Source organism: Corythoichthys intestinalis, chromosome 2 (assembly GCF_030265065.1).
Source record: "Corythoichthys intestinalis isolate RoL2023-P3 chromosome 2, ASM3026506v1, whole genome shotgun sequence".
Taxonomy (NCBI): Eukaryota; Metazoa; Chordata; class Actinopteri; order Syngnathiformes; family Syngnathidae; genus Corythoichthys; species Corythoichthys intestinalis.
The window spans coordinates 4,301,340-4,405,740 of record NC_080396.1 but is presented as its reverse complement, the minus strand read 5'-3'; the positions used below and the strand labels follow the sequence as shown (position 1 = coordinate 4,405,740).

Genomic DNA, 104,401 nt, shown 5'->3' with positions numbered 1-104,401 from the left:
AAAACATTCCACCTTTTATAAGGAGAACTACATATTCCATAATGCTTATTGGCAAAACGGCAATGATTCATCTACAATGTGTCCCCCACAGTTGACTTTTTTTCTGATTATATCAAAATGTAGATAGAATTTTATAAGTGAAACATCTTGTTTTGAACGGAAGGTTGTAATTTAGGCTGGTTTTTACTTAACTTACCCTGCCCTCGACAAAAGCCACATCAAATATGGCCGCCCCGTTGACGTATCACTCCGCGGCCCTAGAGTGAGGGAGTATGACGTCTACCGTGGAGCGCGGTTCAACTTGACGAATGAGTCACCCATTTAATTTAAGTTGTGCTTTCGAAAAGTTGCGTGACTTTATCGAATACACTCGGCTGACATTGTGGTCGTCGTCGCTTCGAGAACATTCGCTCCGTTAGCGAAGCAAAGGTTATCGTTTGGGCGGCGGACAAGCGTTTGCGGACGCCGGACGGAGAGCCCTGCTGCGGCCGCCATGGCTTCGCTGGGGAACTCGACAGCCGCTTCGTCGGCTAGCAGTCCCATGGTGGTACTAGCGCCCAAGACGAAGACGAAAAAGAAACACTTCGTTCAGCAGAAGGTTAAAGTCTTTCGAGCCAGCGACCCTGTCCTCAGCGTCTTTATATGGGGCGTCAATCACTCGGTGAGTCGGGAGACAGAAAGCTCGCTTTAGCACTGTTAGCTTAGATGTTAGCAGGTGCTCCAACACTACACGGGTCAAACAGGGCAAATTCACAGGGCAAATCTTGTCCATGATTAAAAGTGCTATGAAATACTACAACAATTGACGTTAAAATGATAGCAGACAATATTTTAGATATAAACCCAAACAAATTTCTGGAAATTGAGGTTACTTCCAGTTCATTTGGAAGCATTTCGGGTTCACCTCCTGTTCATATTGGGTCACTTCCCTGTTGATTTGAAGTTTTTTTTTTTTTTTGGGTCACTTGGTGACTTTGGGCGTTGGGTCACTTCCTGTCGATGGGATTGATGTTCGTGGGCGTCAATGTAATCGACAAACATAGCCGTCATGGGAATAGTTGTACCTGAGTGTCAAATGGATATCCAGTTGAATTTCAATGTTCTTTAATGTTTTTGGTCAAAAATCACAACCATAAAATGCCTAATGGCGTACCGCAAGCAACACGTCACTTCCGCTCATTAATATTCATGACATTAGCTACTGTTGCTAAGTAAGGACAAGCCACCGTTTGTCCCTAATAGGAAATGAATGGAAATCGTGTACGAAGGAGATGTTTACAGCGCTAAATCTACCAATTCTCTTCGAAAATGATGTGCCCGGTGCCAAATTCACTGGCAAAGATGTGGAAGAACATAAAAATGTTGAGTTAAAGAGATGGCTTGAGTGTCGAAGGCTGAAAAAGACAAAAAAAAGAGCCGACCTAAGCATAGTTTTGGCTTTTTTATTGACGCGACTGGCAATGACATTCTCCTGTTTCAACAAGCTATCCTTTACCATCAGCCCTGTCTTTCTTATATGTCCTCTGGTTGTCCTACGTCTCTTACCGTTCTTGGGGGTAATTTAGTTAGCTTTGTGTAGCGATCGCAAATGCTACTCAGTGACAGCCAACGAACACTTTTAATTTTTTCATTGATAACACATCTTAATTCTATAATTTATTTACACTTCCCCCTTACTAAAGTTGTTTATATATATTTATATAACAAAAACCGTAACAGTGGCAGTCAGATACCATTGTAATTCTTTTCAGGTCATTCATTGTCAGACAGAAGCAGTACGGCACAACGTTACGCTATGGTAAAAAATATAAAAATGGCTTACCTCTTTGTCCTTTGAAAGACCATGCCAACCCAACATAATGTTTACTGCATATGAAATGTGAATGGATTCACTGAGCTGGTGTTAAAGTCCGCGCAAGTTGATTCGGTCTTCACATTTTTTACTCACGAGTTTTTGGTTTCCGGAAACGTATGAAGAAAACATCCTTCATGTGTCGTAATGTCTAGAGTCGTTTCTAAAAGTTCCAAAAAAAGCAATGCGTGATCGGCATGTTCGTTTTTGAAAGATTACCGGAGAGAAGTAGCACTTTATACGTTGGGTCTATTCGAGGGCGGGTCTATAATGTCCCACTTCGGCTTTACTTCCGCTCTACGATGCGACGTCACGGTCTAAAAATAGCCTGCGTGCGGTACACCATTGCACATATCTTTTGCTGCCATTGACCGCAATAGGCTTGAAGGGATCATTCCAGTCTCTCCCCATTGAAATGGTATTGGACTAGTGTTGTATCCTTAATATCGATACCACAAAAAGATACTCGATACCATTTTCGATGCTACCCAAATGAAAATACTAAATTTAATGTTATTTTTTCATGAAGTCTTTGTGCCATTGACAATGATTAACGTTCAATCGTGTGACATCCAATCACTCCTCTGCTGTGGACTAACATGAGTTTGTGTCTAGTAGACGTCCAATCCATTTGCAGCAGAGGTGGGGGGGGAAGATGATGAGTTTCTATCAAAGCAATTGATAGAAACCTAATTAAAATATCCTGCTGGTCACTTCCTATTGATTTTGGGGCATTCCTAGGCCACTTCCTGTTGATTTAGCTTCAATTCGAGGCCGCTTCTTGTTGATTTCGGGTCACATACTGGCTGTTGAAGGAATCTGACCTTATATCCAGACTGCCGGAATCACGCTAGCCGAACCAGACGCGCGTTGGTGCAGCTCCAGCAACCCAGGCCGGCAAGGCCCCGACAACCCGGCCAAAAGGCCAAACTCCGAGTGTTCACCTCAGTCTTAACCCCTTGTACTGACTCCATTTTGAAAGCTGGAAAAGGGCTTCAAAACACAAGTTGACAATTTATTCTGAGTCGACAGCAATCATAAAGCACCGAGGGACCCAGACGACGATCCAAGGTCACCATATCACAAGCCAACAAAAGGTCCTCGAGAAAAAAATGACAATGCTTAGCTAAACATTCAGTCTTTTGAAGACTCGCTGGGCGGGCTGTTGTCAGGGCAATGAGGGTTGTGGATTTTGCCACCTCAGCGTCAAAGGGGCTCTTGGAGTCTTGTCAGTTGGGTTATCAGTTGGATAGCGGGCGTTCTCTGGTGTTCCTTGTGTTGGGACAGGACGTCCCGCCATTTGTTCTGGACTGTTCGGGAGAACTGAATGCGAGAGTTGGTAGTGCAGACGTGGGCTTGTAGATGTCAGCGTCAATCTTGCTCAGTCAGTTGCATGACGCACGCGTTGGGCTTCCGTGGTAAGAAGGTGTCATGTATCTCTTATGCCCTATTATTCTGCTTGTTTTCCTTAAACTATGTTATAAGTGCTATTTATTTTATATTGCGTGTGTTAGAGTAATATAAACAGTCGATCGGTAAATATGAGAAACAATACAATAATGATTGATTATATCAGGTGTGTTAAATAATGCAAACAGTTAGACGGTGCCTATGAGAAAAGGTGCTATCTCCTTCACTGATACAGTGCCTTGCAATAGTATTTGGCCCCCTTGAACCTTGCAACCTTTCGCCACATTTCAGGCTTCAAACATAAAGATATAAAATTTTAATTTTTTTGTCAAGAATCAACAACAAGTGGGACACAATCGTGAAGTGGAACAAAATTTATTGGATAATTTAAACTTTTTTAACAAATAAAAAACTGAAAAGTGGGGCGTGCAATATTATTCGGCCCCCTTGCGTTAAGACTTTGTAGCGCCACCTTTTGCTCCAATTACAGCTGCAAGTCGCTTGGGGTATGTTTCTGTCAGTTTTGCACATCGAGAGACTGACATTCTTGCCCATTCTTCCTTGCAAAACAGCTCGAGCTCAGTGAGGTTGGATGGAGAGTTTGTGAACAGCAGTCTTAAGCTCTTTCCACAGATTCTCGATTGGATTCAGGTCTGGACTTTGACTTGGCCATTCTAACACCTGGATACGTTTATTTTTGAACCATTACATTGTAGATTTGGCTTTATGTTTTGGATCATTGTCCTGTTGGAAGATAAATCTCCGTCCCAGTCTCAGGTCTTGTGCAGATACCAACAGGTTTTCTTCCAGAATGTTCCTGTATTTGGCTGCATCCATCTTCCCGTCAATTTTAACCATCTTCCCTGTCCCTGCTGAAGAAAAGCAGGCCCAAACCATGATGCTGCCACCACCATGTTTGACAGTGGGGATGGTGTGTTCAGGGTGATGAGCTGTGTTGCTTTTATGCCAAACATATCGTTTTGCATTGTGGCCAAAAAGTTCAATTTTGGTTTCATCTGACCAGAGCACCTTCTTCCACATGTTTGGTGTGTCTCCCAGGTGGCTTGTGGCAAACTTTAAACGAGACTTTTTATGGACATCTTTGAGAAATGACTTTCTTCTTGCCACTCTTCCATAAAGGCCAGATTTGTGCAGTGTACGACTGATTGTTGTCCTATGGACAGACTCTCCCACCTCAGCTGTAGATCTCTGCTGTTCATCCAGAGTGATCATGGGCCTCTTGGCTGCATCTCTGATCAGTTTTCTCCTTGTTTGAGAAGAAAGTTTGGAAGGACGGCCGGGTCTTGGTAGATTTGCAGTGGTCTGATGCTCCTTCCATTTCAATATGATGGCTTGCACAGGGCTCCTTGAGATGTTTAAAGCTTGGGAAATCTTTTTGTATCCAAATCCGGCTTTAAACTTCTCCACAACAGTATCTCGGACCTGCCTGGTGTGTTCCTCGGTTTTCATAATGCTCTCTGCACCTTAAACAGAACCCTGAGACTATTACAGAGCAGGTGCATTTATACGGAGACTTGATTACACACAGGTGGGTTCTATTTATCATCATCGGTCATTTAGGACAACATTGGATCATTCAGAGATCCTCACTGAACTTCTGGAGTGAGTTTGCTGCACTGAAAGTAAAGGGGCCGAATAATATTGCACGCCCCACTTTTCAGTTTTTTATTTTTTAAAAAAGTTTAAATTATCCAATAAATGTTGTTCCACTTCAGGATTGTGCCCCACTTGTTGTTGATTCTTGATAAAAAAAATTAAATTTCATATCTTTATGTTTGAAGCCTGAAATGTGGCGAAAGGTTGCAAGATTCAAGGGGGCCGAATACTTTTGCAAGGCACTGTATATCAAGTATCTTGATACCACTTTTTCGGAATCGATACTTTTGACAACCTTCGATTGGACATCTATTTCTGTCAATAATTGTTTTCCATTTCTGTTTTAACTGGGAGCCCCAGTCAAAATAGATTGGACGTCTAGCGCCACCAATGGCAGCCCTTGTGTTAGTACTTCAAAAAAATAAGTATGATTACCGTAATTTACGGACTATAAGGCGACACCCACAAAATTTGCCACGAAAATGGCATTTGTTCATAGATAAGCCGCGGCTGTCGTCACTGTATGATGTGTTATTTTCACAAAAGTATATTAACCGGGAACACTATATTTGACAGCGGCATCATAACACTGTCATAAGACCAAATGAACCACCATGAAGCTTTGAACCAATTGGCTGCGAAGCTTCATTTGGCCGTCACTGCTCCCTTGGGGGAGACAGTCAACCTCTGCTGCCAACTGCTGTCAACACTTGTCGTCCAGCATGCCTCTTAACATGCATTGCAGTGCTACAGAAGTAAATTACAATCAAAATTCATGTTCTGTGTGAATTATTTCTTCAGTTACTGTTCCAGTTTCATTAATTGCTAGTTGTGTTATTTGTTAACACTTTATTTGACAGCCTGTCATAGGACCATCATAATGATGACGTGACACTGCCATGAGCATTAATGAATGCTTGTGACAGATGTCGTTTTGTGTCATCCGGCAAATTATCTCACTTTTGAATGGATGTGAAAGAGCCGAGCTGGACATAAATTGCGTTAGTGACATAATTTGCCGGATGACACTTAATGATATTTGTCATAAGTATTAATTAATTCCCATGACAATGTCATGTCATATTTATGGCAGTCTGACCTGTTATCTGTTAACTCAAATAAATTAACAAATAAGCTGCAGGATTCAAGATAAGGGAAGAATGTAGCGTCTTATAGTTCGAAAATTACAGTATACTTAACAAGTAATCTGCTAAAACCTACCAAAAACAACAGTGTATGTACAACAGCATGTGCTTTTTTCCCCACCAGATCAATGACCTTAACCAGGTTCCAGTACCTGTTATGTTGCTCCCCGATGATTTCAAGGCCAACATGAAAATCAAAGTCAACAACCATCTGTTCAACAAGTAAGACAATGCATGATTTGGTGGCTGGAATTGTGTTTTGGTCACCATTTTTAATGACCTGGCAATGCTTTTTCCTGTTTTGGTGCAGAGAAAATCTCCCCGGACATTTTAAATTTAAGGAATATTGCCCTCAAGTCTTTCGAAATCTACGGGAGCGCTTTGGTATCGAAGATCTGGACTATCAAGTAGGTGACTGTTCCTTCACTTTCTTTACTTTACAGTTGTTTGTGTTTCTCCCACTTATTGAAGTCTATCCATTTTCGACACCGCTTATCGTTGTCAGGGTTGCAGGGTGCTGGAGCCTATCCTAGCTGACTTGGTTCGACTGGTTTCAATGCCATTGACATAAACAATCATATTAGCTCAAACAACAAACTTCCAACCTTATGTTGGTCTTAACATGGAGCAGCTTGATCCAGCCATGCTAGATGAGTTGTCATTAGGGCTGTCAAACGATTAAAATTTTTAATCGAGTTAATTACAGCTTAAAAATTAATTAATCATAATAAATCGCAATTCAAACCATCTATAAAATATGCCATATTTTTCTGTAAATTACTGTTGGAATGGAAAGATAAGACACAAGACAGATATATACTGTATATTCAACATACTGTACATAAGTAGTGTATTTGTTTATTATAACAATAAATCAACAAGATGGCATTAACATTATTAACATTCTGTTAAAGGGATCCGTGGATAGAAAGACTTGTAGTTCTTAAAAGATAAATGTTAGTACAAGTTATACAAATTTTATATTGGAACCCCTCTTAATGTTTTCGTTTTAAAATTTGTAAAATTTAGGGCTGTCAAAATTATCGCGTTAACGCGCGGTAATAAATTTTTTAAATTAATCACGTTAAAATATTTGACGCAATTAACGCACATGTCCCGCTCAGACAGTATTCTGCCTTTTGGTAAGTTTTACAGCAAGGTTTTTCGTGCTGTCTAACAGCGAACTCTTGTGGTCGCTTTGCGACATGGTTTATTGCTTTCTTGCCAGTTCAATATGGCTGCACGACGTTTCGGGCTGACACCTACGTTGTAATGTTGTGCTTATACGATCCTTGGACAAGATTTGTCCGTAAGTATGGTTGTTGTAAAGAATGTACATATTATATTAGTAAGCGAAATGTTCTATTTTTTGTATGAGACGCTTTTTGTTTATGTTTAGTGAACCTGTATAGCGTGCTAAGCTAACGTTGTTGCTAATGCAATGCTTGTGTACTTTTTTTTGTAGTTTCACTACGGTCGAAAGAGGACAGTGGTTTGAGGCTATTTTATTAATAAATCAGATGAAAAAGGAAGAAGTCTGATTGTTAAGGCGTCGTTCACTAGCTGTCTAGTTTTGGAAAAAGTAGACTCTTCGGAGTGAGGACAGCATAGACAGATTTAAAGGACAGTAGAGTGAAATGCCCACTACAGTCCTTATGTTCCGTAGGTTGAATGTATATATCCATCTTGTGTCTTATCTTTCCATTCCAACAAATTATTTTACAGATAATATATATATAATTTACAGAAAAATATGGCATATTTTATAGATGGTTTGAATTGCGATTAATTGCGATTAATTACGATTAATTAATTTTTAAGCTGTAATTAACTCGATTAAAAATATTAATCGTTTGACAGCCCTAGTAAAATTTTCAATCAAAAAATAAACTAGTAGCTCGCCATTTTTGATGTCAATAATTACACCATGCTCACTCATGGTACTTACCCATAAAATCAGTTGGACCCAAGCGCTAGCAGAGGGCGCCAAACACCCAAAACAACTAACAAACGGACATTACACTGTATTGTCATTTTAATCTGTTTGAACGGGTCATGTGCGTTAATTGCGTAAATATTTTAACGTGATTCATTAAAAAAATTAATTACTGCCCGTTAATGCGATAATTTTGACAGTCCTAGTCAGAGGTTGCGCTAGAATTTTTCGTTGTCTGTCATTTTGACTGACAGGGTCATAAAAATCCGGTCATAATCTATTTTTACCAGTCACTTAAATTTTAAAAAATGATAATAATGAAATATTCAATAGTATTTAGTTTTCATTCATTTTTAATTAATATTCTGTCCGAACAAGCTTAACAGAGAATCCACACCGTGCCATCACACATCAAGCAGATGAATATATAACTTTTTCTCCGCGCCCCAGTAGGTCGGCTACATATGGAACAATGAAATTAACAGTTCACCTGCTGTGGCCTGAACGCAGTCTCACACCTTCCTCCTGGTGCGCATGGACTTGAATTGCGTGCCCGCTTGTGCATAATCAAATGTCTCAAGAAGAAACTTTTTTGAAGAAACTTCGGACACTCAGTTGCCTTGACATTTTTCTGAGTAAGGCCAACGACGTCATGAATCAAGAGAGACAATAGCTAATTAATATGCTCACTCGCCACCCTGTGGTCTGGGGTGTGAATTGCAACCTGTCAAAATGACAAATGGACTTCAGTTTTTTCCGTCACCGTTTTAAAAAACCGGTCAACGACGGAAAATATTCGGTTAACGCGACCCCTGGTCCTAGTTGTCATATTCACTGTTGCCACTAGAGGGCAGTGTCTCCACCCAAATCAATAAAACTAAATGCAAACACTTGCAAAGCAAACCATGACAATGTCACTCTTATTAAACAAATCGGCGAAACTGCAAAATTTGATTTGAAGTTTGTTTTTTTTAATCGAGTTAAACGATTAATCGTTGCAGCAGTAGTTCAAACGTACTACAGTTCTGTTTTTGTCAAACCATAAGGATTGACAATCTTTTTTTTCCCGTTAACAACCAAAGGTATCACTGACCCGAAGCCCCCCAACCAGGAGCGTCAACGATCAAGGCGAGGGGCTGCTCCTCAACTCCTATGACCGCACGCTGATCGTCAAGCAAATATCCAGCGAGGATGTGGCCGACATGCACAGCATCCTGTCCGAGTATCACCAGGTGAGACACTTTCATTGGACAAGCTTGTACCAACCAGTCCAAATTCATATGAATCGTTCCTCGACCACAACCATGAGGTTGCTATCAAAATCTTCCATTAGAATAGTTGTCTACATTAGCTCACGGGTTACCATTGACAGTGCTAGACATCCATAAGCCTGTCGCAAAATGCAATAATTCCATTTATCGCGCGGTATATAAAAATGAAGACGGTAATTTTCCTGCTGCGATTTATCGCCTTGCGTGCACGCGCTTGCGGAAGATGTGTGGCAGACGTGCTTGACAGCTCTGTTTTAAGTTCAGCTTCCTTGTGCCACTGTGTTTTATTGACTTCTGGGTATGCTCGTTTTATACATTTGAGTTTGCGTGACCGTCATTTAATGGATGGAGGCAGGGCCGAGTGCACTGTCGGCGCACAGCAATGAGCGAGCGGAATGAGGAAGAGAACGAACCAGTCTGCAAAATGTTTCTGGAGGTTGTTTCAACAAAAATGGCCAACAGAATAAATCTACATGCTCATTTGAAACACTATCATCCTCTCCTTTTCACTGCTCAGTAAGAAAACTGCATCGCAACAAGCGGAGCCTCCTCGTCACGTTAATTGACAATTAGAGGTATTCGAGGTGAGAAATACAGACGACACCGCGCAAAATAGCGTTCCCTCACGGAAAGTGAAGTCCGCTACATTGCTGAAGAAATGAGACCGTTTTACCTCTGTTAAATGATATTTGATACCTTTTGGAGCCAAATATTTGTTACTGCTACTTAATTAGTCTATTTTTCTCTGTTGTTGTTGAAGTGCAATTACTGTTACTGCAACTTTATACCTATGTGCCTAAATGCTTCAGTTATTAAGTGCAATTTTTTCTTGCAAAAAGACATTTATTATATGTTTCTGTGCGGTATTAATCCTGTTGTCTTTTACTTGAAAGAGGCATGGTCTATTGTTTTCAGTTGTGATTTCTTAAAAGGTATTTTTTAATTTAAAAGTAAACATTTATTGCGTTTAAATGGGTGCACTTGATCTCGTAATATATACTGTATTCTCACTGTGTTATTGTAAATCGGTTAAAAGGGGACGGGACTTGAGAAGCATACGCTTCTCTCGTCAGCCCTTGTCTTCGGTTTGTCGGGTTGCTCATATCACATCTTGCAACTGTCAATGTTACTGATGAAGATGACAATAAATAAATAAACGCAAAAAAAAAAAAAATTGGGGGGGGGGGGCAATAATATCGCAATAATTTATCGCCCACTAAAATTTGTTATCGCGACAGGCCTAGACATCCAATTCATTCATTCACAGAGAAAACATTTACACATATTCTTTTGCCTATGTTTTAGAGCACAGGTGTCAAACCGATTCCAGAAAGGGCCAAGTGGGTGCAGGTTTGCTTTCCAACCAATGAAGAGGACACCTTTTCACCAATTAGATCTTTTACATGTGTAATCAGTTAAACTTTGTCAGGTGCTGCTTGTTTCAGCAGGAAGTTCATTGGTTAAACTCTCTGCGTTGTATCGGTTGGAACAAAATCCAGCACCCACTTGGCCCTTTCTGGAATCTGTTTGACACCTGTGTTCTAGAGTGTCTTATGCTGCAGGCATTTATTGCGTTTCATTTTTTGTTTTAGTTGGTATTTCTACAAGTTTGTTAATGGCTGACGTCTTGTAGATGTCAGTCGGAGAGTGTTTTGTCTCTTGATCTTAATATTGTAACTCCAGACTCTACAGTTTTTCCTTTGGTGTTGCTATGTGCGCTTGGCTTCCCCTAGTGGTGATTTACTGGAAGCAGGAGGAAAAAAGAACTTATTACTGTAATTTTTGTACTATAAGCCGCTACTTTTTTCCCCTCATTTTGACTAACGTCGGGTTACATCGCCAGCCAAGAACTGAACCCTTTCGTAACCTGCGGACTACCTGTATAGTGAATAATAAAGGAAGTCAACTACTGAATTGAAAATGTATTTCTTCTGTTTTTTTCTGTCTCTCTAAATCTGCACCCGTCAAGCACATAGTGAAGTGCCACGGTAGTACCTTGCTGCCTCAGTTCCTGGGAATGTACCGGGTGAGCGTGGAGAGTGAAGAGACTTACCTCATCGTCATGAGGAACATGTTCAGCCACAGATTGGTGGTACACCGGAAGTACGACCTGAAGGTGAGTGGAAATGACACTCCAGTTCTGGCTTGCACTTTTGTCTCTGAACTCATTATTCTTGAAATGTCACCGAATTTACTACAGTGGTATGAAAAAGTATCTGAACGTTTTGGAATTTCTTGCATTTCTGCATAAAATCACCATTAAATGTGATCAGGTCTTTGTCAAAATCACTCAGATGTAAAAACATTGTCTGTTTTAACTAAAACCACCCATTTATAGATTTTCATATTTTAATGGGGATAGCATGCAAACAATGACAGAAGGGGGGGAAAACAAGTGAACTCTCTGCCTAAGGAGACCTAAAGGGCAATTGAAACCAATTTTTACCAAACATTTTAAGTCAGGTGTGTGCTCAATCACTGATGACTGGTTTAAAGCTGCCCTGCCCACTATATAACACACACCTGGTAAGAATTGTCTTGATGAGAAGCATTGTCTAATGTACATCATGGCTCGGTCAAAAGACCTGTCTGAAGACCTGGATTGTTGATTTGTATAAAGCTGGGAAAGGATACAAAACCATCTCTAGAAGTCTGGATGTTCATCAATCGACAGTCAGAGAAGTTGTTTACAAATGGAGAGAGTTTGGCACTTCTGCTTCTCTCCCAAGAAACTGCCGTCCACCAAAGATGACGCCAAGAGTTCAGTGCAGAATACTCAGAGAGGTAAAAAGAACCCTGGAGTGTCTGCTAAAGACTTACAGAAATCGCTGGCACAGTCCAATATCTCTTTGCACACATCCACTATATGTTAAACTATGGCCAAGAATGGTGTTCATGGGAGGACTCCACGGAGCAGCCGCTGCTTAAAAAACATTGCTGCTCGTTAAATGTTCGCAAAAAAGGCACTCCACAGAAGTTTTGACAAAATATTTTGTGGACTGATGAAACCAACGTTGAATTGTTTGGGAGTAACAAACAACGTCATGTGTGGAGGAAAAATGGAACCGCTCACCAACATCATCCCCACCGTGAAGGATGGTGAGGGGAGCATCATGATTTGGGGCTGTTTTGCTACCTCAGGGCCTGGACAACTTGCAATCATTAATGGAAGAATGAATTCAGAAGTGTTGCAGGAAAACCTGAGGCCGTCTGTCAGACAGTTGAAGCTAAAAAGAGGATGGATGCTTCAACTAGACAAATCGCTCACATATAACTTCAAAAACTATAGCTGTAAACTTAATTACAAATGCATACATATATTGGCTGAAACAACTTACTGCCTTATGTGGGCCAAACCACAGCACAGCTGTCCTTTATCCATGTCAGATAAGTCTGCTCCTCAGTCATACAAGGCGAAAGTCCAGCCAGACCCAACGCTTCCACCAGAGGGCAGTGTATCCTCCATAATTAAACAAAATACAATACTTTTGGACTTTTTGGATAGTTATTTTGAGATTTAGAGGTACTAAAAAGGTTGATTCCGATTTACGCGGAAATTTGGATTACGACGCCAGTGTAGGAACTGAACTCGTTCGTAACCTGGGGACTACCTGTATTGATCTATATAAGGTGCGCCTTTTATTACGGAAAATACGGTATTTTCTTTAGTCTAAGGCAACTTCTTATATACAGACCCAGTGTTTATGATAAATTCATTTGTGTAAGAACAAAAAATGATATAAAAAAATGTCTTACACCAACGGAGTTAATTTTTCTCATTCAATTTCTCTATCAGAGAATTTTAAATCAACATTGGCAAAGTACAGCAATGTGGATCCTTTGTTTTTGTTTACAGGGTTCTCTGGTGGATCGGGAGGCAAGCGACAAAGAACGAGTAAAAAACCCATCCTGACTTCTGAGCATCTCATTGCCCATCATCACTAACTTGACATAACGACAGAATATTTTAACTGTGATGCAATTGTACAAAACAGGGTAAGGAGCTTCCCACTTTAAAGGACGTGGACTTCAGGAACAACATGCAGAAGGTTTACGTCACGGAGGAGCAGAAGGAGAAGTTTATGGAGAAACTTAATCGTGACGTAGAGGTGAGGTGGAAATGCAATGTTTTTCATTCCTATGGTGTAGGGCTGCAGCTTTTATTTAAATGATCGATTAATCTATTAGTAACGAATAATCGAGGAATTGGATTAAGAACATTTTAATGCTTTGCAGAATAAATTTAAGGAGATGTAAAATAAAGGCTTGCTAAGATTGCAGTTTCAAAAGGGCATTAAATGTGGTTACAAAATAAACTTGCTGTGTATTTTTAAACTGCATAATTGCACTTCCATTTAAAAAGAGCAATACATTTTTTAAATTAAAATACTTGAGCTTGGCCTCAAACCAATGTTCCCTCTAAGCTGCGCGCGTGCGCAATCGCGCACTGCTGGCACCTACTCTGCGCACAAGAAATTTAATGCTGCGCACAAAAAAAAAAAAAAAAAATCAACAGAAACGTATGTTGTAACTCGGTGAATGACAGGTGTCCAGCAAATGATACGATAAGGTTCACTTCCGCTACGCACCCAATCATAGCATTGACATTGCTTGTGTATTGCCCAGCCTACACGCGCGGTGTAGGTTAGCAAGCTGACAACAGTGCGTGAGTGCGGCGGAGTTGAGAGACGTAAAGGCCAACCCCTTCTCATGGCGAAACGTACGGGCAGCGACACATCCACTCACCTCGCCAAAGTAAAAAAGAAATGCAGTTCATATTAGAACGAGTGGCTGTCGGAGCATGTGCAAATAGACGAACAAGCGGTGAAACTGAAGCCAAAGTACCAAGTGAGTTTTCAGAGGGAAAAATGTGGACTGAATGGAAGTTGGACTACCTCAAGCGTCATATTCAGCAGAAAAGTCATTTGAAAGCTGTTGAAAATTAAAGACTCAAGATGCGACAGGGGATTGGTACATTATTGCGGGAGAATGCAAAAGACCGACAGAAGAGAAACGAGCGGTCCCACAAAACAAAATCTGACCCAGAGCAAGTTGAAGTTCTCATTGACAATATTTTACTTGCCATCGAAATGTATGCGTCAATGATGTCAGTTCAACAAATCCGCAGTCACATGGCAAAGTATGTGAGTATACCAAGAAAGCTGGCGGAGTAAAAACTATGCCTTTGAATTTGTAAACTCAATCAATGATATAGTGGAGAACGAGACTATGTGCAGTGTTAAAAATGCACCCTGGCATACACTGATAGTAGATGAGAGCAGTGACATATCAGTACACCAAATGCAAGTCCTATATATTAAGACGTGAAAAATAAGGTACGATTTAAGTCAGATTGGTGTGTATTCCAGTGACATTTATTAAGATTTTTTAATTATGGATGTTAATCATTAAATGCTCTTACTAATAAATAATTTACGGGCAGTAGAAATGCTAATAGGCGTGATACTGGTGTGTGGCCGCTATGTACTGTATTTTTCGGACTATAAATCGCAGTTTTTTTCTTAGTTTGGCAGAGGGTGCGTCTTATTTTCTGGAGCGACTTATATGTGAACTTATTCACACATTATTATATCATTGTTGCTAGTTAGCATGTTCTTTATGCTATAGTTATCTGAATAACTCTAAATAGCTATGTTACATTGACATACCAGGCATGTTCTCAGTTCGTTGTTTATGAGTCATGTAATGTTATCATACCGTACACTTACTCAGCCTGTTGTTCTCTATTGTATTTTTATTCTAAATTGCATTTCAAAATGACATGTCTGTTCTTGGTGGTGGATTATACCAAATAAATTTCCCCCCAAAATGCAACTTATACGCCGGTGCGGCATATATGTTTTTACCTTTTCATTGCGCATTTTTTGGCTGGTGCGACTTGTAGTCCAAAAAATACGGTGCACATCTGATGTTGCTCACCGTGGGCCGCAGTGTGCTCAGGGAGATTGTGTGTTTGCTCAGACACATGAAAAATTAGAGGGAACATTGCCTCAAACAGTACATTTTTTAAAAATGAGAATCATAGTACAAAATAAACACATGCATAGCAAAAGTCTGCTAGCTCAAATGCTATAAAATGCAAACAAATTTTTGTTTTATACTCTTAACAATTTGTTTAAACACATATTCCCACAAAAAAACTGTTAAATATACCTCTAAACCAGTGCTTCTCAATTATTTTCTGTCACGCCGCCCCAAGGAAGACGTAAATGTTTCTCGCCGCCCCAAACTCTCTGCCGCCACTGTAAATAGTATCATGTCTATAAAATTACTATTATAAATACGCATCTGCCTAACATTGTGTCTTTTTTTTTTCTAATAAAGAAAAAAAGTAACATAGATCAACTTATAATAAAGTATAACTTTATTAACATTGTTTTCTTTGTAACAGAAGACTTGACGTGCATCAATTTGCCTGAATTAAAAAAAAAAAAGTCACATCCAAACTGTAAAAAATACACTCAAGGTACATTTTTGACCATACAGAAAAATAAAATGTAATAAAATCAGTAAATAATAACAAATTAAAATGGATTAGAAACTCATGAGGACAATATGCCAAAAAATTTGACCGAAAAACAAAACTGAATAAAAGAAGAAAAAAAGAGTGTCCTTGGACAGGACAGCTTTTATTTTTGCGGCTCGCAGTATTTACCTCCTTTGCAATGGTGTGGAGTTATTTTGCAATGAGCATGCTAACAATGCTCACTGGATTACTGATATAACACTGACAAAGCAGGACGATTGTTGGCAATATTCGGCACGTATTCACTGAAAAACAATCAAGCGGCTTATCATTGAGATTGGGGTCTAATGTCTTTAAGTGGCGTCTTAATTGATTTGGCTTCTAGCTGTCCGCTATAATTATTTTTAGACACAGTTTTCAGTGGTCTTTCCTCATCACCCACTATATTAAAAGTCATGGCTAAAAGGCAAGCGGCACGAAAAAAGCGCATTCTCGGCGGCTGAGGTAGAACCGTAGGTGAGGGCGGTCGTCGTGACGATCCCAAGCCGAAAATGGCACTTCTCGGGCGGCGACCTGAGAACCGTACAAGACAGTGGGTCGCTGTGTGAGTGAGTCCGGTCGGAAAACGGCTTTCGAAAACGGCGGTGGCACACTGCTCTTCATATCGGTCTTCTGTGTGTGCTGAGTGCTCTTCCTTAGTTCAAAAATACTGCGCGCACTCTAAAAATGAGAGCGCCTCTACCACCTACTGAGTGGATGTGCAAGTACACTTTATTCCAGTACGGCAAAAAAACAAAAAATGCATGTTCGCCGAGGTCACGTGCGCCCCCCTGGCATCGCTCTGCGCCCCCCCAGGGGGGCGCGCCCCTCAATTTGAGAAGTACTGCTCTAAACTAAATAATGAATGCATAAACAATCATATTTGCTCAACATACCTTATGTAGGTCTTAAGTTAGATGGCAGTTGGATCCAGCCATGTTAAACGAGTTATGTCATATTCACTGTTGCCACCAGAGGACAGTGTATCCTCCCACCCCAAATCATTAAAACTAAATACAAACACTTTCAAAACTATTACAACTCCACTCTAATTAAACGAATCCTTGAAGCAGCAAAATTTAATTCGAAGCTTTTTTCTAATCAAAGTACTCGAGTTACTTTAAATTGCAGCACTGCTATGGTGCTTTGTGGCAACTAGAGGTGTGCAAAATTTTCGATTTTTAGATTATTCGCGATTCGGCCGTGGAAGATTCGAGAACGATTCACAAACATCCAAATTCCGATTATTGAAATATGCCAAGTAAAGCGGAAGTACAACACACTCAACGCGCCCCGCAGTCTTCGGGACGGAACGGAGCGGGAGTAGCTAAACATCATGCTTCTCATTAACCGGCCCCTCGGGTAATGCCAACGCTCAACTCATGGCTCTAGCTCAACTCATGCCACGAGATAAAAAAACAAAACAACATACCTGACTGCTGCCGAAAAGCTGCTACAAGTACAGCTACATAATGTTACGGTAGATATCATTTATATAGCAGGGGTTTTCAACCCAGTCCTCAAGGCACACTGTGGGTCCTGGTTTTTGTTCCAGCCGATCCAGCAGAGACAGTTGAACCAATGAGGCTTCTGCTAAAACAAGCCACACCTGACTGCAATCAACTGATTGCACTTGTAAAACACCAGATTGGGGAAAAAGTGTTGTCATCTTGTTTGGTAAGAATGAAATCCTGCACCCACAGTGTGCCTTAGTGGAATAGGTTGGGAACCCCTGTTATATAGGACTAGATGCAATTCAGATTCGGTAGCGTTAGCAGCACACCTACAAAAAGCTAGATGCAGGGGTTAGTAAACGGCCGCCATCTTAAAGCAGTACACTTCCCTGCAAGGCTGTTGTAGCGAACCTTCCAAGCAAACCTAATTAACTTTTTATCTAAAATACTCCTAAATCGGTAAAATATTGACTTGAATCTATCTTTAAAATAGTTTTAAAACTTTCACATGTCAAAAGTAGACAAAAGGGAAATTATGGAATAACGGGAGCAATTTTAACAACTTTAACGGTTGATTCACAACATTAAATTAATTGAATGTAGTTTAAAGCTGTTGATACAGAATGGGGACGGGAGTTTTTTTATTTAATGTTATTTTTGTATATTTGTTTACTGCTATATGTTAACTTGATACTGAAATAGTAGTTTGGTTTAGCCTGAGAGTATTTTTGAACAATTTTGGAACTAATGTACAAAACTTAAAACAAAAAAAAGGAGGGGGGTGCATCAATAATCGTTTTATAATCGAATCGGAGCCTCTGAATCGTAATCTTAATTGAATCGTTAGGTGCCCAAAGATTCCCAGCTCTAGTGGCAACACAAGTACGAATTTCAGAAAATAATCGACATTATTTGGATTCCTGTTGATTTGCTCTCCATCTAGTGTTAAAGATGAGAAATGAAACAATGTAGTCTGAATATAAGATTCTTGGACCTCAGAAAAAAAAAATTGGGGATCCCTAAGTTTAGAGCCTCAAAGGAGCTAAAGTGGAGACAGATATAGGTGATCGTTACGTTTAGTTAATCGTTAAGACAAGTATAGTCTTGTTTCCCATTTGTTTTACTAAACCCCCCAAACACACACTCAGAAGACTAAATCAAGTACTTTTACAAGAGTAACATTTCATAAAGGTGAAGTTTTTATTTATTTTTTTTCCCGTTCTCTTTCAACCCTTGCTGATAAGAAAGCTCGGCATGTTTGACAAGCATCCATTTGTGCCCAGTTCCTGGTGAAGCTAAAGATCATGGATTACAGTCTGCTGCTGGGTATCCACGATTTGGGCCGAGCCGAACGGGAGGAGGAAGAAGGCGAAGAGGTTTCCAACGAAGAAGAACAAGAAGCGGAGAACGGCCTGGCGCCCGGCGGACCCGCAGTGGGCTCTTACGGCACGTCTCCGGAGGGGATCGCCGGTTACATGTCGTGCTACAAGCCTCTCGGAGCCGGCGAGTTTGACCCCTACGTGGACGTCTACGCTGTTAGGAGCTGCCCCGGTGAGTGCGCGCGTCTCTGTACATATTGTACGGTCCCTGACAAAAGTCTTGTCGTTTATCTATTTTGTACAAACAATTGCTAAGCTGACTTTTTATTAATTCGATTGGTTTCAGAAATGGCTCATAAGAAAGCTAAGACCCTCCCAAATGATGTTGAATGTACAAAAATATATTTGTTTCACTGAAAAAATATTGATCATTTAATGAAGACATAAAGGTCAAATTTTGGCAAGACAAAGGTTTTGTCGCCTACAGAAAGTAGTGTAAAAATTGAACAAAAATGTACTTCAAATATAAAAATATGTTACATAAGTGAATTAAGTGGTGGTGCTGTGAGATCCAAATTTAATATTTTGTATGACTTCCATGGGCTTCGGCAAGGATTCATACAATTTATTGATAAAGTCATCAGGAACATCAAAGCAGGTCTTGCATGCCTCCCAGAGTTCATCAACATTCTTGGGTTTCATCTTCCATGCTTCCTTTTTCATCCTACCACAGACATGCTCAATGATGTTCATGTCCGGTGACTGGGCTTGCCAGTCCTGGACGATCTTGAACTTCTTTGCCTTGAGGAACTTTGAGGTAAAGATTGAAGTATGCATCCTGCTGCAGAATTTGTCCCTTTTTATGGTTAGGAATGTAAGAGGCAACTAAGGTTTGTTGATATTTCAGACTATTTATCCCTCTGGATGCAGATGATTAAAAAAACGTGTGGCATTTGCCAAGGCCCACAGCCTGTCAAAAGGATGGACGCTGGAAAAGTGGCAAAAGGTGGACTTTTCAGATGAATTTTCCATTGAATTACACCACAGTCGCCGGAAATATTGTAGGAGACCTACTGGAGCCCGCATGGATCAGAGATTCACTCAGAAAACAGTCAAGTTTGGTGGTGGCAAAATCATGGTCTGGGGTCACATCCAGTATGGGGGTGTGCGAGAGATCTGCAGGGTGGAAGGCAACATAAATAGTCTGAAATATCAACAAATCTCAGCTGCCTCTTACACTCTTAACCATGAAAAGGGACAAATTCTGAAGCAAGATTGTGCTCCATTGCACACTTCAATCTCTACCTCAAAGTTCCTCAAGGCAAAGAAGATCAAGATCCTCCAGGACTGGCCAGCCCAGTCACTACTAGACATGAACAGGATGAAAGAGGAAGCATGGAAGACGAAACCCAAGAATGTTGATGAACTCTGGGAGGCATGCAAGACTGCTTTCTTTGATGTTCCTGATGACTTCATCAATAAATTGTATGATTCCTTGCCCAACCGCATGGATGCAGTCCTTCAAGCCCATGGAAGTCATACAAAATATTAAATTTGGATCTCACAGCACCACTACTTAATTGGCTCATTTAACATATTTTTGTATTTGAGGTAGGGCTGTCAAACGATTAAAAATTTCAATCGAGTTAATTACAGCTTAAAAATTAAATAATCGTAATTAATCGCAATTCAAACCATCTATAAAATATGCCATATTTTTCTGTAAATTATTGTTGGAATGGAAAGATAAGACACAAGATGGATATAAATTTTCAATCAAAAAATAAACTAGTAGCCCGCCATTGTTGATGTCAATAATTAAATTACACAATGCTCATGGGTGCTGAATCCCATAAAATCAGTTGCACCCAAGCGCCAGCAGAGGGCGACAAAACTCCAAAAAACACAAGTAACAAGTGGACATTGCACTGTGCTGTCATTTTAATCTGTTTGAGCGGGGCATGTGTGTTAATTGCGTAAAGTATTTTAACGTGAATAGTTAAAAAAATTAATTACCGCCCTTTAACGCGATAATTTTGACAGCCCTAATTTGAAGTACATTTTTTGTTCAATTTTCACACTACTTTCTGTAGGCGACAAAACTTGTCTTGCCAAAATGACCTTTATGTCTTCATTAAGTGATCAAATCTTTTTTCAGTGAAACAAATATATTTTTGTACATTCAACCTGATTTGGGAGGGTCTTGGCTTTCATATGAGCCATTCCTGAAACCAATTGAATAATTAAAAGTCAGGTTATAAGCAATTGTTTCTGCAAAATGGCTAAGCGACGAGACTTTTGTCAGGGACTGTAGAAGCCCGTACAAGTCGATGAGTTATTGCAATGGCTGCAGGAGAGGTTGCCTGAATCTCGAAGAGAAGCTAAACGGTTTACCGTGGTGTGAAAAGGTCGTAGTTTCCAAACCACTAACATTTTCCGTCAGACCGTAGTACGGTATTCGCTATTTTTCATGTGTCAAAAATGCAGCCAGAAGTGGCTTGGCGCGGCAGCGCTCACCCCCTCCCGTTTGTTGCTGTGTGTGAAAGTGCCGCTATCGGCTAGACAGCCAGTGAACCCAAAAACAAATACTCCAAACATAAGGTGTACTTTTCTTCAATTTATTGAGCTCTCAAATCGTGGTAAGTGTAATATACAAAATGAATACATTAAAAACATTGTACAATTGTATTTTTCCATGTGTGAGTAGCTTCAACAGATTAGCACCATGGAAAAGTTCGCCAAAAACAAAACACACATTTTCCTTTCAAATTCAATATACAAACTAACTAAAAGCTTACAAAGACGAATGTTAGCCTAGGCTTAGCTGGGAGAGCAACTTCGTCGAGTGTTACAGCCGCAGAGTGAGAAAACAAGCTTGATTCGCTTGAATGAAGGGGAAAAGGGGATAGCATCAAAGATCGCTAATTGCGAAAGATGCTCTTGCCCTAAGCACAAATCCACGTTCGCTGGATCAAGGAGAGGTCTCACTCCCAATGTTTTATTTTTTTTGTTTGTTTAGATGAAACCTTTCCACAACAATATTTACACTTTAAACTTATACATTTTTAACTTATTAACAAATGAATTCTTTGTTTTTTAACACATAGGCATGACATCATGTAGACTAGAGCCGACACAGTGGCTGAAAATGGCGAAACTTCACTTGAGCTTTTCCACCCTCAAAAAAAAGTCATGCAGTAGAATTTTTTAAAAAAATTATTCAAAAGTGTTTTTACTTTTTTATGGAAATTATTTTGTTCTTGCTCTAATCTTGAGCAACTTGAGCTGTGGCTGTGGATATAGTCTATAAGTCAGGGGTATCCAAACTTTTTGCAAAGGGGGCCAGATTTGGGTTGGTAAAAATGTGGGGGGCCGACCTTGGCTGACGTCCTTTACGTAGAACAATATATTTAAGCAAAATCTAGCAAGCCATTCAGTCTGTCACATTTGCTTTATTATTTATTTTTAATGAATCATTTCAACAATCTCGCAACTAGCCTTTGCGGCGTTCTCTTTCGACTCTCGGGCTCTTGCGAAATACTACTGCTGTGAAATTAAAATTGCTTCAAGTTGCTTCAATTTCTCGCTGCGTATCTTCCCTGTAATCTTGTCGTACATGTCAGCGTGTCTTGTTTGGTAATATCGCCTCACATTGAAATCTTTAAAAACAGCGACTGTCTCTTTGCAAATTAGGCAAGACACAGTTGTTGCGTATTTTTGTGAAGAAATAGTCCAATTTCCACCTATCCTTGAAGAGTCGGCCGTCACAGTCAACTTTTTTTTTGTTGATTGTCGCCATTTTGGAAAATTGGAAGTAGAGGGTCACACGGAGTAATGTTGCTTAGCCCTTAAATACCTGCAACATGAAGCAATTATCAGAGAATCCCAAAATTTGAAAAATAAGGTCCTAATGAAACCTTTTTTTCAAATTTGTGAAAAGTCAAAATGAATATGTGTAATAAGCGCTCTAATATCTATAACCTATGCTAAATCATGTTTTTTTCTTAACCTGCAGATGCATGTTGACTTGCATCCATCATTTTTTTTCCAAAAAGAAATGTCAAAATTCTAAATTAGTCTGAAAATCCTGAAATTTTAGGTGTATCAAATGTGATACATTTGGCAATAAAGGGTTAAAGTGCTGCTGCCTTTTAGTGGGTAAATGAGGAGCAGCATTTAGTGTGTAAGCTACTTCATATGCTGGTTGCAGTACTGCTGACCAATTTATTAAGTCTGTGTGCGGGCCAGATGTTATTGATTTTATGACAGAGGCTGGGGGCCGGATAACATTTGACCAAGGGCCGCATTTGGCCCCCGGGCCAGACTTTGGACATGCCTGCTATAAGTTATATTTATTTTAATTTTATTTAAAATATATATATTTTTTTATTGATAATTTAAACAATATAATGATGTTCCAATTTGCAATTATGTTCTGAAATTTAAAAAAAAAAAAATCCTGTTCAATGGAAAAAAAAAAAAAAAAATAACCCATACATCTCTAAATATCACATTTTGGAGCTATAATTGCAATACCGTGATACCGTCAAACAGTGGTATTTTTGCCCACGGTTATCGTACTGTCAAAATCTCATACCGGCACATGCCTAGTAGTGATCGAATATTTTTGTCTTTGGCTATCCTGATAAGAATAAGAATGACTGAATATTTGGATGAAATATATTTGTGTTTGAATATGTTTCCAATACCACTTAGAAAACGACATTTCGCTTATGTTTACCTTGTGGCCGTCTTCATTTTTACACCCCGTAACTTGCCCTTGGGGAAGACAAATAGCTCTCTAACATTGTACTTTGTTGTTGCAGGCGCCCCCCAGAGGGAGGTCTACTTCATGGGCCTGATTGATGTCCTAACTCAGTATGACACCAAGAAGAAAGCCGCCCACGCAGCCAAAACTGTCAAACACGGGGTGAGTAGGACGCGGGAGGCGGGAAAGACGACGCTATCTGGATTCCGTCCCGAATATCTGATGATCTTGAGTCTCTGTTGTGTCACAGGCGGGTGCCGAAATCTCCACCGTACACCCCGAGCAGTACGCCAAACGGTTCCGGGACTTCATCTCCAACATTTTTGCATAAGCCTCAACGCAGAAATCGGAAACTTACAGTGGACAAAACAAACAAAATATGAAAACAGGCCGGCAGTAATTTTTGACATGAAGGATGATGACTCGCATTGGATTATGTATTGTCACACCAGATGTGAAAAAGTTTGCTTTCATATTTTATCATAACGCTAACGTGATATGTGTGCCAGAAGTGCAACAATACACTTCCGTCGTTGATAACTGGTTATCGTGCTTTATAGTTATCTACAAAATTTGCTATTGCGATTCCTTTCAAACGGTATATACGGTAACTGAGCACGTATTTTCGGGACTATAAATCGCTCTGGATGATAAATCGAACTAGTCCTAAAATACGTGAGACAAAGAAAAAAAAACATGGATAGATAACACTGGATTTTAAGACAAGTTTTGGGAAGAAAACGTGCCATATGTCGTCTGCCATTTGTTGCGAAATAGCTCACACAGTCACTAGTATTACTTAAGTGACAAATGAATTGAATAGCTGCCAAAATGTTGCAGTCAGAAATAACAGTGCAGCTGCTAGTGCTAATAATAAGCGCCCTTTAGCTTAGCAAGCCACTACGTTGCAGCACTTCAACTCAATAAATGGCCACTTTGCCAGCTTTCTTCAAAAGTCAAACTACCGTATTTTCCGGACTATGGTTCGTGCTGGAGTATGAATCCAACTTGTCGAAAAAAAAAATGTGTCAGCCAAAGGAAAAAACATAGATAAGTCGTGGTAGACTAAAAGTCAAATTTGTCAGATGTTGCCCGCTATTTGTACCAAAGTAGCTCAAAACGCTGTTTTCAGTACTACTTCAGCAACAAAAGAGCAGTTCAAACGAGTTCAATACTGTATTTTCCGGACTAAAGGTTGTGCTGGAATATGAATCGAACTAGTCAAAATGATGCGTCGGCCCAAGATAATATGTAGGTAAGTCGAAATTTTGAAGGAAAGTGTACTAGATGTTCTCGGCAATTTGTCCAAAATAGCTCAAACACAGAAATTACCGTATTTTTCGGACTATAAGTCGCACCTGAGTATAAGTCGCCCCAGACATAAAATGCCTAACAAAGAGGAAAAAAACATATAAGTCGCACTGGAGTATAAGTCGCATTTTGGGGGGAAATTTACTTGATAAAATCCAACACATAGAACAGATATGTCATCTTTAAAGGCAATTTAAACAAAAAATACAATAGAGAACATCATGCTGAATAAGTGTACAGTATAATATTCCCTGACGCGTGAACAACGAAATGTGAACGTGGCCAGTATGTTAAAGTAACATCGCTATTAAGAGTTATTCAGATAACTATAGCATAAAGAACATGCTAATAAGTTTACCAAACATTCAGTGTGACTCCAAAACACCAAAATAACATGTGAAATGATATAAAAATGTGTTAATAATATCACACACAAGTCGCTCAAGAGTATAAGTCGCACCCCCAGCCAAACTATGGAGAGAAAAAAAAAAAATGGGACATATTGTCCGAAAAATAGGGTAGTAGTACTACAGTTAAAAAAAAGAGCAGTTCAAACATTGAATAGTTGCCAAAACCACAATATTGACAGTCACGAATAACTGTTCTCCTGCTAGTGCTAACATTAGCACCCTTTAGCTTAGCAAGCTACTACATTGCTGCCCTACAACTAAATGAATGGCCACCTTATCAGCTTTCTTAAAAAGTTATACTACCGTATTTTCTGGACTATAGGTCGCTCAGGAGTACAAGTCGAACTTGTCGAAAAATGCTACAGCCACGAGAAAAAACGGGTAAGTCGCGCTAGACGAAAAGTCACATTTTGAAGGACAGTGCAACAGATGTTATCCGCAAGGAAAATGTACTAGATGTTGTAGGCAATTTGTCCAAAATAGCTCAAACGAAGTATCTAGTACTACAACAGCAACAAAAGAGCAATTCAAAGAAATTGAATAACTGCCAAAACTACTGTACTTAGTCACGAATAATAATTCTGCTACTAGTGCTAACATAAGCATCCTTTAGTTTAGCAAGCTACTACGTTGCAGCCCTTCAACTAAATGAATGGGCACTTTATCAGCTTTCTTCAAAAGTCAAAACTACCATATTTTCCGGATAATAGGTCAGTTGGAGTACAAGTCGAACTAGTCGAAAAATGCTACAGCCAAAGGAAAAAACATAGATAAGTCATGCTAGACTAAAAGTCGAAATTTGAAGGACAATGTACCAGATGTTTTCCGCAATTTGTCCGAAAGTAGCTCAAACGCAGTATGTAAAACCACTTCAGAGACAAAAGAGCAGTTCAAAGGAATTGAATAGTTGCCAAAACCACTGAGGTTAGTCACGAATAATAGTTCTGCTGCTAATGCTAAAATAAGCGTCCTTTAGCTTTGCAAGCTGCTACACTTCAACTCAAGAAATGGCCACTTTGTCTGCTTTCTTTAAAAGTGAAACTATTGTATTTTCCGGACTAAAGGTCGTGCTGGACTATGAATCGAACTCATCAAAATGATGCGTTGGTCCAAGATAAAATGTTGATAGGTCAAAATTTTGAAGGAATATGTACTAGATGTTGTTGGCAATTTGTCCAAAATAGCTCAAACGCAGAATCTACTACTACTACAGTAAAAAAAAGAGTGGTACAAACAAATTCAATAATTGCCAAAACCACAGTACTGAGTCACGAGTACTGCTGCTAGTGCTAACATAAGCTTCCTTTAGCTTTGCAAACTACTACTTTTCAGCTCTTCAACTAAATGAATGGACACTTTATCAGATTTCTTCAAAAGTTAAACTACCGTATTTTCCGGACTACAGTTCGCTCTGGAGTACAAGTCAAACTAGTTAAAAACACATCATCCAAAGGAGAAAATATAGATTAGTCAGGCAAGACTAAAAGTCGACTTTGCCAGATGTTGCCAGCCATTTGTACCAAAGTAGCTCAAACGCAGTATGTAAAAGTACTTCATTAACAAAAGACCAGTCCAAACTAATTGAATAGTTGTCAAAACCACAGTACTCTGTCACGAATAATAGTTCTGCTGCTAGTGCTAACATAAGCACCCTTTAGCTTAGCAAGCTAATACGTTCAACAATGGCCACTTTGTCAGTTCCAACTTTCGGACACAACCTTTTACTGGCAGTTTTTGCTCAAACTCAAGTCACTAACGGTACTGTTAGCATAGCTTAACTTAGCGGTAGTGGCGTCACATTCCCCACAGTGTTTCCAGTGACCAAGTTGTCATCCAGCTAGCTTAAAAAACATTCCATGTCGCTTTCGTTGAGGCCACATATCTTCCTTCACGTGGTTCCAGAGACCATTTAACAATGTCCAGATTTACGTAGCAACTTTGTGTATTTTAAATTCCTTCTGAGCATTTGTCATAAACAGGACGAAAACAACCCTAACTTTCTTATATTTCCATTCAAAATAATGTACGTAGACTTGTTCGTGGCAGCTATTGCTAGAAATGACCATAGGAATGAGAAATACACTTTTATAAAGTACAAATTATAGTGAAAACGTACATAGATCTTCATGAATTACAGCTAACCAGTCCAAATCAGTACTCGACTTGCGCGATTTCGACTTTATGACCCAGTACTCTCTTTGGCCATTTTGTCTCCATTTTTTTTAACCTTATTAAATTAGCTTAATTTGCCTATCAAAAGTCGGCTAGCTTAAATGCAAAAAATGCTAACGTATTTACATTTTTTTATCTCAAAACGCTCACATTTAACTCCACAAACTGTAGCTGTAAAGTTGATTACAAATGCATACACAAACATATATTAGCTGAAACAACTTACAGCCTTATGTGGATCAAACCAGAGTGCAGCGATCCTTTATCTATGTGAGTCTGCTTCTTTGTAATATAAGGGGACTGTCCAGCTGACCCAACTCTGCCACCCGAGGGCAGTGTATCCTCCATGATTCAACAAAATACTTTTGGACTTTTTGGATTATTATTTTGAGTTCTACTTGGAGGGTTCATTCCGATTTACACAGAAATTCCGGTTGCGTCGCCAGCGTAGAAACGGAATTTGTTGATAACCCGGGGACTACCTATACTAATTTGGTGAGATATAAACTAGCATTTCTTCATTACAAGTCAAGAGCGCCCTCTCGTGGCTGGTTGTGGGTACTTTTTACTCTGGTCAGTAGAGGTGGGAATCTTTGGGTACCTAACGATTCGATTACGATTCAGAGGCTCTGATTCGATTATAAATTGATTATTGATGTCACCCAAACCACACACCACCCTCCCCCTGCTTTTAATGTTTTGTACATTCGTTCCAAAATACGGTAGTTAAAAAAAAAAATCCTATTAGGCTAAACCAAACTAATATTTCAGTATCAAGTTAATAGTTAAAAACATTAAATAAAATACTCAAGTCCCCATTCTGTATCAACAGCTTTAAACTGCATTCAATTAATTTAATGATGTGAATCAACTGTTAAAGTTGATAAAATTGCTCCCGTTATTCCATAAATTCCCTTCTGTCTACTTACAACATGTCAGTTTTAAAACTGTTTCATGATTTAAAGATTGATTCACGTCAAGATTTTGCCGATTTAGGAGTACTTTAGATAAAAAGTGAATTAGGTTCGCTACAACAGAGCCTTCTAGAGAAGTCTGCTGCTTTAAGATGGCGGCTGTTTACAACGCGGCAACTACTAAACGGCAAGTCTGTCACTTTGCATCTAGTTTTCTTTATATGGTCTAACACCGCCATCGTCTGCCATTTAGCATTTAATTCTACATATATGTGATATCTACTATAGCCATATGTGGCCGTATGTTTGTAGCAACAAGCAACTGGGCGTTGTTTGAACCAGCTGTCGGCCGCAGTCAGGTATTTTTATTTTTATATCTAGCGGCATAATTTGAACATGATATTTGTTCTCTGTCCGTTCCTCATTGCGTCCCGAAGACCGCGCTGACTGTGTTCTGCTTTACCTGGTATTAGGGTTGTTCCGATCATGTTTTTTTGCTCCCGATCCAATCCCGATCGTTTTAGTTTGAGTATCTGCCGATCCGGATATTTCCCGATCCGATTGCTTTTTTTTTTTTTTTGCTCCCGATTAAATTCCAATCATTCCCGATAATTTTTCCCGATCATATACATTTTGGCAATGCATTAAGAAAAAAATGAATAAAACTCGGACGAATATATACATTCAACATACAGTACATGAGTACTGTATTTGTTTATTATGACAACAAATCCTCAAGATTGGCATTTACATTATTAACATTCTTTCTGTGAGAGGGATCCACGGATAAAGACTTGTAATTCTTAAAGGATAAATGTGACTTTGTATATTGTGACTAAATATTGCCATCTAGTGTATTTGTTGAGCTTTCAGTAAATTATTCTGTAGTCATGCCCCAATGGATGATGGGAAGTGGAACCATGACTGTCCGTAGTGCTACCAATTGATATATCTTCTCTGCGTTGGGAAATAACATAAGATAGGGAGAGGGATTGTAAGGCTTTAGCCAATTAAAAAAATGTTTCAAAAGCTGCCAAAATTCACTCTACTCATTTTACGCTGCCTTTTAGCTCTATTTATAGGTAAAATGGCGCCATTACAGATTGAATGCGACAATGCGTGAGTGGGTCGTGCAGCGCATGCATTAATTGCGTTAAATATTTTAACATGATAAATTAAGAAAGAAAAAAAATTTCCGCCGTTAACGGGATAAATTTGATAACCCTACCTTAGGCATAAACTAAAGACTCTGGATGAGTGTAACAAATTATGTCTGTAACGTTAAATACAATTAGAAAACGATTTAATAAAAAAAAACATACTGTATATTAAAAAAAAAAGGCATGTCCGATATTTTTTTGCCGATTCCGATACTTTGAAAATGACGTGATCGGACCCGATCGATCGGCATCCCAATCGATCGGGTCCGATCACGTCATATCTACCTGGTATTATTCAATAATCGGAATTTGGATCGGAATTTGGATGTTTGTGAATCGTTCTCGAATCTTCCATGGCCGAATCGCAAATAATCTAAGAATCGGAAATTTCGCACGCCTCTCATGGTCAGCCAGTATAACGATTCAGATATAAAAATCTATATTTTAACATTGTATAAGTCGCACTTAAGTATAAAGTATGGGGGGGGGGGGGGGGGCAGTGCAATTTATAGTCCAGAAAATACGGTATACTGTCTGAAACATTTGAAAAGAAATCTGTAAGTGACCCTATGTGTTTTAATGGGATGTCGATTTGAACTGGCATGAATACAACTCCCACACCTCAACAAGCTAACATGAATTTCATTTTACCAAAATCTGCTTGGCATTTACGGACGTGAATATGAATCTCAGCACGTGAGAACGGGAATTTCTCAGTCTTGACAGAAAAATTGTGTGAGATATGAAGGTTGAATACTAAGAGTGCCAAATGTGTGACGTATACTGAATCTGCACTCGCTTGGAAAGAAATTATGGTTGTATTTTTTTTTTTCTTTTCTATTAATTAAAAAAAAGCATTGTTCAATAATATATGTTATGTGAATGAAAAGTTATAGTTGTAGCTTATTGAAAATGGCCGCATCTTTTACGCGCGAGCAATCTAGCAATACACCTGTTGGGTATTCCGTTATAATGCAGATGTAGTGATGGCCTGTTTTTCCACTCTGCACTTGAGGTAGTTTAGCAATGAAGCGCAACATCATGCAGCATTCCAAAAACTGGCGTGAACGTGTAGAAATAAAATCTGCACTTTTCTTTTAGGCCTTGTCTTCTCAATGCATTGCACATGTTGTATTTTTGCTATCCGCATTTTGACCAAAATATATTTTACAAAAAAAAAAGTGTCGTCATTGGTCTTCATTTTACCAACAAATCAGAGTTAAAATATATTACCTCTGATGATTTTTAGATCATCACTGATTGATAATGACAAAATATTTGTTTTTACAATTTTTTGAGGTGTCCAAACCACGGCCCGCGGACCCACTGCCTCCTGCCCAGTTTTTATTGGGCCGCAATTATGAAAACATAATTGAATGAGACCAGCACAAGATCAGCCTAAATTCTGTTGCATTTCTGTTTCAACACTGGAGTCACTGAAACTGCCTCTCCATTAACTCGGGTCAAACTATGACATGTTGAAATAAAATCAATGTAGGAAACTAGAATATTAGTGTTTTGTTTTACATACATTTTATTTTTTAATCCAATGTGGTAAAATAAGCTATTTTAGTTCAGATATTCTTGATTTTTTTATATGCTGTCCTTGCAGAATAAACGGAAATTGTCCAAAGTTTGTTTAGGTAGCTTAAATATGAATATAGTATGTAGTATAAAAATGTACTATATCAATATCTTTTTACATCTAGATCATTTTTTTTTTTTTTTTTACATTATGCACAAATCATATTTTATGTATGTGAAATCTAACTGTAACATGTATTTGTACGTTTTGGTGCATTTTTATGCATTATAAACAATTTGTGTCTGAATTTTGCGAATAAGCGCATTTATATGGAAAACACGTCTGTACTTACAAAATTTTCAAGTTACGAAACTACTTCCAGAACCAATTATTGTGTCATGATTAGATGTAATTTTAGGCCTACTGTATGGAAGTAGATTTGTGTTTTTTTTTTTTTATCAAAATACAGGCATGTATTTAAAATTTTAAAAAAGTCATTTCAATCAAAGAAAAAAAGTGCAAAAATTTGAGACTAAAAAATGCCTTCAAAAACTACTTTTCTTTTTTTTAATTGAATTTGAATAATAGAATTTTTTAAAAATTGAAACCTTTTAGATGTTTGGTTAGGACATTTGTGTCTTTATTATTCCATCAAAACAGTTGCTTCAAACAAAAATCGTATTTTCAGAATAAGAAAAAATCCAATAATTTTTTTTTTCAATAACAAAAAAAGGATTTGAAAGCAAAAAAAATATTTGACACTCAAAAATTTGCATTTTAACACTCACGATTTAATTGAAATTTGTTCTCTTTGTATGAAGCAATCCTTTTTGTGTTTGGGCCGTACAATAGTGCGGATATTTGTCTAAATCATTAAATCCCCAAAAAGTTGATTCAATAAAAAAATATATTTTCAAATGAAAAAACTCATGCAAAAATAACCCCCCTCCCCCCCAAAAATATTTTTTTTCTAGATTTGAAATGATTTTTTAATAATTGAAGTGAAAAAAGTTTTGAAGTATCTTTTTTTTAATTGAAAATATATATTTTGATTAAAGCAATTTTTTTTATTTTTTTTAATTGAATAACAAATCTACCTCCATGCTGCCTGGGCTGCCTCCAGGTAAGTAGAAAGACACGATTTACAGCCCCTGGCAAGGAGTAAAATTAAAAATCAATCAGGAATATGGCTCATACGTATTCTTAAAGTATGCAATAAAATTGCCATATCGCTCACGTTTATGACAATTCAAGCCGTTTGAAAATATGTAGTAAAATAAGCATTTTCAAACTCCACGCTTAGTTGGTATGTTCATCGAAAGGCTCTGACACAAAATGGCCGTCAAGCGATGATGTCCGTCTTTATTTGCTTGCAGCGTGCATAGCTCTATCCTTTTCTATATAATATCTATGGGTACGCAGATGCTGTTGTGTGGTGGATTTACAGCATTTAATCGAATTTGTAGATGTATAATATGCTTATATATTCACGTAATTTTTATTTCGTATTAATTTCATTTTTACCACACGTATACTATTTTTTTTTTTTATTCAGGCGGAACAATTAATTCTTCCTTTTTTGAGCCGGAAAACAAACTTTTGCCCAACGCAGGGAAGATATTTCCAAACGGACTACGTATTGATCTGTTTTCATGATAACGTTTGCCTCGTCAGATTGAGCAGAGGTTTGGTATGTTGACGAGACGAAATATGGTTATCCACATGATATATAATGCATATTTCAGGCGGTTGTTATTTTTTAAATGACTATTTTAATAGCCGTGAAACGACTTTATTGAACACCGCTAACTGAACAACAGAACAGCTAACAGGGTGGCTACATGACATTTCATAGGATTATTTATTTTTGCCTCTTAGTACTTTTATATTTTCGTTATGGTGGCTAGTTGACAGCCCTTGGGTGAAACCGTATACATGATGTCATGCATGCTAGCGTTAAATTTAAACTTGGTCGAGGCTGGTGCTGAGCTAATAAGATAGCATACTTGTATGATGCCATTAATAAATCACAGTTATACAATATGCTTATGACAAATTAGAGTTCATTACATTTAGCGTGGTTGTATGCCAATGGACGTAATTTAGCATCATGCAGCATCATGGGAGATGTGGTTCTTCTGTTGAATGTAGGGCTGCAGCCATTTAATATTTTAGTAGTCGATTAATCGATGGACTAGTTAGTTCGAATAATCGAGTTATCGAACAAGGAACATGAAAAATTAAAACACCTGAGCTGAGCCTCAAACAATATATATATATATATATTTTAAATGAGGATCTGTGTACAACAAAAGAACAATTGGCTAACTTGAATAGAAAAATCTGCTAGCTTAAATGCATAAAAGTTTTTTGTTTTTTTTCTTACAATGCTCTTAACAAGTGGTTCAGACACATTTTCCCACAAAAAACGGCTAAATATACCTACAAAGTAAATCAAGAATGCATTAAAAAAAACATTCGCTCAAACAAAAACTTATGTTGGTCTTAACAGGGAGCAGTTGGATTCAGCCATGTGAAAAGAGGCAGACCAGAGCGCATTGTATCCACCCTCATCAGTAAAATTAAATGCAAACACTTTTAAAATCAACCATTACAATGCCACTTTAATTAAACGAATACTCAAAGTTTAAAGAAAATTTAGTGAGAATATTTTTTTCTAATCGAATACTCGGGTTAATTAATCGTTGCAGCACTAGTTGAATGTTAATCTACGAAACAAACTAAGAAATAACCATATATTTATTTATTATTAAATATCAAAAATATGTGTTTGTCATAGTACAACTTTGACAATATTGTCCAGGGCCGATTCCAGAGTGCATTCTGGGAAAAATATCTTTATTGAGATTGGTGTAAAAAGCAGAAGCCAGTCCACATGTCATGAGGGAACGATTTAAAACACCAGAATACGCCAAAAAAAAACGCTTTACGCCTAAGGCATTTTATTATGTTATTTTTCGAGTTGTTGAATTTGACTACCTAAGAATTCAAAATGAAATGCATTTCACAGCTCATGAGTAAGAGGTGCTAAAAAGCTCATTCAGAGCCAAAGGCGACAACAATAAATATTCCCTCTTGGCAAGATAAGAACGCAGATCTTACCATGTTTTTCAAAACAAGCAAGCCTGGAGAGGATGCCGGTGAGTGGAGTGGGGTGGGAGTGAGGGCCATGGCATGTCACATGAGTGACACAAACAAACACTGCTACGGTGCAGGCTAAATACTCATACAGTAAGAAAATATCATTCATTGTGAACATACAGTGGTATGAAAAAGTATCTGAACCTTTTGGAATTTCTCACATGTCTGCATAAAATCACCATCAAATGTGATCTGATCAAAATTATACAGATGGAAAAAATAGTGCTTTAACTAAAACCACCCAAAGATTTATAGGTTTTCATATTTTAATGAGGATAGTATGTAGGGCTGTCCCAAACGAAAAATTTCCTCCCGATTAGTCAGCCGACTATTTTTACGATTAGTCGACTAATCTAATTTTTTTTTTTTTTTCTGACTACTTTAATAATGAAATTTTTGTTGAAACTTATTCATTCACAAAAAAAATATTTTGGAACATGTAAATTCTTTATTATCGTATAAATAGATACAGTGCCTTGCAAAAGTATTCGGCCCCCTTGAATCTTGCAACCTTTCGCCACATTTCAGGCTTCAAACACAAAGATATGAAATTTTATTTTTTTGTCAAGAATCAACAACAAGTGGGACACAATCGTGAAGTGGAACAACATTTATTGGATAATTTAAACTTTTTTAACAAATAAAAAACTGAAAAGTGGGGCGTGCAATATTATTCGGCCCCTTTACTTTCAGTGCAGCAAACTCACTCCAGAAGTTCAGTGAGGATCTCTGAATGATCCAATGTTGTCCTAAATGACCGATGATGATAAATAGAATCCACCTGTGTGTAATCAAGTCTCCGTATAAATGCACCTGCTCTGTGATAGTCTCAGGGTTCTGTTTAAAGTGCAGAGAGCATTATGAAAACCAAGCAACACACCAGGCAGGTCCGAGATACTGTTGTGGAGAAGTTTAAAGCCGGATTTGGATACAAAAAGATTTCCCAAGCTTTAAACATCTCAAGGAGCACTGTGCAAGCCATCATATTGAAATGGAAGGAGCATCAGACCACTGCAAATCTACCAAGACCCGGCCGTCCTTCCAAACTTTCTTCTCAAACAAGGAGAAAACTGATCAGAGATGCAGCCAAGAGGCCCATGATCACTCTGGATGAACTGCAGAGATCTACAGCTGAGGTGGGAGAGTCTGTCCATAGGACAACAATCAGTCGTACACTGTACAAATCTGGCCTTTATGGAAGAGTGGCAAGAAGAAAGCCATTTCTCAAAGATATCCATAAAAAGTCTCGTTTAAAGTTTGCCACAAGCCACCTGGGAGACACACCAAACATGTGGAAGAAGGTGCTCTGGTCAGATGAAACCAAAATTGAACTTTTTGGCCACAATGCAAAACGATATGTTTGGCTTAAAAGCAACACAGCTCATCACCCTGAACACACCATCCCCACTGTCAAACATGGCGGTGGCAGCATCATGGTTTAGGCCTGCTTTTCTTCAGCAGGGACAGGGAAGATGGTTAAAATTGACAGGAAGATGGATGCAGCCAAATACAGGAGCATTCTGGAAGAAAACCTGTTGGTATCTGCACAAGACCTGAGACTGGGACGGAGATTTATCTTCCAACAGGACAATGATTCAAAACATAAAGCCAAATCTACAATGTAATGGTTCAAAAATAAACGTATCCAGGTGTTAGAATGGCCAAGTCAAAGTCCAGACCTGAATCCAATCGAGAATCTGTGGAAAGAGCTGAAGACTGCTGTTCACAAACACTCTCCATCCAACCTCACTGAGCTCGAGCTGTTTTGCAAGGAAGAATGGGCAAGAATGTCAGTCTCTCGATGTGCAAAACTGATAGAAACATACCCCAAGCGACTTGCAGCTGTAATTGGAGCAAAAGGTGGCGCTACAAAGTATTAACATTAATATCGCACGCCCCACTTTTCAGTTTTTTATTTGTTAAAAAAGTTTAAATTATCCAATAGATTTTGTTCCACTTCACAATTGTGTCCCACTTGTTGTTGATTCTTGACAAAAAAATTAAAATTTTATATCTTTATGTTAGAAGCCTGAAATGTGGCGAAAGGTCGCAAGGTTCAAGGGGGCCGAATACTTTTGCAAGGCACTGTAACATAAATATCAATAATAAATCACAAGCAATGAGGTCAAATGCTGCTGGCATTAACTAGTGCTAAAAAAAATGTAAACGGAAACACTGTGACTTCACCTCTTTAACAGGAGTCGAAACAATTCTTACTCTTTTTGATCTTAGTGTCACAACCCCATACTGTCTGATCATTTTCTAATTACCTTTCAGCTTGTGCTTCAAGATAATCCGTCACTAGTGACGAGAACTCAGATGAAAAGGACATTAAGGCTGCAGCTATCGAATATTTTAGTAATCGAGTAATCGACTGAAAATTCTATCGATTAATCGAGTAATCAGATAAAACAAATATATTTTTAGGTGAAGAGCAATTATAACTAGGCCTGCAAGCAGGACTGAACGGGCCCTCGCAATCTAGCGCAACTCGGACGTCACGCAACTCGGACTGTGTGCAGGTCAGGGTGGTGGCAGATCCTCCTCTCTAATCATCTCATTAGAACCTAACATGCTCGAAAGTCGCCTATTTACATTCCCACACCCAAGAGATAAAAACCCCTATTGGAGAGAGTACTACAAAAAAGGAGCCACTACTGAGCTGTGCAGCCAAGCCCTTATTCAAAACCAAAATTAATCTTCTAACTGGGCCAATTCGACCAAGTGTGCCAACTATTGTGGCTCTATAAGCTCCCTGAGTCTCTGAAAAAAAATATTTCCTTTAAATGGCGAACAAAGGGTCGTCACGGCAACAGACAGAGACACGTGGACATGGGCCGTAAAAAAGTATTTTAATAGGTCTTGAAACTACAATGACCAACATGAAAAGAACTGGACATGTTTTGGAAAAACGAGTGACTTTCTATCGCCACTAGTTGGCGCTGTAGGGTTGATGCAAATGACCCCTACAAGGCCCTTCAGGGTATGACTCTCAACAAGCACGGGAAGTTTGGCGCAGATATCTTGTATATCTGCCGAGTTATGACTGTTTAAAGTTTTTGGAGAGAAAAATTGTTGACAGTCATTTTCACTTTCCTGTTTGGACCCCTCCGCTTCAACGAAACTTCAATATTTTTCATCAGGCACCTGAAGACAGGTCTTAAGGTTTCCCTTATGCAGGTTTGAGGTAGATTGATTTTTTCCCTTTAGAGGAGGAGTGTGTCCCGTAAAAAAGGGCATTTCCTGTTCCCACTAGGAGGCGCCAGGCACAAATGGTAAATTTTCAATCCAGTCCTGCTCAGGCTGGTATACCTCACACACATGCCAGATTTAAAATAGATTGAACGTTGTATGAGGGAGTTATCAGTCATTTTCCGAATTCGGTGTTTTGGCGAAAAAATGGAAGAATTTGGCGCCCCGCCCAGGTCAGGCCCATGAATGAAAACACACCATTTTTATAACTTAAGATTTCATATGCCTCATGAACAGTCTCACCAATTTTGAGAATGATCAAACTAATTCCCTAGGTGCCAAGGTGTAAAATGTGCACACTGTAAATCGATAAAAAGTTCACATTCAATCCAAAATACCCGATTTCCTGTAGGATTTGGAATGTGTGTGCAAGAGACTTTTTGGAGCAGTTTTGCACAAAGTTTTGACTCTCCAAATTTCATCACTCTATGTTAGAAAAACCTAAATGGACAGACCTTTTTGAAAATTTCAAGGGGGCGCCACTGAGCCATTTTGTTAAATTTTTTCGTAACGTTGCAAGATTATCGAACGTTATCCAAAGCCGCATGTATGTGCAAATTTTGGTGAGTTTTTATGCATGTTCAAGCCTCCAAATGTAAACTCCTACTGTGAACCGATAAAAATTTCACATTCGATCAAAAATACCCGATTTCCTGTTGGATTTGGAATACGGGTGCAAGAGACTTTTTGGAGCAGTTTTGCACAAGGTATCGACTCCCCAAATTTCATCACTCTCTGTTAAAAAAACCTAATAGGAAACGCCTTTTTGAAAAATTCAAGGGGGCGCCACAGAGGCATTTTGCTACATTTTTTCGTAACATTGCAAGATTATCGAACGTTATCTAAAGCCGCATGTATGTGCAAATTTTTACGAGTTTTTGTGCATATTCAAGCCTCCAAATGTAAACTCCTACTGTGAACCCATGAAAATTTCACATTCGATCCAAAATACCCGATTTCCTGTTGGATTTGGAATATGGGTGCAAGAGACTTTTTGGAGCAGTTTTGCATAAGGTATCTACTCCCCAAATTTCCTTGCTCTATGTTGAAAAAACCCAATAGGAAAGGCCTTTTTTAAAACTTCTTTCTGTCGCCACTAGTTGGCACTGTAGAGTTGATGCAAATGACCCCTACAAGAACCTTCAGGGTATGACTCTCAACAAACACGGGAAGTTTGGCGCAGATATGTTGTATATCTGCCGAGTTATGACTGTTCAAAGTTTTTTGCGTGACAAATTGTTGAAGTTCATTTTCACTTTCCTGTTTGGACCCCTCCGCCTCAACGAAACCTCAATATTTTTCATCAGGCATCTGAACACAGGTCTTAAGGCTCCCCTGATGCAGGTTTGAGGTCAACAGATTTTTTTCCCTTGGAGGAGGAACCTGTCTCGTAAAAAAAGGCATTTCCTGTTCTCACTAGGGGGCGCTAGACCTAATGGGTAATATTTCAATGCACTCGTGTTAAGGGTGGGATACCGCATATACATGGCAGATATGAAAAAGATTGAAAGTTGTGTCAAGGAATTATTAGCCATTTACTGAATTCGGTGTTTTGCCGAAAAAATGGCCGACTTTGGCACCACGCCCAGGTCAGACCCGTGAATGAAAACACACCATTTTAGAAACTTAAGATCTCATATGTCTCCTGAACAGTCTCACCAATTTTGAAGATGATCCAACTAACTCCCTCGGCGAAAAGGTCTCAAATGTGCACCCTGTAAATCGATAAAAATTTCATATTTGATCCAAAATAACCGATTTCCTGTTGGGTTTGGAATATGCGTGTAAATGCTTTTTTGGAGCGGTTTTGGACAAGGTATAGACCCCCCAAATTTCATTGCTCTACGCTGACAGACCCTAATGTTATAGGCCAATTTTAAAATTTCAAGGGGGCGCCACTGAGCCATTTTGTTATATTTTTTTGCAACGTTGCAAAATTATCGAAATTTACAATTTTCCGGACGTATGTGCAAATTTTGGTGACTTTTCGTGCATGTTCAGGCCTCCAAATTGGCCGTTTTCATTTGCCCTGAAAAATAAAAATTAAAAAAAAATAATAATAACTAGGCCTGCAAGCAGGACTGAACGGGCCCTCGCAATCTAGCGCAACTCGGACGTCACGCAACTCGGACTGTGTGCAGGTCAGGGTGGTGGCAGATCCTCCTCTCTAATCATCTCATTAGAACCTAACATGCTCGAAAGTCGCCTATTTACATTCCCACACCCAAGAGATAAAAACTCCTATTGGAGAGAGTACTACAAAAAAGGAGCCACTACTGAGCTGTGCAGCCAAGCCCTTATTCAAAACCAAAATTAATCTTCTAACTGGGCCAATTCGTCCAAGTGTGCCAAATATTGTGGCTCTATAAGCTGCCTGAGTCTCTGAAAAAAAATATTTCCTTTAAATGGCGAACAAAGGGTCGTCACGGCAACAGACAGAGACACGTGGACATTGGCCGTAAATAAGTATTTTAATAGGTCTTGAAACTACAATGACCAACCTGAAAAGAGCTGGACATGTATTGGAAAAACGAGTGACTTTCTATTGCCACTAGTTGGCGCTGTAGGGTTGATGCAAATGACCCCTACAAGGCCCTTCAGGGTATGACTCTCAACAAGCACGGGAAGTTTGGCGCAGATATGTTGTATATCTGCCGAGTTATGACTGTTTAAAGTTTTTGGAGAGAAAAATTGTTAACAGTCATTTTCACTTACCTGTTTGGACCCTTCCGCTTCAACGAAACTTCAATATTTTTCATCAGGCACCTGAAGACAGGTCTTAAGGCTTCCCTTATGCAGGTTTGAGGTAGATTGATTTTTTCCTTTTAGAGGAGGAGTGTGTCCCGTAAAAAAGGGCATTTCCTGTTCCCACTAGGAGGCGCCAGGCACAAATGGTAAATGTTCAATCCAGTCCTGCTCAGGCTGGTATACCTCACACACATGCCAGATTTAAAATAGATTGAACGTTGTATGAGGGAGTTATCAGTCATTTTCCGAATTTGGTGTTTTGGCGAAAAAATGGCCGACTTTGGCACCCCGCCCAGGTCAGGCCAGTGAATGAAAACACACCATTTTGATAACTTAAGATTTCATATGCCTCATGAACAGTCTCGCCAATTTTGAGAATGATCAAACTAATTCCCTAGGTGCCAAGGTGTAAAATGTGCACACTGTAAATCGATAAAAATTTCACATTCAATCCAAAATACCCGATTTCCTGTTGGGTTTGGAATACGCATGCAAGAGACTTTTTTGAGCAGTTTTGTACAAGGTATCGACTCTCCGAATTTCATCCCTCTACGTTGAAAAAACCTAAATGGAGAGGCCTTTTTGAAAATTTCAAGGGGGCGCCACTGAGCCATTTTGTTACATGTTTTCGTAACGTTGCAAGATTATTGAACGTTATGCAAAGCCGCATGTATGTGCAAATTTTGGTGAGTTTTTATGCATATTCAAGCCTCAAAATGTAAACTCTTACTGTGAACCCATGAAAATTTCACATTCGATCCAAAATACCCGATTTCCTGTTGGATTTGGAATATGGGTGCAAGAGACTTTTTGGAGCAGTTTTGCATAAGGTATCGACTCCCCAAATTTCATCACTCTATGTTAAAAAAACCTAATAGGAAACACCTTTTTGAAAAATTCAAGGGGGCGCCACTGAGGCATTTTGTTACATTTTTTCGTAACATTGCAAGATTATCGAACGTTATCCAAGGCCGTATGTATGTGCAAATTTTTACGAGTTTTTGTGCATATTCAAGCCTCCAAATGTAAACTCCTACTGTGAACCCATGAAAATTTCACATTCGATCCAAAATACCCGATTTCCTGTTGGATTTGGAATATGGGTGCAAGAGACTTTTTGGAGCAGTTTTGCATAAGGTATCTACTCCCCAAATTTCCTTGCTCTATGTTGAAAAAACCCAATAGGAAAGGCCTTTTTTAAAACTTCTTTCTGTCGCCACTAGTTGGCACTGTAGAGTTGATGCAAATGACCCCTACAAGAACCTTCAGGGTATGACTCTCAACAAACACGGGAAGTTTGGCGCAGATATGTTGTATATCTGCCGAGTTATGACTGTTCAAAGTTTTTTGCGTGACAAATTGTTGACGTTCATTTTCACTTTCCTGTTTGGACCCCTCCGCCTCAACGAAACCTCAATATTTTTCATCAGGCACCTGAACACAGGTCTTAAGGCTCCCCTGATGCAGGTTTGAGGTCAACAGATTTTTTTCCCTTGGAGGAGGAACCTGTCTCGTAAAAAAAGGCATTTCCTGTTCTCACTAGGGGGCGCTAGACCTAATGGGTAATATTTCAATGCACTCGTGTTAAGGGTGGGATACCACACATACATGCCAAATATGAAAAAGATTGAATGTTGTGTCAAGGAACTATAAGTCATTTACTGAATTTGTCATTTTGCCGAAAAAATGGTCGACTTTGGCACCACGCCCAGGTCAGACCCGTGAATGAAAACGCACCATTTTCAAAACTTAAGATTTCATATGTCTCCTGAACATTCTCACCAATTTTGAAGATGATCCAACTAACTCCCTCGGCGAAAAGGTCTCAAATGTGCACCCTGTAAATCGATAAAAAATTTCATATTTGATCCAAAATAACCGATTTCCTGTTGGGTTTGGAATATGCGTGTAAATGCTTTTTTGGAGCGGTTTTGGACAAGGTATAGACCCCCCAAATTTCATTGCTCTACGCTGACAGACCCTAATGTTATAGGCCAATTTTAAAATTTCAAGGGGGCGCCACTGAGCCATTTTGTTATATTTTTTTGCAACGTTGCAAAATTATCGAAATTTACAATTTTTCGGACGTATGTGCAAATTTTGGTGACTTTTCGTGCATGTTCAGGCCTCCAAATTGGCCGTTTTCATTTGCCCTGAAAAAAAAAAAAAAAAAAAAAAAAAAAAATAATCCTTTGCAAAACAATAGGGCCTTCGCACGCTTAGTGCTCGGGCCCTAATAATAATCCTTTGCAAAACAATAGGGCCTTCGCACGCTTAGTGCTCGGGCCCTAAATATACATGAGAAAACAAGACATTTAATCTAATCTTGAACCATTTTCAGTCAATCAATGTCGTTATTTTCGATGTATATTGTTGAAAACAGCCAACAATTGCATCTCAGATGTAACTAGAATTAAAAAAAAAAGACTAATTCACTGCTTTCACTCAAAAAAACTTTTAGATCTTATTAAAAAAAAAAAATATATATATATATATATATATATATATATTACCTAAAAATGCCGTTACGCTTGATAACACACATCACTTAAAAGTTTGGATTTTTTCCCACGTGTTTCAATTGAGTTTCTCTTTGTGTCAAGCCATTTTTAAGTTCTAGTTAAGTTTTAAGTTAGTCTAAACTGTAAGTCCTGATAGGATTTTGAGTTTTTGCAGTGTTCAAAATAAATGTATGATACAGGCTGTATTGGAGCACATTAGGGACCAGTGCTACTTAGTGTTTTATCAAGAAATGACTACTGAGCTAAAATTGATAGTTAGCATGATTACGTTTTTATTTTACACCCTCATCACTCCACAATGCTATGTTATGTTAAAGCCTGTATGTAAGACACTATAGCCACGCATCGACAGTGGTCATAATTAGTTGAAACCTAGCCCTCCGCAGGGCTAACGTTACGTGAGCTAGTAGCGACAGTAACGTTAATCTTATTTATTAGCGCTTAGCGCTCTTTATTAGCGCTTAGCGCTCTACTGCTTTAAGATGGCGGCTGTTGACTAACGCTGCCCAGACGCGGCCGAGTCTGTCATTTTGCATCTAGTTCAACATACATGTGATCTCTATGAGACGCATCAGACGCAACCTGTACCAACGTAGCATCGTGCGGGCTAGTATTTAGCAACGTCGGCGTCGTTTGTGGCGGCTGTCGGCTGCAGTAAGTTTTTTTTTTTCCTTCTTCCTCTCCGCACGTGACAGCGCGTTGTCCCGCATTAAAAGTAGTCCGAGCAAAACGTGATGCTTAGAGCTGTCAAAATAAACGATTACTCGAGGTGAATAAAATTACTCAGATCAGTTTTTAAACTCTTGAGTTACTCGAGTTGCTCGAGTACTCGTTTCAGCTCTAATGAAAATGTACGGTTTGATGATGTGAAACAAACCAACTTTACTTGTTCTGTGTCCTCCAGCAGGTGGAGGGATGAATTTCTCCCCTGCGGTTGACGCAGAGGTGCCAGAAACTCCCAATGGGGTTCCCTCGTCCGAAAATAGCCCTTATTTTGCGGACCCGTCAAAATGCGTAGGGCGTAAAGTGGACTTTTCTGAAGATTCGTCACGGGACGGCTCCTTCAGACACGCGGAGAACCATGTGGATGGAATAAAAGGACTTGATGATCACTACCGCAAAGTCAGTGAAATGGGAGACATTGCGAGAAAGGATCATTTTTCTCTGGACTCCTCTGAGGACGCAGACACGGCACCCTCTGACGACGCCGTAGTCTGTCCTGCCGTACAAGAGGACAAATCGCAAAAAGTATCACACGAACTTATGTCTTGGAGAGGACATCCTTTTGTTGCTGACATGGACAGCGGAGAGGAGGAGAAAGAGAAACATGAGGAGGATGAGAAGAATGAAAAGAAGTGGTGGAACGAGTCCCAGGGTGAGAAAAAGGAGATTGAGGTGAGCCGGTCAGCACCTGGTTTTAATCCATCATCGTAGTTTTTATATGACCGCCATCAATCTGCGTGACTTGCTAATTGAACTTTTGCCTCTTTCCTTTGTTACCCTCCATTGTGATGTTCCAGTCTTTACATCATTACTCCTCATCAGCACCCGGTCCCAGCACCTCGTACTCCCGACTGGCGCCAGCTTCCCTCCACTCAGGCGACGATGCGCCCTGTCCCCCTCACGTCATGGCCCAAGTTTGGGTCCGCAATGTCCGAGGGATGCAGGACAGCAAGAGCCTGGATGAGATCAGTCAAGCCTGCGGAGGTCGATCTGTTTTCTTGTTAGCACATACAGTGCCTTGCAAAAGTATTCGGCCCCCTTGAACCTTGCAACCTTTCGCCACATTTCAGGCTTCAAACATAAAGATATAAAATTTACTTTTTTTGTCAAGAATCAACAACAAGTGGGACACAATTGTGAAGGGGAACAAAATTTATTGGATAATTTAAACTTTTTTAACAAATAAAAAACTGAAAAGTGGGGCGTGCAATATTATTCGGCCCCCTTGCGTTAATACTTTGTAGCGCCACCTTTTCCTCCAATTACAGCTGCAAGTCGCTTGGGGTATGTTTCTATCAGTTTTGCACATCGAGAGACTGACATTCTTGCCCATTCTTCCTTGCAAAGCAGCTCGAGCTCAGTGAGGTTGGATGGAGAGTGTTTGTGAACAGCAGTCTTCAGCTCTTTCCACAGATTCTCGATTGGATTCAGGTCTGGACTTTGACTTGGCCATTCTAACACCTGGATACGTTTATTTTTTAACCATTCCATTGTAGATTTGGCTTTATGTTTTGGATCATTGTCCTGTTGGAAGCTAAATCTCCGTCCCAGTCTCAGGTCTTGTGCAGATACCAACAGGTTTTCTTCCAGAATGTTCCTATATTTGGCTGCATCCATCTTCCCGTCAATTTTAACCATCTTCCCTGTCCCTGCTGAAGAAAAGCAGGCCCAAACCATGATGCTGCCACCACCATGTTTGACAGTGGGGATGGTGTGTTCAGGGTGATGAGCTGTGTTGCTTTTACGCCAAACATATCGTTTTGCATTGTGGCCAAAAAGTTCAATTTTGGTTTCATCTGACCAGAGCACCTTCTCCCACATGTTTGGTGTGTCTCCCAGGTGGCTTGTGGCAAACTTAAAACGAGACTTTTTATGGATATCTTTGAGAAATGGCTTTCTTCTTGCCACTCTTCCATAAAGGCCAGATTTGTGCAGTGTACGACTGATTGTTGTCCTATGGACAGACTCTCCCACCTCAGCTGTTGATCTCTGCAGTTCATCCAGAGTGATCATGGGCCTCTTGGCTGCATCTCTGATCAGTTTTCTCCTTGTTTGAGAAGAAAGTTTGGAAGGACGGCCGGGTCTTGGTAGATTTGCAGTGGTCTGATGCTCCTTCCATTTAATATGATGGCTTGCACAGTGCTCCTTGAGATGTTTAAAGCTTGGGAAATCTTTTTGTATCCAAATCCGGCTTTAAACTTCTCCACAACAGTATCTCGGACCTGCCTGGTGTGTTCCTTGGTTTTCATAATGCTCTCTGCACTTTAAACAGAACCCTGAGACTATCACAGAGCAGGTGCATTTATACGGAGACTTGATTACACACAGGCGGATTCTATTTATCATCATCGGTCATTTAGGACAACATTGGATCATTCAGAGATCCTCACTGAACTTCTGGAGTGAGTTTGCTGCACTGAAAGTAAAGGGGCCGAATAAAATTGCACGCCCCACTTTTCAGTTTTTTATTTGTTAAAAAAGTTTAAATTATCCAATAAATGTTGTTCCACTTCACGATTGTGTTCCACTTGTTGTTAATTCTTGACAAAAAAATTAAACTTCATATCTTTGTTTGAAGCCTGAAATGTGGCAAAAGGTTGCAAGATTCAAGGGGGCCGAATACTTTTGCAAGGCACTGTAACTACAGTATAATGATTTAAGTGCCTGTGACAGCATTAAAAAATCTAGCATTATTCTGTGAATTAGAATCATATTTTGAGACGATTCAACTTTATACAACAATTTTGCAAAGCGCAGGCGACGAGAAATGAGTCTTTTAATCTGATGCTTAGCCCCGCCTGTCATTATAGCGCTCTAGCATCCCCAGTTGGAGGATGATGTCGGCAAGGTCACAATTTCAGCTTATCTAGAATTCAGCCCATTGAGGGGGAAGATTCAGAATGAGGAAAACAGAGCAGCAAAATGTCATTGTTTCAATCTCTCTACTCCAATATTTTTATAGGATATCCTGTTTATCTAAGTATTTTCCCCAATTGCTAAATATATGGTATGGTCATGACAAATAAAAGTCTTGTGCTAAATGGAATATGAAATATTAAAAATGCATTTCTTCGGTACGACAGGGCAAAATTACTGCATAATGGTCAAAACTAGGAGTGGGAACCTCAGGGCACCTCACGATACGATACGATTCGCGATTCAAGGCTCACGATAACGATTATATCACGATACAGCGATTATCGATATATTGGTCAGAAATTGGATACATGACATTCTACGATACAACTATTGAAACGAAAAAAAAAAAAAAAAAGATATTTAAAAATAGAAAAAATACTGTTTAAGTCATTTATTAAACAGTGGCACCTTTTCTGCGCAACATTGCTGTAAAATATAAATCTAATGCAAATTGTGCCCCTGCACATATAGAGGAAACAAAACCACAACCACTGATATCGCTTGGAGAGATCATGATGAATGGCACCCTTAATTTCTTTAAAGTTTTAAATCTTTAAAAAAATAAATACATAAAAAGTGCCGTAGGTGTCAGCAGTTGAGCTTGGAGTGGGGCAATGATAAAATTGGTGGGTCTTTTCTTCGTATATGACCTTTGTTGCTTGGTTTGAGCACTTCCGCTATCTGCTTCAGCATTTAAGATATCAGACTTGCCAGTCAGTTCCTCACCTTAAAAACAACAAAATAAAACAAAAAATATTAACTACTTCATTGCGTTTGAGTTGAAATCCTGATTTTTTTTGTGTTGGAAGTATTGAATTTAAAAAAATATGAATTGAATGTATAGAAATTAAAAATTCAATAATTACCTATTTTTAATATGTAGGCTACATCAATAATTACCTATTTTTAATATGTAGGCTACATTAATTATCATGCACATCACTTTATATATCTTGGAACCTATTCAAACCATTTTTATAGCTTATTGTATCAAAATGACAGTAGTAACAGTTTGTGTAGTAAACTAGATGGAAATTGGTTCTCAAATAAATCGGTAAATTCATGTGGGCTTGTTCGATATTCATTTTCATCCAGTTTAGGGTCCTGGTTTATTTTATATCATTCAACACCAAATGTCATCAAAATAATACATGTAAATTAAAAAGTCAATTACATTGCAAAACTTTCTTACCTCAAGTGATGAAAGCGAAGCTCACAATCTCCGGTGTCCACTACGTCACCAGCTCCCAGTGAAACTTATTTTTCTTAGACAATTCTTGCATACAGCAAAGTCCTTGTTCACCTTACTTCCTTTCTTGTTGGTGTAAAATCTAAAGTGTGTCCCCATGTGTGATTTGTAGCAATATTTTTCTCATTTTTTCCTCCACCGTTCTCACGGAGCTTTTTTATTTTTTCAACCCACTTGGAGCTTCCTCTCCTTCTCTAGACAACTTGTGCGCACTTTACCCTCACCGCTACTCCCGAGCGCCCCTAGTGGACCGCCAAGGAATTGCTCAACAAACATTGAGCAGTTTACAGCATCCATACTCCATTGTATGGCCAATATGTTAAATAAAAGTATCGATTCTTGGCGGGAGCATATCGATAACCCATCGGGTTGCAAAATATCGCGATATATCGCTGTATCGAGATATTGTCACACTCTTAGTCAAAACTGCCGACTTCTTTCTCTCCTGAACGGTATTTTATGCCACTCGATTTAGTCAGGCTTTTGTCATTTCCCTGCCCCGGCTTCGGAGACGGAGGAAAGAGTGTAAACCAAACAGGAGGCGTGATAGCTAGCCGACATGCTAACCTGAACCGAGCAGTTTTTCTATGTCTTATTTTCGCCTTTCGAAAATCAAAAAAAAATCACACAAAACTACCCCGACTCATGGCACACATGGTGGCGTGGTCGATTGTCTTCACCGATCGGCCAGCCCCCAGCGGCGAGCAAGTTACGGCTCGTCGTTCTGCTGCGGCCACAATGGGCTGGCAGTAGTGCTGCAACGATTAATCGATTAACTCAAGTATTCGATGAGAAAAAAATATTCAAATTAAATTTTATTGATTTGAGTAGTCACTTCGTTAAAGTGGCATTGTAATGGTTTATTTTGAAAGTGTTTGCATTTAGTTTTATTGATTGGGGTGGATACACTGCCCTCTGGTCGGCCTCATTTCACATGGCTGAATCCAACTGCTCCCTGTTATGACCAACGTAAGCTAAGTTTTTGTTTGAGCGAATGCTTTTTTTATGCATTCATAATTTAGTTCATAGGCTTATTTAGCTGTTTTTTGTGGGAATATGTGTCTGAATCATTAAGAGCATTGTAAAAAAAAAAAAAGTTAGCATTTTATAGCATTTAAATAGCAAAAGTCTGCTAGCTTAAGTTAGCCAATTGTTCTTTTGTTGTACATAGATCCTCATATTTTTTTTAAAAATAAAATTTTAGGTCGAGCGCCAGTATTTTAATTTTTCATGTTACTTATCCGATTATTCGAACTAACTAGTTCATCGATTAATCGACAACTAAAATAATCGATAGCTGCAGCCCTAGCTGGCAGTGCTCGTTGCCGGGAATGAATTCTGAAAATAGCCCATTTTTGGTGGACAAACTTCCAAACGTTGCAGCGGGGGGCTGCTCGTGGCCAAGCCGAGGAAAGCGCATTCCCGGCGGGCACAGGAAAAGGACAGAGGGGGTGGAAGTGACCATGGTGTGTGACTAGCTGGAGCCGAGTCACCCACAAAATGCAAGCTACTTCCTTATTAAAACGTGTGCCATGATCCCATGAAATAAATGGTTGGGCTGCAGCTATCGAATATTTTATTGAACCATTTTTAGAATATCAATGTCTTTATTTTAGAAGTACATTGTTGAAAACAGCCAACAATTGCATCTCAGATGCGATTAGAAAAAACCCCCGAATTCACTGCTTTCACTCAAAAAACTTAAGACCTTATTGAAAAAAAGAAAAAATCTTCTTACCTAAAAATGTAATTACGCTTCAGGGTTACCACTAGGATTTTTTGAAGCTGTGGTGGTGGGCTACATCGGAGTCGGACAGTCCCAACAGGTCGTACCGCGGCGAAATTGCTTCACATCATGACGAATGAGGAAGCAAATGAGGAACCATAACAAATGTCTATTTCAAATATTTTATTAGCCAGGCTAATGTCATAGCTCTCAGCTACGGTACATTTACATAAAATGCATAGTTGATAACAGCTCCTTGCATCTCATAGTCCATTTTTTCCCCCTTTATTTGGCCCTAATACGTACTACATTGCCACAACAATAATTGTCCGTCTGTCAACTTAAATCTTTTCTTAATACTTCAAAATACTCATTTGAAATTACAACCAGTGATATCAGCAACGAAAAATGCTCTTCTAGTACGTGAACATTCGGGTCAAACACGCGCCATAAAGAACTTGAACGTTATGTCGATGTCAATACTAAAGTCGTTTTCACAGGTTTAAACCAGAATTGCATTGTTTAACCTGAAATACCTTTCTTTGGATTTTTCTCCCAATTTCCAACCCCGCACCAACGTTGTCAGGCACAAGCTGGCAACAGGAGAACCGATGTGATTTTCAAAATAAAGCATGTAAAGGAACATTTTTTTCTTGATGTGCTATTTCAGATGACTCCTGGCAAATAGTGCGTAAATAGTGAGCTATAAGGCTACATAGAAAGTGTTTCCGAGCAGCAAAATCTGTCTTCTCAGTGTCCAGTGTTTTTAGGTCTGTGGTGGAGTGGGCCGGGCCAAAGGTGTGGTTGCGTGTTATTTCGGGACTATCCCTCTGTGGCCAGTTTTGGGCGGTTAGGTTCGTCCGTGGATGGGACGTGGTTGCCACAGCGACCGACGCTGGTCTTGACGTCCCAAGCGCCCGCTATCAACTTTGTTATCAGGGCTTGTTCTACTTGTTTTGGGACAAAGAGCAGTCCTTGCAGAACTGATTGCAAGAGTTTGGTGCATCAATCTTGCTCGTGACGCACACGTTGGGCTTCTATGATAAGATGGCGTTGTGTATCTATTCTGCTTTTCATTAAACTATGGTGTGCTATTTATTTTATATAGGTGTGTTTAGAGTAGTTCAGTTCTACAGTAAATATGAGATATGATACTATTCCCTGATTAATTATATTACATGTGTTCGAGTAATGCAAACAGTTAGACGGTAGAAATTAGATCTTGTGCCCGAACCCGGCCCGACCCGACCTGAATGTCGGGTCAGGCCCAAAATGTTAAGCATTCACGTTCGGGTCGGGTCAGGCTGCCGTGCCGGACAAAAAATTATTTAAAAAAAAAAAAGAAAATTATTTCGTTGTGTAAATGCTTTTATAATTCTCATACAAATATGTAGACTATTTAGATATTGAGTAAACTTGCATTTTTTTTCTGACAACTGTGAATTTGTTACAAAAGACACTTATTTATGCACACAAAGGCAACACAAATGTGATCCTTTTGAATCTTCTCTGTGTGTCTGCAAAACCGCATTTTTTTTTAATATTAAACTTTCCCAGCGTTATTTCGTTGTGTAAATGTTTTTATAATGATCATAAAAATATATAGACTATTTAACCCTTTAACACCGAACGTGTCGGCAGCGACGCGTTTACGCATATCGTCTTTGAAGCTTCGTCACGCAGTAATTACATCACCCACGTGCTGCTGGTTGGTCTCGTTTGAAAGTGCGGAAGTTGATGTCCACACCAGTTTTTATTTGAAGTCAATCGGCTAAGAAAAACGGGAGATAATGTCATTTTAATTTTATAGTTTTATTGCACTCATAAACATACATTAAAACGCTGCATGGACCATGTATCCATCTCCATATTGTCATCATTTCTTGTCCTTTTTCAAAAGCGACAGCTGCACAAAATATTACTTATACCAAGAGTCGTTGTGATGTCAGGAAAGACGAACCGAATGTGATCATTTTTAATAAATTTCCGAGTGAGGCGCCAACTATTGAAAGGGAGGCATGCGAAGCAAGCAGCGGCCGGTGTCGTGCCGAAAAATGCACAACACCGGTTGGTTTGAGCGAGCGACTTTGAAACGTGCAGAATGAATCTAAGACTACATTTAGCACAAGCTAATGCATTATTTCATTAACTCAAGGAAGAAGATGAGTCGTATTTGTCGTTGTTTTTCTCTGATGAATCGGCGTCTCGGCGAGTAGAAGTGACAGCAGCGCGCTAAAGAGTAGGCTGTGTGACGTTGTGTGTGACGCAGCTCCGTGACCTGTTCAAGAAGAAGCTTTATTGAGTGCGCCAAAAAAAAAATTAAAAAAAATACTTTATTGGGTCGCATGCCTGAAAAATCCAAGAAATTGAACTACTTGTCAATATTTTTTGAAATACTTTTTTTCAATGTTATATTTATTTTTTTCTTCACTATAATCTTTTCAATTTTTATGTAGATGTGTGTGCGAGAAGCTTGATTGGACGTATATACTTTTGATAAGGTGATGGGTACAACACCTAACTTCACAAAGAGATATCTTTCAAACCCTTTTTGTGTTAGATGATATATGCACATTTTTTTCTCACTATTTTGCACACTATATAGCCTGTTTTGACCATAGTATGTGTAAAGGCCAAAAACGCCTATGACCATACCTGCTGTTTGTGTTGAATTGTCAAACATAAAACTATTCAATCTTATTTTTTTCTATTGAATGTTTATCCTAACAAGTTGAATAAATATTATCAAGCTTCAAAACGGTTGGTCGAGCATGTTTGGTTGTCAATGGGACGTCAACTTTACAAATTTTGAAAAAAGATTTTGGGATTTTTTTGTCTTTTTGGGTCCAAAATGTGGATTATAATTGGTCAGTGAAGAAAACAACAGTTTAGACATGAAGTTCAAGGTGTCCTGAAAAAAAGGACCCAATTTGGCCAATGTAAACATTTTTTTCTTTGAAATATAAAGGCAACATCAAATCCATGCAAATTCGGCCAAAATAGGCTTAGGTGTTAAAGGGTTAAACGTTAGGGAAACTTTTTCTGCCAACTCGAAGAAATGAAAATAAATTGCTGCGTTTTTTTTTCCGCGTTACTCCAACAAATTAAAAAAAAAAAAAATCGGGTATTTCGGGCTCGGGCCTGCAAATTTAGTTAATTGATCGGGTTCGGGCCGGGTCGGGCCTCAATACCAGTGGGCCGTGTCGGGTCGGGCTGGATTTTTTAGGCCCGAACTAGGCTCTATTAGACGGTGCCTACGAGAAACGGTACCATTTTTCCATCCCTCCCTCAGGAGCCCCGATAAGGTTGATTGACTTTACTGTGTTCAAGGGCATGGAGTGCAGTCTGCCTAAACTATAGTTAGATGAATGTGTTAGACTAATGCAAACAATTATATGGTGTGTGTGAGAACGGTACATATTCCCTTCAACGGTTAAAGAAACTTTTTTTCCCACACTCATCTCAATAGGTGGAGTAGGGACCCGGGGAGCGGGCAGGGGGGGCCAATCCGAAGGCAGACGTGCAACAATCTCCTCGGCCCTCGAGCTGGAGGGCACGGTCAGCCACGAGGGAGACCTCACCAACTTTATCACCAAGAATCTAGAGCAGAAGATCAAGATGAGTTCAAAGCCCAGTTTGGACTGCAGTGACTGTGAGTATGACATTTTGTCTTTCTGCCAACACATTTTCCGTTTGGTCATCTTCACGTCAATATTTTGCAAAAATGCGTTTGGTCATCATAAAAAACAAATGAAATCAACTCCTCATATTTCATTGAAAATCTGAAATGTTTAAACTTCGCAGCTGACTGTTCGGGTCCCATATACCGAAGCCGAGGACTGTTACGGCGACTGGCGGACATCCCGCCCATTGATCCGACCGTCCTGGTGGACCTGCAGAGGCACACGCAGGATATAGCGCAGAGCGTCGAGATGATGATGCGCAGCCTTAACGGGACCATTCAGAATGTGAGTCTTGAAAATCTGTAGTCAGCAATTTTTGTTTCTTTTGTGTTGACCAAAATCTCTCTTCTCCGATGACTAGATGACGGCTCTGAGTGTTGGCTACATCCAAACATATAGAGACTCGGTGGACAGCCTAGGAGAGTCTGTGGACATGAGTATCAAGGTGATCTGCCATATTCTGTCACAACTGAAGCTGAGTAGAAAAATATAATATAAAGTGGTATGAAAAAGTATCTGAACCTTTTGGAATTTCTCACATTTCTGCATAAAATCACCGTCAAATGTGATCTGATCTTTGTCAAAATCACACAGATGAAAAAACTGTCTGCTTTAACTAAAACCACCCTAATAGGTTTTCATATTTTAATGAGGATAGCATTCAAACAATGATAGAAGGGGGAAAATAAGTAAGTGAACCCTCTTCCAAAAGAGACTTCAAGAGCAATTGAAACCAATTTTTACCAAACATTTCGAGTCAGCTGTGTGCCCAATTACTGATGAGTGGCTTAAAGCTGCCCTGCCCACTATAAAACACACACCCGGTAAGAAATGTCTTGATGAGAAGCATTGTCTGATGTGCATCATGGCTCAGTTAAAAGCCAGTCTTAAGACCTGCGATCAAGGATTGTTGATTTGTGTAAAGCTGGGGAAAGATACAAAACCATCTCTAAAAGTCTGGATGTTCATCAATCGACCGTCTGAAACATTGTCTACAAACAGAGAGAGTTTGGGACTGTTGCTTCTCTCCCAAGGAGTGGCCGTCCACCAAAGATGACGCCAAGAGTTCAGCACAGAATACTCAGGGAGGTAAAAAAAGAACCCTAGAGTGTCTGCTAAAGACTTACAGAAATCACTGGCACAGTCCAATATGTATTTGCACACATCACCTATATGTAAAACTGGCCAAGAATGGTGTTCATGGGAGGAACCCACAGAGGAAGCCACTGCTGTCTAAAAAAACATTGTTGCTCGTTTAATGTTCGCAAAAAGGCACTTGGACACGCCACAGAGGTTTTGGCAAAATATTTTGTAGACTGATGAAACCAAAATTGAATTGTTTGGGTGTACTACACAACGTCATGTGTGGAGGAAAAATGGAACAGCTCACCAGCATGAACACCTCATCTACACCGTGAAGTATGGTGGAGGGAGCATCATGATTTGGGGCTGTTTTGCTGCCTCAGGGCCTGGACAACTTGCAATCATTAATGGAAGAATGAATTCAAAAGTTTTGCAGGAAAACATGAGCCCGTCTGTCAGGCAGTTATAGCTAAAAAGAGGATGGATGCTGCAACAAGACAATTAATCCGAAACACAGAAGTAAATCAACTTCAGAATGGTTTCAGAAAAATGAAATAAACGTCTGGAGTGGCCAAGTCAAAGTCCAGACTTGAACCCCATTGAGATGCTTTGGCATGACTTAAAGACAGCGATTCATGTCAGACATCCCAGGAATCTGACTGAACTACAGCAGTTTTGTAGAGAAGAATGTGCCAAGATTAGTCCTGATCGATGTGCCAAACTGATGTGCAACTACAGGATGCGTCTGGTTGAAGTCGGTGCTGCCAAAGGGGGGGCCACAAAATATTAAATGTGATGGTTCACTTACGTATTTTCTCCCTTTTTTGTCATTGTTTGCAAATTATCCTCATTAAAATATGAAAAACAATAAATGTTTGTGTGGTTTTAGTTAAAGCAGACGCTGTCTTTTCATCTATGTGATTTTGACAAAGATTAGATCACATTTGGTGGTGATTTTTCTTATATTCTTTTTCATACCACTGTAACATATATCAAGCATTTTAGTTTGGAGACATCTAATGGTCATCTAAAGCATAACTGCTGTGCTAAGCTGTGACCAGCCCTTGTACAAAAGCAGAAGGCTTCTACATTAACTTTGAAGGCAATGTCTTTATCGGCCGAAACTGATAATGAAAAACCAACGTCGATATTATCTGACATCATTTTAAAACACTTTTATCGGCCGATATCGTTTCATAATTAGCTTTCGCACAAATATAGCCTATGGCGCTAACTAGCTAAGGGTCATAACAGGGTGTGTTTGGAGAATATAGATTACACATGAAGCACGGATACCTACAACAAATCTAAGAGTGTTGTCGCCTAAGTGGTTAGAGACTGAAAATGTGGCAACCATGAAAAATTGAATGAGAGTTTTTTTGTTTGTTTGAATGAGAAGATACAAAGCTTGTTCGTCCCCATACCCAAAAATTCGCTTCGTTATAAAAGCTGCAGGGTACAAACAGAGAGAAAAAAAAAAATAGCGGCTCATAGTCTGGAAAATATGGTAATTGTTTTACGTTGTAATTAGGGCTGTCAAACAATTAAAATTTTTAATCGAGTTAATTACAGCTTAAAAATTAATCGTAATTAATCGCAATTCAAACCATGTATAAATTATGCCATATTTTTCTGTAAATTGTTGGAATGGAAAGATAAGACACAAGATGGATATATACATTCAACATACGGTACATTAGTACTGTATTTCTTCATTATAACAATAAATCAACAAGATGGGATTAACATTATTAAGATTCTCTTAAAGTGATCCATGGATAGAAAGACTTGTAGTTCTTAAAAGATAAATGTTAGCACTAGGGCTGTCAAAATTATCGCGTTAACGGGCGGTAATGATTTTTTTAAATTAATCACGTTAAAATATTTGACGCAATTAACGCACATGGCCCGCTCAAACATTAAAATGACAGCACAGTGAAATGTGTACTTGTTGTGTTTTTCGGAGTTTTGTCGCCCTCTGCTGGCGCTTGGGTGCAACTGATTTTGTAGGCTTCAGCACCCATGAGCATTGTGTAAGTAATTATTGGCATCAACAATGGCGGGCTACTAGTTTATTTTTTGATTGAAAATTTTACAAATGTTATTAAAACGAAAACATTAAGAGGGGTTTTAATATAAAATTTGTATACCTTGTACTAACATATATCTTTTAAGAACTACAAGTCTTTCTATCCATGGATCGCTTTAATAGAATGTTAATAATGGTAATGCCATCTTGTTGATTTATTGTTATAATAAACAAATACAGTACTTATGTACCGTATGTTGAATGTATATATCCATCTTGTGTCTCATCTTTCCATTCCAAAAATAATTTACAGAAAAAATATGGCATATTTTATACATGGTTTGAATTGCGATTAATTGCGATTAATTACGGTTGATTAATTTTAAAGCTGTAATTAACTTGATTAAAAATTTTAATCGTTTGACACCCCTAGTTTATTATAACAATAAATCAACAAGATGACATTAACATTATTAACGTTCTCTTAAAGTGATCCATCTTAAAAGATAAATGTTAGTACAAGTTCTAGAAATCTTATATTAAAACCCCTCTTAATGTTTTCATTTTAATAACATTTGTAAAATTTTCAATCAAAAAATAAACAATTAGCTAGCCATTGTTGATGTCAATAATTACACCATGCTCACTCATAGTACTAACCCATAAAATCAGTTGGACCCAAGCGCCAGCAGAGGGAGACAAAAAACACAAGTAACAAGTGGACATTACACCGTACTGTCATTTTAATCTGTTTGAGCCGGGGCATGTGCGTTAATTGCGTCAAATATTTTAACGTGATTAATAAAAAAAGTTAATTACCGCCCATTAACGAGATAATTTTGACAGCCCTAGTTGTAAGGTGCATTTTGATAAAATGAACTGTTTTCATGGATTTAAATTTTGAATGAATGAATGCTATAGCATTATAGATGTCTTTGTGCTATTGTGTGTTACCAAAATCCAAGCCTTCATTGTGCGTGATAAACACGTGTTGTCTGTAACCCGCAGGGCATGTACACGCTGATGGCGCGATGTGAGGAATTGGACCGATCCATGCAGCCCATTAACATCCTGGCGGCGCAGATACGAGACATTAAACGAACCCTTGATGCTTTGGAGGCCATCTGCAAGTAACTTAAGCCACCTTTTGTGATACTCGTCACAGCATCCACATCCCAGGAACCTCTTCTGCACTCTTTACTACTGCGGTCACCGGGCATGCTGGATTATTTGGCACTCCTTCGTTAACCATGATCACGTCACTGTATTGTACTTGATTCTTTTAATCGCTCCGGTCAAAAACAAAAACAAACAAACAAACTGGAGGATGCAGGTTTTGTGCTCGTTTTGTTCAGATTGCAATAACCTCTCCTTCCCACATGAGGGCGATATATCTCGTTTGTTCCAATGACAGACTTTTTGGGTGTACGAAATAGCTATTTTTTAATAAAATGCAATAATGTCATGTGCGTCTTTCATGGTTCTTATTACGGTTGTTCCGATCATGTTTTTTGCTCCCGATCCGATCCCGATCGTTTTAGTTTGAGTATCTGCCGATCCGATTGCTTTTTTTTGCTCCCGATTCAATTCCAATCATTCCCGATCATTTTTCCCGATCATATACATTTTGGCAATGCATGAAGAAAAAAATGAATAAAACTCGGACGAATATATACATTCAACATACAGTACATAAGTACTGTATTTGTTTATTATGACAACAAATCCTCAAGATGGCATTTACATTATTAACATTCTTTCTGTGAGAGGGATCCACGGATAGAAAGACTTGTAATTCTTAAAGGATAAATGTGACTTTGTATATTGTGACTAAATATTGCAATCTAGTGTATTTATTGAGCTTTCAGTAAATGATACTGTAGCCATTTAACTGTTCTGCCCAAATGCATGATGGGAAGTGCAACCATGACTGTGCGTAGTGGCACCAATTGATATATCTTCTCTGCGTTGGGAAGTAACATAGGGTGTTAAGGAAAAGATCAACCACTACCATTCTTCCCCAACAATGCGTGAGTGGGTCGTGCAGCGCATGCAATAATTGCATTAAATATTTTAACGTGATTAATTTTAGAAAATTAATTACCGCCGTTTACGCGATAAATTTGATAGCCCTACTTATAGCCAAAACTAAAGACTGGATGAATGTAAGACATTTCGTCTATAACGTTAAATACAATTACAAAACGATTTAATTAAAAAATATATATATATTAAAAAAAGGCATGTCTGATATTTTTTTGCTGATTCCGATACTTTGAAAATGACGTGATCGGACCCGATCGATCGGCATCCCGATTGGGACATCTTTAGTTCTTATCTTTATTTGGTTGGATTGGAAACATGTAGATTTCATTGGGACTGTGAGTCAGAATTCGACCCCCCCCCCCCCCCCCCCCCCCCCCCCCCCCGTGGGCCAAATGTTTGACCCAGCTGCTTTATACACTGCTGGCCAAAAGTATTGGCACCCCAGCAATTCTGTCAGATAATGCTCAATTTCTCTCAGAAAAGGATTGAAATTACAAATGCTTTTCTAATTTGACACCCAAAGTACTACCGTACGCTCTAAACTTGTTTTGTTTAGATGCATACAGTAATATGTACAAAAAAAAATGCCTGCAGAAAATACTTAAATGTAGTTATATCTAGGGCTGTCAAAATAATCGCGTTAACGGGCGGTAAATAATTTTTTAAATTAATCACGTTAAAATATTTGATGCAATTAACGCACATGCCCCGCTCAGACAGATTTAAATGACAGTACAGTGAAATGCCCACTTGTTAATTGTGTTTTATGGAGTTTTGCCGCCCTCTGCTGGCGCTTGGGTGCGACTGATTTTATAGGCTTCAGCACCCATGAGCATTGTGTAAGTAATTATTGACATCAACAATAGCGGGCTACTAGTTTATTTTTTGATTGAAAATTTTACAAATTTTATTAGAATAAAATATTAAGAGGGGTTTTAATTAGGGCTGTCAAAATTATCGCGTTAACGGGCGGTAATTAATTTTTTAAAATTAATCACGTTAAAATATTTGATGCAATTAATGCACATGCCCCGCTCAAACAGATTAAAATGACAGCACAGGGTCATATGCACTTGTTACTTGTTTTTTTGGAGTTTTGTCACCCTCTGCTGGCGCTTGGGTGCGACTGATTTTATGGGTTCAGCACCATGAGAATTGTGTAATTATTGACATCAACAATGGCGAGCTACTAGTTTATTTTTTGATTGAAAATTTTACAAATTTTATTCAAACGAAAACATTAAGAGGGGTTTTACTATAAAATTTCTATAACTTGTTCTAACATTTATCTTTTAAGAACTACAAGTCTTTCTATCCATGGATCGCTTTAACAGAATGTTAATGTTAATGCCATCTTGTTGATTTATTGTTTTAATAAACAAATACAGTCCTTATGTACCGCATGTTGAATGTATACATCCATCTTGTGTCTTATCTTTGCATTCTAACAATAATTTACAGAAAAATATGGCATATTTTATTGATGGTTTGAATTGCGATTAATTTCGATTAATTTTTAAGCTGTAATTAACTCGATTAAAAATTCTAATCGTTTGACAGCCCTAGTAATATCAAATAAGGACGGTTTAAATGCGCTACGTGACTAATGTGGTCAAGTGCTTCAAAGCTAACACAAAAAAACTATTGTTAAAAGTATGAGAGGGTAATACAAGCAAAAAGTATCTTTGAGGCAGTGAAAAGGTTCTAAATAAAAAAAATAGTGAGTACTCACCGCTTCTAACTGATGTGCGCGTGCGTGTGGATGCATACGCAAGCGTGCTGAGCATTGTGTAGGACGTTTCGCCGCGTAGTAAGGAATGGCCGAACACTGGACAAAAGTATTTGCACCCTTTGAAAAATCATGTGATGCTTCTCTAATTTGTGTAATTAACAGCAGCTATGGCACATAACTGGTAGTGGCAATAACTAAATCACACTTGAAGCCAGTTAAAATGGATTAAAGTTGACTCAACCTCTGTCCTGTGTCTTTGTGTGTACCACATTGAGCATGGAGAAAAGAAAGAAGACCAAAGAACTGTCTGAGAACTTGAGAGGCAAAATTCTAAGGAAGCATGGGCAATCTCAAGGTTCCAAGTCCATCTGCAAAGACCTGAATGTTCCTTTGTCTACCGTGCGCAGTGTCATCAATAAGTGTAAAGCCCTCACAGTCAAACGTGGCAGAAGTTCCCTGATGTTTTGGGTGTGGCTTTGCTGCCTCTGGCACTGGACTGCTCCAGCGTGTGCATGGCATTATGAAGTCTGAAGACTACCTACAAATTTTCGGCATAATGTAGAGCCCAGCATGAGAAAGCTGGGTTCCCCTCAGAGATCATGGGTCTTCCAGCAGGACAATGACCCAAAACACACTTCAAAAGCACTAGAAAATGGGTTTGAGAGAAAGCACTGGAGACTTCTAAAGTGGCCCTATCAGTCCATGTCTATAAAGGTATAATATTAAAGTTTTCATGTATCTGTGTTTTAAATATGGGCCTGCATAATACTGTAATTAATTTAGAAAATGTTTGTACCATGGTTCAAAACAATATTTCACCGTATAATCCCTGAATGTTTTGTCTTGTATTGGTGGATTGGGGGGGGGGGGGGCCGGGGGGGGGGAGGGGGGGGGGGGGGCTGAGTATATGATCATAGAATCATTGGCGGCCGTGTCCCTAACAATAGAGAAGTTGCTCCAGCAGATACCTGGAAAAACCTCAGACATCTCCGTCCAGAAGAGTGCAGTCGTAGGATTAACAGAGATACTGCGCAGGACCCTCAAGCTCCCAGGCCTCGGTCGTATTTTTCATGGTTTGAAATTACAGCCATTTTTGTTACATATGTGTCCAAAATGTAATCTGTGCAATTTACAAATATTTGGGAACAATTACTGTGTTAATTGACAAAGATGATCTTCAGCATCTGCGTCACATGATAGATAGACCAATTTGCCACCCTTAAAAACAGACGGAATTCTTTGATCCATCTGCAAAGTAATTGTAGCCATTTTTCCCTTGTTGTCTCTACTGCATTAAAAAGACTGAAACAACAACATAATAACAATGAAAAAAAATTTATCAGTCTTTATTAGCTATAAGCGGATTTTAAGGGGGGGGGCAGGCACCCCCCCCGGGTGGCCGAAATGTGTCATTGCATGTAATTGATTTTCCTATTTAGGTATATTCAAGTTGTAAAGCAATACAACTGCAACAAAAATGAATGAAATGGAAAAAAATATATATAATTATTCAAAATTATTTTTTTTAACGGATCATATACCTAGCAACTTAGATGGTCATTTGCTTTGCACGTAATTTTCCCCCCCAAAAAAGAAAAAAAATAGAGTGCAATTTTATTTTTCAAATGATTTTTATTTGATTAAAAAAAATTTTTTTTGATTGAAGCAACTTTTTTGAGATTAAATGATTTAGACATAAAAAGGATTGCTTCAACCAAAGAAATCTTTTTTGATGAAAAATTAAGTGTTCAAATGCAAAATTTTCATTCTCTTTTCAATATTTTTTCGCATTCAAAAACTTTTTAAATGATTTTTTTTTTAATTGGTGTGGTTTTTCTTTTTGAAATTATATGAAATATAAAAATTATATTTTTTGAAGCAACTTGTTTTTTAATTGAATAATAAAGACAAAATTGTCCCAGCCAAAATGTGGCCCAACGAATCAACATTACTTCATTAAAAAAAGTTGCTTCAATCAAGAAAGAACCTGACTTCAATAAAAATAAATAAAAAAATAAAAAATAGCTTTCACATGCATTTTAATGAGTTTCAAATTTATTTTTCCATTCAAACACATTTTCATTTTGATTGAAGCAACCTTTTTTTGGTTGAAAATATATATTTTGATGGAAGCTACTTTTTCTTGATTGAAGCAACTTTTTTGATTGAATAATAAAGACACAAATCTACCTCCATATGGTTCTGCCCAGGGGATACAATTTTTGACTGGGGTAACTACATTGGCACGACACCGGCGGGCGTACCAAATTCAATGGATGACGATTTTGGCGAAAAGTATTGCCTAAGCAGCCTGATTTAGGATTCCCCTCAAAAATGATGGGAAACAAAAAACGCTCATTGTCAACTTATTATTTTAAATATTCTTGTAATTTAATTTTATTGCTGACACCGCGTTTTGGGGTCATCAACATATTGTGCCCCCCTGCCCCAAAAGTCAAACTCCGCCTGTGTGTGCCAGGTTATTAGCTCAGATACTTTCTGGCATGCACGTCGGATAATCAGTATGACATTTTGTGTGGCTTTTTTTATTTTATTTTTTTTTTTTTTTACTCAAACTATTTGAGATTTCGTAAAAAGAAACTTTCCCTGTGGAACATTTTTGTGATTTCTGGTTAGTCCAGTTTATCTATCTCAAACATATGGGGGCGCGGCCAGTGTGACGTCATCATCAGAAAAACGAAACGGACTCTGAAAGAACTGCGAGCGACGTGAGTAAATAAATAACTACTTTTAACCCAGAATGCGAAAAATATGTTATACTTTTACCTATTGAAGCATTTATGTGCAACAATTATTTCCTAAATTGAACAAACAGGTACTTTTTAAAAGTAACATTGGCTGGAGTTCGGCCAAGGGTACATAGCAAGGTGTCACATTCATTTAGTTAGTGTCAGAGGAAACTTAACCTTTCTTTTCATTTGTTTTGAATTTAAAACTTTTTTGAACATTTAAGCTTTGAGAATGGTGTCGCAGTATGCAAGAATTTACCGCTACGCAAGTGAGTAGGTTTATAACGTTAAGGTAACGATATGGTAGTAGTCTTGTATTTCCTGTCGGCAGATTCGACATTACTTAAAAGTTTCAGTAAACACGTGAAAGCAAAGATTCAATAACTACCAGTAAGTCAAATTTAAGTTCAACTTTAAATAGGGAAAAGTGGGGATGAAATGAATAACAAAATACGTAATATTAAGGATAAAATGATGAGGGAAAAAAATACAATTAAAGTAAAAAAAATACTGTAAGTGTAAACAAACGTGCATACGAAAATACAGTGATCCTTCGTTTTTCGCTGTTAATGGGACAAGAACCCGCCGCGATTAGTGAAAAACCACGAAGTAGCGCCCCCCCAATTATTATATATTTTTTAATTTATAAAAGTATAATTACAAAGTTTTGATGTGTATATATAAATGTATATATTAATAAATGTTTTTAAGCACTTCAAATATAATATCTATGATATGTTTAAAAAAAAAAGTTTTGATGTATATGTATTAGGGCTGTCAAACGATTAAAATTTTTAATCGAGTTAATTACAGCTTAAAAATTAATTAATCGCAATTAATCGCAATTCAAACCATCTATAAAATATGCCATATTTTTCTAAATTATATATTCTGCAAAATAAATTGTTGGAATGGAAAGATAAGACACAAGATGGATATATACATTCAACATACGGTACATAAGGACTGTAGTGGGCATTTCACTCTACTGTCATTTAAATCTGTCTATGTTGTCCTCACTCCGAAGCGTCTACTTTTTCCAAAGCTAGACAGCTAGTGAACGACGCCTTAATAATCAGACTTCTTCCTTTTTCATCTGATTTATTAATAAAATGGCCTCAAACCATTGTCCTCTTTAGACCGTTGTAAAACTACAAAAAAAGTACACAAGCATTGCATTAGCAACAACGTTAGCTTAGCACGCTATACAGGTTCACTAAACATAAACAAAAAGCGTCTCATACAAAAAATATAACATTTCGCCTACTAACATAATATGTACATTCTTTACAACAACCATACTTACGGACAAATCTTGTCCAAGGATCATATAAGTACAATATTACAACGTAGGCGTCAGCCCGAGACGTCGTGCAGCCATATTGAACTGGCAAGAACACAATAAACCATGTCGCAAAGCTACCACAAGAGTTCGCTGTTAGACAGCACAGAAAGCCTTGCTGTAAAACTTACCAAAAGGCAGACTACTGTCTGAGCGGGACATATGCGTTAATTGCGTCAAATATTTTAACGTGATTAATTTAAAAAATTAATTACCGCGCGTTAACGCGATAATTTTGACAGCCCTAATATGTATATGTATATATATATATATATATATATATATATTTATTAGGGCTGTCAAACGATTGAAATTTTTAATCGAGTTAATCACAGCTTAAAAATTAATTAATCATACTTAATCGCAATTCAAACATCTATAAAATATGCCATATTTTTCTGTAAATTATTGTTGGAATGAAAAGATAAGACACAAGAGCAATCTATACATTCAACATACTGTACATAAATACTGCCTTTGTTTATGATAACAATAAATCAACAAGATGGCATTAACATTAACATTCTATTAAAGCGATCCATGGATAGAAAGACTTGTAGCTCTTAAAAGATAAATGTTAGTACAAGTTATAGAAATTTTATATTAAAACTAGGGCTGTCAAACGATTAAAATTTTTAATCGAGTTAATTGCAGCTTAAAAATTAATTAATTGTAATTAATCGCAATTAATCGCAATTCAAACCATCTCTAAAATATGCCATACTTTTCTGTAAATTATTGTTGGAATGGAAAGATAAGACACAAGACGGATATATACTTTCAACATACGGCACATAAGTACTGTATTTGTTTATTATAACAAATCAACAAGATGGCATTAACATTATTAACATTATGTTAAAGCGATCCATGGATAGAAAGACTTGTTGTTCATAAAAGATCAATGTTATAGTTAGAAGTTATAGTAATTTTATATTAAAACCGTTCTTCATATTTTCGTTTTCATAAAATTTTTACAATTTTCAATCAAAAGCAGAGTTAATATAATAATAAGAAGAATAAAAATAACAATAATAAGAATTGAGTGACCAAACTCTGAGGAATGCCAGTTCACTTTGCATTGTTGTTTAGCTGTGTGAGAATAGGGCCTCATTACTACAGACTGAAGTGCTTTTCTTTTTCTGAACATTATTTTTTTTTTGAGAGATAGCAATATTATTTTTGTTGTGCTTTCACTAAATGATACTTCTGTTTGTTTTGAAGGAGTTGCAGAAGCTAATGCCAATAAACGGCGCAGCCCAAAGAATGCCTGTGTCCACTCGCCTTTATAACAGACATATCTCTATGCATATCTTACCCAAAATACAACAAGAGACACATAATTGCCACTAAAATAAAGCAAACTTACCGAAATATGTGTGGAGCACAAAGCAACAGCATAAACTTCTCACAACTACTAATTCCCCTAACTAAAAAAATTAATTAACGCCCGTTAACGCGATAATTTTGACAGCCCTAATTAAAACTGCTCTTAATCTTTTCGTTTGAATAAAATTTGTAAAATTTTCAATCAAAAAATAAACTAGTAGCTCGCCATTGTTGATGTCAATAATTACACAATGCTCATGGTCCATAAAATCAGTCGCACCAAAGCGCCAACAGAGGGAGACAAAAAACACAAGTAACAAGTGGACATGACACTGCTGTCATTTTAATCTGTTTGAGCGGGAAATGTGCCTTAACTGCGCCAAATACTTTGACGTGATTAATTAAAAAAATTAATTACCGCCTGTTAACGCGATAATTTTGACAGCCCTAATATATGGTGATATATATATATATATATATATTATAGACTTCATAATGTATTGATGGCTCAGATCGGTCATGCATTGCGCCTCGCATTCAAATTATCGCACACTAAAATTTGTTATCGTGACAGGCCTACGCTAACTGCACGTTTTTTTTGCTTTTCACCAAGAATCGAGACTGTTGTACATCCATATCTGTAAAGAATTCGGGGATTTAAGCATTTATTCACAAGAATTTTCACCGGAAAAGCTCTGTTTACACCAGGCGGCCACTAGCTACATATACTAACAGACTAGCATTGTACTTCAACATATTTACGTAAAATAAACGCTAACTGCACTTTTTTTTTTTTGCTTTTAACCAAGAATCGAGACTATTTTATGTCCATATCTATAAAGAATTCGGGCATTTAAGCATTTATTCTCAAGAATTTTCACCGGAAAAGCTCTGTTTACACCAGGCGGCCACTAGCTACATATACCAACAGACTAGCATTGTACTTCAACATATTTACGTAAAATAAACGCTAACTGCACTTTTTTTTTTTGCTTTTAACCAAGAATCGAGACTATTTTATGTCCATATCTATAAAGAATTCGGGCATTTAAGCATTTATTCTCAAGAATTTTCACCGGAAAAGCTCTGTTTACACCAGGCGGCCACTAGCTACATATACCAACAGACTAGCATTGTACTTCAACATATTTACGTAAAATAAACGCTAACTGCACTTTTTTTTTTTGCTTTTAACCAAGAATCGAGACTATTTTATGTCCATATCTATAAAGAATTCGGGCATTTAAGCATTTATTCTCAAGAATTTTCACCGGAAAAGCTCTGTTTACATCAGGTGGCAACTAGCTACATATACTAACAGACTAGCATTGTACTTCAACATATTTACGTAAAATAAACGCTAACTGCACATTTTTTTGCTTTTAACCTAGAATCGGGACTATTTTACGTCTATATCTATAAAGAATTCGGGCATTTAAGCATTTATTCTCAAGAATTTTCACCGGAAAAGCTCTGTTTACATCAGGCGGCAACTAGCTACATATACTAACAGACTGGCATTGTACTTCAACATATTTACGTAAAATAAACGCTAATTTCACGTTTTTTTGTTGTTGTTGTTGTTTTTTTTTTTTTTTGCTTTTAACCAAGAATCTAGACTGTCTTACGTCCATATCTGTAAAGAATTCAGGGATTTAAGCATTTATTTACAAGAATTTTCAACGAAGCAAGCTCTTTGTCTGTGATTCCACTTGGTCAGCTTTGACGGCCTCGCCAACTATACAGGCCCCTTATTTATCGGCCCCATGTCCCGTCAATACATTATGAAGTCTATAATAAATGTATATTAATAAATGGTTTTTAAGCACTTCAAATATAAAAAATATGATAAGTTTTAAACATCTTACTGTCCCACCGAATTATTTTTAAACAAGGATAAAGTAGAAAATGCTTGTCTTTATTCAACGCTTCATTGGGTGAGTCCACTTAAATTCGCTGTACCTGCTTACTTACACACAATGAGTTGCCACAGCAACTGTTTAACAAGTTAAACGATGATTGACGCATGCGGCGCTTTCAAGCTTGGACTTCCACGCATCTGTGGGAACATAAAACCATAATGTCTGTCAATCATCGATACGTAACTTTAATAAGCAACTCCATTGCACAGCCTGACCCAAAAGAGTGGCTCATCTGTATTTATTTATTTTTTAATTGAAAAAAAAATCTGCGATGGATTGAGGGCGCGAAGCGATCACTGTATAATTTTCTGTTATCGTGACAATATTTTTTTCAACCATTATAAGATGGTGTGTCAGTCAAGGTCGCTACAGAAAGAACATTTGGACATTAAAAAAAAAAAAAAAAATGTTCATAAATCTTTTCGCAACACGCTTTGATATGATCTACATTAGGCCTGAACGATATTGGAAAAAACTTTTGTTGCGATTTTTTTGGGGTTTGCGATATATTGCGATACTATATTGCGATATTACTAAAAATATATATATGTATATTTTTTAAAAGAAATTTTCACTAAATGACTTGAATAGCTGTTTGGAAAGACTTTGGATGATTCACAGTGTACAGTGATTAGAGGTGCACCGATAATTATCGGTCCGATAATAGGAATTATGACGTCATCCCAATAAATCCGATAACATTATATATTATAGGCCCTATTAATCATATTTTTGGCACGGTGTCGGATTGTGATGTGTGCGTTTGTTTCCACTCCTGATTTTCCAGTATGCAAAGTTTTGTTACTGTCTTTGTTTTGTTCATTATAATAATGTTCATGTCATCATGAAAATTCTGGTTCGGTCAAAGGCAACTCTATGCTGAATCGACCACTAGTATTTTTGGCCTACAGGTGTTCAAAAACTCAGGTGAATATACATTGAAAAATTACATATGTATTATCGGTCATCGTATCAGTATCGGCCTTGAGGAGCAGGAAGTTATCGATATCGGTATCGGTTTCAAAAAATGGATATTGTGCACTCCTAACAGTGATCTCTCGTTTTTGCGGTTAATGGGGACCAGAACCCACCGCGATGAGTGAAAAAACGCAAAGTAGCATACCCCCCTCCCCCCCAAAAAAACAACAAAAACATTTTGGGGGGTTTGTGTTCAGAAAAAGAGATACATATAAGAAATGTTTTTTTTTTTCAATTTTCCCCCCCAAAGTATGATTAAGAAAATGTATATATATGTTTTTTAATAAATGGTTTTTAAGCACTTCAGATATAATAATTATGATGAGGTTTAATCATAACTGTCCCACAGAATCATTTTTAAACAAGTATAAAGTACTGCAGTGGAAAAATGCTTGGCTTTATTAAATGCATCTGTTTACCTTGGCTGAGACTCCTCGATTGACATGTAGAAATTACAAACTCAAGATCACTTCTGGTGTTGATTGCCACGACACAATATGTCCGGCTCCCTTGAAAGCCCCCCCCCCCCCCCCCCCCCCCACACACACACATACACACACATTCATTCCAGCGCGTGCTTCCTTGCGCAGCAACTATTTAACAAGTTAAACGATGATTGACATATGCCTCGCATGTGAAGTCCGCTTCTCTGCAAGATCAAACAACCATCTGTCAACATCGTTAACTTTAATAAGCAAGTGCCACAGTGACTAAGGAACAAAGATCTGGGAGATGGAGGGAGGGACGCTGTGCGAGCGCATGAAGCAGAACAAAAGTATGTGGATAAAAAAAAACAAAAAAAACTATCGCACGTCCTCGTGATGGTACTATTGCGCATGCGCATCTCGCGATGGCGATGTTTAAATGATATATTGTTCAGGCTTAATCTACATGTCCATATGAAGTTACGAATATAGCTTTCTGGCTTGAGTCAACATTCATTGTTAAAATATGCCGTTTGTTTTTCATCTGTAGTGATCTGTTTGTTTTATTTGTTAGCGCACCATGCCGGATGAGATGCAAAGAGCTTTAATCCAGAGAGGAAGCGACTGCAGACCTCTCGGACCCGCTATGTCTGAGCTCGACACGCAAGTTGTCGGCATCCTGGGCTCCGGTGACTTCTCCCGCTCGCTTACCGCCAGACTGCTGGCCTCAGGCTACCGGGTGGTGGTCGGGAGTCGAAACCCCAAACGCTCTGTATCGCTCTTCCCTGAAGACGCAGAGGTGAGACATAATTGCATGTCGTTGACTTTAAATCTGTAATTTTTATGAGAATTTATCATGCGTATTAAACCTCGGAGTGAAATTCTAGCTGATACCGACCCATGCTTACTACTAACTAACAGAAAACCTACTTTAGCCTGCTATAAAACATTGGCAGTCTTCTCCAAAATGCAAACTTGCAGTTCAAAGGTGACACTTCAAACATGAACAAACAAATAAAATGAAAAAAATGATTACTGATGCCACAAGCAATGACGAAAAGTGCACTTTTTTTTGCGGAGTGTAAAACTTATGGTTAGGGGTTTAGTGAGCGTACTTCTGGTGAACATTTCAAAATAAAAGCACATCATGTTCATCATATAAATAACGATTTCTGGCATTAATGTCACATACTTCAGAATTCACATTCTACACTAAGAATAGCTTTAAAAAGACAATGAATAATTATTATAATACTGTTATATATATATAGTAGTAAACTATAATATTAATGCTCGATATTTTTTTAAGAATTGTTTTGAATCATGTTGGAAAGACGAAGTCAGTGTTCTGAATCTGTTTACATTCTATTCTTATGCACTAGTTAATGCTATCAGCATTTGACCTAATTGTTTATTTGTAATTTATTGTTGTTATTTACGTGTTTATTTGTACTTGAATGAAGAATTTAAGTGTCCCAAAGTGTTTATGTGAATTAATAAGCGTCATCAAAAATTTCATTGCTAAATTAGTAAAAAAAAAAGGGGGGGGGGGGGGATTATTAGATTAGTCGACTAGTTGTTAGGCCCTAGTTGTACAGTGTACCGGAACATACACTACCGTTCGAAAGTTTGGGGTAACCCAGACAATTTTGTGTTTTCCTTCAAAAGTCACACTTTTATTTTTAAAATGAGTTTCAGAATGAATGGAAAATATAGTCAAGTCATTGACAAGGTTGGGAATAAGGATTTTTATTTGAAATAATAATTTTCTTCTTCAAACTTTGCTTTTATCAAAGAATGCTCATTTTGCACTTTTTCTTTTACGGATACTATTTAACGAACCTGCTAGATGAGGACCTGCGAGGCATCTATTTCTCAAACTAGATACTCGTATGTACTTGTCTTCTTGCTCGGTTGTGCAGCGGGGCCTCCCGCTTCTCTTTCTACTGTCGTTAGATCTTGTTTTTGCTGCTTTCTGAAGAGAGTGGTACACAGCGTGATAGGAAATCTTCAATTTCTCTTATGGTTTCATGTGAAAGTTGTCTTTTTCTGGCCATTTTGAGAGTTGAATCAAACCCACAAAAGTGATGCTCCAGAAACTCAAAGGAAAATCACTTTTATAGCTTCTCTAACCACCTAAACTGTTTTGACCTGTGCCAACAGAATTGCACAAGTTTTTCTATTCATCTATTATCCTTCTAAGGCAACTACAGTGGGGCAAATAAGTATTTAGTCAACCACCAATTGTGCAAGTTCTCCTACTTGAAAAGATTAGACAGGCCTGCAATTGTCAACATGGGTAAACCTCAACCATGAGAGACAGAATGTGGAGAAAAAAAACAGGAAATCACATTGTTTGATTTTTAAAGAATTTATTTCCAAATTAGAGTGGAACATAAATATTTGGTCACTTACAAACAAGCAAGATTCCTGGCTGTCAAAGAGGTCTAACTTCTTCTAACGAGGTCTAACAAGGCTCCACTCATTACCTGTATTAATTAGTGTTGTTGCGATCATGTTTTTTTGCTCCCGATCGTTTTAGTTTGAGTATCTGCCGATCCCGATATTTCCCGATCCGATTGCTTTTTTTCCCTCCCGATTCAATTCCAATCCTTCCCGATAATTTTTCCCGATCATATACATTTTGGCAATGCATTAAGAAAAAAATGAATACAATTCGGACGAATATATACATTCAACATACAGTACATAAGTACTGTATTTGTTTATTTTGACAATAAATCCTCCAGATGGCATTTACATTATTAACATTCTTTCTGTGAGAGGGATCCACGGATAGAAAGACTTGTAATTCTTAAAGGATAAATGTGACTTTGTATATTGTGACTAAATATTGCCATCTACTGTATTTGTTGAGCTTTCAGTAAATGATACTGTAGCCATTTAACTGTTCTGCCCAAATGCATGATGGGAAGTGCAACCATGACTGTGCGTAGTGGCACCAATTGATATATGTTCTCTGTGTTGGGAAGTAACATAGGGTGTAAAGGAAAAGCTTAACCACTACCGTTCTTCCCCACATTGCTTCCCACGATATTTCTAGTTGTTGAGAGAGGGATTTTAAGGCTTTAGCCAATTAAAAAGAGGCTACAAAGACTGCCAAAAACCTCTCTACTCATTTTACGCTGCCTGTAAGCTCTATATATAGGTAAAACGGCGCCATTATAGATTGAACGCGACAATGTGTGAGTGAGTCGTGCAGCGCATTTAACGTGATTAATTAAAAAAAAAATTAATTACCGCCGTTTACGCGATAAATTTGATAACCCTACTTTAAGCCAAAACTAAAGACTCTGGATGAATGTAAGACATTTTGTCTCTAACATTTAATACAATGAGAAAACGATTCAAAAAAAAAAAAAAAAAAAAATATATATATATATATATATATATATAAGAAAAAGGCATGTCCGATATTTTTTTGCCGATTCCGATACTTTGAAAATGACGTAATCGGACCCGATCGATCGGCATCAACTGTCCACAACTTCAGTCAGTCACACTCCAGACTCCACTATAGCCAAGACTAAAGAGCTGTCGAAGGACACCAGAGACAAAATTGTAGACCTGCACCAGGCTGGGAAGACTGAATCTGCAATAGGTAAAACGCTTGGTGTAAAGAAATCAACGGTGGGAGCAATTTTAAAAAAAAGAAAGACATACAAGACCATTGATAATGTCCCTCGATCTGGGGCTCCGTGCAAGATCTCACCCCGTGGCGTCAAAATGATAACAAGAACAGTGAGCAAAAATCCCAGAACCACATGGGGGGACCAAGTGAATGACCTACAGAGAGCTGGGACCACAGTAACAAACACAAGTAAGTAACACAATGCGCCGCCAGGGACTCAAATCCAGCACTGCCAGACATGTCCCCCTGCTGAAGCCAGTACACGTCCAGGCCCGTCTGCGGTTCGCTAGAGAGGATTTGAATGATCCAGAAGAGGACTGGGAGAATGTGTTATGGTCAGATGAAACCAAAATAGAACTTGTTGGTAGAAACACAGGTTCTCGTGTTTGGAGGAGAAAGAATACTGAATTGCATCCGAAGAACACCATACCCACTGTGAAGCATGGGGGAGGAAACATCATGCTTCGGGGCTGTTTTTCTGCAAAGGGACCAGGACGACTGATCTGTGTAAAGGAAAGAATGAATGGGGCCACGTATCGAGAGATTTTGAGTGAAAATCTCCTTCCGTCAGGAAGGAGATTGAAGATGAGACGTGCCTGGGTCTTTCAGCATGACAATGATCCCAAACATACAGCCAGGGCAACAAAGGAGTGGCTTCGTAAGAAGCATTTCAAGGTCCTGGAGTGGCATAGCCAGTCTCCAGATCTCAACCCCATAGAAAATCTGTGGAGGGAGTTGAAAGTCCGTGTTGCCCAACGACAGCCCCAAAACATCACTACTCTAGAGGCGATCTGCATGGAGGAATGGGCCAAAATACCAGCAACAGTGTGTGAAAAGCTTGTGAAGAATTACAGAAAACGTTTGGCTTCCGTTATTGCCAACAAAGGGTACATGACAAAGTATTGAGATGAACTTTTGGTATTGACCAAATACTTATTTTCCACCATGATTTGCAAATAAATTCTTTAAAAATCAAACAATGTGATTTTCTGTTTTTTTTCCCTCCACATTCTGTCTCTCATGGTTGAGGTTTACCCATGTTGACAATTACAGGCCTCTCTAATATTTTCAAGTGGGAGAACTTGCACAATTAGTGGTTGACTAAATAACTAAATACTTATATGCACCACTGTAGCAAGCAGAACTTTTGAACGGTAGTGTATTTCCTCCACACCCTTCTGACCGTTTTAACTCCTGACCCATTTTCATGCCTGAAAGTGCAATCATAGCAAGCCTTTGTTTTACATTTCCTTAATTTTAATTTCGCAACACATTAAATGTACAGTGCCTTGCAAAAGTATTCAGCCCCCTTGAATCTTGCAACCTTTCGCCACATTTCAGGCTTCAAACATAAAGATATGAAATTAAATTTTTTTGTCAAGAATCAACAACAAGTGGGACACAATTGTGAAGTGGAACAACATTTATTGGATAATTTAAACTTTTTTAACAAATAAAAAACTGAAAAGTGGGGCGTGCAATATTACTTTCAGTGCAGAAAACTCACTCCAGAAGTTCAGTGAGGATCTCTGAATGATCCAATGTTGTCCTAAATGACCGATGATGATAAATAGAATCCACCTGTGTGTAATCAAGTCTCCGTATAAATGCACCTGCTCTGTGATAGTTTCAGGGTTCTGTTTAAAGTGCAGAGAGCATTATGAAAACCAAGGAACACACCAGGCAGGTCCGAGATACTGTTGTGGAGAAGTTTAAAGCCGGATTTGGATACAAAAAGATTTCCCAAGCTTTAAACATCTCAAGGAGCACTGTGCAAGCCATCATATTGAAATGGAAGGAGCATCAGACCACTGCAAATCTACCAAGACCCGGCCGTCCTTCCAAACTTTCTTCTCAAACAAGGAGAAAACTGATCAGAGATGCAGCCAAGAGGCCCATGATCACTCTGGATGAACTGCAGAGATCTACAGCTGAGGTGGGAGAGTCTGTCCGTCGGACAACAATCAGTTGTACACTGCACAAATCTGGCCTTTATGGAAGAGTGGCAAGAAGAAAGCCATTCCTCAAAGATATCCATAAAAAGTCTCGTTTAAAGTTTGCCACAAGCCACCTGGGAGACACACCAAACATGTGGAAGAAGGTGCTCTGGTCAGATGTAACCAAATTTGAACTTTTTGGCCACAATGCAAAACGATATCTTTGGCGTAAAAGCAACACAGCTCATCACCCTGAACACATCATCCCCACTGTCAAACATGGTGGTGGCAGCATCATGGTTTGGGCCTGCTTTTCTTCAGTAGGGACAGGGAAGATGGTTAAAATTGACGGGAAGATGGATGCAGCCAAATACAGGAACATTCTGGAAGAAAACCTGTTGGTATCTGCACAAGACATGAGACTGGGACGGCGATTTATCTTCCAACAGGACAATGATCCAAAACATAAAGCCAAATCTACAATGGAATGGTTCAAAAATAAACGAATCCAGGTGTTAGAATGGCCAAGTCAAAGTCCAGACCTGAATCCAATGGAGAATCTGTGGAAAGAGCTGAAGACTGCTGTTCACAAACACTCTCCATCCAACCTCACTGAGCTCGAGCTGTTTTGCAAGAAAGAATGGGCAAGAATGTCAGTCTCTCGATGTGCAAAACTGATAGAAACAAACCCCTAGCGACTTGCAGCTGTAATTGGAGCAAAAGGTGGCGCTACAAAGTATTAACGCAAGGGGGCCGAATAATATTGCACGCCCCACTTTTCAGTTTTTTATTTGTTAAAAAAGTTTAAATTATCCAATAAATTTTGTTCCACTTCACGATTGTGTCCCACTTGTTGTTGATTCTTGACAAAAAATTAAAATTTTATATCTTTATGTTTGAAGCCTGAAATGTGGCGAAAGGTTGCAAGGTTCAAGGGGGCCGAATACTTTTGCAAGGCACTGTATCTAATCCGATGACCTGATTATTCGAACTAACTAGTTGATAAATTAATCGATTACTGAAATAATTGATAGTTGCAGCTCTACATTTTTTGGTATCGTATCGTGACCCTGCCATATCGAGATCCATCGTATCGTTAGTTTAAGTGTCTCGTCCCATTCCTACTGGTCATGGTTCATTTTCTTTCCTTGCTTCGAAGGTGACCTCCCAGCTTGAAGCGGCCAGCCAGGCCGACGTGGTTTTTGTGGCCGTCTTCCCCGAGCACCACTCTACCCTGTTGGAGCTGAAGCCGGCACTGGCTGGAAAGATACTGGTGGATGTTAGCAATAGCTTCCAAATCAAGCAAGAAGGGCCATCCAATGCGGAAAAACTAGCAGACATGTTTCCTGAGAGCTTTGTAGTGAAAGGCTTTAACACAATATCGGCGTGGGTGCTTCAGACTGGACCTCGAGACGGAAGCCGGCAGGTAGGACTTTTGAAAGATTTAAGACCAATTCGCACGGGATTCGAACTACATGTGGATCTTTGGTGATTGATTTACGGCCGCCAAATTGAGCCTTTTTGAACAATTGAATAGCTTAAAATTAAATGAATAAAATGCTGAGATACAGATTCGAACGGAACTAGTATTATGTGGCCCACGAGTCATTGAAAGGCCGGCCCACGTCATGGACGGTGTTTAAAGCCACCCAGCCAGCAACACAGGAGGGTCCACGCCTAATATTCACTAACCGTGGCCAAAGCTTATTCCGAACTGTTGATTTACAGTACCATAAAAATGAGAACTGTAACCTGATTAAAGTTCACAGGTAGGAATTATAATTGAAATCATCTAAATTTTAGTACCGTAAAAATGTATAGTTTTAAATCTGTGAATAGTCAGAGAAGTCCACTACTAATATTCACCAACTTAGGGCAGAATCTATTCAAAATTGTGGATTTACAGTACCACATAAATGAGAACTGTAACCTGATTAAAGTTCACATGTAGGACTTTTACGGTAATTCAAATCTTCTAAATTTTGGGACAATAAAAATGCATAGTTTTGAGTATGGGAGTCGTCAGAGAGGTCCACTGATAATATTCACCAACCTTGGCCAGAACCTATTCAAAATTGTGGATTTACAGTACCACATAAATGGGAACTATAACCGGATTAAAATTCACATGAAGGACTTTTAATTCAAATTTTCTAAATTTCGGTAAAGTAAAAATGCATAGTTTTGAGTATGGGAATAGTCAGAGAGATCCACTACTAATATTCACCAACCTTGGCCAGAACATATTCAAAATTGTGGATTTACAGTACCACATAAATGAGAACTGTAACCCGATTAAAGTTCGCTTGTAGAACTTTTAATACAAATTTTCTGAATTTTGGTACTGTAAAAATACATAGTTTTGAGTATGGGAGTAGTCAGAGAGGTCCACTACTAATATTCACCAACTCTTGCCGGAACTTATTCAAAATTTTGGATTTACAGTAGCACATAAATGGGAAGTGTAACCTGATTAAAGTTCACATGTAGGACTATTAATTCAAATCTTCTAAATTTTGGTACAGCAAAAATGCATAGTTTTGAGTGTGGGAGTTGTCAGACTACTACTACTACTACTACTACTACTACTTGTACTACTAATATTCACCAACCTTGGCCAGAACCTATTCAAAATATTGGATTTACAGTACTACATAAATGGGAACTACAACCTGATTTAAATTCACATTTAGGACTTTTGATTCAAATTTTCTGAATTTTGGTACAGTAAAAATGCATAGTGTTGAGTATGGGAGTAGTCGGAGAGGTCCACTACTAATATTCAACAACCTTGGCCAGAACATATTCAAAATTATGGATTTACAGTACCACATAAATGAGAACTGTAACCCGATTAAAGTTCACATGTAACGTGAACAACGCAAGCACACGCAAGTCCACTGCCTTGCTGTATTTACCGTAATGCTTGGATTAGGTGGGTGCGCTAATTTTAGGGTCTGCTCATTTGACCACTGGCCCACCAGGGATATACCCTGTTGAAATCCCCCCCCCCCCCCACCCCCGGCCCAGACGCACCCGAGAACAGCACCAGCCAGCTCGGCTGACGCTGCTCCGTGTGCGCCCGCCGTGAAGGCCGAATCTCGCGTGTCCTCTTATTTTAACCCTTTGTACTGACTCCATGTTTCAAAAGCTTGAAGAACACTCACCGAAAACAGGTTGACAATTTATTCGTCGACAATGGTAAAAACAAGGCCAAAAACAGACGACGGAGGGACAATTCTGGATCCAAAACAAGGCTATATGTTTCCGAGCAGAAAAAAAATCTGTCTTATCTCAGTGTCCAGTCTTTTTAAAGTCTTTGCTGAGGCGGGCCTTGTCGAAGGCGTTTCTGGGCGTTGCTTTTGGGCCATCCCCTCTGTGGCCGGTTTTGGGCGGCTTCGGTTCGTGCATGGATTGGGACGCCCGCTATCAACTTTGCTGTCCGGGCTGGTTGTACTTGTTTTAGGACAAAGCGCTTTGTCCTTGGAGTTTGCTGGGAGAGCTGATTACCAGAGTTGGTGCGTCAATCTTGTGATAAGACGGCATTGTGTATCGCTTCTATTTCTTCTCATTAAACTATGGTGTGCTATTTATTTTATATTAGTAGTGTAGTCCTACCATAAATATGAAAATGATACTATTCCCTGATTAATTATATTACGTGTGTTAGACTAATGCAAACAGTTAGACGGTGCCTACGAAAACCTGTACCATATGTATGTGTTAGACTATATATGTGTTAGACTAATGCAAACAATTATATGGTGTGTGCGATGACGATATCTTTTCTCCTTCAACCCGTATGCCAGTCCGCCTTTGCAGTTGTACTACAAATCACCAAAGGTTCACAGGTCATACTAATGCCATGCGAATCGGGCCTAACAGTATCTCCGACAGAGAAATAAATGAGTCAAAGTGACACTTTTTTTTTTTTTTGTCGGTGTAGGTTTTCCTGTGCAGTAATAACAGCAAGGCCAAGCGCTCAGTCCTGGCAATGTGTCGCAGGATGGGCTTTTGTCCCGTTGACATGGGCCCACTTTCTTATTCTTTAGAAGTTGAAAACCTTCCGCTTCATTTGTTCCCTTCGTGGGGCAGGCCGGTCCTCGTCACCGTCGTTCTCTTCGTCTTCTTCTACCTTTACAACTTCATCCGTGACGTCTTGCATCCCTTCACCACAGCGGGGCAGAGTTTCTTCTACAAAATGCCCATCGAAACGGTCAACGTCACTCTACCTTCCGTCGCTTTGGTGATGCTTACGCTGGTCTACATACCGGGCTCGATCGCCGCGATGGTCCAGCTGTGGCGGGGCACCAAATACAGTCGGTTTCCGAACTGGCTCGACAAGTGGCTCGCCGTGAGGAAGCAGTTTGGCTTGTGCAGCTTCCTGTGCGCGGCCATGCACGCCGTCTACAGTCTTTGTCTGCCCATGAGGCAGTCGGCTCGCTTCAGGTTGCTCAACGCCGCTGTCAAACAGGTGAGGATGAGGACCACGTCTATTGATTTGAAGGAGCAATATGTAATATTTGCACTTCAATTAGTCACAAAATGGCCCTAATATTTCATTAGATATTAAAGAAACACATTTTCTGGAAATACGTCTCAACACTGTTCTTGATGGTTAAGATAAGATTGTCTCCAGTAAAATTTACTGTATTTGTATTACAGCCTACAGCAAAAGTGGTATGAAAAAGTATGTGAATCTTTTGGAATTTCTCACATTTCTGCATGAAATCACCATCAAATGTGATCTGACCTTTGTCAAAATCATACAGATGTAAAAACAGTGTCTGCTTTAACTAAAACCACCCAAACATTTATAGGATAGTATCAAGTTCAATTATTAATCCTTAGGTAGACATGCAAGGATAAGGAGGAGAGTTAATCAGCTTCCGCAATCATTCTAAAATAAAAAATTAACTCCTCCTTCACCTCTCTTTTTATTTCGGATGGCCCTCGCAATAAGAGAGATGCCAACCTTAAAAGGATGGGGAGAAAAGCAGGCGACACATCTATGAGATTGGTTGGCTATGTGTATACATCTAGGTGGGATTAATATTAGGGCTGTCAAATTTAACGCGTTAACGGGCGATGATTAATTTTTTAAATTAATCACGTTGAAATATTTGACGCAATTAACGTATGCGCCGAATAACCCGTTCATGCGTTGCCTCAAATAGTTTACAATGACGCCATTTTAACACATTAATAGCACACACAGGCATGCTTAACTGAACACAACGCAGAACATACTGCATACCATTCGCAGCCACTGCTGACAGTCATGGTTGCACAAACTTTTTCTTAACACGCCTAACTGATCACAACGCAGAACCCACTGTACATCATTTGCAGCCACCACTGACAGTCATGGTTGTCCAACTTCCCGTCATGCATTTGGGCAGAGCAGAAGACGTTCTTTTACTTAACACATCTAATTGAACACAACACAGAACATACTGTATACCATTTGCAGCCATCGCTGACATTCATGGTTGCCCAACTTCCCATCATGCATTTCGGCGGAACAGTTAAGTCGCTACAGTATCATTTAGTGAAAGCACAACAAAAATAATATTCCTATCCCTCAAAAAAATAATGTTCACAAAAAGAAAAGCGCTCAATGCAAAGAGAACTGGCATTCCCAATCATAATTATAATATAAAATGGCTATAACTTGTACTAAAATTGATCTTTTAAGAACTACAAAATGCCATCTTGTGGATTTATTGTTATAATAAAAAAATACAGTACTTATGTACAATATGTTGAATGTTTATGTCCGTCTTGTGTCTTATCTTTCCATTCCAACAATAATTTACAGAAAAATATGGCTTATTTTAGAGATGGTTTGAATTGCGATTAATTACGATTAATTCATTTTTAAGCTGTGATTAACTCGATTAAAAAGTTTAATCGTTGGACAGCCCTAATTAATACATGTGTGTCCGCACATTCCAGCAAAGCAAAAACTGTCTTTGTTGTTGCCTCTTGCCCTTGGGAAGGCAAGAGTCTTCAAGGCTTCTTCAAGAAAAACATTCCTTCTTTGTGATCACAATGAGCGAAAGCATTTCTTCATTGCGAGCTGCAATTGATTCGAGCAATTATATAATAAACATCTCAGTAACTATCACATCAAATACATTTCATGAAGCAATAGCATTTGGCAAGTAATAAATTGAAACAATATGATTTCTTAAATGTCCCAGACAGTTTAGATCTCAATGTCTGTGGCTTGTCCCTTGAAGTTGACCTGTGGAACCTGGGCCGGTTTAGACCGGTCAGAATGATAAGGCAGTTTTATCAAGAACTAAACATGTCTATAGTTATCAATCACTAAAATGTCTCTTTACTGCAATCAATCATGGAACATACTAATATAGCAATCAATACTTTATTGTGAGCCTTCATTGGTAAAGGCAAATATTAAATAACCATTTGATAATTATCTTATCAGATCGCACACAAACAATGAAAAAAAAGGGGGGGGGGGATAAGTAAGTGAACCCTCTGCCAAAGGAGACTTATAGAGCAATTTAAACCAATTTTTACCAAACAATTTAAGTCTGGTGTGTGCCCAAACACTGATGAGTCGTTTAAAGCCGCTCTGCCCACTATAAAACACACACCTGGTAAGAATTGTCTCGATGAAAAGCATTGTCTGATGTGCATCGTGGCTCGAAATCATCATCATGGTCAAAAGAGCTGTCTGAAGACCTGCGATCAAGGACTGTTGATTCTCTAGAAGTTTGGATGTTCATCAATCGACACTCAGAGAAGTTGTCTACAAATAGAGAGAGTTTGGCACTGTTGCTTCTCTCCCAAGGAGTTGCCGTCCAACAAAAGATGACACCAAGAGTTCAGCGCAGAATATTCAGAGATAAAAAAGAACCCTAGAGTGTCTGCTAAATACTTCCAGAAATCACTCGCACAGTCCACACATCAACTATATGTAAAACTATGGACACGAATGGTGTTCATGGAAGGACTCCACGGAGGAATTGTTTGGGAGTACACACAACGTCATGTGTGGAGGAAAAACGGAACAGCTCAACAACATCAACATCTCCACTGTGAAGCATGGTGGAGGGAGCATCATGATTTGGGGCTGTTTTCTGCCTCAGGGCCTGGACAACTTGCAATCAATAATGGAAGAGTGAATTCAAATGTTTATCAGGATGTTTTGCTGGAAAACCTGAGGCCGTCTGTCAGATAGTTGAAGCTAAAAAGAGAATGGATGCTGCAATAAGACAATGATCCAAAACACAGAAGTAAATCAATTTCAGAATGGTTTCAGAAGAACAAAATACACATTTTGGAGTGGCCAAGTCAAAGTCCAGACTTTAATCCCATTGAGATTCTGTGGCATGACCTAAAGACAGCGATTCATCCCAGAAATCTGACTGAACTACAGCAGTTTTGTAGAGAAGAAGGGGCCGAGATTAGTCCTGATCGATGTGCCAGACTGATCTGCAGCTACAGGAAGCGTCTCGTTGAAGTTATTGCTGCCAAAGGGGGGGGGGGGGGCACAAAATATTAAATGTGATGGTTTACTTATTTATTTTCCTCCCTTCTGTCACTGTTGGCATACTATCCTCATTCAAATATGATAACCTATAATTGTTTGGGTGGTTTTAGTTAAATAAGACACTGTTTTTTCATCTGTGTGATTTTGACAAAGACCAGATCACATTTGATGGTGATTTTATGCAGAAATGTGAAAAATTCCTAAAGGTTTAGATACTTTTTCATACCACTGCATTGCAAAGCGCTTATTTGGCAACCCAAAGGGGGAAGAAGGGGATGTTTGTTTAGCCTGGTTGCCCTACAATTTTTGGCCACCAGTCTTACATATTGCTCCTTTAAGGTGTTATAGCAATTAAGTGTGGAACTATGTGGCGTGCAGGTGCAAGACCATGTGGACAACGTGTGGAGCGATGAGAGGGTATGGAGGATGGAGCTTTACTTGTCAGCGGGCATCATGGCGCTCGGGTTGTTGTCCCTGCTGGCCATCACTTCACTGCCCTCCGTGGCTAACAACATCAACTGGCGAGAGTTTAGCTTTGTACAGGTAAGCTGCAGGAGGTTAATCCATTCATATTCATGTAGAATTATTTCTATTTAATATAACTCAAGGCTTTTTTAAAAAGTTGCATTAAAAAAAAAATTTTTTTTAAAAAAAGTATATCTATATACCGTAATTTTCGCACTATAAGGCGCACCTGATTATAAGCCGCCACCCACTAAATGTGACAGGAAAATGGCATTTGTTCACAGATAAGCCACACTGGACTTTAGACCCTACTCACGTGACGTCACAGCCACGCCCCCGCGCCATGTTGTCCGTATACTCGTCATGTTAATGCATTAGCGCTTCGTAAATTCCTCCTATTATGGCGTGTTTTTCTGCTCGTTAACATTAATAATCAAAATGGTGAAGTTGTGTGTGGCGGTCGGTTGCAAAAACAGAGAAGATAGACTGAGAGACTTGAAGTTCTACCGTATTCCGAGAGACCCGGAGAGGAGACCGAGATTGACTGCTGCAATTCGACGAGAAAACTGGGCTCCAAACGACTACCACAGATTATGTAGTAGTCATTTTATATCTGGTAAGATGCATTTAATATATATTTAGAGGGTTTTGGGCTGACAACCACAATTAAGATCATTGCTAGGCTAATCGCCGACAACATACACTCAGACGTTGTGAATGAACTACCTGAAAATATATAATTATAAGGGGATAATAAGACAGTTGTCATACAATTAATTTACAATTTCACTATTGAGGTCAAAAGCCAAAAAATAAATTCAACTAGGGACAATCTGGAGTAGTGCTATCGCACGTCATATTTATTACATATTAAATATGTATGTAGTGAGAGTGCTATCGCTAAACCATATATAAACATTAAAAGCCCTAGCTCCATTGACAAATGACATGAAATACATTAGACTTGACAGTGGATGTTAGCAAGAACAAAAGATTTTGAATTGAAAATTTTGTAAATATTCAAATAAAATTTTGTTGCTTCGAATATTTGTTTAGTAGAAATGGTTTGTTTTGAAAGTGTTTGCATTTAGTTTTATTGGTTTGGGTGGATACACTGCCCTCTAGTCTGCCTCATTCCACGTGGCTGAATCCATCTGCTCCCTGTTAAGACTAACATAAGCTAAGTTTTTGTTTGAGCTAATGTTTTTTTCAATGCATTCGTGATTTAGTTTAGAGGTATATTTAGCCATTTTATTGTTGGAATATATGTCTGAAGCATTTGTTAGGAGCATTGTAAAAAAAAGTTTGCATTTTATAGCATTTAAGCTAGCGGATTTTGCTATGTAAGTTAGCTAATTGTTGTTTTGTTGTACATAGATCCTCATTTTTTAAATTTTTTTATACCGTTTGAGGATCAGCTTTGGTATTTGAATTTTTAAATGTTCCTCATCCGATTACTTGTTTATTGGAACTAACTAGTTTATCGATTAATCGACTACTAAAATAATAGATAGCTGCAGCTCTACAACAGACGCAGGCGAGGGGGCAGACTCGGGGTCACCATATCACAAGTCAACAAAAGGTTCCCGAGAAAAATAACAACGATTAGTTAAACATTCAGTCTTTTTGAAGGCTCTTGCGGTTTGGGCAGGAAGAGGGGTGTGCTTGGGTCTTCTTCTTTTGCATATTTGGGCGGTGAAGTTCGTGTGTCACCGTTGCTGGGTCATAGTTATTAAGGCATCTAAGGTAGGAGGTTCGGCCTGCCTTGACGTCTGAGAGGTGCCGAGCTACCAAACTTGTTGAGTTGTTTTCGTTATCGGGCGTTGTGGTAGTACAGGACGTCCCGCCATTTGTTCTGGACTGTCCTGGAGAGCTGATTGCGGGATTTGGTGTTGCAGACATGAGCTTGTAAATGTCTTGCCTATCACCTGGTAGTCAGCGTCAATCTTGCTCAGTCAGCTGCATGATGCACGCGTTTGGCTTCTGTGGTCAGAAGGCATCATGTATCTCCTATGCCCTATGTCAAGTATATTCTCTTTGTTTTCCTTAACAAGCATTTATATCATAGTTTATTTTATATTGGGTACTGTTAGATAATCAAGTTAGAGTAGAGTAATCAATTTTGAGGCCATTTGTTGACCGATTACGAAAAAAAAAAAAAATAATAATACCATTCTTCTTCTGGCCAATACTCACCCTTACACCAGGTTTGATAACTGTGCAAGTTATAGTCTTTGGATAACTCACACACAGACAGATTATTGTGAATTAATAGTGTGTTAAAGCAGAAGTAAGTCTGTGTACAGTGGAATTAGACACTCAGCTCTAGCTTGGCATAAAAACGGGGAAGAGCTCGACTATTTTGGACCCCTGAACACTATCTGAGTCAACCTTGGGATGCTTTTTTAGTAACTGTACCTTCTGGGAAAATGAATCGCACTGGGTGATTTTGCTCGACCATCTGTCTTTGACTTAGTCAACAGCGGGAACTCTTAAACATTCTTCAACAAGTGGTAAATGAATTGGACAACGATCTAGTTACAAACTCACAACTTTGCAAGCTCCTGATTGGTTGGTCGTCTGTCGTTGTTAATGGCACTAAAAGACTTATATCAGGGCTGTCCCATCTTTTTCCTCCAAGGGCCGCTTTCGGACAATTTGAATGATGCAAGGGCTAGCTTGAAAACCTTCCACTTTCATTTGTTAAGTGCAATGATGTACAGTATACTCTCATTTTGTAGAACACCAATATGTATCAGAAATTAGGCACCATCACGTAAATTTCAGATGATCGGAACAGTGTAAGAAAGATGTTGTATATGGCGGAAAACACTCAGGTGACTTGAAGTTCCGCTCTGAGACCCCAATTTGGCCAAATTGTCTGATATGCATGTGTTATACATCATTGGAAAGCTTAAAATCTCAATTTTCAGGGGGAGCAAAAATTTTGAACAGGAAGACATTTAAAAAAAAAAAAAAATTAAACAACAAAATCCTAACTGGAGGTGAGAGCACGCTAGAGCAGAATTAAAGACGCCATGACTTTAACGAGTTATTGTCATGTATTTAACTTGTTTCGATTCAAAAACTTCATGTAGCATTTATCACTGGGCTGGATTTTGGGGGGATTTTATGGGTGAAACATGGTTATATAACAAGGGTTGCGATACAGAAATTGCAGACATCAGGGAGTGGTCAAGATTTTCTTTTTCATATATTTACCCATTTAAACGTTTTTTTTTTTTTTTTTTCAATTTTTCTTTGTTTGGATCGATTATTTATCATCTAACATATCGGAGAAAATGTAACAGTAACAATAAAAATACAATTAAGCGATAGTTATGAAGTAGATATCAATGACTTTTTGACAGACACCATTTTTTTTATTGTGGCGTAATTTGTTTAAAAGTTTAAAAAATGTGAGTAAATAATTTTTGAAAAGTCTTATTTATTTATTTATTTTTTAACAAAATATTAGACATTGATGAATGATTCTTAGCTAAAAATGGCAGACATTTAGAAAAATAAATATAATTACCGTATTGGCCCGAACATAAGACGGTGTTTTTTGCATTGATATAAGACTGAAAAGTGGGGGTCGTCTTAAATTCGCGGTCTAGACATTATACCTATTCACGACGCTAGATGGCGCCAAATATCATTGAAGAGATGTTCTGTCATGACAGATCTCAGCTACTCTCAAGTTTAACCAGTTTGCATTATTTTATTGCAATGTTTTTGCTTATTCGGATTTGGTTCAAGACTACAGTTACAGTTAGACTTTGATGGTTAATGCAGTTATTGCAATTTTGTTGTTTTATCACAATAGATTGGTGTATTTACATTTCAAAAACCGGAAGCCATTCATTTACCAATGTGATTGCACTTTAGTTTACATATTTAAATGTTCAGATATTAAGATTTGAATGAGGCAAAATAACATGATTTATCTCTCAAATATTGATTTGTTTCGCATGGACTGTAATTATTTTCTGTATAAAAATGAATTTGGTGTTCAAAAAGTCTTTTTTTCAAACTTGAGTCTTGAAAAAGAGGGGGTCGTCTTATAATCAGGGCCGTCTTATATTCGGGCCAATACGGTAATGATTCTAAGCGAAAAATGACATTTTGAATTATAAATATCACTAATTACCTTCGTTTTATGGCTGGGTTGAAACAAAAGCGGTTGTGCGACGTCTGTAAACATGGGTTCCCAGGGTAAAACGGACAAATTAAAAATAGTTTGGGGACTTAATGCGCCATGAATCTGCTATGGCAGCATATAGACATATTGTTCTATCAAACATAACAGTTCTTTTGGCTTAAAATACAGCAGTTTATTATAAAGAGGAGTGCAAGAGCAGAAACTGCTTTTTCAGTCTTGTCTGTGTTTTCCGCCGTATGTGTACGTGTGTATGTATTTACACTACTGAAACAACATTTTCAGAACAAAGAGAAAATGACAAGCAATTCAATTTCACACATTAGATGTTTTTAAAAAAGAATAAGTTTATTCATGTAAAAACAAATACCGCTATTCTCTACATTGATTTTAACATGTTGTCAGGTTATGACGCTAAGCTAATGGAGAAACACTGTTTAAATGACTAGCTCTATCTAGTGTAAAAACTGAGAGGTGCAACAGAATGTAGGCTGATCTCAAGTATCTTCTTCTGGCTGCAGTTTGAACACTTCAATGATTGATTGTGACTTTAAAAAAAACTCTGTCATCCTCTACAGTCCACTTTAGGCTACTGCGCCCTGTTCATGTCCACTCTCCATACACTCATCTTCGGCTGGGACCGCGCATTTGACCCAAGCCAATACCGCTTCTACCTGCCACCCACTTTCTTATTGGTTGTCATCCTCCCTGTTGCACTTCTACTGGTTCGCCTTCTCCTCCTGTTGCCTTGCTTTGCGCAGCAGCTCCAAAGGATCCGCCGCGGATGGGAGAGGAGTCGAAACGTCCGTTTCGTCCTGTCCAACGATTGCTGCTACGACGGCTTTGATAATACCAGCAATGTTTGAAAAATGGTGAAACGTTTTGGGTGTGCTGACATGTTGTACAGAGGTTTTTTTATGAATTAGTTAAGAGAGTGTTGATTCTCTCTACTGTCTTCCACTGTGCCTTCTAATTTATTTTGTATTGATGTTATACATAGATGGCTTGTTTTGAATGTGAAATCTGTGCCAAAAGGTAAACATCTTTGAACATAGCTTGTTTTTTTTTGTATGTTTTCTGCCAAATATATTGCTAATTTTTCTTAAGTGTGTTTATTCCACATTTTCAGATTAAAGCAGTTTTTACTCGTCATAATGTGATTTATTTTGGCTGTATTTATTTTTTTTTTTTAAATGGGGTCATGAACTTGGTCATATGTTTTTGCTGCCATCTTGTGGCACAAAGAGAGCACTTTTGAGGGATTTAGTAATAATGCGTACTTGCTGTGATTACAGTTCAAATATGTATACAGGAGTCAATAGAAACCGCTCACCAAGTTAAAGGGCACTCATTGACTGCCATTGACGGGGATAGACGTCCAATCCATTGACTGGGAGAGGCACTCAAATAGCATTCACAGCCAGTCCTCACACTTCAAATGAATTAGACGTCTACAATGGCAGGCAATGAGTGAAATAATTTTTATAATTTGAATAACATTTGAATAATTACATAATGTTTAGTAAATATCATCATATATAAACATATATTGTCACTTGCCCTCTCAAGGGTTAATATTCGTATCCTTCTACTTTAATCGTAGTATTTGGCAGATGAGTAAAGTATTTGGAAAAAAATGACTTTTGTAAGTGTACTGTTACTTCCCAAATAATATTAGAAATAAAAGTAGTCATCCAAAAAATGTACTCAAGTATTCTGTAAGAAGAATACTCAAGTATTGAGTGCTTACAATGTCAGATTTTTAACAATATGTTTTTGAAGCACTTTTAACTGCACGAACTGTTATTATACTGTAGTTCAAACTTACATGACCGTATTATGCTAAATAAATACACAAAAGCATTATTTTTCTCTATTTGTTCGCGATTTGACTATTCTTGCCAAAAGTACAATGAGGGTTAAAAACGTAACTCCCCGTCGGGGAATCGAACCCCGGTCTTCCGCGTGACAGGCGGAGATACTGTCCACTATACTAACGAGGAAGTTGTCACTTTTATTGTCTATTGTGGTTCTGAATCTTGAAGTGTCCAAAAAAAATTAAAAAAAAACGTGCTCCATGACACATGATTCCTTTTTGCACTGGTAGTATCCCACATACACAAAATAAAAGAATAGTCCGAAGTGGGTACGCTTCAAAAACACACCTCCTTAAAATTAGGTAAATTCCCTTATTTTCATTGTAAATCTACTAAAAATAAGTAAAATTACTGCCAGTGCTTCACGGAAATTTACGGAGCCCCCCGGGTGCCAGGATGGAAAAAATAAAAAATCATAGCTAATCTGTACCCACAGATTACTAATCTGTACCCACAGTTTACTAAACTGTACCCACAGTTTACTAATCTGTACCCACAGATTACTAAACTGTACCCACAGATTACTAAACTGTACCCACAGTTTAGCAATCTGTACCCACAGATTACTAAACTGTACCCACAGATTACTAAACTGTACCCACAGTTTACTAATCTGTACCCACAGATTACTAATCTGTACCCACAGATTACTAAACTGTACCCACAGTTTACTAATCTGTACCCACAGATTACTAATCTGTACCCACAGATTACTAATCTGTACCCACAGTTTACTAAACTGTACCCACAGTTTACTAATCTGTACCCACAGATTACTAAACTGTACCCACAGTTTACTAATCTGTACCCACAGATTACTAAACTGTACCCACAGTTTAGCAATGACCTGGAAACTGTAGTCACCAATGTTTGGCGGGGACTCCAAACGCCGAGGGACCGACCAAGCAAGCACCTGCACCTTTTGCCCTCGGCGAACTAAGAGGTTTAAAAGGTAACTATTGCACGTTTTCTTTGGTAGGCGTATTTCAGGTGTCATCAATCAATATGGCATGTTGTGTTTGCACATTTTCTTTGCTGCTGTCGTGTCCGTGCGTGCTTAATTCAAGTAGTGTTCATTTGTCAGTTCGCTATTTTTAGTAGCCGCATTAGCAACGACCGGATAAAAGTAGCCTTAAGTGTTGCTATTCACCATCCATGCTTTGAACGAGTAGTTTTTAATATTCTCTCGCTGCATTCACGCTATCAACACCATCGTGGCAGCTGTTTTTTTTAAATGTAGTTATTCCTTTTATGTCGGACTTGGTTTAATTTTGTGTCGTCTTCCTATCCAGTCATCGTGAACAGTTGAGGTGACAGACAACTACGTCTGTGAAGGGTTGAACACCATAAGTAATCATGCTCAAAGTTCTTTATTACAATTTCGCGTTGTTTATTTATGCCGTCCTTTTTTCGTTTTTTTTTTTTTTTTTTTTTTAACCAAATGAAAGTGAATCCAGTCAAGGAGAACGGGGTTGATTGTCACATGGATTGGTTGTTGTACAACATCAGTATCATCAGAATTCCGCCACTGGACAATATCACAGCACTCTGAGATAAAAGGAAATGTAATTATTTTTTTAAGGGTCATTGTAATATCTTAAGGTCCTAACTATTATTTTTTATGGACTTTTTCATAATAGGTTTGTAGTTATGACAGCGTTACCATTAAAAAGTATGAGGACAAATCATTAGTTTTGATTCAACGTTCTCCATCTAATCAGCTGCTTGTAAGCTGTTAGTTTAGCACAAGTGTAGGTATGTTGTAATATTTGGACAGGGATGGTTGTCACCACATTAACAGTTAAAATGATTCAAATGATTTTTATCACTGTACAAGGCGCAGTGAAATTGTTTTCCAGCAGTTCTCAGTTATGTACAACATATATATTAAAAATAACTCTAGAAAATACTTTAAGAAATTCAAACAACAGTGTGCAGTTTTGTGTAGTGGAGTCTTCAGGTAGTGGGCACACAAACTCTGCATATTTGTAGAGCCCAGACCTGATGCCCACCATCACTGTGCTTCTGCCAGTGAATGGCTGTTGGTCAATGTGCTCATGTTCATTTCTGGACTCAATTTAATTGTTGGATAGGGTTTCGCTCTAAATGAGTTGTTGATTGAAATGCATTCCTTGTTTCTCACAAAAACCTAAGATACGGATGTTTTCTGCCTTGTCCTGTCGGAGCAACATTGTAAACTAGTTCATAATGTAAGGGTAATGTTACAATATAGTCTTGCTATTCATCCTTTTTTCTTACAATATATCTATTTTCCATACCGCTTATCCTCACAAGGATCCCTGGGGGTGCTGGTGCTCAGCCAAGCTAACTATGGACAGTAGGTTAATAAAAATAAACATAATACATTTCGTTCAGAAAATTGTTATCGTCAATGACAATCCCATTTAAATAAGTGACAACCAACCCTACAAATTCCCTCGTATTTCAAGGTGGTTAACACTGGCAGTGGCCAGCAGCAATTAGCCCGTATCATGCATGTATCATCACCGAAATCTCTCATCTGGCTTTTTAGTCACAGTCACTGCTACAGTATCACTAAATAATAAAATAGACAAACAAATATTTTGATGATCGATAAATCGCTGATAATCTTTGCGAGTAGTCGACTAATCGGCTTGTATATATATCGCATTTACTGTACTTTTTATATTATAGAAATCATGGTAAATCTATAGTATTTTCTTTTTTTTATGCTTTTTTTTTTTTTAATTAAAACATTTTAAAATCGAAAATATGAGTAAAATGTCTGCATTATTATTTGAGTTTATTAAAAAATATATATGATAAAACCAACCAAACTAAAAAAAGATAATTGCCAAAGTAGTTGTCGACTAATTCGATAATTGATTAGTTGTCAGTTATTCGTGACAGCCCTATTAAAAAACAACAACTCTTCTATACCCAGCAATGTTCCCTCTAATTTTTCATGTGTCTGAGCAAACACACAATCTCCCTGAGCACACTGCGGCCCACGGTGAGCAACATCAGATGTGCACCGTATTTTTTGGACTACAAGTCGCACCAGCCAAAAAATGCGCAATGAAAAGGTAAAAACATATATGCCGCACCGGCGTATAAGTTGCATTTTGGGGGGAAATTTATTTGGTATAATCCACCACCAAGAACAGACATGTCATTTTGAAATGCAATTTAGAATAAAAATACAATAGAGAACAACAGGCTGAGTAAGTGTACGGTATGATAACATTACATGACTCATAAACAACGAACTGAGAACATGCCTGGTATGTCAATGTAACATAGCTATTTAGAGTTATTCAGATAACTATAGCATAAAGAACATGCTAACTAGCAACAATGATATAATAATGTGTGAATAAGTTCACATATAAGTCGCTCCAGAAAATAAGACGCACCCTCTGCCAAACTAAGAAAAAAACTGCGATTTATAGTCCGAAAAATACAGTACATAGCGGCCACACACCAGTATCACGCCTATTAGCATTTCTACTGCCCGTAAATTATTTATTAGTAAGAGCATTTAATGATTAACATCCATAATTAAAAAATCTTAATAAATGTCACTGGAATACACACCAATCTGACTTAAATCGTACCTTATTTTTCACGTCTTAATATATAGGACTTGCATTTGGTGTACTGATATGTCACTGCTCTCATCTACTATCAGTGTATGCCAGGGTGCATTTTTAACACTGCACATAGTCTCGTTCTCCACTATATCATTGATTGAGTTTACAAATTCAAAGGCATAGTTTTTACTCCGCCAGCTTTCTTGGTATACTCACATACTTTGCCATGTGACTGCGGATTTGTTGAACTGACATCATTGACGCATACATTTCGATGGCAAGTAAAATATTGTCAATGAGAACTTCAACTTGCTCTGGGTCAGATTTTGTTTTGTGGGACCGCTCGTTTCTCTTCTGTCGGTCTTTTGCATTCTCCCGCAATAATGTACCAATCCCCTGTCGCATCTTGAGTCTTTAATTTTCAACAGCTTTCAAATGACTTTTCTGCTGAATATGACGCTTGAGGTAGTCCAACTTCCATTCAGTCCACATTTTTCCCTCTGAAAACTCACTTGGTACTTTGGCTTCAGTTTCACCGCTTGTTCGTCTATTTGCACATGCTCCGACAGCCACTCGTTCTAATATGAACTGCATTTCTTTTTTACTTTGGCGAGGTGAGTGGATGTGTCGCTGCCCGTACGTTTCGCCATGAGAAGGGGTTGGCCTTTACGTCTCTCAACTCCGCCGCACTCACGCACTGTTGTCAGCTTGCTAACCTACACCGCGCGTGTAGGCTGGGCAATACACAAGCAATGTCAATGCTATGATTGGGTGCGTAGCGGAAGTGAACCTTATCGTATCATTTGCTGGACACCTGTCATTCACCGAGTTACAACATACGTTTCTGTTGATTTTTTTTTTTTTTTTTTGTGCGCAGCATTAAATTTCTTGTGCGCAGAGTAGGTGCCAGCAGTGCGCGATTGCGCACGCGCGCAGCTTAGAGGGAACATTGATACCCAGTATGATATGATTTGACTGGTGTGTTGTCAGATATCTGTAAAAGAGCCCTTATTTAGCAGGTGCCTTATTCCTCATCTCTTCGCAGGATTTGTCGAAGTTTTTAATGTGATGGACCCTTTATATAGAAAACTTTAAAACTGAGCCCCCAGCCCATTTCAATTTATCTTTAATAACATTTAAGGTTTTATGTGAAATTTGTCCTGAAATTGGCATTATCTTTTAAAGTGGTCTCACAAAGTCATATATTTGACCTGTTGAAACTTATAGGAACCCTGACTGACGTCTGGCTAGCACCTCACCAGTTATTTATTGCCTAAAACGCAGGTCCTTATATTTATCAGATTAATATTAAATACAGCATGTACTTGTCTTTCAATAAATGAGCTAAATACTACTTTTTCTACTATTAATATGATAACATTTTCCTGTAAAGTAATCAGAATTGTAAACATACTGTATTTCTATTTCCCTCCTACAGAATTGGCTGGTGTCTGACAGCATTAAAACATCATGGATCAATTAAGGCTCATACAGCTTTACTTTCACTTGGGCCTCAACTACAAGCACATTCTCCATATGCTGAGCTCCAAGCACCGAATTACTCTCAGTATGAGGTCCCTAAAACGAATTCTGAAGAAGAATGGATTGTTCCGCCGAATCAATTACGATCATCCAGAGACAATTGTGAACTTTATTAGGGAGCAGCTCCATGGTTCTGGGGCTTTGCATGGCTACAGGTGGATGTACGCAAAATGCAAAGAGAAGGGGCTGCACGTACGCAAGGAAGATGTACGCCTGCTCCTTTCCATGATTGACCCAGAAGGCACCAAATTTAGAAGAAGAAGGAGACTGCACAGACGAGCATACTTTGCCAAGGGGCCAAATTTCATATGGCATGTTGATTCCTATGACAAGTTGAAACCATTTGGCATTTGTATCAATGGAGCCATCGATGGCTTTTCTCGACGAATCCTGTGGCTGAATGCATACCATACCAGCAGTGATCCAAAAGTCATCAGTGGTTACTTTCTTGAAACCATTAAGGAATTAGGTGGTGTTGCATGCATTGTGAGATCTGATATGGGGACAGAAAACAGTTCCATACGAAATATGCAGCGTTTCCTGCGCGGGACCCACAATGATGCTCATGCTGGTGTCAAGAGTTTTATTGTTGGAAGAAGCACCTCTAACCAGAGAATTGAGAGTTGGTGGGGCTTTCTTCGTCGTGAGTGTGTGGAATTTTGGCTGGACCTCTTCCACAGACTTAAGGATGAAGGGAATTTTGATGGAGATTTCTTAGACAAGAACCTCATGTTATTTTGCTTCCTTGGTTTAATACAGGCAAGTAGTTACATTTCAAAGGCACTTTGCACATGTTCACTCCCTGTTGGCCAACCAAAGTTTCAAATATGTTTAATGTTAATTTTAGAAGGCATCCCTATATGTAGAGCTGTGCTATGTACATTGAACCTGAGATGCTACTTTACAATATGTGTCACTTTCAACCAGCTTGTCATTTGTTATAATTTTTTAAACTTATTTTTTAACCCCTGTAGGATGAGTTGGATTCAGCCAAGGATGTGTGGAACAACCATTTGATCCGCCCATCCAAAAATCAGCATGTACCTCATGGACGGCCCAATGCTATGTACATGATCCCGGAGCTGTATGGCACCCAGGACTTGTTGTGTCAAGTGGGTGAGGAAGATCTCAGGAGGTGTGAAGGTGACTGCGTCCACCGAAAAGACATTGCTTGTGATGGTGATGTGTTCACTCTATGTACACATATAATGGCACAGAACAACCTCCAAGTTCCCGTGGATGGATATAAGGCCATGGACAATTACCTTTACTTGAGAGAGGAGATCATCACACGTTTAGGGTTTGTTAGATAGGTTCTTTAAAATTCATGCTGTGTGACTCCACCCTGAGCCTTTATTGATATTCATGTGGATGGTGCAGAACCCAAAGTACCTCTGTATTTAAGTTGCATTGAAGTAAGTTTCTTGTTATATTTGGATCCACCTGAGCATTTTCAAAAGCATCTCAACTGGACGTCCCAAATCCAGTGTAAAAATCTTATACATGTATTAAATCGAATTAACTGACTCAGGTGTTACAGATATCTTAAGTGAAATACATTTATTGAAATGCCCCGGTGGATATATAGATTTACTTTTTGAATCTTGAATTTACAGCTCTCTATTCACTTTGCCGTGGATGAATCAACTTCTATACAAAGTGTCCTCTTCATTCCTTGACATAAAGAAATTCATGCAACCCCCCCAACCCCCCCGGTTGAAGCACCTTTACAAGCAAATCCCAACAGTCTGGCAATTTTTTTGAACCACTATCAGAGTTCATTAAATGTTTGTTTCAAAGCATGTTGTTATCTCTTTATTATCTTATATAAAATATATAAATATAAATAAATATTATATATATATTATATATAATATATATTTAAATATTTACTTATTTATCTTTTATCTTTATCCATTTAGGGATGTTGGGCTTTTGGATGAACTATCGGGACGAGCCTAAAATGTATTCAAACCTTTACAGGTGAACTTAATGTGACCTTCTCCAAGATTTTGAATGCACATGTCCAACTCTTAAATGTTTCAGTAATTTTTGCACTAGTTTCTGTATTTCACCTGAAAGCCAAAGATCCTTAACTTTTTTTGAGTAGTGTCAAATTACAGATTGGAATGTATAGTGTATTTTCCCTTACATTTCCACCCAAATTTGTTATTAGGTTAGTATTTACACGATACAGCGTGTCACAGTTTTGAGATCAAGCGTTCAAGCCAAGGTTCTGGCCTTCATGTGTGGAGTTGCATGTTTTCCCCCATGTCGTCCTGTTTTTCCCAAGATCCCTCCCATTAAACAAAACATGCACGGTAAGTCGGTCAACTGAATACCCTCCAAGGTGTCAGTGTAACTGTGAAGTGTTCTCTAGCTGCACTGTGATTGGCTGCCTGCTCAGTCACCTGGGATTGGTGCCTGCACCCTCATGACCCTCACGGGGTTAAGTGGTACAGATGTAGGGCTGGATTTTTTAAAAAAAACATTTTTTTTTTTTACACATTTTTGTAAGCTAAATAATTAGCTGTTACCCTCTGTGGGAAACTGGAATGCAGGCATTCATGCTAGTCAACATCTCAAGATCATAAAGCTTAAATTTTAAACTTGATACAAGCATGGGTAACAAAACTAAAAACAATCGTGTCGTCTATTTTAAGTTGCCAAACAACCTTATTTGAACTAGCATTTGTATTCCTGGGTCATGTAACTGATATTTGTAATTTTAGGTTGATCCTCAGAGTTCTGAGAGGACACGGCATTGAACATGGAGTGAAATGGCATGGTCAAATGCACCACTCATGCACATTGCAGAGATGTCAATCTTGCATCTGTAGCCTTTAAATGTTGTTGTTCAAGTTGGCGAACAATACATTTGATTTCAAAACGCCTTTCAAACAACACTCAAGGGCACTGTACAAGCGATATTTGCGTACTGTATGTGAACTGAGCAAATTTAGCTGTCTTTACACAAAGAAAACCAGATTGGAACATTTTAAAACTTTAATACAGTACCTAATTTGACATGGGAAAATGTGCAAAATGTTAACAATCACTCTGGTCTCAATAAAGCCCAAACTATCTTCATGGTGATAAACAGAGTAGTGTACTCCACCATATGTAAACAAACAGTGCAATCAATACAGGCAAATGGCAAAAGTTAAAGTGCATGCAAAAATATATAAAATATGGTGTATTGACAAGGAGGAAAAAAATGTAACACTACTTGAACATGGCACCATAAGACTGTCATAATTATGACAGAAAACATTTCACAAACATGAATGAATGCTTATGACAGAGGTCATTAAGTGTCATTCAGTCAATTGTCAATTTTGATGCAAAGTTGACCAGTATAGCTTCAGTTTTATCTCAATACAGGTTGTTCCTTAAAATTTGGTCCACCTGAACAGTGACATGATGTAAATATTAGGAACAGGCTCTATTTTGATACAACTAATGCTTTTCCTGTCAAACTTGCATCAAAGGTGACATAATTTACTGAATGGCAATTAATGACCTCTGTCATAAGCATTAATCATGTTCATGACAGGTTTCATGTCATAATTATGACAGTCTTATGATGCCGTGTTCAAATAAAGTGTTACCAAAAATGTAAACAGTAACTCACTTTGGCAGGAAAATGGCCAAACTTCCTATAAAAGTGCATGCAATATGTCAGTGTAAACTTGTGAATCTGTCCTTTATAAAATGTTAAATTATAAAAGACTAACATTAAACAAATCTTGGCAATGCAGCACCTGAACTGTTCATCAGACATCAATGTCTATGGTTTTCACTTATTTTTAACTTTAAAATTGAAAACCAAAAAATCAGATTTTTTTAAAGATACCGTACCTTGCTACCCTTAAAATAAATAGGGAGATAAAGGTATTGCGTTTGAATTACAACTAAATAATGTCCATCACCCACATGTTTGCATCAAGTATATGATCAAACTCCTCTGCCAACTCTGGGTAGGATCCGTAGTTATTTGGCAACTCCAGAACACAGCCACATGTATGGGCTATTGGCCTCCTCGTAAACACGTTCTCTGGCTCAAAGAAACGCACGTAGATCTTCTGGACCACTAAAAGATCTGCACCTTTGAAAAAAAATAAAAAACACATTAGTTAGATCACATGCTACAACCTACTCCACACTGCATAACCCTTGTTGTTTGTCATGTACATTTCATGCTCTATAAATTTGTATGCTTTTATAGGGCCGGAACCATCAACTGTGTGTGTGCATAGATTGCAGCAAACTACAAAAAACAACAATTTTTATTAATAACTTTGCTGCCACTTTTTGCTCATTTTGTGTCACTAAATTTATCAACAGTGCACCTTACTGTTTACCTCAGAGTTACCAGAGTATATTGTATTGTGCTTGTCCACTTTACTGTTTATATTAGTACCAAAATGTACTCATTTTAGCAATACCATGGGATGAGTAGAAATGTTTATTTTTTTCTTTTCTTTATCCCGCTCAGCTGCTGAGACACGGAGAATGGGAGTCTGAGTGTCTTTTCTGGCAGAACAGTTTTAATGTGCCGCATGGGCGTTTGATGTACTCCCATTGTGGTTGTTTATTTGATGTCTTTTATTCAGCAAAGCGGACAGGAAAAAATGTTGTTGTTTTTTTTTTTTATTGGGGGTGGCAAAGAGAGAAACAGACAGAAAAACAATAACAACTAAAGAAGAATACATCATTACATGCTACCTAATATACTGTATGTAGCGGTGCTATAGTGGCTTGACAAGTCTACCAGGGGGACACCATGTAAGATGGGGTGAGGGATGACTAGAAATTGAATTTTGATTCCCTTGTACAAGATTGGCCCCGACATTTTTACATTAATTCATTAATTTCACAGCCCAGAAGAACCTGATTTGACAAAATCTCTGGACATATTCAAAGTGTCTCATTTCTGTAATGTAAGATGGGCATATTCATTGCTCAATAGTGAATATATTTACCAAGTACAACCAAATAACAGAAATTAAAATGAATTTAGAATATATGGCAGATTACCTGTGCAAAATCGAAGAAATTTCTTCAGCCGATGCTCTCTGCAACTCCTGATGAATTTTTTAAGAAATTCAAAACTCTGCATTTCTTTCATGTTGAGATTCCCGTAGTCTAACATGGCAATGACCCGCCTTGGTGTCGGGTTAAGGCCAGCATATACTTCATTGAGTCCTCCCGCTGGTAAGATTAGTTCCTTCAATATACTGGACCAACAGTCAGCAATATATGCGGGGTCTTGGATGAGCTCTTTATGTGCCACCTCGATTAACGTTTTCTTGACATTCCCCTTGTTGACGACAACTTTAACTTTATGGGCATCAAGAAAGTCAATCCACTCTTCAGTTTCATTGACGGAAAAAAAATTGTTCATTGCTTTTTCGGCCACATCCTTTTCTTCTGTGGGAATTGTGTCAAAAAATGACAAAAGCAGGTCATTCTCCACCACTTCCCGACCGAGACAATATGAAATAAAGGGCTTCGCCAGAGCAACAGGAAAGTACTTAACCAGGTTGTAACCAAAGACCAAGACTTGGGCTATATTAACCCAATCGTCCTTCAGGTCATGTCTCGTCATCGGCACCTTTGTTGTTCCTCCGTGAGTACATTTACTAAAAAAAGTCTCCCAGTACTCACTCAAAGCATCGCGTAAGACACCACCGCTGTCTTCCCCTTTTTCCATGTTACCATTAGGTTGGAACATTTCTATTTCCACCAACATCTCAGCAATATCTATATTGCCATTTTTAAAAGCAGTGTTTAATTCATGGAAAATATTTCCCCTGTGCAACTTGAGTTTCTTTGTTCCACGTAGGTGTGGTTCTTGGACTGGAATGTCCCCTGCAACGTGCTCCAGCGGGATGGTGTCATCTAGGGGATCATCCACATCCGGAATGGCATTTTCACCATAGGGTTGCATGAAGATTATGTCCTCATCAACAATTATGAATTGTTCATTGACAAGATTTTCTTGGCTGAAACCACCAGTGGCTCCCTCAATTTCTCTGTCAGATGTAGGCACATTGTTTGTTTCGTTCAGTGTAAGAAAACTTACAGATGAGGTGTCTTGGGGTGTATCGGGCACTTCTTCATGGCTATCAGCATGAATTCTTTTGCACGACAAATAAAGTCGTAATGTTTTTACCCTTCGTTTTTCATATTGCTCATTTAAGGTTGTTTGTGGATCAAGGACGTCTTCAGTGAAGTCTCGCATTGTGAATTCAAATTCACTTTCTGTACCTATTTGGGATTTTCCATCCGAAAAAAAGAGCGATTTGCCCGTTTCCAGTAATTCAGACATTGTTGCATTCTTCGCAGCCTTCAAATGTCTGATACCTCCCCCTCTTCTTTCTCTCACCTGGACAAATCTGCCCTCCTTTTCTTCAAATAGGCCCATCTGATAATTGCGGTGTTCCTTTGTGGCATTTTTATTGCCTGACATTTTTTTCACTCGTTCATCCGTAGGCCACTGGAAGACATTCGCCTTTGATTAATTTTTTAAATTAATGATTCAGTTGCTTTGGATAATGTTGTGCTGGTCCCTTCAAACACAGCCACTTCTCTTCTGCAGTATTGGCGTATTGCAATACGATCTCCAATTTTTGGAATATATTTTGTCAGTTGCTCATCTGTCATTTCATTGATGGTGTAGCAATCAATCTGAGGGGGAAAGAAAGAACCTTGTTAACTGAACAAGATTCCGAGATACTGAAAGAGCATGATCAATTATTTGGAAACAATGATTTATAGCCTGGTGAATCAAACAATTTTGTTAAAGCCATGAAAAAAAATCATTGTCAATTATGACAGCGCCCAGCAGATTAGTCATCAGCATTAAAATTATTTTAATTTTTTTCAGAATTTTTGACCTCATCGAGCTACCTGTAAATATCAATAAATCGGTCTCAAGAAAAACGCATTATAGCTGAAAATATTGGGGGGGGGGGGGGGGGGGGGGCACAGTAGAAAAATAATATGAATTGACATTGTCTTGAATACAAATAAATGACAAATATTAGTAGTAGGTAGTCACAGGCAGGTACATACCTTCTCCTCAATGAAGGTTTCAATTACATCCTCACCTAACATTCGCTGCTCTTGAATAAATTTTCTAAAATTTGAATCCATCCTATGAAACAAAAATAGGTTCCTGTAAGTTCAACAATCCATCCTAGGATAACAAAAATACTTTTAAAGTGAATAAATGAATTGTGTACTCAAAATAACTGAAGAAAACTTGAAAAACTGAGTTGCGCATCTTTTGAAATTTACCATTTTTAAAAATAAAAAAAAAAGTGGGGAAGAGACCAACCCCCCATGTGACAACAAACCCCGTTCTCCCCGACTGGATTCACTTTCATTTGGTCAAAATAAAAAAAACGAAGAAAAGACTGTAGTAAATAAACACAACACATTATGGTCATAAATAACTTTTGGCTTGATTACTTACAGTGTTCGATCCTTTGCAGACAGATTTAGCTGACTGACACTTCAATTCTTCAGGGATGACTGCATAAGGAAGACGGCATAAAATCAAACCATGTCGCAGACAAAAAACAAACAAAAAACAGCGGCTATTATGATATTAATAGCGTGACTGCAGCGAGAAAATGTTGAAGGAAAACATTCTTTAAACGCCTGGATGGTGAATAGAAATACTTAGGCTACTTTTATTAGGTCGCTGCTACTGCGGCCACTTACGGGAGAGGCATAGCGAACGAACAATGAACACACTAGTTGAATTAAGCACGCACGGTCACGACAGCAGCACAGAAAATGTGCAAACAGTGCAACATGTCATTACCAAAAGAGCTGCCATTATGATGTTAATAGCGTGACTGCAGCGAGAAAATGTTGAAAGAAAACAATCTTTAAACGCATGGATGGTGAATAGAAATACACGCTACTTTTAGCAGGTCGCTGCTAATGCGACCATTTACGTGAGATGCATATATTGAAAGAACTAATAAACACTACTTGAATTAAGCACGCACGGACACGACAACAGTACAGAAAATGTGCAAACACAACATGCCATATTGATTGATGACACCTGAAAGACGCCTACCAAAGAAAACGTGCAATAGTTACCTTTTAAAACCCCTTTGTTCGCTCGCCGAGGGCAAAAGGTGCAGGTGCTTGCTTGGTTGGTCCCTCGGCGTTTGGAGTCCCCGCCAAACATTGGTGACTACAGTTTCCGGGTCATTGCTAAACTGTGGGTACAGATTAGTAAACTGTGGGTACAGTTTAGTAATCTGTGGGTACAGATTGGTAAACTGTGGGTACAGTTTAATAATCTGTGGGTGCAGATTAGTAAACTGTGGGTACAGTTTAGTAATCTGTGGGTACAGTTTAGTAAACTGTGGGTACAGATTAGTAAACTGTGGGTACAGTTTAGTAATCTGTGGGTACAGTTTAGTAAACTGTGGGTACAGATTAGTAATCTGTGGGTACAGATTAGTAATCTGTGGGTACAGATTGCTAAACTGTGGGTACAGTTTAGTAATCTGTGGGTACAGTTTAGTAATCTGTGGGTACAGATTAGTAAACTGTGGGTACAGATTAGTAAACTGTGGGTACAGATTAGTAAACTGTGGGTACAGATTGCTAAACTGTGGGTACAGTTTAGTAAACTGTGGGTACAGATTAGTAACCTGTGGGTACAGATTAGCTATGATTTTTAAATTTTTTCTACCCTGGCACCCGGGGGGCTCCGTAGAAATTGTACTTATTTAGTGTAAGAAAAATAGCTATCTTAAAATAAACTCAACAGACTTATTTTAAACAATAAATTTGTATAATTAATCTAAAAAAAAATTCTTAATTTGAGAATATTTTTCTAACGTTACCTGAAAACAAATTTGTCTTGATTTAGGTGGAAAATTACCAATTTTTAGATAATGATCTGGGGTGGGGGGAGGGCGATCCCGCACTACAATAGTGTTGCACCGATACTATTTTTTGGGCCCGATACCGATATCGATACCTGACCCCCTTTTGCCATCAGAACTGCCTAAATTCTTCGTGTCATAGATTCAACAAGGTGCTGGACGCATTCCTCAGAGAGTTTGGTCCATATTGACGTGATGGCATCACACAGTTGGTGCAGATTTGTCGGCTGCACATCCACGATGCGAATCTCCAGTTCCACCAAATCCCAAAGATGCTCTATTGGATTGAGATCTGGTGACTGTGGAGGCCATTTGAGTACAGTGAACTCATTGTCATGTTCAAGAACCAGTCTGAGATAATTTCAAACCTCTTAAACTACTGAAATGCAAAGAAAACTGTTTTAGCACAGTTATTTCTATAACACATACAAAAACTGATTTTCATTCAAAGTTGTATTTTTTCAATCATTTGCAAAATAAAAGTTACCAAAAATGGCAATAACCCCAACCTCCACCTCCTAATATTTATTTTCCCTCTCACAGTAAATTCCAATTCTAAATTTTAACTACTAAAGAACATTGTGTGTATATTAAAAGTGAATATTAAAATTGAAGTTAATGTAAACGTTTACTTTTTTTTTTTTTTTTTTTTAAATGACAAAGATATAAGTAACATACATTCAGAAAAATAAGTACAAATGACTTTCAGTATATTATGCAAAGTGAAATGGAATATATTTTGAAGATTGTGCAAACACTGACTTTTTTAAATCATAAGGAAATGAATAAGTAGCCTAACATAAATGAACAAATATAAGTCCAAAGTGCACATTGACAGCTAAGATGATTTGAACCTCCCTATCAGAGCAAACAAAACTAAATATGATAAGTAAGCCTCCTCAACTCTTTCGTTTTTCTTAAAGATTTGATCCATTTTATGTTGCATTGCCCTTTTTTTGGTCGCATCAATTCAACTTTTTTTTCTTTTTTTTTTTTTGCTATTCCAGAAAACCTGCACTTTTGAACCAATCAGAGCTAACTCTGCTGATCTCTGCTTGTCTTTCATTTAATAGGAAAATGAATCCAGGTTTTTTGCTTTGCTGCGTGCATTCGCCCATTTACGTGATTCATCATCGTCAGACTCAGATAACTTAAGCAGCTGGGGAAACCTCCATGCTGTCCGTGGAATAAAATCAATGATAAATATTGGTGGAAACGGATTACGCTACACAAGCACTTTATTATGCTTGTTGTTAACACTTGTGTATGTAAATCTGATGTTGGTAGATTGTTTTCTTCTTGGAGAAATGCATGAGTGGCAGCTTAGCATTTTTTTTTTTTTTTTTTTAACATACCGTTTTGACAGTTGCCGTCATATTTTCAGAATCAAAGCACTGTGTACCGGAACAGCATTCCGGCCCTGAATCTTATACCGGAACTGCGTTCCTGACCATTCTGACCCACTTTCACCCCTGGAGCAGTATCATCGCGGATGTACGTTGTTGTGAACACACAACTGAATACGAAGTTGTGTATTTTCTTTGATGAATTAGAGACAAAACTATCTGGATGTAATGCAACGGGATTTGGGAACTAGCTCACTTGGGGAGGACAATACAGTTGCGGTCAAGAAATGCCAGTAAATGGTATCGGCGCCCTAAATGTTGGTACTCGTCGATACCGATACCACCAATTCGAGCCGGATCGGCGCCCCCTGCCGATTAGGCTCGAGCGTTTACGTCACAGCAGCACGGGATCATGCGAGATTTGCGACAACACAGCCATTTCGGAAGCACGTCTGCATCACAGGACATTTAAACTTAACGGCAAATACAATTCAACTACGAGTGCCAAAGATGGAAAAAAGTAAGGAAAACTTGCCAGTTCGATACAGAGACATACTTGTTACCACGGCGAAGGACAGATACAATGCCTTGCAAAAGTATTCGGCCCCCTTGAACCTTGCAACCTTTCGCCACATTTCAGGCTTCAAACATAAAGATATAAAATTTTAATTTTTTGTCAAGAATCAACAACAAGTGGGACACAATCGTGAAGTGGAACAAAATTTATTGGATAATTTAAACTTTTTTAACAAATAAAAAACTGAAAAGTGGGGCGTGCAATATTATTCGGCCCCCTTGCGTTAATACTTTGTAGCGCCACCTTTTGCTCCAATTACAGCTGCAAGTCGCTTGGGGTATGTTTCTATCAGTTTTGCACATCGAGAGACAGACATTCTTGCCCATTCTTCCTTGCAAAACAGCTCGAGCTCAGTGAGGTTGGATGGAGAGTGTTTGTGAACAGCAGTCTTCAGTTCTTTCCACAGATT

The 104,401-nt window shown here is 38.5% G+C and overlaps 4 protein-coding genes and 1 non-coding gene across 7 annotated transcripts; 3 read left to right on the top strand and 2 right to left on the bottom strand.

Annotated features, from left to right (window-relative positions):
* The first annotated feature begins 262 nt into the window (after positions 1 to 262).
* On the top strand, positions 263 to 29,496 carry LOC130911990 (phosphatidylinositol 5-phosphate 4-kinase type-2 gamma). Its single transcript, XM_057829696.1, has 10 exons — positions 263 to 661; positions 6,149 to 6,246; positions 6,335 to 6,431; positions 9,043 to 9,192; positions 11,201 to 11,347; positions 13,088 to 13,126; positions 13,227 to 13,340; positions 18,495 to 18,762; positions 23,357 to 23,460; positions 23,549 to 29,496. The coding sequence occupies exons 1-10, from the start codon at positions 494 to 496 to the stop codon at positions 23,627 to 23,629; spliced, it is 1,266 nt and encodes a 421-aa protein (XP_057685679.1). The 5' UTR covers positions 263 to 493; the 3' UTR covers positions 23,630 to 29,496.
* A 2,817-nt stretch (positions 29,497 to 32,313) lies between these two features.
* borcs6 (BLOC-1 related complex subunit 6) lies at positions 32,314 to 57,351 on the top strand. 2 transcript variants are annotated; one of them, XM_057830571.1, is made up of 7 exons: positions 32,314 to 32,480; positions 43,379 to 43,869; positions 43,995 to 44,181; positions 52,561 to 52,743; positions 52,896 to 53,059; positions 53,136 to 53,219; positions 56,895 to 57,351. In XM_057830571.1, exons 2-7 carry the CDS (start codon positions 43,390 to 43,392, stop codon positions 57,018 to 57,020), a joined length of 1,224 nt encoding a protein of 407 aa, XP_057686554.1. In that variant the 5' UTR covers positions 32,314 to 32,480; positions 43,379 to 43,389; the 3' UTR covers positions 57,021 to 57,351. The 2 variants fall into 2 exon arrangements, with proteins under 2 accessions (XP_057686554.1, XP_057686555.1); XM_057830572.1 differs by having other exon boundaries at positions 32,377 to 32,480; positions 43,382 to 43,869.
* Positions 57,352 to 62,235: 4,884 nt separating this feature from the next.
* Positions 62,236 to 87,306, top strand: LOC130912188 (metalloreductase STEAP3-like). Its single transcript, XM_057830085.1, has 6 exons — positions 62,236 to 62,393; positions 68,985 to 69,209; positions 75,159 to 75,425; positions 77,946 to 78,473; positions 81,903 to 82,067; positions 86,730 to 87,306. Exons 2-6 carry the CDS (start codon positions 68,991 to 68,993, stop codon positions 87,015 to 87,017), a joined length of 1,467 nt encoding a protein of 488 aa, XP_057686068.1. The 5' UTR covers positions 62,236 to 62,393; positions 68,985 to 68,990; the 3' UTR covers positions 87,018 to 87,306.
* Positions 87,307 to 88,082: 776 nt separating this feature from the next.
* Positions 88,083 to 88,154, bottom strand: trnad-guc (transfer RNA aspartic acid (anticodon GUC)). Its single transcript has one exon. It is a non-coding gene; the product is annotated as a tRNA-Asp (tRNA).
* A 7,624-nt stretch (positions 88,155 to 95,778) lies between these two features.
* On the bottom strand, positions 95,779 to 101,368 carry LOC130911952 (uncharacterized). Of its 2 annotated transcripts, XM_057829651.1 has the most exons (5): positions 101,270 to 101,351; positions 100,629 to 100,687; positions 100,226 to 100,307; positions 98,186 to 99,838; positions 95,779 to 97,253 (listed from the first exon to the last, which is right to left on the bottom strand). In XM_057829651.1, the coding sequence occupies exons 4-5, from the start codon at positions 99,618 to 99,620 to the stop codon at positions 97,060 to 97,062; spliced, it is 1,629 nt and encodes a 542-aa protein (XP_057685634.1). In that variant the 5' UTR covers positions 99,621 to 99,838; positions 100,226 to 100,307; positions 100,629 to 100,687; positions 101,270 to 101,351; the 3' UTR covers positions 95,779 to 97,059. The 2 variants fall into 2 exon arrangements, with proteins under 2 accessions (XP_057685634.1, XP_057685635.1); XM_057829652.1 differs by having other exon boundaries at positions 95,779 to 97,247; positions 100,629 to 101,368.
* Between the last annotated feature and the right edge of the window lie 3,033 nt (positions 101,369 to 104,401).

Excerpts from the sequence above, each read along its gene's own strand:
- LOC130911952 (XM_057829651.1), bottom strand. The coding sequence starts at position 99,620 with ATGTCAGGCAATAAAAATGCCACAAAGGAACACCGCAATTATCAGATG. Across the intron at positions 97,254-98,185 it reads ATTTCTTCGATTTTGCACAG|GTGCAGATCTTTTAGTGGTC; the intron begins GTAATCTGCCAT and ends TTTTTTTCAAAG.
- LOC130912188 (XM_057830085.1), top strand. The coding sequence starts at position 68,991 with ATGCCGGATGAGATGCAAAGAGCTTTAATCCAGAGAGGAAGCGACTGC. Across the intron at positions 75,426-77,945 it reads CTCGAGACGGAAGCCGGCAG|GTTTTCCTGTGCAGTAATAA; the intron begins GTAGGACTTTTG and ends TTGTCGGTGTAG. Across the intron at positions 82,068-86,729 it reads GAGAGTTTAGCTTTGTACAG|TCCACTTTAGGCTACTGCGC; the intron begins GTAAGCTGCAGG and ends CATCCTCTACAG.
- borcs6 (XM_057830571.1), top strand. The coding sequence starts at position 43,390 with ATGAATTTCTCCCCTGCGGTTGACGCAGAGGTGCCAGAAACTCCCAAT. Across the intron at positions 52,744-52,895 it reads CAGTTTGGACTGCAGTGACT|CTGACTGTTCGGGTCCCATA; the intron begins GTGAGTATGACA and ends TAAACTTCGCAG. Across the intron at positions 53,060-53,135 it reads TTAACGGGACCATTCAGAAT|ATGACGGCTCTGAGTGTTGG; the intron begins GTGAGTCTTGAA and ends TCCGATGACTAG.
- LOC130911990 (XM_057829696.1), top strand. The coding sequence starts at position 494 with ATGGCTTCGCTGGGGAACTCGACAGCCGCTTCGTCGGCTAGCAGTCCC. Across the intron at positions 13,127-13,226 it reads AGGCAAGCGACAAAGAACGA|GGTAAGGAGCTTCCCACTTT; the intron begins GTAAAAAACCCA and ends TGTACAAAACAG. Across the intron at positions 23,461-23,548 it reads CCAAAACTGTCAAACACGGG|GCGGGTGCCGAAATCTCCAC; the intron begins GTGAGTAGGACG and ends GTTGTGTCACAG.